Raw genomic sequence first — 144179 nt, 5'->3', positions numbered from 1 at the left:
TAAGCAGCAAAGGCATTCTTGTAACTTTGGGCAAGTCTTTCCCTCAAATAGCTTAGCCAGCCGGACATAGAGAAATAAAAATGAAGTGCAGACGTGTAAGTAAGTGTCATCTGTCTAGTAGTCCCTTCATGGGTAGGTATGGCCTTGCCTTCATCTGCCAATTGATTTTGCACTCATGTGGTATCTCCTTCCAAGCATTATTCATTGCTGTGTAGTAACAGGTCTCTCCCAAAGCTCAGCCCCCAGTCACATCTTTTCTTGTCCCTTCCAGTATCCCAGCTGCATTAGGGAATTTTGGAGTCCCCCAAAAGCAATACAGCCCTGATCAGTGCCCTTTGTCATTGTCGCATATGAATACCTCTTCAGTTCCTTTTTCTTATCATCATAAAACACAATGGCATCCAAAGAAAGAAATTTCTTCGTGACAAAAACAAACAAAATTCATATATCCTCTGTCCCTCCTGAATATGCTTTCAGAATCATCCTTCTTCTTCAGGTAGGCCACTGACCATCAGGACTAGTTCCCAGTGCTTAAGTTCTCTTCCTCAGGCCCTATAAAAGCTAACTTCCCCAATGAGGTTTCTTCTCCACAGAGGAGTCTCCTGATAGACCACTTCCAACAACTTCTTTTCAAGAGAACTTAACTCCTCTGCAGCTATGCCTGATAACTCAAATTACCCCACCTATTTCCACGTGGATGCATAAGAGCTAACAGAACTCCCAAGCTTCCATTGGTCTTTTCTCTGCTACACCACAGCCATGCAAAGCAAAGTCTGAGTCATCAGACATGCTATTTTTCCTCTGTGCTAGTGTGTTCAAAGTAATAACTAACATGCTGGATTCTATTTCCTTAGCTGTTTTCCTATTCAACTTCTCCACCATAATCAGAGCATACATTCTGGAACAAATATAATTACCCCCACCATAAAAAATCCTGCCCTAAGAAGACATTTCAAAACATTGAGTCCAAATTAACTTTCCACAGGATCTAGTAGAAACTTTTTTATGCAATTTATTAACACCAGATATCTTCAGATACTACAGTGATGGAAAGAAGTGGAAAAATCTTACAGTAAACAGATATATACTACGGGCATAATCTTAGCTTATTCTAGGAGTTCTCTTACTTCAGCCATTTTTGAAGGTTTTCTTTTTTCTTTTCCTGTGGCTTTTTAAGTAACAACAGGTGGCGATCAAACTTATTTTGGATACTGCAAGCTTCGCGTAGCCAGCTGGCGTGCTGTCCAGCCTCCTAAGAATGCTTCTCTGGTCAGAGGTTTTCAGAGGTTACCATGACAAACATCTGGTAATTGTATAGGAGAGCAAACAGCCAAATTTTCCCTATGTTCTCCATCGTACAGCTTCTAGTGTACATTCCAAAATATGTATCTTTTTATGTCACAAACAAATTGTAGATCCATGTTACATTTTTTTCTAATATTCTCTTTTTGTAAGAGAAAGATATGAAAATGGTGCATATCTGCATATATCAGGGAATATTCTAACAAGTTTATTTCATTCTAGTTGCTGCATTAAGAATTAACTTTGCTGCAAGGCAGAGAGATCTTTTTTTAATCACTTTGCCTTATATTCTATTGCCGTGTCCCAGTGCAGTAGTATTAGTTCACAAACCCTTCCATATCAGCAGGTTACTGTGGTGCTATGAAATTCTGAGTATAACTTGACAGTAGCAGTAGCTACCTCAGATATTCTGTACATGTGGATCTCATTTAAAACACACACTGCACCCTTCAGGGAGCTCAGCATGTTTTCACCAGCAGTATCCAGCAGCGACCACAGGTTCCCCATCCTGTATGCTTTCATGTATCCCTAGTCTCAAAGTTGGAGGAACTCCAACCACTGCTTCTCTCTTTCTCCCTCAGGATCCAGATAATGAGAATCAAAGCTCTGGGAAAAAAAGATAGCAAGTCACGGTATCCTCACATTCAGAACAGACTGAGAAGTAATCAAACTCTGAGCATGTGTATATGTGTACCTTGCTCATGATATGTCAAGCGGTCTGTTCACAGTGGAGATGGAAACAGAAAAATGTCTGGAAATTTTAGGGCCACTCATTCAAACTGCATGTCTGACCCTAAGGATCTCACTGAAATGTAATGGTTAGAAAATGTATCAGATAAGTTCCATGTGGCTGCAGGAATTCTATTAAAATATGTTGCCAAGGGAGCTTATGATCTAGTTGCATAGGATCATAATACTAGTTGGAAATATTATCTGAAAGTCAGAAGCTGTCTTTATACAACTGGCAAATCTTTTCAGCATGTGAAAGAGGCCAAAATTGATTTTACCTAGGATCTTCCATTAAAGCATTACCACAAATCAGAGTGGTCTGCAGAAGAAATTCAGTATGTCCAAGTAGTATTACAATATTCTTCAGCATCTTCACTGAGGTCCAACAAGCACCCACTGCCTTTTCCCAAAAAGAGATGAAGAATGTCTCTTTTAGCAGCAAGCACTCAGAGCAGCTGAACTACTCAACTGTTCAGAGTATGAGTCAGGGACAGGCTGCTGTGCCACCAAAGGTGTTAGGTGCGGTGGCTGAGAGCTCCTCCCAAAATCTTGTCCCTGACACTCTCAACAGCTGCAACAATAATCTACAACTGTCACATCTGCCTCCTCACCCTAACTGTAGTAGCAGCTTAGCCCTCTAAATTGGGCTTTTCACTGTTCGTCCCACCTCTGGGGAGATAATGAGCACATCTGACAGCACAGCACAACTGTCCCATTCCTTCCTCCCGAAACAATTCCCAGTTTCAGCTATCCTGTTCCATCTTGCTCTTTGCCTCCTCATAGCAGCAATTGTCCCAGCAATATCACCATCTCTAGGTTTCTGTGCAACTGTCAGGGCAATTATGGCCTAATGGTGCACTCAGAGCCCTGACAGTGCAGTAGGTAGATTGACTTCAGCTACATCTGAAAATCTGAGACAAAGCCAGGCCATGCAGTTAGTGTTATAAAGAAGGATGAAGCCAGATGACACCATGACTTTAGCCACATTTTACTGAGGAGCAGGGAAAGGTCCACTGCAGTGACACCAAATGGCAGAAGGGCTGAAATCTATCTTGGAGAAGAAAGGCTTTCATTACTTCATGTTCTAGAATACTAGAATATCTCCTGTGAATGTGACTGCTTGGAATAAAACATGAAAGGAAAACGGTAAACTGCTGCAGAAATCTGAACAACTGATTTTTCTCAGTATCAGCCAACCATGAAGATGAAGATATTCATGTAACTTTGATAGTGAATGTGAGGTGATTCTACAACTAAGTACCTGATCAATACTCTAACTCCATTCGACAAAGTGCAGAGTGCAATACTTTGAATTGATAGTTACTTCCTAAAATCATGAATGGAAGAAACTTCCTATGTTCTGGATGTTATAACACATGGAATTATCTAACCTGCAAATGGGAGGAATGAAACAATTGAAGGGATCCAGACTAGTAAGACAGAAGTAAAGAAAGACTGTCATGTGAAATTTGACATGACATAAGCACATACTGAAGCACCTGGTTGTAAGAGTATGTGGAATACGAAATCTTCTGCTTCATTTGAGGCATCAGATCAAGTACCTTTTCAGTTCAAGGGGAGTCATAAGTAACAGGGAAAGCAATAAACAAACCACACAGAGACACAAACCTGACAGACAAGGGATAACAGAGACAATGACAAAGAGCAGATTCCAGTCACTAATTTATGGGCCATTGGGAAATTAAGGCATAGTTTTGAAGAGGGTCAACCTGGACTTTATAATTGATAAGAAGGGGGAACAAGATGAACTTGAGGATTTAGGATATTCGAGGGGTGCCTGTGGGACTTTGCAAAACTTACTAAGGAATGTTTTGGGGTAAGGGGATTGGGGAAGAATAAAGAGAGGAACAGAGAAGAGGGGTATAAAAGGGCCAGTCACGTGCAAGCAGCAGCTGCTCAGCATGCTTGTCTGACTAAGCCCTGTCCTTGATCAGCACAGTTTATCCTACCTTCTTATTAAATCCTTTCTTAACTATCTTTCTAATTTCACCCTCCATCCTGTGTGTAAATGCTGTGCGTACTAGATGCCAGCAACTAGAGAGACTAGAATGAGTGAATTCAGGTCAGAAACTGGAGTCAGACCTCAGGTGTAGTGGCCTTTGTGTCTGTGGTGCCAGCAACTGAGGTGGATAAGGGTCTAGCATCAGTAATTAGAGGGGTCATGGATCAAGGGGTGTGTCAGGAGTGCCAACAACTGGGAGGACTGGGGTGAGTGAATTCAGTCCAACAACTGGAGACAGGTCTCAGGTGAAAAGGCCCTTGTGTCTGTGGTGCCAGCAATTGTAGCAAGGGAAAGTCCCATACCAACAGCTGCAGGGGGAGAGGGTCTCAGCATCAGCAGCCGGAGTTGGTCCATGGGTCATAGGGCCCATATACCTGGGGGACAGCTAGTGGGGGGGGAAGGGGGAGGGCAGAGCATTTACGTTTTTGCCCTAGTCTGTGGTGTGCTAAAGGGTGTAATTCTCTAGCAAACTTCAAGCTGGACTAGCTGGCAAGCAGGAGGCCCAGAATGCAGGCAGGGATATTAGATAGGCAGCAGGTCCATCATGACATTCAAGAGATCCATGAATGTATGTGAGCTTGTGAATACAGAGAGTGAGAGTAGGCTTTCACTAGTGAACTTCAGTTGCGACTAGCTGGAGAGGAGGAAAGGGATTTGACTATGTTCATGTTTTATGTGAGTTCTGGCAGTGTTCTGGCAGGACTTCATATGTGGCAGTCTGTGGAGCTGGCCATGTTAGTGTCTTCTGTGTCTGCATATGCATGTGTGTATGCGTGTGTGTGCACGTGTGTGCGTGTGTGTGTGTGTGTAATACACACTCAGTCCCACTACTGGTTGAACCTGTGAACGCGAAAGTGGCAACCACATCAATAGCCCTTGGATGGAGAGATCCCTGGGTCCAGGAGCCTGCCAGAGGCAGCAGCTCTTTTAATATCCCTTAACACTGGTATTTACTCTAGGCTGCCATTTGGGGTTGTTTTGTTTTTACTTTGTAAGAAAAGGGAATGGAGCACTAGACTCTTGACTTCAGAAGGAATTGTGATGTCTCCAAAATGCATTCAGTGGAGAGAAGGCAGAAGGAGACAAAATATAGCTTCTTGTGTATTATGGGCAATTAGAGTCTACAGCGTGTAGAGTCTACAAAAAATCTTAAAGAATACTCAGATTCTTTCAAAAAAGCCTCTGTGCATCAGCCTTTTGTACCAATCATCTCCTGATAATTACGTTTGTCTGATTCTTTCTTAGTGATTCTTGTTTCTTCTTATTTTTGATTTCTTCAGATTCCCATTGTACTTCACCGTCTAACTCCCATCTTCACTGCTTCCAACTTCGGCTGTAAATAAATATTTTTGTTTGTTCTCCAAATAGTTGTTCTTTTAGACAAGATAGACTTAAATTGCTCTTCAAAATATCTTGAAGGCAATCAAAAGCCATTGTCTTATCCCAACGCATGTATTCACAAAGCCTGATAGTTCATTATCCTAAACTGGAAGAATAGTAGCCAGAGCGGGTTCTTCTTCCACATAGATCTATCCTCCTTGGCTCTTTATTCATTAGTCTACTTTGTAGACAGTCTGGAGCTTTTCTTAGCTACAGTTGTAAAGCAAGAGAAGAATGCAGGAGAAATATAAAAATATTCAAAATCTTTAGATGGAACTTTACAAATCCATACATTTCACAGTAAATGAAGCAGAAGTCTGAGTAGTCCAAAAGTCACTAGTAGTGTCCAAGATTCTCTCACTTATTGGCAAGATGGCCTGGCTATGTGAGGCTGGCTGACAACATCAGAAATTTAAAATGCCTTTTCTTGTACCACCTTCAGAGGAACCCATAAGACTTTCTGGCACTCTCCGAAGCAACCTTGAAATGTCTCCAGATCATCAATGGTCAAAAAGACAGATGGATTCACAGCTTTATCCAGTAAAGGTGATGAAAATGTACATAATAGTCTTACCAACTTCAAAAAAAAATTAAGATAAATGAATTTTCACTGGAAAAAATTTTAGTTTGACAACACAGACAAAATGGAAACATTCTTTTGGAACTCAAAGCAAAAAAATCAAATAAAGCTGCAGGCCAGAATAAAACATCTGAAGCTATATTCTAAGTAAGGATCAAAAAAGAACCTGAGCATTCTGCTCTGATTCCTCAGTCAGTTACAATATAAGGAATGCATGTCAGAAGAATGAAAAAAGGAACCTTCATCAAAGAAAATGAGAAAAAGAAACAACTAAGATTCCCAGGGAAATTGTGCAGTTACTCTGAAAAACTTCCCATGCTTTCAACTGCAGCTTTCAAGAACACCATACTGGACTTTTTTTTTCTTTCCATTTAATTAAAGTTTTGTATTTGGCAATATTGTTAAATTAAGTAACAATGGATAGAATTCACTGAAGTGTAACTAAGAGATTAAACAAAAGTAAAACAGCTTCCACTGTGGATGTCTGAAGCAAATATTCAGAACAAAATCAACAGACAATAATGTTGAAATCTTGGAGCTACTGTTATTACCCACAACACTGCAAACAGAACAAATCAGAAGGTGGGCTTACCTTGACTATATTTCAAGAACACTGGACAAAGGTTTCTCTAAACAATCCCTATTCGGACAAACCCAAAGCAGAAAAAAGAGAGGTCATTCCACAGGGACCATTCCAAACACAGTAATGGCTGATGCAACTTTACAAATCAGCAGCTTTAAGAGATTAAAGGAACTGGCCCACATTAAGATTGTTTAGGAACTAATCTCTCCTGTAAGCACCCAACAGTGCAAGAAATGTTATGGATTTCACTGGACAGGATCTATGAACGAAAAAAGCAAAAATTTTCAAACCATGTAACTGTACAGTAGATCTAACACTTCAGTGGAGCCTTGTTCCAGGTTAAGATAGAGCTTTCCAAACTCAGCCATTTTAAAATTATGTATGTGAAAAACACCTGGTGAACACATTAGGAAAAACTGAACAGCTTTCTTCCCTATGAGTACTCCAGAATAGATTTTAAAATACAGACGATTCAACCTTTAGTCAGAGCAATGAGAGAAAATTTCATTTTCAAAAAGTATTTTTTTCTGAAAGTTACAAGCAAGTGAAAAACAGTGATTTCTTTTCTATATTTCTTCTCTACATCAGTTAATATCAATGATTACTGTGTAATGTACAAACACACATATACACAACATCTAATGCTCACACTGTAAATATGGGTCATTAAGGACGTGAAATAATTTTTTAAGTTTGGCTAACTGAAGTCAGTGGACACTAGAATACACTGACTGCCAAACTAAATATGGAGCAAGAACATAAATAAATCATTCCCCTCTTCCCAGGCTATATTCATTTAATTGATTACCCAGATTTTACACTTCTAACTATTTTAGCATTCACCTGCTCTACTTATATTCGTATTTAAAGAGGAAGAGACAGATAAGGGATCTGTGAAAAGCTCTCTACTTTTTCATTACTCTTCTACAATCACAGTTTGAACAACTTTTTAGGAAAACATAAGAATGCAACAGATTCCAGACTCAGTAGTCTCCAGTTTCATTACTTTCTAACATTCAGTGCAGGTAATACAGCAATGTTTTCGGCAAGAACATATATGCCCCCTATAGGCTTAACATATTCTTTCCACAGAAATGTGGAAGTAATCGAAACAGTCATTTAAGCATTTCCTAAAGAGAAAACTTAGTACTAGAAAAAAAAATTACATCTTTCAATAAATATATGTTTATAGATACACAAAGAAAACATGAAAATATTATTTAAAGCATAAATATTATTTAAAGCATAAGCATCTTCCCCATCCAACCCCTTTTTCTTTTAAACATAATTCTTTCTGCCTACACAACAGAGGTTACTGCAAGTATTTCCCTTGCTAAGAAATTTTCCCTCCCCACCACTTCTCCCCCTCATCCCACAGCTTTCCCAAGTTCAACACTGGAAGATTTTTGGAAAAAGAGCAATATCTTATTCTGAGGTTATGATAAAGTATTATGTATATTTATAGCACTATATACATGATTTATAATAATGTTGTTACAATTACATTTGTATTTTAAAGGCTGGATGATTAATTTTACCTCTTTTAGCAAGAATGACATTCTGTTTTGGAAATACCATTAGTATCCATTTCAATATACTATTTTATAAATAAAATTAATTCTGCATATACAGTAGGTAAGACATGGATGACAAATCTTGACTGTTTAATAGTTTCCACATAAGTAGCTATAACTGGGAACCAAAAGTAAAGATCTACCCAATGTTATGTTTGGTCTGTTAAAATTAGTAAATTCAAATTAGCATTTAATTTTCTTTTCTAAAAGCCTAATTATAGGTCTGATTCCACATCCAAATTCCTGCTGATATATCACAGCAAGTATGATAATTCCAAATAAAGATAAAGCCGGTCTTTTTATCCTAAGGCGGCCTATTTTATTCTATACCTAACTTGGCCTTACCTCAGTGTTCTTAAATCCCACAGTTTGATGCCATCACCTACGGCTGTGGTCATGAAAAGATTGTAAGCTTCGGATTGCTGAGCGCTGAATGCTGACCCCTGTGATATTAGAAATTAGTTTCAGATCACTGTTTTTCTGGTGCTAAAGATTTACTCCATTCGGGAATAAACAATAAATATATTTGTGAGGGCATGTGATAAAAAGCCCATCTCCACACACACAAAGGAATGCAGAGGAACAACGCCTTGGGGAGGAACCCAGATCATACCCAGCCCCGGCTGCTCCCACGGGCGAGCACTCAGCCCAGAAGAGGCTCATCTCTGTACACCCGACGGTGCACGAGGTATGACGGCAGGCAGGGGAAACCCAACAACCCAGTCAGAAAAATGGGGCCCTTGCCCTGGCCCCTGCTGAGGTTGTGACAGGGGAGCCAACAGTCCTGCAGGTCAAGGGGACACCCATCACCAGTAGTCAGGCAGAGGGGCTCCTCAGAGAATTTACAGCCTGGGGGGTTACTGCCTCGGGGTATGGGACGCATTATGGGAGGTAGGGGAAGAGCATTGGGGGGTTCCCCAAGACTTATTCTGGGATGTTTAGGAGAAGAACTAAAAGTACAAAAAGGGGAGGATCGAGGTGGTTTGGGGAAGAACAAGTATGACAAAAGTGATAAAAGGAAAATGATAAAATGGCCGGTCACATGTAAATAGGCTGCTGTCAGTACATTTGTTTGGCCATGCCCAAACTTCTAGTTTAACATTATTTTTTTTGTTTAAGATTGCAAATACAATTTTCATCTACATGAGAAAGAAGAAAAGTAAAAACATAAAACACATCAAGGAATTAACTCTCTTGACAAAGTCAAATCACATAACACAGACAACTAGAGTAGTCCAGGATTTAACTACAGGCCGTTTTCGGCCCTTGCATAAGTGGGCATACTTTCCATTGACTCCAATAGCAACTGCACTTATTCATGCCAAGACTGATTTTGGCTTCATACCTTTCAATAATTAAATCCAGTCTATCTTTAAACCTCTGATTTTTTTAACAACTACACTGGCAAACTGTGGCCTTTTTGCTGGCTACAAAACTTCTTTCTCCAGGGAACTGAATATAAACAGTTGAAACTCCTTCTTTCCTTTCCCCACCATTCACATTCTTGATTTGGCTGGACACATCAGAGAAACCTCAAGGTTGTTTCCTGCAATTAGTGCTTGATTTCCAGGAATCTTCTATTTCTTACAAAAACTGGTGTATAACTGGAAAATGCTCTAGTATTTAGTCAGCTGAATTCCCCAAATGGCAAGACAAAGTGGGTCACTCAGCATTAAAAAGACAATAGGAGCTTTCGCTTCCTTTGCTTTAAGCAGGTTTGCTTCCTAGGCAAAGAACTACCAAAGCCTGCACTAACAGATGAACTAAAAGGCACCGTGCCACTGGTTTCCCAACAAAGCCAAGAGTTTCTGCTTGAATTTTGCAAAACAGTTTGCTGTTATATCATATTTCCCCAGCACTACATCCAAAATTTCATTTGTTTCTTACCTCACGCACGATAAAAAGAAAATACAGTCTATTCACCCTCCTTCCTAACAAGCCAGCTGGCCAAAATCTTCATTAACTCCCCATTCTTTGCACGATCCCTTACAAAATCTCCTAGCTTTCAAGGCTCTTTTCACCTTTTTTTTGTCTTCTTGTCCTCTGTGTTAACTTTCCCTCTTCTCTAAATTGTTCAACAAATTCTTCAGATGCAAATAATTTTATTTCTTTTTCCTCTTTCTCAATGCGAGCAACTGACTTCCAGTTTAGTCCTTCCTCCATGACAGTAAACAGACAAACAAGACCTGTTGTGTCTACTGCCTCCAACTGTTCAAGACATCTGGGACTGATTTACACAGTCACTGTGTAATAAGTGTCATACGTGCGCTATGAAGTAATTTTCAAAATGGTGAAATACTTGCTAGGTATTTGCATCTTAATTTAACACTTCGTCTCATCTTTTTGTCTCTTATGGATTCTCAGCCTTTTAAATTTTTTCCTGAATCTTTCGTTATCTCAAATCTTTCTTAGAAACTCCAGCTGTTTGTTTAGATGGTCTGTCCTAAGTATTCATGTTATTATACTTGAATAAATCCTGAACTGTACATACGACTAATATCAAATTATTATCCTGTGTGACATATTTTCTACAGAAATATAATTTGTATAAAATCACCTTTTTAAAAGCTAAATCCAGGTGGTTTCTGTGTTATCCACTCTATTTACCAGAGGCTGGTACTCTCTCTACGTGATTAAACTACTTCAGTGAATAATAGATGTACAGAAAAGAGTAATTAAGTTCAAGAATGAAAAATTGAGGGAAATTTATCAAAAGAGTCTTAAATTATTAAAGTCAAAGTTTAAAATGTAATTAAAATGTTGTATCCCTTTTTCACCTTTGTTTAATAAAAATCTTTTCTTCCTTGTTTTATACATACAACAAAATAATTTTTAATGTGCTTGTTTATTTGCTATACAAAAAATAAACATTACACCTTCTCAGTGAAAATGTCTGACAAGGATAAGAAAATTCACTGAACCATAATTCATCTCATGCACATAATGTTGGTATTTTAGAATAATGTGATCTCTAGTTGAGACATGAATAATCTGTCTGTAGTGGTTTCTGCTCTTAAAAGAGATAAAAAATGACAGATTTTCACACTTTTTGGAAAAATGACATTTGGACTGCACTCAAGGATTTTCACATATGCTCTACTCAGAATACAACTGGTGATATGTATGTCTCCACAGAGGTAACTGCCAATTTCCAGGACCACAAATCAACAAATATCTTTGAAAAACATATAAATTTAAATATATAAATATTCCCACTGACTTCAAAAAGACAATTCACATGCTTAAGAGTACACATTTTTTTTAGTGAATAGAGATCTAAAGACTGGATACTGTATAACATAAAATGAAATACTGCACATATAGGAACAAGATAAATTTGACGAGGGAACACAAGAACATCATTCCATGTTACTATGATCTCTATTATGTAGATATACAGTTAGTCCCACCAACTGCAAGGGGATGGGTGGTGTTTCATTAGTGGTATGCTAGGAGTTATATTCCAAATTCAAGTCCAATTTTCTTATGCAATAAACAGTTTTTAAATCCTATGCTCATAGAAGTAAAGGCTTGAGATCCTATCTTGGTACAGAGTACTAAAGCAAAGTCCTGATTCAATACCTGTTATTCTTTTTTACAGAACTAATTATACAGAACTAATGTGAAAATGTGTAGACTTCCCATGCTGCATGAAACCTTGCAAAATCAATACTTTGCCAGTATTCCAGATGGGAAGAAAATGCAGAGATGTTAATGCCTGATTATTAAAATTTTGATATTCAATCAATTCATTTTACTACATTCCTTAAAAGTTAGTACAGAAAAAAAAGCATGTGAGAGCCTAATGGAACCATCAAATTCAAGTAATTCTTTGGTAATCATCAGTAATCAATTTTCTTTAGGTGATCTTACATATCAAAATAAAATTGTCAAGTTGGAAATCACTGTTTGAAAAAAACAACTTACTTGCCCTGTTTATCAGAGTGAGGAGAAGTTACTACAGCCAAAACAGCAACATTGCCTCAGGAGGAGTTTAGGGGCAGCACTAGGGTCTAGTAACACCCTGCACTGAAATGTCACAAGCAGTTTTGAGAGCAGGGTCTGGAAACCAGAACTCTCCTCTCCTGGGTGAGTGTCATTTTCACTATGCTACACCGTTACACTTTTTCCTCACTCTCTGGAGCCTGCCCTGCATACTGTGGCACAGGTTAATGAAAAAGACTGGAGGCTCCTTCAACACAAGCGTATTACCTAGTGCCTATTACTGAAAAGTGGAAGATGTCTGCTTCCAATGAAATTCCAATGAATTTTCTCAGGCTGAGGAGGACAATGAACCTCAATTTCCCAGTTCCTGATCAAATGTGCTGAAAACTAAGCCACCGTATATAAACCTGCAGGAACACCACTACAACATCTCTGTAGGACCATGTATTCAAAAGCCCAGTTTCATAATGAAATTATGTTTATGCAACTGTACTGTCTGTTGATTCCTATCCCGAAATTTTTTAACCTGCTCCATTTAAATCCAATCCAATAGGAAGAGAAGGGTCTCATAATAATTACAGGATACATGTTAATGAGTAATTAGGCAGAAAATCTAATCAGCACACCCATTAACAAAAGTGATTTTTTTTGGAAAGCCATTAATTGGCCAAAACAAGGGTAGTTCAGAACAAGCATGCAATATGGCATGACTCTCAGTCAAGTAGTGATAAAGGCATGACAAGGAGATAAAGTTACTATAGAGGAAGAGGGTTTGCAGAACGTAAGGAAAAGAACAGATGTCTGTGGTGGGGAAGTAAAGGTTATAAAGAACATGATAGGCAAATTGGAGTTATTGTGGTGGATTAGGAAGGTGATATTTAAGGATTCAGGACTAAAAACCTTTAAAAAGGAAGCTTAATCCATTTCATTGCTGCTGGAAGAACCTGCATACAAAAACAGATGTGCTTTATATTGTCATCCTTTGGTGTGACCTGAGCCCCTTATGGGAATTTGGGATCAAGATGCATAGTTAAGGAAACAAAAATAGGCTTGGAATACCAACCATTAATATGCCCAATTAGATCAAGATAATAGAGCTTCTAAGCAAGTTCTAAGCAAGCAGTAAGAAGTCTAAAGTTCTGCAAGTAATTTCATTTGGTAAACTTTAATCACAGCTTGGTAAACTTTAATCATAACCATCTTGAAGCTCATAATGGAGCTTCAAGAGCTAGGCATGTCTTCTGTGTTTTCCACTCCTGAACGTCAGTACCTAAATTGTACTAAGTGCTATTCTGGATTCAGGCCTAGGGGTTCTGTATACAATCAAATCCTAAATAACTCCACTAATCTCAACTAGATGACAACTAGGAAGTAATCTACTACAAGTAATACAAAATATAAACAAAAACCTAGTCATGAGCACAGCACTGAAAACTTCTTCCCCTGGTGAGTTTTAGTCTGTTGTGATTTTGCTCAGCGGTGCTCTGCTGGTCTTCTACAGCTAATACTTTAATTTTGGCAGAACCCCATAATTATAACTCTAAAAAGGCCTTTCTATAAGTTTCAGAATCTGTCTTCCATCTGAGAGATGTTTGCCACATTCTTGCCCTGATTTCCCTTCCCTGATGTTGACAAAATCACACAAGTTCACCACACAAAATACTGTTGTGTAGAATATAAGGAAAGACCTGAAGAAAATACAATCAAGCCAATGAAATACTATATGTGTATAGTGTATCTATATAAATATATAAATATATAAATATATGCCACTTTCAAACTGCAATTGCAAGTTGCAATTTAAGGTTTTCAAATTAAATTGGCAGTATTAAGACATTTACCTATTCCTACAGCTAACAAAGATAAAGAAGGGAAGATTAAATACAGCAGTATACATCTTCCGTCATGATGCCATGCTAATGTGCAGATATATTTTCACTGTATTCATTATTCCTCATCTCATTATAAACATGTAGCAACGTAAGGCAGCTTCTTATCTTGTGGAAATACGGAAATAAAACTTCTGTCTGTAAATATTTATTAGCCAAGATTTCTTTCTTATACCTCTGTCTGCTCTGAGTTAGGATAATCACTGTTAGTACCTCAATATCCATGTATTTTTGATAACTTTCCTTCAGCATCATACTAGTCAATTTTTCATTTCTGAAGTAATCCTCTATGTTAAAAGCTATGTTTAAAACGGCAAGTCTTCCTAGCTGTGCTAATGCATTTAATTTAAAGATGTTTAGAATTATTCTTCATACCAAAGCAAAAGTTACCCATCTTCTAGAAGTGAGCCTTTCTGAAGCTGCTCTCTTTTTCTTGCTTCCTCTTCCTCCCTCTGTTCATAACCATTATCTCCTCAAACCCAGCCTCTTCTAGACCCTGCAGCTGTCTCCTCTGAACCCTTGCAAGACACTGAGATTCAAGGAGGTGAGGGGGGAGGACATAATCGTGGCAGAAGAAGGAACAGTCATCCACATCGCTGTGGATGGCTGGAAAAGTGCGGAGAAAAAAACAAGGAGAATGATACTGGATTGAGGGAATTAAATACATGAGAGGGGGGAGAAAGAAAAGAGGTTGTAGGAGCTGGAGATGAGAAGCTGCACAGTCAGAGCACTGTCAGAGCACCTGGAGCTATATATAGTTACAGTCTACCTTTACTTGATGAAATGAGTTTGGAGATGTAAATTGCCCAAGAGACATGGGATCACAGGAGCAGACTTCAGTCATGAGTTACTCCTGAGCTGTGGCAAACTGGCAGGAAGCTCAAGGCAGCACAGCCATCTGTTCTTCAGAGTTTCATGAGTTCTTCAGTGAGGCAGGGAGAAGAGTGATAAGACAGAAGACAAGTTCAATGCCCCATCTAGTTGCTACCACCACTTTCTTCTCCAAGGAAGGAGAAGAAAAACCAGGAGGAATGGAGAGACTCACCAACACTAAGGAGACTCATGCCTCACCTGAAAAACAGCTTACCAATTACGAGCCATTGCAGCAATTTGCTAGCCTGCAATATCAAATACTTCACATATTTATTCCATGTACATATACTGTATGTGTATGTACTCTATGTTCATCTGCAATATTTCACAAATAAACTGTTAACAAGAGTAGAGATTACTTTGCATAATTCAAATTTCAAGTAAAGGACAAGATTCCATCAAGAGTACTTACACAGGCGGCAAGATTTAATATCTCAGTCAATGATACAGTGCAATTTTATTACCTAATTACAGTCAGGAAGATTCAATGGATTCCTGTTAAAGAAAGATATGCTGTAGCAAGTAATAACTCAGTAGGATGGTTAATCATCTTCAGCATATCATTACTGAATCAATGCCTCATCACAGCAGTAAGTGCCACTAACACAGTGTGTGCTATACTTTAGTAAACCTAAAATGGTGTTTCTAACCACCTAATGGTCATTAAAGAATACAGGATTTTGTGTGTGTGTGTGACCTTAATGGTTTTAGCTGGTGCATTCTGGCCAGATTTCAAGAAGAGTAACTGTAATGAATTACACTCTGGCTTCATTGGAATTAGTGCAGATTTTGATAAGCAAAGCAATAAAGATGAGGATTCCTCGATTCTTGAGGGACAGAAAACTTTTCTATTAACTTTATTTAGCAGGTCCCAGAGGGAGATTTTCAAAATTGGAAAAGAGAGTTAGGCAACCAACTCTTAGAATCAGCTGAAGTCTGACACTTAAATATTTGACCATTCCTTTTAACATTTCCCTAAAGTTTATTCTAAATATCTGTAGTGCCATACACATAATCTGTGAGAATCTTTACAGAAACATCAATTTTGAAGTAGGTTATATGCATGTACAAGTGAAAAAACAAGTTCATCTAACTTCTGCTTCCAATCTATCCCTCTGGATGAGTCAGTTATTTAGACATAGCAATACTTAATATTTTCTAAATATATTTTCATTTTTAGAACACTAAAATTCTAGAAGGAGCCAAAATTCACAAACATCCATTAAAAATGGGCTCCACCAAGTAGTAACTAGCACCCCTTGATCTTCTAAGAAATACACCTTCTAACAGCCAGTACAGGCAAATCTTAAAAACAAGTCTCACAACATTTCCTGCTAAACTGTTCTGGAGAAAGATTCAGAATACTGTTCTACTATGCATCAGGCAACATCTGCTGTAAAAAGGGCATATTCCAAATGATAAAACACTCTTAATTAAGTTCTGTGCTGGCTGAGATAAACCTCATGCATTGCCAATTCTTGCAAATGATCTCCAAAAGGCCCTAAAAGAACATTTTAAAGTCAAAGTTATTATATTGCAAGTTGTACATACTGGCTTACAGCTACTGCTGTCCAAAACCAGCAATAACTGAAAGTTATGCTGTTACTTTATGATTGTAGAATATCCTATATATGTAATAGTTAATTTGTTAAAAGGTTTCTCCCACACTTAATTGTACCTTATCTTCATTAGTGTTTTTTTACAAAGACCTTCTAAATAAGTTTTTTTTTTTTTACTTAACAAATCTCCTGATCATCCCCACATACTACTGTTCAGTTTGCATCACTAAGCAGTCTCGGAACATGGGAACTGGTTTACTTTAGCATGAAACTAAACCAGAGGAGTATACCTAATGCACTGCAATCACTAACAAGCATTTAGTCCACAAGATCAAGCTAAGGGTAGTCCAAACCAAAGTCTCCATAAATTTTATTGTGTGGGCAGGGGGTCCTCAGCATCAGCTATTTCACTCCACAAATCTGCTTCTATTGAACTACCCCACTAGTTAAGGTAGTGACAACCTTACACTCCAATGTGTTTTACACGCTAAGCAGGACATAATTTACATGTAGCATTCTGAATATTTTGACAAGTATATAAAATATTTTAGCATATTATCTTAATGCATTGATTTACATTTACTGTAACAGTTTGAAGCTATACAATCATAACAAAATAATTGATTAGTATAATCTTCCTTTGGATTTATTTAAAAGTAAGGTATTTTATATAACTGAAAAAATAATTGAGAACCTTGATCTACAAGTCTCCTTAAAAATGCTCAGTTTTCTTTGCCACATGCCTCTAGGTTTTCCCCCAAGTGAATACTTGTCCACAGCTTTAAAGTTTTTCTTGCTTAAATAATCCAAAGCCACTCAGCTGACTGAGCAAAAAGAAAAGCCAGAACTCCAAGCCTATATGTGTTACAAATAGTACTTAAATGGCTAGCACAATTTTAAGTGTTTTACCAGATCACATCTCTCAGGAAAACCCACAAAGAATCATACAAATGTAGCATGAAGGAATAGTTTTAAACCCACAGAAGCAAGGACTTTTCAAAAGCGAATTAGGAGCCATACTCGACCAAATCTAACTCAATAGACATCCCAGCAAGTATTTTATCATAAGACCACCAAACATTCAAATCAATGTTCAAGTAACAGAAAAGACCAATAATGAACATTTTTTAAGTCATCTATTTCTGCTGCAAAAAGGCCTACACTACTAAGCAAACAGATTTTGGTTCTGAAGTTTCAGAATAAGTCAGATTATTTCAGACTCAGCTTTAGAGAAGAGAGAAAATTTACCTGAGACTTCTATAAGAAGACTAACCTAAATACCCACAGAAGACTCACATAAGAAGTAAGAATAACCTATCAGCCACAACTCATTTTATATAGATTTGATTGTAATTGACTTTCTTTAATTTGGCTTCAAGCACTAAAAGCATAAATGAAAGAACTCTCCATGGGTATTATTTACTTTTCTAAATTAAATACTTCAAGTCAGAATTATGACTTCACAGGAAAACTTTCTCCAGAATTCCAGAAAGTTTGTAGAAGATCACCCACTGGAGAATGGCTACCACAACTGGCTGCCTCTAGAATGATCAGCCAGACTTATCTTGAAATGCTGTGACTGACTTAAGATACACAGAAGTCTGTAAAACTGAGTGCCCTCAAAAAACAGTCATCTGTAAAGAAGCTGTGAAGAAGAATGGTAAATCCACACTAATATCCAGGCAACAGAGTTCCCCTTAATTCACACCACCTTTCCCCAGTTTTCCTTTCAGTGGTATTTGTCTAAGACTATGAATCCGTAATTTCTCCCTGATGATTTTTACTTGTGAGCCCTTAGGACACAGTATATTTCTATCATGCCATCCCAGGCATGACACCTTAACTTAATGTCAACATGACTGAAAAGAAGGCTGAAAGGAGAATGGTCAAGATCATTAAGCCTTCAAGTACACAATCGCACGTTTAAAATTATTACAGTATTATAGCATAGTAATTTTCTCAAAGGACTTGCTTTCAACCTCGTGTTAAGTCTAAAGGACTGGCTTTGATTAGAAGGATTAGCTTCAGTGAATATGGACAGACAAAAGAACTATAGCATAGCTTAAATAGACCCTTTTTCAAGAGGAGACATAAACGTTTAAGGACACAACTGAAACACCCAAACATTTAAAAAATGTAAATAAATAGCCCTCGCTTCCATCACAGTGAAAATTTCAGGTAATACACAGATGTACACGGACAGGACTACTGATATTGCTGAGTAAATCAATTACTCCAGATTTTGGTGTGAAGACACATTCTGAAACAACACAATAAACTATTTGAAAGGATTTATATGAGATATGCTTCCACTAGCAAAAAGTACTTGAGAAAATAAAGGAGAGAGAAAATTGAAGGAATAAAATAACCACATGCTTTATGAGTTCTACAGTAATTTTGTAAAACCCCGGTATTTTTTCAGCACCTCTGACAAGCCTGTTCCCAATTCTTATCCGTATGAATCCAACTGATAGCTAAATATACTGTCTAACCCATGACTACCTTACACCACAAAATTTAAAATGGAAGAAAGTAATTTTTATAACAGAAGAAAGAGGACTGACAGTGTCCTGAGAAGAACAATAAAATTCTAGTCAGATAATAGACTGATTAAAACTATTACTGTTCTCACTTCCAAGTTATTCTTTTCTCACATCATCCCTAGGGTCAAGAAACTGAACAAGGCCCTTAATCTCACCACCTTCTTCAGCTTACACAGCTGAGGAGTTTGTGGTCACCTCTACTTGTAAGAAATTCCTTTGCTGATTTATATATAGTGCAGTTATATTGCAGAGAAGAACTGTGGGTGATGGCAATTAGCTCTGAAAATAGCCAAATGCTATTACAGAAAATATTTTTTAGTTAATTTTTTACTTTTGATTGATAGAAAACTGAGCATATCAGTTAATATACAAATGATCAAAGCCAAAAGTCTAACTCAGCCCCTCTTTCCCATGTTAGGAGCAGAAAATTGGACAAACACTTAGCTCCTGAGGTAAGAAATACGCTTCATAACAATATACAACAATTCGAGCGCCAGGTAAATTAACACAGAGAAATCTAGAACAGCCTAGAAAAATCATGAGAATTTTAAAACTGTCTTCATTTCCCCATGCAAGAACTAACTGTTAGATGGGTTTCCTCTTGGTCATAAAATCTTTTGAGTTCTCAAAATTCATTATAATTTTACCTAGTATCTACATTAATATTGCACCGAATCAGTGTGGAAAATTCTTTGTATTCCTAAAAAGGATGTTAAAAAATGCAAGTTGAAAAATAAGAGAAATGTTAACAGCTATAAAAATGACTAGGTTATCACAAGTATTTTAAACGGTTACCCTTAATAATTCTTGCTGGACTGTAATATTACAGTCTGGCCCAAGTAAGACAAAGCATAATCTATACTGCCCTAATGGCAGAGCTGTTCAGTCAGCTCTCACTGCTCCCTGCTTTCCACCAGAGAAATAGTGAGATCTTGCCTGCAAAGGTGCCTTTATCACACAGACTCATAACCTTGTCCATCCTCCCCAGCATATAAACTCTATTGATTAGTGTCAATTACATTTGTAGCCTGCAATTTCTTTGTTGATAGAGTTGTGATGGTACTACAAATATTCCATAAAACACATACCTTATTTTGGCAGATCTGATGGACTGATCTGGAATGAGCCTCTGGTATTACTGCTATGCTGCAGCCTGCATTGAGGTCAAAAACTTCCAGTGCTCGGTTGCTACCAGCTGTAAGTACAATATCTGTAAAGTTCTCTGTGTTAAAGTTAAACTGACCTAAAGGAACAGCAGCATATAGTTATACAGAAAGGCAAATAAATAGGTAACATGCCTCTTTTGTACTTAGTGCTCTATGAGCAGCATCAAAAAATGTACAATCCTAACAAATATACTTCCAAGGCTGAACTTCAATACCATGAAAAAGTATTTCTACTGTAATAGGAAAAGACTTCCAAACCATCAAATATTAATTACTTTAACTGAAGTTATTTCCATTCCAGTCTACAGATCTAATTTGCCATAGGATACAAGAGTAGAAACCATTCACTGCTGAAAGGCTGGTGATCTCCATTGTGGAAGCCATGGGAAATTTCTCTATCAATTTGCAAACACTTCTCTGTTTGTATCTGCCAAAAATATCAAATGAATGCTAGTGTTAATAAAAAAAGTTATGATTCGTAGCCACCAGTAAACTCACATTAGAATCATTAGCCAAACTGAATTTTTTTTAATTATTAGAAATTAAAGCCATAGACATTTTGATTTGTTGCCGACCTCTATAAAAAACTGATAAGAACTCATTCAGATGAAAAGAAATGTGATATTCATGTATATGACAGATCTCCCATTACCATAAAATCTTCAAATAATCCTGCCTGCATCTTGAAAAAGCAAGAGAGAAAGAAGTTTTTAAAGTACCTACGATCGAAAAACAGAAATACCACTAATTTTTAGAACAGCATTTCATGCGATGATTATAGGAGAATTAAGAAAGAGATAATGAGCAGAAAAGAGTGAGGAAAGAATAATTTCCACTTAGATGAGAATGGAACAAGAGGCTGATCATACACTACTGAGGAATTAGGCCTTCCAACATGCACTGAACTCCTTTAGGTCCTGTGGCATATCTGCCAGCTCCATGGAGATGCTGCAGATACTCCAAACCTACAAAAAAGCTTTCAGAATGGCTTCAGACTTATTTATATCACACAATGCAGAACTGTACTTGTGATTCAATCTGATTAGATCCTTCTGTTTACTAAGATATATCAGCACAGACAAGGACATGAACTTAAATCCACGAAAGTCAACACAAAAACTCCCTCCAAATTCAATGTTTTGACTCAAGCCAAATTTGACTAATAAGTATTAATGCAATTTAGAACAAGCTTAAATGGCTTATAAGACTATGTAAAGTGTATGTGTATGTTGGACAAGAAGAGTGTGGTTTCCTTAGCAGAAATGATCAAAGGAACATAAACAGAGTTGTTAATAACCTCAAAATTTCTACACCATATACTAAATGCAGACACTTCCAAACATTAAAATAATTTAAATATAACTGCAAGTAGTATACTTCTACTTTTGTATATATTTCTAAAAACAATATAGAAATCTATGTGATGCACTATTATCAGAATAATTATTGTTTCTTTCCACCAGTGCTAACGGTTTCAAAAACTGAGATTCATTTGGCAAAAGCAATGCTTATCAGCAGTATCCATTCAAAAAAAAATATGATTAATGCTTTGCTTTTGCCTTTCTTTGTCATTTTGAAACAAAGGTCTGCTGAGCAGTCCCAGGTGGTCATTTGAGCTACTTCAACAACAGTGGTGTAAACCACAATGTTTTGTAATTTAATCCAAGAACCTTTTGTGATTTCCAGAAGTATTTTATCCGATTAAACTACAAAAATAAACTGCTCAAGATTCAGGGACAACTTTATCTCCATTTTTGGGTAAAGATATCCAAGCTAGCTTTAAACAAGCTGATTAAAATAACAGGAACAATCTAATCAAGGTAGCATGAAATTTCCTCTGGGCTAATTTACCCTGCTGAAAAAGGCTTACTGAAACAGTTAAGATTGTTCCCAAACTTCAATTGTTTCAAGCTAGCTGAAGTATCTCTCTTCTGCACTGCAGTCTGCTATACAGATACCTCATTGGGTCTTTCCCAGATAGAATTTCACCCAGAAAAAAACCTTCAACCAACACTGCAAGTAGAGATTCATCAAATACAAGTTAAGACAAAACTGAACCACAAAGAAAAGTGAAAAAAATAAAAACAAGAGTGCCTATTAGCAAAAAAAGAGGAATTTTATTCTATTTAAGATCTACTTTTTGGACAGAACATATCTACCATATATTTACTATACACATTCAATTCAAATTGTAAGTCAACTAAAATTAAGTCAGGTACCATGGACTCACTGAGCTGGACACTGTATATATTGGTAAGAAAAATGTTCTTATTTGTTAGAGATTAAAGTTTATATAACAATTTTGCTTACCTTTAATTGCTTTAATAACACCTCCATAAACTAAGAATAAAGAAGCAACACAGAAGGTAAACAATCTCTGATTGTGGAAGGAAGGTATTACAAGGTATTTTAAACAGACCCAATATGAAAGTGTAAATACCACTCATTTGTAACATGTAAGAATAGAATTTGAGGATTAAAATGTATGTTGAAACTTAAGCAAAAGTGCATAGTCTACATTTTCAGTTAAAGTAATTTCCTGTTTGCTATAGAAAAGATGGTTATACATCTTACAAAGGGTTTGTTGAGGGATTAATCAGAGGAATTAATCCATTAAAGATCAGAAGGTGGTGTAATGTTTATTGAGGTAAAATAGCAAAGAGCGCACAAAGTGAAAGCTTTTTAGACTGTTGAAAGAAATTACAACTATCAGTCAGAAGGTGCATTTAACAATAACTGTGCTTTTCACTGCAGATAATCTACAGGAACTGATTTCTATGTATATAACAAGTGTTGCTTTGTAAGTAAAACAAAGGAGATAATAATGAAAAAGGTAAGAAATCTTCAAAAGGAGAGCAGAAAGATTTTATTTTTCCACCAGAAATGAATTCTGAAAATAAAATTAAATACAACAAGGATAAAGAAGTCTATCTCATCTCTGCTCAATTTCCGGAGATAAATTTTCGAGTTTGCCACTAGCAAAACTAATTCCCTTCTTGCAGGATTTCCAATACAAATGCACAGTGAAAGACAGTTATAAAGTTCTTTTCACCTATTACAAAACACTATGACAAGCCCTAGAAAATGTGTCACAGATGAGGACCAAGAATGACAAGCATGTATAGGTCAAATTCCAGCTCTCAAGTCAACTGGGGAGGCTATTGTAACATAAACAGGCCCTAAAATTGTCTGAATTAGACAAACATCTCCTCAAGCCATGGAAAAGGTTGTAATCAGAACAAAAAATGGCTGAAAAGTATCTTACTGCTACTTCTATCCCAGATCTCCAATTCTGTGCACAGCATATAATCTCAGTTTACAATCCTATATATCAAGTATCCAAATATAATCGTATTTGTCTTGAAATATTCAAAACTACACTTCTGTCTTCCTTTAATGCCTTCAATTATAATTTTGTTAACATGACTGCTAAATGACTAATCTGCAAAGCCCGTGCTTTTGCCATGTAATCATTTTGTGGGAATACATTTACAGCATATAGCTATTTCCAGGATACTGATACACCTTCAGAAACAGCAGGTAAAACTGGATTCTAAGATACAAACATTTCCTGCCATGACTGCAGAGGCTGATACATCTTCTTTCTAGGAGATTTGAAGTCCTTCACTGAAAGCATTTTTCTGAAGACCCAGAGATAAAGTAGTAACATTTTCATGACAGACAAAACAACTTGCAGAATATGCTACTATGCTAAAAACACAAGAAGAATAGGCACCCAAGGAAAAATATACAGCTTGACTTAATTCTAACATTTAAAGTTTTAAGGAAAACAGCAGCATGCAACATCAAAGCCAAAACTAAGGGACAGACCAAATGCCATCCAAATACCATAAGCATAGAAAATCATAACGTTTCAGGCTATGAAAAACATTTTTATATGTGCTGTAAAAATTAACCTTTGAGCAACAATCCCAATATACATTTACAGATGCAGCCCTGAGCTCAGTAAAGTAAGAAAATCAGTAACACACACACACAAAAAAAACCACTTTATTTTCTAAAAGGCCTGGAATTTGTCATAACTGCAAAATATTATCTCCTACATTATGAAGGAGGATGGATGTTATTCGTTGACCAAATGTAATGAATCTTAGAAATAACAAAGGAAATAAATGGGAAAATTTAAAGCATTTAGAGATGGTAGCTATTTCTAACATTATTGGAATTCATCTTATGATTTAGGTACTTCTCATCTAGTTCTCATTCTGCTTCTGACAAAAAATAAAGAGCATTTAAGCTTTTTGAATGAATGTCAAAAGGCCACAGCAAATAAGCTTAGAATATTCTTAGTATCATAACGCTGAATCAGGTCTGTGAAGTCCATTTATTCAAGAAATTTAAATCAGCTTAAAGTGGTTTACATTAAAATAATGATCTTATAAACACTAATGCTATGGAAGTACCTGCGATGAACAGTCTCCTAAATTTTAAGCCCACTAATCATGGCCTCTTCATTATCCATCTATAATATGTGTTGGTATAGCTTCACAGTTCATCAGAGTAGACATTTTAGCATTATTTCCCATACTGTATGTGTGTATAAATATTACAACCTGTTGCTAAATATACGGGCTTTAAAAGGCAATGTTTCTCTTATTAAAACACCATTTCTCCATTTTAAACTCCTTTCATATTGCTCATTCTGATCTTTAAAACAACACATCAAGCTGACTGTAACAATGACATAAAAATCCATGGATGTTTTGTCATCCTCAAATTAATATATGATTTAAAGGTAATTAAGAACTGGAGGGAAAAAAAAAACTTAGTTGCAAACAGTTATACGTCTTCATAACAGCACGCACAACTGTTAATGAAAGCAGTGGAAATTTAATAGTAATTTTGAAGAATGCAAAGAAAATTGTTTGGAGAGTAAATCATTTTGAGATTAATCATGGACTCAGGAGTCAGGAGATCTGGATTCTATTGCCAGAACTGCAATAAATATCCTCTATGACATTTGAAAAGAACATTCTTTTTCTTATTTCCACTTCTCAACTCCACATTTGAAGATGAACCAATATTTAACCATTTCATTACGTTATTGTGATACTTAGTTAATTTATACTTAAGGAGAGCTCTTTGAAAACTCTGTACAGAGAAGTACTGATACTGTCATTGTATTGTCTTCACCTCTGAAATACAGAGGCAATTCATAGGTTAACCAGACTGCATTGCCATGCTCTTCTAATTAAGAGAATAAAGCATTCTTTTTCGTTCAATCTAGCGTCTTCTTGAATCAGTTCCATTCAAGTATTCTTCCAAACTTGACTCAGAACGCAGAATGAAAGAGTTGTGAGAAACAAAAGGAATGACGCAGTGTTTCATAAAAGAAAGAAATGCTGGGAAATAAACTGGAGGGAAGCCACAAGAAAATGTAAAAGCAAATGAATCTTTTGTTAATACCTTTTTTTTAATATAACCAGGCCTCAGACTGGGTTGTGGATTGTTGTAATGTCTACAATTGTATGTGTGGTCTTTTGGCATTATATTAATAACCCAGAGAGTCTAACAGCATGTTTTTGACTTACTGTTCATCCATCAAAGAATACTGAGAGCATGGCAATATCAAAAATACTGCCATAAGCACAACCCTATATACTTGAAGAGCTTTAAACTAGGAGAACACATACTTCCAAAAAAGTAACAGAAGCAGCACAGACCAAAGTAGAAGTTCAGTGCCCAAGACAATGCAAAACTGCCCGGATGGGTTCTACAACCACACAAAGTTCCATATAACTTGTAGTATCTGAACTAACTGCCTTCAAGGTAGTTCAGGTAAGTCTTCTGCAACAGTGAGTGCAGTATGCATGTTCTTCCAGTTACTGGACACCTGTGCCCCCTAGAGGAATGTATTTGTATAAAAATATGGAGATATCTAGAGCTGGTAGAATACATGCCATAAGAAAAAATCGTTATCAAAGCCCAAGCTCCCCAAAATAGAATGGAAAAAAATATTTTAACTAAATATTTTTAACTAAATTTTTAAAAGGAAAAATAATCAGCATAGCAGGGATTTAAAAGATCAGAATATTAATTTCTATCTTCTTTCTTCTAAGTTCCTCCAGGATTGCCTGTATTCATTAGTTAAGGATGGTATGAGATAAAGATTTGCTTGCCTCAGTTTCCCAAAATCATTTGCTTATGCTATGGATAGATTCCAAGCATAACTGGAATCAGGAATCACCTTTCCTAACCTCCCAGGTTCCTCCTATACTTTGCAGCCTTTTTGATAGGCTAAACACTTTGGAACGTAAGGTATCTGTAGAACCAGTCAAGACAGAAAGTCAAGGAAAAAAAAGAGTCTTTTCAAAGGAGATTGTGTATTTACTCTATTATTTACTTTTCATTATATTGTATTAGTTTTACCTTTCTAATGTAATGTATGTACTATAAAATCAGAGCAGGAAATTCTGCACTCCTTAGCATATAGTTTTCCAGTCTATTAGCCATATTCCCATTCCAAAGAGAGTAGATGACTAAAATCACATAAATAAGAGCCATAGCAACTCACTCCATTAAGGATTTTGACCAAAAATGAAGATTAAGGGACCACTTGCCAGTGGGTTAACTGTAAAACCAAGCAGGTGACTGGGTCTTGAAAACAACAATTCCCCATTTTGAACAATTTATAATCAGAAGTTAAATTAGATGATCATAATAATACATTAGGTACTTTTTCAAATAAGAGGAAGTTTCTTTTCTTAAAAAAGTGTATTTTGCAGAGGTTTTCTCAGCTTTCTCTTTTTGGCAGCTTTCTCTTCTTGTTTTTTGTAGAACTGTTTAAAGTTTCAGTGAAGTTCCATCTGTCAAGTTCATGCTTCAATTCAAGAAAGCACTACTATTCAAGAAAGCATTTAAGCCTATGCTTAATATGTTTTTCTGAACAGCTGCCAAACATGTAAGGAAACAGGCCAGTCTTTCCCACCTGAGGATGTGGCCCAATACAATTGAATATAATGAACCACTACACTGTTCACAGTGTCAGCTAATAGATTTCAGTGTTGTAAACTTAATTCTGTTTGCCCTTCCACTCAAAATCTCTAGTGGTAAGATAAGACAAAGGAAAAAAAAAATCTCTTCAAGATTTTTTTAAACAGTATTGTGTCTAAACATATATAATACATACATAATATATACATATATATATACATGCATACTTGAATTTAATAAGTTCCCATATACAAAAGTATTGCCAAAAACCAGCAAGAGCAAATAGAGAGCAAAGAAACTTAGTAAAAGAGTATAAGGACAGTCTTAGCTCTAATGATAAGCTAAAAGATAAGACAAGGTATAGCAGACATTTAATAAAAGGACTGATTCCAAGTCAGAAAGCTAGATAAGCAGAACAGTGTCAGCAAGAAGTGCATGAAGGATGTCTAATAATGATGAAATACTGGGACAAGACAGGTTAATAATAGAAGTAAATAGGTATAATATAACATGGAAAGTCAGTGAAAATTATGAAAGTGATATACTTCCATTTGACGGAGCAAGGAAGAAAACAGTCACACTATGTTGCATTCTCTGAAAGAAGTACTCAGAAATATTCCCATAGGAGAAGGATTTGCAGTAGTTATTCAAAAGTAACTAAGATATTAATGCACACTAAGGTGTAAGCAGGCAGAAGGTAAAGCTCAAAAGGCAAAACTGTAACTGTAATAGTAAAATAGTGAATAGTAAAGTAGTAAAAAAAAATATATACATATTTGCACCAAATAAGGTATGCACCATAAGAAATTATCTGACATTACCTATTTATTCTACTATGCCAGAACAAATATATTTTTAAATTAATGTTTATTATTTGTTCAAATCATATTTTTCTTCATTAATATTCTTGCTAAAATAGGCCCTCCACCATCACCACCCTCCAAAAAACCACAAATTCAATAGTACAAGTATTTTCACTGCATTATTAATGAGAAATTTCACTCACCGTTTTAGGTCATCCTTCGCTGTGTCTAGATAGAAACTTAATAGTTGAAATTCGGCTCCACAACACAGCAATATAAATGTATCTATATAATAAAACTGTGCAAAGCGTACAGATTTATGGAATTTGTCTTTACCCTGAAATTCAAAGTAAGTAATTAAGAATGGATTCCAGCACACTGAACACTTTTTGTCTGAATTTCCAGCACTAAGGTGTAGTCTCCATGTATCTGTCATCCCGACCATATGCCAAAAGGTTATCTTACTGTGTAGTGGCACTTTCTATTTTCAATACCTATTAAACTCAAGATAAAATTTTAATTCTGTTTAAATTAATTGGCAGTAACTTTAACAGTATCTGCAGTCAATTCAGTGTAATATAATCTAGCTTCATACACTACATTTCCATTTGAATTGAGGAGTAGACTATAAAGTCAAGCAGAGCTGAGCCAATGAAAATAGAAAATATTTAGCAGACACTAAAACCAAAACTTCCAGACATACCCACTAGGTTTGGCAACCAAGGTTTTTTGTTTTCACAAATTGTCAAGACAAAAAACCTAATTTGCAAGCAGTGATGACCACCTAGATCATAGTATCAATTGGAATCACTGCCACTCAGTAGATCTGAAAGGCCTCGTGTTCCTTCTATGGACCCACTAAAATGGAAGTAGATTAAAATGCAGAAGTTCGTTCTGTGAACCAACTGACATGAGTTTCTCATTACCAGAAGTAGGGCAGGTTCTTTACTGCAGACTGACCAGATCCTTAAAGTTCGGTCTTCTGATGCAGAAACTAACCACTTCTTGTCATGACTCCAGCCAACAGAGTTAACTGCACCATCATGACCTAATAAAAATAATAATGGAAATATCATAAAGCCTGTTTCTTGCCTTTATACATTTCTCCAGAGATAAATGCATTGTTTTAATATAATTATACAAAATATTAAAATATAATTTAAATATATGTTTCAAATGGTTGGATTAAAATAGGTAAAAGTAAAGTATTAATTGATTTTTTTCTTCCACCAAAAATATTGAAAAATGTCTCTCATTTTAATAATCAAACTTCACATAATTAAATAAGGTCAGAGAAATGTCAAATTATTCTATCTGAACAATCATATTCATTTGTATGACATTGCCTCCATTGTTATAAGGGAGTTCATATGAAAGAATTCTAACAAATGTAAGAGTAAAGGACACATCTTTTACAGACATTCATATTTTAGAAGAATAAATTAAAAAAACAGTTTTAAGCAAAAATATAGTATTACTCAAAAGAAAAGAACAGATAATTTGAGTATTACATTGTAATAAAACTCAATGTTAGTATATTAAAAAATAGACTGTGGAAAACATTTAAGATCTTTCAAGTAGTTGCAATATATTTTTTCATTTTATTCATTAGATTGTTATTACTAAGCTACTGTTGTTGTAAAAACACAACAAAACTGCCACTACAGCAGCTTATGCAGGACTGCCTCATTAGTTAAAACAGATAAGTAAAGTTAAAGTTCTATAATTCCTCTTAATAACAAAAAGTTTCTGCAAGAATCAAACAGTTGTCTGATCAATATGTTGGTGTCATACAGGTAATAAAAAGATGGGAAACTTGCAAAGAGAAAACTTCAAAAGCCAGAAATACCATCTAGAAGTTAAAATTATTAATTTACTCATTTATAACCTAACATTATTTTGATGCTGACCAAAAAGTTCAAAAAAAGAAGAAAATGTCACACGTAATTAACATCCTTTTGCCCATATTACTCTCCTAATTTGTCCACATTGTCAGATCTCAACCTAAAGTATTTCACCTAACCTTAAAACATTCAAAGTGCTTATGCTGCCCTCTTGTGCACATTTTCTCTTTTTTACTCAACTTTTTATATAAAATATTTAAATTATTTTAAATTGATTAGCCTATCCTGTAATTTATCTCAGCAATTAAAGCTTTCTCCGATAACATGTATCCATTAGAAGGCTTATAAACAAGAAACTTTAATTCCCAATTACAAAAGACCTATAACATTTTCATCAGAAAATTGCTGAAGTACTGCATAGGTACATTTATCAGTACTAAGTAAATAATGAAATATATAGAAAACATTATGATTTCTGGTTAAAACAGCATGCCTATTATAAACTCTTATTTTCTTTTCACACTACACAGCATAATCTTTCAAGTATAATTTCACTGCCACTATTTATTCTCAAGGCAAAGGGATTATTTTGGGGCTTTGGTTTCACAAAAACATTTGGAAGCCTTGAACTATCTGCATGCAAAAAAAAGGAAAAAAAATACTTATCAGAATATACAAAATAGTTTTTCAAAGTGGTAAGAAACATGAGAAACTAGGAAAATCCGAGGTTTGGAAAATTGGAAAACCAATGCAAAAAGCTTAAAATCTCTGCACTCCAGATCCCCCAGTCCCAAAGCACAGTGAAGATGATGCCAGCTGGCTTGCAAGAGGCCAGTAAGCTTCAAAACAGTCTTTACTGAGGGTTCCCCATTCCTGAAACACATTGAGAAGGACAGCAACCAGCTCTGTAGAAATTCTTCAAAAGGGCCATGCTAGCTGTAACCCTTTTAAAGCTGGTCAGCATTTACCTGCACTTCACAATAAGGCACAGGCACCTAGAGAGCCAACACTGAAGAGGAATGCAGAACTGCTTCAACTCTAACTGATCACTTCAGCTAACAAAAGTGAATACGTTAGGCTTATAACACAACTGCTTTTGTTATACCACTCCTCTGTGATGCATTATGAAAATGTGTTTTCAAATAATCACATATATTCAGAAGCTCATGCTACCTTCAAATTTAACCAAAATGATACATTGCCTTTTCTTCAAAAAAAAGAAGAAATTTTACATTACTACTGATTTAAACTCTGAATTAGAGTCATTCATCATGTTTTTAATAAAAGGAAATGCATTTATTATGGATGGTAATTCATAGCAGATTTGCTGATAATTCAAACTGTCCAGGAAGAACTCTGTGAATTAAATAAGCACACAACAGATGATCTGAAGTTCCTACCACCCTATAGTATCTTACAGCTTCATATTTATGCTGTTTTTGACAAGAACTGCAAACACAGTGCAGCTTGCATTCTTGCGCTTACTGAAGGGCTTGAAGTAGGATGTGGTTTACAAATCTTTTCATACTGTGCATCATAAGGAAAAAAGATAAACACTAATAGAGCAAAGCCAATCATTAGTAAAACAGTTTAGTGATAAAACATATTTTTTAAAGGTAAGACAAACTAGTACTTGACACATAAGTATTGGCACCAGAAACAGCTTCTCTGTAATAGCATGAAGTTTGGTGCAGGTCATTTTCCTCTCCTCATCATAAAAAATTAGTTTGCATTTGCAGAGTACTGCAGTATTTTAGGCAGCTCTGCCTGAATTAGCATAGGAATCTGCACTCTGTGTGTTAAGCAATATACTTTAAAACACATCTTATAAAATCATGTGATTATATCTCATAGAAAGAGAAAGCCTTTAGCTAATAATGTCTCAAAACCTAAGAAAGTACTGATTCCTTTATGATTTAGAGAGTAATATCAACTAAAGTTTTCCTTCAGATGTAGAAACATCTTTATTCTAACCTTTTTTCTTTAAAATATATCTATTTAGATCTATATTTTTTGTATTAAAGTTCATGTTTTGTGTTAATGCCAGTACCAAATGAAGTCATTCCTTAGGCATTATTTGGTATGTAGCAAGTATATGGAGGTAAAGATGCGTTAACATCAACGAAACTAACAGCTTTCCCTGAGATGAAACAAAGATACAAGCCAACTATTGCCAGTGCAAGAACAATGAAGCCAGAATAAAAACTAAACTCCTGTGAAAAAATATCCAAGAAAGCAAAATGTCACTTTCTGCAGCACAAAATCTCCATATGCAGTCAAGCAAAACCAGCCTATGTCTGACTTTTGATAGTGCTTCACATAAAGAGAAGCTGGACCTGCAGTAGACAGACAGAACTTATATGGTACAGTGGTAATTTACAGCCTCATGGAATCATTTTGCAAGAGTTATGTCCAACTTCAAGTTCAGAGCAGCCCTTCTATAAAAATCAACTTTTTAGGTTCTTGAAAGTCATATATATCACAGCTTTTTCAGATTACTTAAGAAAAGTGTGCTAATGATCTAAAAGAGCATTACTATTCTTTGGGCATAGTTTTGTTAAGCCACTAGGTTCCAAACACTATAGCAGTGCTATACCATTTTTTCATAGATACACAGGTAAGGGAAGGGAATAAATAATTTTGATCTCTTTTTGGCTAAATGCATTTTTTATAAATATTGAACTTATAAAACAATGAGTTGAGTACTGTTAAATATATTTCAGATATATAGAGTCCCTTCAGACAAAATTACTGCTTTTGTTCCAGTACTACCTAAGTAACAAAAATAAGTTAATAAGACCTCAAAGCACTGTTTCTGGCTGCAGTTTATGTGACTTGCACAATAAATTTGCTGAAATTAGTTGGTGATATATGAAGAAAAGCATTTGTAGAAGTTTATGCATTTGCTATTGCACCAAAAAAAGACCTTATTACCCTGCCCACAATTTCATCAATTTCTCCCCACAAAGGAAAATATGAGTAATGAGTAATATCTTCATTAGTGGCCACAAACCATGCAGAACATGTCAGCCATTTCAAAGATTATGGGATTTTTTTTTTTAATGATCCTGAGTAAAACAGAAGTTTACAAGCTGAGGACTTGATCTTGCTGTGCACACTGTTAGACATAACACTTCAGCATTAGAAATACTTGTTCTGAGGATAACATGAAGTTTTGTTATTTAAGAAAAAAATCAAAACTACAAAGCACACCAAATGGCAATGAATCTGCAAATCAGGCACATTCTGACAATAACAGAACTGCTGTCTGTCAGCTAAAAAGGCACTGCTAAAAGCAGAAAGAAAATCAAAGCCCATATATAAGGTGATGCACGATACTGTCTCTTTTCTCCCTGCAATCTGGCCTTTGCCGAGGGTTTGATTTCAATTACGGAAAATATCTTGGATTTGCCTCAATAAATATTGTGCTATTTCTCATGTTTGAAAACTACAATCTAGCAAAAGCCAAATCCATTGGTTTCATCAGTGCAATTTCTTATGTTAAAGAATTAAACTGTTAAAGAAATTAAATTTCTTACATTGTAGAATTAGTAGACTGATTAACTTAATTTGAACCACAACATAGCTTTCCAGAACTGGCTGCTATAGACTTGAGAAGTCCATTAATATTGCAGTCTGTGAGACATGACTTTCTCATATAGAAATGTCGTACAAAATAGTAGATGTGAATTTAAAGAATGGCAGTATTCCTTTCATTCAAGGATAACAGTAATTAAAAGAACAAGATGATATTTTAATCTGTAAAATAAACTGACGAGCTTCTTAATAGTATTTTTTTTAATAGTGCATATCACAAGTATCAATAGCATTAGTATCAGGTGTTTTGTAATTTTTCCATTGATACTGCCTTTTTCCATGGCTGCTTCTACATAATATAATAAAAATTACTTTGTGAAAAATGACAGTTTTCAGAAGTCAGCTTTCAGAATATTTGCTTAGAAATAATGATGTTCTCAAATAATTGTAAATACTTTCTTTTTATACTTGGTAAGGTCTCTTCATAAACAGCCGTCATTTTGCATTATAAACTTCACAGTAAATCAGTCCTACTATATGACTTTTTTAAGTCATAACATTTACTGTTATGTGCAATACTACAGATTGTTTGTAGAAATTCAGAAGTCTTTTTTTTAAAAAAAATGTTCATTTATAATATTAAATATTTAGCACATGTGTACACTTTTCTAGCCATGGATTTCTCCATAGGAATAGTCCCTTTCATTTCAAATAATTATTCTTCAGAAGTCTGGAGCTGCAACCCAAATGCACTATTGACCAATCCCATTGTCAAATTTTTGGCTAATCATCTATTACAATGTATTACTGTAATAATATACATTATGATTGCAATATATTGCCTTTATTATTTATATTTAATTATTGTACTATACACAGACACAATGCATATTGCAATATATATCATGATACATTACTATTATTTATCACCCAGGAAACTGAGAAACACAGAAAACTGGAAGGCAGTTTAAGTCTAGAACAAAATTAACCAGTCAGAGAAATAACTTCTACATTCTGAGAGAGAAGGATCGCCATTTCTTTTCAAGGTGACGTAAGTGGGATCTTTCCATTAATATGCCATTATAGGCTAAACTCATAATTATATGCTATTCTTTAAAAATGTAATTAATAAATTTACCTGAAAAAACAGCTCGCGTATCAGTAAGGTTGGAATCAAATACCAGTACAGATTTGTCAGCCAGGCCGCAAGCCAGCAGCTCTCCATTCCCTATAAGGAGATCATCTAATGATTTATGTTTGAAAGCAAAAAGGATTTAATATGTAGTTTCTTTAAATCATAAGAGTCACATATGTCACTACAACAAAACACTTGAAATATTCATTTCACTTGTTTAACACATTCTTTGTGTGAGCACCACAAACAACTCGTGTTTCAGAACTTTGTAGGAATCTGTACACAGTACTTTTCTTGTTGTCTTGACATATTCTCACATCAGTTATTCATCACAAGGCAGAAATTCAGTTTTTACAAAACGCTCCCGAAAAATTTAAGTGCAGAAATATTCAGCAGCCATACTAATCTACTTCCTGGCTTTCATTCATTTCTGTATATCTTCATGTTAAAATTACACTGCATTTTCATATGTATCAGAATAAAAAGCACATATTAAGTATTCTGGATCACTTCATAACGAAGATAAATTTCTTCTCAGCTTCATAAAGTAATCCTAAGAACTATCCAAGTGCAGTCAGATTATTCATTTGTCTCAGTAATTAGCAGGGGTACACACTGATGGGATAGTGCCTTAATGTTTACCTAATTGCATTGGTTTGGGAAATTTAATTGTTCACTCAAATAATTTCCCTGAAAAAATACGAGGATAATATAAGAGCAAACAAATAAACAAACCAATGGGAAAATGGAAAGGTAGGGCAGAGAGAGAGAAGATAAAAGGGACAGAAAGGAAAGAAATGAAAGTTCAGAATTCAGATCAGCGCTATTAGGTCCACTGTGAAAAGTAATTTTTGAAAGAGGTATCTTGAGCACCCCTTTCATAAAGCTCCTGAGCATCTGTGCAAAGGGAGAAGGAACATAAGGCATGCTTACCCCTTTATTCACCAAAGATACTGTCTGCTATCCACTACCCAAGTACCATCCACCTTGCAGTTTCAGAATTCTATATTCCACACAACAACACATTTTTTTCCAAATAAATGAATTAGGACTATATAAACAGATAAGAGAACTATATTTCTGGTCTCTGAGAGCCATCTATAAAAAGTGAATTAAAAAAAGTTATACACAGAATGAGGTAGAAGTGTATGTTAAAAAGAAGCATTCTAGAATCTTCTTTTATGTTATCGATTACTAAATACATCAGTATAGTAGAATTGCAAAGAACTGCCTTATAAAAATATTTTTGATTTTATCTGACCAGCAATATTTCAGTTGATTTCCTTCTCCAAATACTAGTACTTGCACATACTAAACAATGCTTTTAAATATTTTCTTCACAAAAATAGGAGAACTAGCCCAGGACAAAATACTCAAAAAAATGTAGGCCCCACGAACTCAAAGGTATGGAATCTTTGAACTAAAGAGTAGTGCTCTTCCTCAGATTTTCCCCCATTCCCTAAGGTTATGAGAATATGTATCAACTGAGCATGAGACCTGGTTGGTAAGCATATCAGGTAAGTGACCACACACACAATTAATAGTACATAAACCTTCTTGTGCATAGAGAATGTGAGAAAATCACTTTGCTTATAATTTGGGAGGTTTGTTTAATGGAAAATCATCTCAAATCCTCAGGAAAACTCTGTTTTCTAATACAGAGCAACCAGTCATACATCACAACACCTCCACTGCTTCAACAGGATGTTTATTAAATCCAAGAGGGTTTGCATTAACTCCATAGTGCAACTTTACAACCTCACTTACTTAAGCCTTTTATTTAATTTTCTTTCTATTATGTTTTTACTTAAGCTTTCTATTTAATTTTCTTTCTACTATGTTTAAAGATGCACATAAATATTATTCTGATTCATAGTTTACAAAGACCACTTGAAAATGTTGAATTTCAAGTTGCAAATTTGCAACAGAAGTTATAATGTAAAGCTAGGAACCATCTGGCAACACATACTACAACAGTTCTTTACAAGCTTGCAACAATATGATTTTTTACTTCAGGGAAACAAACTGCATTTTTTTTAACTTTATTTTGCTAAACTGGGGCTGTTCAGATCTCCAGGGGGATGGCGTGAGAGAGATGTCCCTTCCTCAGAATAACTGAGAGAAAATTTATGCTAAAAATGTATTATCAAAACTACAGTGTCGCTTTTTTCTAAAAAGAATCTTTACTTCTAAGGTCACATAACATTCCTAGAAATAAGCTTTCTGTAATTGATTTCTTTCATGAACATTGAAAAAAAAATTCTTCCAGGTCTATAGGGAAAATTTATGGCTAGTAGACGTTTTGGAAAAGCTTTTGACTGAATCTAAGTTGATTTTATTTCTTCAAGATGAAAACTATTCTTGTCCCCAAACAATACTTACAAAGATTCGCATTTTTAAACACTTTGAAAATAGCGTGCTTTAACATAAATAAGTATACACTTGGTGATCCATTTGACTGTTAATCTGAAGCTCTTTCTGTATGATAATATTCATACGGATTAGGGATGACCAAACTTCAGACATGACTCACTTCTCCAAAATATTTAAGAAAAATATAATTCTCTGGACTATATTCAAAAATTCTTTTTTACAGTTTTAATATATAAAGACTGAATAAACTTTATATGAGAAATAGGAATATTCTGATTCTTTTGAAACAGAACTTCAGCTTTTATTAACCTTGATGATGCTAAGTAAATTTTTTAGAAAACAAACTTTCTTAGTGAAAGAAGCTGTTAGACTGTTTATTTTCAAGATGTGGTAGGAAAATCTTAGAATGAGTCAAAAAGCAAGAGAGAGGTAAAATCAGAGAAGAATTAGAACCCTTTTGCACATGAGTTAGCAGCTCGCATGGCTTTGCAAGTTGAAAAATTATGATCAGACTGTATTGCCAGAGAGTTTTGTGGGTAGTAAAGAAGTTTGCCTAGTAAATCTGTGGCCTAACTAAATCCTCTCATGCAAATTTTTTCTTTCTGTACACTGAGACAACAGTACATCTTATAAATGCTATACATACCGGAATACTGAATGCAGCATATTGGGGTTGGTTTATAAGCAACAGATATCTCTTTCTCATATTTGGTTGGAGGAGAACTTTCCAATGGATATTCTTTATTTTTGCTTCAAAGAAGGAAAACGGAGAAAGAGAAAGGAAAAATAGTAAGAGATCTTAAACCAGTAAATTTTTATTTCAGTTATGAAATAAATATTGTTTGGGAAGTTATTCTAAATAGTTTTGTATAAATTTTCCTTGAAAACTTATGCTAAACCCAAGATAAGGGGCAAAATAAATTAAACTGTCATACTTAAATTACTCCTATCACTGTTACAAATTCAAGAAATCATGAATTAACATAGATTTTTACAAAAAGCCAAACACTTTAAGTTGCATACCTATCTAATAAAAGTACTTAACGAATACAAAGTCTACCTCATTGTGACAATAAACAATATGAAAAATATCTCCTCATGTAAAAACAAGGATTACAATGATCATCCATCTAACAAGATACTAACAAAAATAGTACTTAAGTGCTAAGTTGCTTAACCCACCACAATACAGTGCAAACCATTCTTGAAATCATCTGCAGCGTTCTTCTAAGGGCTTGCCAATATGTCCAACATAGTTCTTGCACAAAAACTTAGCCTTTTGCTATTAAGTGTTTTAGAAACAGTTTTTAAAAAAATAAAAATGATGGCATTAATTATTCTTTATTTTTATGCCTGCACTACATAGAACAAAGACTCTATAGACAAAGACTCATGGACAAAGGCTCAAGAGAAAAAATGGGCATAATACTCTTTTACTCTTTTAACATAACTAACCAATTAACGTGAAAGTGTTAGCTCTTAAAAAGCGTTAGTTCTTTGTGTCTACAGTGATAATGAGTCCACTGGTCAAACCGTACCATTACGTATACCCTGTTTAAATCCATTATCTACAGTAAGGTTGCATTAGCTTAAGATAAATGATTTTAGGGGTGAATTAGGGACATGATCTTAAATCACTACGCCTATCTGTGCCCTATTCAGTAATTCTTGTGACTAGAATTGCATGTTAAGTACATTCTGAGAATATGCCTCCAATCATATTGAGCATTTAGTGCTTCTAATAATTAAACAGATCTCTCACAAAAACTCAAGAAAATTAATGTGTATATTTTCTTGTATACACAAGAGTTAATCACCTGTAATAGAGAGTTCGATAATTTGAATCACTTGCTGCAGTTATTTTATAGCAAATTAACACGGCCTTTTATTTCCAGTGATACTCCTAAGTAAGAAGTTGCAACAAGAGAAACTACTACTAATCATATTTACTGTAAGACTGTATTTATCCTCATTTTAATTTTTTCTCCTCTACTGCAGCTGCTGGATTACCTACCATTTACAACTGGTCTTCCACCTTGATACTTCATTATTTTTCTTCAGGTTAGTAACTGGAGAAAACATGGTCATTCTACAAAAAAGAAAACAGATTCTCCTGTGTAAAACATTAAATGCTGCATGAGAGAAGTATTTTATTTCAAACAAAGAACAATCCTACTTCCTTTTATTATTTATGTTTACTATTAATGTCAGCATGTAAGATAATGTACACATTCAATGATGACAAGAAAACTTTCTAATGGTCTAACTCTTCAGTTTGCATCTAAGTTCTGTTGTCTGTGAGCCAGTTGCTGGATAATGCATTTTGCAGGTCAAAATCCCTTCATATCAAGTCCTCAGATACTTACTCCTGAAAACTAAAGAAACAAGGAGAATTTCATCCTATGTAGGAGACAATGCCTAATATAAATTTTGAAATAAGGTTGAAACAACTAAAATTGGAAAGTAAGTTTTGAGCTAACAAAATGCAAAGCCAACAAGTGCAGCACAAGTTCTTCATGTAGCAGTACCAATCTACAAGAAGAATCCTTATCATGAGCACTAAACAAATGGACTAATGATGTCATAATGTGCTTTTCTTTCCCCTAGACAATCCTTCCTATATTTAAATGGAATTATCATAGCTTTCTCAGTCACATTCCCTGAAAAATCGAGTCCAGCCACTCTGACAACTGCTCTTGATAAATATAGTTCTAAATATCTCAACAGTGGCAACACAATACATATCAAAAATGGAGACATTTCTTAGCATGGTCCCTGCAAGAGCTTGTGCTGTATGGAGGCCACTTATAGAGTGAAAGACATTCCATCTTGAAGATCTCACATCAGATTTTTACACCACCTACTTTCCATTGCAACAGCCTTTGCCTAAACATTGACATTTTCATGGATGTCTCAGCTAGTAATAAACTCAGGACCAACCTTCCAAAGGGTTTGATCTTGTCAATATAAAAGGAGAAAAATATCTTGACCCTGGAGGTATAAAAATGGCGTTGTCTTTACAGGTATGAAGCCAGGTGAAAACACAGAGGTGATTTTTTGCTCAAGGTGAAGTGTGAGACCATGTTAGAAAGGAATCTGGGATGTTCCAAAGGAAACACTGTGTAGGGGGATTAATGAACGGCTCGAAACTATCCCATTCTCCTGGCAGACAATCACAACCAAAAAGTACACTCATCCAACAAGTAAAACAATAAGCAGGACACAGCAGAGGAGAGTGGAAGTTCATAAGAGTCCTTAAATGAGACTCAGTTTCTACTGTAACTTTGATCTTTTGTTGGTGGGAACATTTTAGTCACGTTCTCAAGGAAAGCTTAACTGGTGGGTTTGAAAAAACAAGGGAACTCTCTACCAGAGTAAGGGGTGAGGTGGATACACCTTTCTTGACCTAAGGGAGCTCAGTGCTCATGTGCATCTTATCTCCCTCAAGGCTTTTAGGATTAGAGGAACTGGAGAGAAGACTCAAATGAGTCTGTCTGTTCTCAGAATCAGGAACATATTCAACACATTTAAGAGTCATGTGCCCCAGAGATAAAGGGTCCATCACTTCAAAATGATTAAATCTATTTTGAGGTGTCCCAGTCTCAAAAGGTTGTTCTCAGAATATAAAAGCACAGCTCTCACTAGCAGTCTAAAAATGTAAACGTAAGCAACCTTTCATCAGATCACTCTAAAGGTACTCAGGAAGTGTATTACTGGCAGGTAAGAACTGATTCTTGATGTCTCAGTTCCAACATCCACCTGCATCAAAAGTAAGGGTAAGTTCTCATACAACAGCTTGCACCATTCTATTTATGATGTAATAAATACAGTAAACAAGGGCATAATAAATGTAATACACAAGGATGGTATTGTCTATCACAATCTCTACCAAAAATGAAATGCCTTGTCTGGGAACCACCTTGATCTCTGAGACACTGACAAAAAGTTTCCATTCCTCTGAGGACCATTAGCACCACACTGCTCATTTCATCTGAATGAGCTCTCCATCCCAAGAGAAACTTTTGCAAGTTGTCAAGGAACACAGGTAAAGTTACAGAAAGCTTTCAAAAAAGTGATCCAAAGTTCCTAAAAACAAAAGAGAAGGTTCCTCGAAGGTAAGACCACACCAAGAAAGAGAGCTTTTACAGCTGAGACTATTGTAACATGCCCCATCTCAGTTGCTGTCTGAGAGGAAGTAAAAGGCATACTTCTATCTGTGCTAATCTGAGTATGCTCTGTATGGAAAGAACAAGAGAAAAAGTTAATTGGGCTCATATTTTTAACAGATTTTGTTTCATAACATCATATCTATTTTTCATGGGTCATTAATTTAAAAGTGGCAACACTGCATGGCTCTATTATGTGATAATAAAAGAAATACTGCACAGTACTATAACACACCAGTAAAACAGATAAATTAGTACTGTATCTACTCACTGTGGTGCTGTTGCATAACCTGATGACTTAACTTTCCTCTGGAAAACCAATGGTTGGTCTTTCACTGTGCTTTTCACTCCTGTAGCAAAATAATTTAATTTGCATTACAGTGTTTTCTTAACATTATATTTTTGCAAATTATGACAAAATACTTTTTTTTAAACTAGTACAATAGTTGCTGTCTCCTGATGTTGCAAAAGGCATTAAAGACCAACTACTCTAAAACAACAGTTAATGAGTAAAGAAATACGAACTGTTGTTCTGCAGAGCAACTATCTACAGGGCAAATCATGAAGCATATGGCAAATTCTTGCTTAAAAGTAACATGTTTATATATTAGGTCTACATGTTCTATGGCACTCATTAAAAACAATGATAGTTATGTCTTCACTCCAACCTCAGAAATAAATCTTGCAGGGAATATTTGGTGTAAGATGGTTAATTGCCATCTCTCTGGAACAATTTTATTAGAGCAAACATTAAACTTCCTTTCCTTTGCTTGTCTCACGCTAAGCAAGTGTTTGGTGACGCACCATCATGGAATTTCTTTATATCATCCGTAACCAGTCTAAGTGCTCATACCATACTGCTACAGGTCAGCACAGAAAGTAAGACACTGGAAAATAAGAAAGTACCTCACATTATGTGGTCTTTGATAAATTTGCTTAATGAGCCCAAATGCTTAAAAACATAAGGCAGGCATGGATTTCTTTGCACAAAAAAAAAGAAAATTAAAGGAGGTTATGCCAAAACTGTCTACTGTAGATTCATTTAAGACTTCAGCTTAGGACGTAACAGAAATTTCACACTGAAAATGCCTCGCTAAGTAGACAAGAGTCGCTCTGGCTTTTTTCCAAGTACTTGAAAATCTCTCACTTATACTTTTCCTTAACTCTGAGCAACTCTAAGTGAAATTCAAAGAGACAGTTGTCAGGTAGCGGGTTATCTCACCGACAATCAGTCTTCAGGTACCATGTCGAAAGTCAAATTCCCTAATAATCTTTCTTTCATCACCAAATTAAGTTAGTATGAAAACCTCATCATATGCTTTGTGATGGTCTCATTTGTATGACACATAGAACAGGGCAATATACTGTTTATTGCTGATATTCTACAAAAAAAACAATTAAGTTGTCAAAAATAAGTAGCGAACATGTCCTGATTCATTCTGTTAATTGCCACAGACTATACAGATATGACTCTTAAGATCCAGGACTATGATTCTAGATCTAAGTCTTTATGGAGGGAGGGATCCCTCTCCCAAGAATATCAATGAATAGAAACCTCTCCAAACTTTGAATTAATAAGAATATTGCTCTGAGGAACGTTTTTCATCATTAATTCACGAGTGTGTTTTATAGTTGCCTATTTCATGCTTAGACTTTACATGCATTAGCTGTAACGTATTCACATATTAGATTTTCTGTGGAATATATATAATGACCATTAACAAACTGGCTGACAGGTACACAAAAATGTTTGGGTTTTATGTGGCTTGAGAAGTCATTAATAATGGCTGCATCTGCACTGCTGTACTGAGAAGCCTGGAGGGCAGCTCCAGCCCAAAACTAAATACAAACACTTCAATCAGTAGAAACACCCTAAGTAAATCAATGGGGTAAGGGGGAAATCTTATTGATATTCCCAGAGAAAAGCCTCAGATTCATTGGTAGCAATCTCTTGGGCACAATGCTGTGAATGGAATCATCAGAAAGTCCCAGCTACCTTTCTCTACCTGTAGTGAGGCAAGAAAGGATCCTTCTTGAGAAGCTCCCAGCATCACTTGTCTTAAGAGACCATAAGACTTCTTTGCAGTGCCTAACCTATCTGAGTGTTAGATGTCTACAGGGGTAGTATGGATATCACTGCTGGGTGTAAGAAGCAGTCTGGAATTCTAGTAGATACAGTGTAGATGCATCCTGAGAACATCATAAAACATCTGGACTCTAAAGATATAACCTTTGACATTCTAACAGGTCCAACAGGTATAATCAATATAAGCAAACTAGATTATTTCTATGTGTCTACACCTGCCAGTCATTTTATATGTTTTCTAAAAACAAACATTTTTAAAGTACCACCTTTTTACAAAGGCAGTTATGAAAAAAATTATTTTGTAGATACTTTCTGGACTTTTCTCTACTGTTGCTAGACAAAGAAGCTACATGTGCTCTACAGCAACTCAAAGTTGGCCAGTTTCTTTTTACATATATATATACATATTTCTAACAGCGAGAAGTTGAGGCAAAACTTAACTTCCTACATTTACGAGTATAGACAAAAAACTATGTAGGACAATAAAACTACCCTAAAAACATAAGCAAAGTTATGAAAGGAAAGACAAGTGATACAGAAAAATGTATTACATATTATGAAAAAAAGAAAAATGATGAATTAGTGAATGACTTAAGAAAAACATAAATGTTTTACATTCCTGAACTCTTTCGAAAGCCATAAAAAGTTTTCAGAGGATTGTTTTTAAAAGAAACAAAAACACTGTATCACCATAATTTTCACTATAAATATGTACTTAGGATACAAAATGTTTCTTCATAAAGTATAAAAATAAAAAATATAATGCAACACATAATTTGACTCAAGAATCAGTATCTTGATTAGAGGTGGCATGAGCCAGTTGCGAGTCAGTTACTGTTACTAAAAATATATATTTATTAATTAATTTAAAGATTGGTTTACACTTACCAAGTGTTTTACTAGAAGGTTCCTTGACTTTTTTTTTTAAACCTTTACACAGTGGAGAATTTGGCAACAAAGAACACCTAAGTATAAAACGAAGCACAAAAATCAATCATTGCAAAGGACAAAAGTTTCAGATTAGGAAAAATTTTCATAACTTCTTTTCTAGTTATTTGTGTGCATGAGTGCGCGTGCGCATGGGTGTATCTGCATGACATCAATGAGCCTTTCATGAGAATGAATGAGGCACAGTGGATTAGTTTATCAACTCAGATACCCAGAAGCACAGACAAGCCTCTGCTCAGACAAGATTCACTGATCACTGTATTTACAGGTAAAAATCCTGCTTCTCTGAATATTGCCTGGCGATTACATCACAAACAGTGAAATCTTCACTTTGCTGTAGATTTTAAGTTTGTCAGTGACCTCAAGATTTCTCCCAGTCAATGCAACAAAAATTTTTTTCAGTGAGAATAAAACAAATGGAATAAGAGCATGTCAACAAATAGAACTGTACAAAACCACCTGATGTATTTCAGTGTCAGGAAGAAAAATACATAATCCCACTCTTTGCAGAAAAAAAACATTTAAAATTATTCTGTACCTGGCAATAACTGATAGAGTCTTCTCCTTTCCACATATGAGAAAATCATTCTGCTGTGATCTCACCAACGCAGCAAGGTTAACCTCCAACACTGCAATCATATCTTCAAACATTGAGGAGAGCAAGCATAAAACCTGCAGCAATTATACCACAAGATAACACTCCTCTGACTTCAAAATTAAGTGCTAACAGCAAAGCATTTGGACAATGATATCACTTTGTGTCATTTACAGAAATTATTGAAAAATATCAAAATATCCATGGGTTTACTCCTACAGAGCATTAAACAGTAAAAAGTGGATAATGCTGTCCTCCAAACATATGCTTATGCTTTTTAAGTACATTTCTTAATGGGCTTGCATACCTAACATTCACAGAAATCCCAACACCTTCTACAATAGAAGTATTTCTGCAGTAAGAGTTGTGAGAAAAGAGGCACACATGGGACAAAGGTTGAAAGACATGTTCAGAACTGAATTACATGAGTGAATAAGCAGTAGCCTTCTTTAAAACAAAACATATTACCACTTTAAATATGAAGCATGGCCTAGACTCGGTTCAGTTCTGTGAAAAAATGTGACAGCAGAATTGGAGTACAGAAGCAAGAAAGCCTTTCCTTTCCTTGAAGCTCCTTGGTGACTTTCCATATAAATTTTCTCACAACTCAAATAATTTTCACAGATTTCTTAAAAGGATCTGGAAGCAGTTCATCCTGATCCTTGCTTAATAAACAAGGTATAACAAAGTTTATACCGTTTTTCCCTAAGAGAGTGACTCTGCTGCCACACTTGTTGTTCCTAGCATTCCAAACATGATGAAAACCAATTCATCTTTTTGTTGGTAATCATTTCTGATAATAGATAAATTGTGAGGCCTTTAAAACTACGTGTTTATTAAAACTAGCAGATTCCATAAAGTAGAACCAACCCTCTCCAGAAAATCTTTTGTGTAATTCACATGAAGCAAAACAAATGTGCATGTTACTCTGTAAACAAAATGCATAAGAATTAATACTTATTGAAAATAATTGAAAATTTAAACATTCATTAAATCAGTATATAAATTGCATACTTACCTTTCCATTAACTGTCTTCCTTGCTAAGGCACACGATCCAGCAAATCGAGTTCTGAGGTCACTGTAATCTTTACCAAAAAGAGTATAAAGTTGTAAAAGTATATTTACATTGAAAAAGAACTACCACTAAATCAGAAAACGTCTTCTCGCACTAATCTGACACCACCATAATTCCACTGTCTTCAATGCATATCCTTCTAGTTTAACCCCCATTGTAAAGCAAGACTAGAATAACAACCCTTGTATTAATATTCTAAATCAGATAAAAGTTCATTACTAGCCAGTACCGAAATCTAGGGCTGGCACATCTTCTGAGACAAGTTAGCAATGCCAGAAAAACACAAAAATAGGAACTAGAAAAAACAATTTAAAAGAGAAAAACTTTTATTTCTACTGTATTCTACTATTTAACAAACTTATTCTTACACTATTCATATCAGATAACAAAGAAGGGCAATCACATTATGGTGTAGTCAGATATATGATGATCATACCTTTGTAACATAAAGCAGCTTCTAATTCAAAGTTTGACGAATTAATTATTAACAAACCAGTGGAGCTTCCTATCCAAAAATAGCTAGTATTTAGGGCAGGAAATCTATTTTTAAAAAAAGGAAAGAAAAAGCATTTGAGTACAATAAATAATCTTTCCTAGCAACTGTTTTATTTAAATATCTGTTATCCAATTCCAATACCTCAAAAATAACAAACCAAACAAAAAAGGTCTTTTAATGTATAGCAAGAATTTTTAAATGTGTAGCTCGAAGTAAAAAATGTCACTCAAAACTTTGTTAAGTTTTGAAATCTAAGAACAGAGCATAATTCTCGATTACACAAAATTGCTCATGACAATTCTAAAACAGCAGAGAAAATACTTTAAAAACTACTGTGGTTTACAACAGTTTGGAGATGATACAGTAAAAGCACTACATACACAAAGTGTAACTTCAAACAGAGAGGCAAATCCATATATATTCTTACTTTCATTATCTGTAATATGAATGCACAAAAAGCAACCGAACTTTACCTATTTTTGGACATAGTTATGACACACAACAAGAACCAGCATAATCTAAGGGAAAAAAAACAATATAAAAAGCCAGGCAAATGGGGAATGTCTGTATGAGTCTATGTATAGTAGTAGTATTGCAATTATGTAATGAAATCCAGTGTTCACAAACACCACCAGTTAGTCTAAATGGTTACAATTTCAATCACCACTCTCAAGAAAAAAAATGTTATCAAGTATGAGATGATTACAACAAAATAAGTAGTCTTTCTCAAAAAATAAAAATGTTTTGATGCCACAGTAAATAGAAACTGACTTCAATATTCAAACAATTTTTCCAAGGAAAAATGAGTGGACTTATCAGTTTGACTTGCAAAGTGAGACAACAAGAGTTGAAGTAAGGATATGGAAAAATACAAAGATGAAGCTTGGTATGAAAAGAGTCACCACAATGGTTTAATACTTTCTTTTTTTAAACAGAAACAGTCCAATATTTTAAAAAGCAGACTGGAAAAAACAGCTTTACTTCTGGTTTGTAGTACTTCTATGTGCTCTGTATAGTTTTATTTGTGGTTTGCACTACTTTCATGTGTGGCAATCAGAGACTGATTTAATTTGTGACTTCTTTGAATTGTTTATAAAGTTAGAAACAACACTATCAGGCCATTCTGAATAGTGATATCAAGTTACATACACAGGAAGCTGATCACATGCCCACTTTACAGTAATAAAATGCCATTCACTTTGATGGAATTACTCAATTTATAAAAGCTTAGAGAAGAATGGGACCCATAGTATGTTGCATATTAGTAATCTGTAAGAAAATATATTAACTATCATTTTCATCATTGCATTTCATTGGAGGCTGAAAAAGGAGTAAAGAGTGAGGGGGACTGGTCAGCTGTTCTGACAACTCTAGACTTCCTGCGAAAACCAGCACGTGGTAATTTAAAAGCTGAACTGAAGATTGTACCTCCAAATAAAAAACTCTGAAGTCAAAAATGAAACTAGATTAATAGTAAGAATTTAAAAGGCCATGGTAGTTTATAAGCAGAACAAGACACCCAAGTGCGAAACAATAGCTAAAAGAGTAACAATGACATTACTCTTTTACACTGTACTACTCGTACAGTAGACCTACAATGACAGGCAGTATTACGCAGATACAGAAAAGTGATGCTATCTCTACTGAAAAACTGTTACACTTAATCCATTACTGTGTTCATTCCAGGCAACCATATCCAAAAAGGATGTTTAAAAAAATGAGACTGCATTTCAGAAAAAGTTCAAAAGTCAGTGTTAAAAATTAATCTCAGCTACAGAAAACAGGCCTTATACAAAGCTCAAATGCTTTATTTTATCCAGAATTAAGTCTAGAGATAAGTTGTGCATAAGCTATAAGTAGCTACACAAGGAGAGAACTTGGTAGTAGTTGGCTCTAGACTACAGAGCCTCTACTTCAGAATAGAAAATATACCAATAGCCAATAACTGTATATGAAAATAGAGAGGAATTTAGACTAGAAGTAAGATGGGAAATCAGTTGCTGGAACAATTTAACTAGGGACCCAGAGCATTCTTCATCACTAGAAAACTAGCCATCTTTAAAGATGTGCTGTAGTTCGAACAGAAGTAATAGCTTTGATGAAGACAAAGGCAGGCAAGATTTGTGAGTGGTATTATACAAGCAACCAGACTAACTGACTGTAACTCTTCTGGCCTTAGAGGTCTGAGATTCATTAAAGTATGCCTGGGATGTACATCTTAAAAATCACCTTTTTCTTTCTCTCACTGGTACCCCTCCTGAAAATGTAGGCATCATGAAAATAATTGTTTGTTAATAATTACTTCAGTTAACCATAAAGAGCAAACAAAATGGTCCAGGACAGCTGGATATTTTTCTTCTCTGTTTATCCAAAAATTGTTTATAAATCCAACTATAGGATTCATCGGTTATACCTGTACAACCCACGGGAGGGCACGGAGTGGAACAAGTGTTACCTAACACATGATTTGGCTGGGAAACCTCTCTGAGTGGTAATTACAAACAACAAAATAAAACCAGTTGTTTTGTGAGAGTCAGTTCTTGTGGCTATATCCTATAGAGATTCCAAGGTATCAGACAATATGGTTAAATTTCCCTTTAGGAAAGAACTGCAATACAAGGACTAATTTAGGTGTGTCTCCTCTACTTGGCCATCCAATCCCACAGAAGGAGTAGAAACGTCACACCTTTGAAATGTCTGTCTCTCTGTCAATTTGGCTAGAACAGGCTATCAAGTAGAAAAGTTGTCTAAGACTGGAGGACAAACTGATACTTGTACATGGTGACTACACCAGATTTGTTTCCTTAGGAAAGCAAACTAAAAATAAATTTGGCTTTTCAACTCTAACTGGCTTTATTTTTATTTTTTATTTTTATACTGATCATACCTGATCAACCAATATCAAGGGATACTAATAAATGGATACTCTAATGCTATTTTACAAAATTACTTTTCAGACTAGAAACCAGTTTTAACTTTCTATTAGTTTGTATATATTATCTCTCTAAGAGTAGGTCTCAAAAACTTGCAGAACGCTGAACACATTTCTCTGATTCTCCTATTGCATTTTGAGAAAATAGTAAGCTGCCGTGAAAATAATCTACGAACCAACAGGAACTGCTAAGAACAGATTCTAGCCAAATAGTTGGTGGTATTTTAGAGGACTTACAAGTTTTCTTCTTTATGGAAGCATACTAAATGGTCACAGCGTTCAATTGTGAGGACAGGCAATGTTGTTTCCACTGTTTCTTCTGATCTCATATTGTTTGTTTTACACAGCTCAGAAGTACTTTGCCCCTCATCTAAGAAAGACAATCAACAGTACGAATTATCAAAAATTAATGAAGTAAGAGAAACAAGATTTAGGAGAAGTAATATAGTAAAGCAGTTTGAAGGAAGATCACACTCAAGATGTCTGCTTCAAAAGATGGGGATATGCCAAGAGCTAGCACTCTTGGAATACTTTTCCTCATTATTTTGTTCTTTTTAGTACTGTTTTCTTCCAAATACCTAAAGACAAAATCCAGAGAGCGTAACTAGAGATTCAAAAGGATTTGGCAGAATTTAGGTGTTCATACACAATAGTGGCTCAGAGAGCCGTATTCATATAAGCCCTAAATTTCACTGAGTACCTTTCTGTCTAACCTGAAAAATCCCTTGACTCTTCAGTTACAACAAAATCCAAAAACAAGATAGAAAGGTTATCTCATCTTTATGTTCCCAAGAAATTTCTAATCCATTATGCATGCCCAGTTCACATCTAGGAAGTACTGCTAGCACTGAATTCAGCGTTAGACACAGACACCATGTCATTCTTTTAAACATCCAAAGATGAAAGTGACAGCCATATTTTAATTAGTGACCAGAAACATAGAAGACTTTCTCTTTGTCCTATTGAAGCTGGGCCACTGTGCAGCTAAGAATACAACAGTCAAGAGGTCAGAAAAAGAGCAAGCAAGGGAAACCAGATCTCTTCTCTAAAGAAAGTAAAAGCTCCCCCTTGTTTGCCTTTAAGAGGACCTGGATGCAAAGCAAGTAACAAAAACAAGAGATTCCTAGAAGTTTCAAAGGTAACTAAAAAATGTTCATTCCACTTAGACAATGGATGAATTTTGGGGGACTGATTCTGTTCTCACTGAATTCTTGGGCAATGACTTCAGTAAAGAGCATATACTTAAGAGTTGATGTCATGCCATGTTTTATAAGTACATGCATAGGCTGAGATGTTCTTAAAGACACATACGCATAATTCTTCACAGATATGCCAATTTCCACACCAGCTTCATGTCAGCTTCAGTAAGAATTCCATGCCACAGCCTGAGATCTGTAACTCTGTTGTCACTTACAATAAATTCTCGTGGTATGAAAAGCACACATTCAGTAACCTGTATCAACTAAAATATGCCATAAACAGTATTCTAGAATCACTGTCCTACCTAATTCTTGTCCAGATTTCCCCATTTTATTATAGAATTTCTCTTGTTCTTTCTTTAAGTTGATACGTGTCACACAATGGTAGTTATGATCACTGATTAAACTGAAGATCCAAAGCTGAAAGAAAAAGATAAAAGCATTTACAATAACCTTTTGACACTAAACATACAGCTTATATAAAATGTGAATATAAACTTGAGGTCCAATATTAAATATTGTTAATGTAACTAAGGAATTTATATGTCTAGAATCTCACATTGGACCACAAATTGAATAGTATGTACTTATATTCTAAGAGTATCAAAGGATAATTTCATCATTGGCAAAAGAAGCTACTATCAATTAGAACTGCATGTCTAATTATCGCATTCGTGTCTTTCTTTGAAAAAAATTCCTTATAGTCTATTTCCCACAATGGAAAATCACAGGCAACCTGCATGCAAATGCTTACTGAGTCACATACATTCATTTATACCTTTCTTTTTCTTAGGCATTATTATAGTTAAATCTTTAATTTTCTTCACAATCCACTAAACTGTAACACTGAAGGAAAATACCCTTTAAATACAGTTGGAAAATGTCATTTAAATATATTCCTAAAATTAAAATTAAAGAGGAGCTGAAATACATCATAGATTGCTAAGATTTCCAGCATGGTGAAACCATAATCTTTCCCATTTATTGTCATGGGTTTCATTCCTTGGCCAAAACAGGAGAACTCTATTTTTACATTTTTTCTTTTAACACACATATATTTATAGCCTCTCAGTGTACACATATATCTTATCCAGTTACTGACTGTGGTCTTAAAAACTTTCCTGGTTTTCAAAAATATGTTTCCAATTTATAATAGAGGCTGTGTTCTGCACCATATATGATTAATACTCAAAGCAGTGAATCATGCTGACTAAAATAATCTTTGTAACAGTTCCAAATATGTATGAAAACTGTGAAGCTTTTTAATAGATACATTAATAATACTTGACTGTTTTACTATAGCGACTAAAATTTCCTTGGTAATTCTTACCTGTCCATCAGCACATCCAGTGACAATCTGTTTATTTTCTTCATCAATTAGCAGACTTAGCAAAGGAAAAGCTGCTTCAAGAAAGATGCAATTATTTTCAGAGTAGACACAAATCACATATTTTATTAAAACACATGATTACAAATTGTGACATCCTATTTACAGAGAAGGAAAGAAAAACTTGTTGCAATTCTCACTGTTGCCTAGTACTTTGGATGCTTTAGCTTTTGCATGGCTAAGGTCCTTCCAATTGTAATTCTGTAGCCTGCCTTTCACCCAAGTTGCCATGGCAGTGGTTTTCAGAGCTGCTATGGCAGTATTTTTCTCTTGTTATTCCCATGCTGTTGTGCTCATGCTTGGGCCAATACTGCTGTTACAGCAGGTTCTCATGGGAGGCAATGACCATGGGCATAAGACTCCCCGCTTCCTCCCCTACTTTTCTATCACATAGTTGTAGTTTTTAGTTATATTAGAGTATCCAATAACATGCGTGCACAAAGCTTAACTATCAGTCACCACGCAGCTCCTTCCCCAACCAAAGCATGCTCCAACCAATGCTAACAGCATCGTAAGCAGGAACAACCAGTGTGAAGTTTGAGTAGATCCCGATGAAAACTATAGCGTTATTGTAGAAAAAGTGTTATGAGAGGGAGCATCCCTGCTGCTCTGGGGAGGACGATGGCTTGGAGCCCTGTGTCACTTCTTTTCCCAGCTGGCCACTGGGCAGAGTTCTGCCTCTGTCGCTGCCTCTCCCTCCTCCTTTTTCCCTCCTCTCCTCTTCTTCTGTTTTTGTCTTTCCACAAAAGTAACTTTCACCATTAGAGTCAATGTACGCCATCATCTACAGACCTGCTAATAAATCTACATATGTTACACTTATGGTTTGTCCTTTCATGTCATATAAAAAACTTGAAAGAAGACAAACATGCAATGCTCAGACAGTGGAACTGCAGCCACAAAAAGAGCTCCTATCTACATATGTCAATAAAAGTCAACAGTTATATGCATACCCTGTACCAAAAGAAGAGTTATTTATGAAAGTACATTAAAACTGTCTACACAAATAACATTTTAAAGGATAAAATATTCATTACTGGCTTCAAGTTTGAGAACTTTGACACTGATGCGTTTCAGTGGCTGACAGAATTATTTTGACTAGATGAACTAAACACTTTTATAATAATTTAATTTTATTGTTTAGAGAGAGATTTTTTTCTATGAAAAAGTATAGAAAGAAAAGAAAATTTACCTGATAATACTGCTGACTGATGTATTAACAGGCCAGTAGAATAGTCCCAAACCTTCAGAAAAAAGTATGTAAAGATAGACACTCACTTAGACCTTTAAGAAAAATACAAACTTCAAAGGCCATCAAGCGGTGAAGACACAGAAATGCAGCCTTTAAAAGTAACTCAGTATTGTATAGATTTTTTCAGCAGTTTTTTTTCTAATTAGAACTTTGTTTAATTTATAAGCGAAACCCACCTGGTATTGATACATAAAGTAGTTAGAAATGCTTCTTATCATCTTTGCTTAGGTTGATCCCTTAGTGACTTAAGCTAAATCAATGTAAAGGCATTTAAACTGGTTCTAGATTTCACACAGGGAGCTTGCGTGACTTCACAATTTTCATACTGGGCCCAGGAATAAGAGGTCCTTATTAGTAATTATGATACTTGTTTTGATCTAGATTCATACATCCATCAACTTTCATTATTAACATGACTGCTCTAAGTGATGTATTCTGTGCTTAATAGTTGAATAAGAAAGCTAATAAAAACAATTCTTTTCCTTTCATGCTGCCACTTCTATAAGCCTTCTACTCCACAACTTCTTCCACTGTATATATCATAACTATCCAGCATGGGTTGAAAGAATGACAGCCAGATAGTCCCTTCTCTCTGAACATGGTTTTGAGTCTCTGTATAACTCCCAAGCTTTTCCCTTGGTTCATATTTCATTTTCTTCTGAATGTGAAAATCTTTCTTCAGAACAGCTGTTTCCTAAGATTTTATTTTTCAAATTTATCTGAAGATATTCTTAACCCTGCTTCACTTCTTTTAACCCAGTAAAAGGACTGGGGCAGCGTAAGGAGGTTTTAGAGGCTACATGTCTGGCAATCACAGCAGGCAACTAACATGGCTAAAGTCAGCTAGCAGCTAGCTAGCATGACTACAGCATGGCTTTACCCCTAACCTGCAGAATAAGGCAGGGCAAAGAAAACATGAAGACTCACTTACTACATTAATTGACTGACTGATATATTATGTTCATTTGATTGTCATTTTATTCCCACTTTTTACCTAGATAAAAAAACTTACTCATTAGCATTTTGTGTAATTCATCAGGTCTTCACCAAATTAATTACAAAAAGCATAAGGATCTTTCCCTTCAGTCATTTTTACCTTGATTTAATGTCTATGATCAACATAAACTAAATAACATAAGCAATTAATCAGAAAGTCAGAATTATTAATACTTCATAGAATTCCAATTCAATCTTCTCTTTTTTTTGTCCAAGACCAAGAAAAAAATCAAAACAACATTCTTCCCAGAACAAAGACTTCCATAAAAATTGTATTTAAAAAGAATATATTTAATTTTGATATAGCAAGCTTGAATTTTACTTTAGCTTGTAGAACCAAATGTTGTACTGCAGTATCACCTGATGCAGACACACCTTGGTTCACTCACTCTTTTTTTCCTACTGTGTTAAGAACAACTCTATTTCCAACTCTATTAAGAACAATCTCCTAATCTCTATAGTCAAAGATCTTTTTGCTTAACCTTCAGTAAATATTTAAAGGGAAAAAAAGAAAACTTTACTTCAAGAACTCACTAAATTATATTTTTTAAAAGTGCACCTCTACAATTTCCTTGCCTTAAAGCTTCTGTCTTCAGAAACTGATATAAGCATATTTTTCTCCCATGTGCAAAACTCAGCAGCAGTCACTGGAGCTAGGTGGCCTTCCAATTCAGCTAGTACAGCATCATTCTGTTATTTGAAGGGTCAAAATAAAAACAGATCAGATTTCAAACTAAAAATGACCATTAGTTCATCTTTTTAATAACTGATAAATATTGTTAAAAAATAAATTCACATTTGGATTCATCATTTTCATTCAATAACATTTTTTAAAGCCAGCTACAGCCCTGAATGTCATTCTGCTGGCAAAAACACTACACATATTACATTTGATTCTTCAAACTGAATGATGTAGGAGAAATTTTTCAGATGTCCTCACAATGTTCTCTACTTATAAGTTACTGAGATATTCTGTCACTTCAATTTTCTTAATCTAGTCTTTTATCTGATATATGTTACATTATCAAGCACTTGCTCAAATTCACTTTCATCTATATGAGCAGATGACTGCTTTTGCTTAATTATTCTCACATTTCTGGATCATGATTTTATCTAAAAGTGAACATGTTAAATATATATTAGCACTGTGACTAGAAAGGACAATATCTCACCTTTGCACTTAGCATGTAAATCCGCTTTCCAGCACATACTGCCACTTGTTGATCATCTGGACTAAATCTTACATGAAGCACCATTCCCAAAAGAGTTCCTATAACAATTCCTCGAGGTGTTAACCCTGCAGCAATTTTTATGTTATTATTACTCAACAAAGTATTACTTCAGGCACTTTAAAAGCTTTCAAATGAACGGCAAATTTACAAATTTAGTTCCTGAATGACTATTACAGCAGCTTTTCAACTGCTAAAGATACGCTGATCTCTTAATTTAACACAAACTTATTCTTGTTGCCTCACACGTTAATGATTTCTTCTCATCTTCCGATTTACCATAGCTAATTTTCATTAAGAAGATGAATTTTCCAGGGAATCTTTGGAATAAATTAATTTATCCAAATTTTCCAGACAGAATTTTGAGTATTCCAAAACTAACTTTAAGAGTTACCCATTTTTTACTCCTTCCATTACACAGAACTTAAATACAGCACTGTATTCTGTCAAAACAGAATACATTACATGTTTTTTCTTATTGGGGGAAATTGGAAAGATACAAAGTTTAAGCCTGTAAGTTATTCATTACATGCATTCAAAAATCAAGCAACCACCTTATCCCACTTCTTACAGACAAGATCTAAGTCACAGTGAGAAGCAAAAGTAAAGCAGTTGTGCGCAAGGACTAAATCTTCAAATTTGGAATTTGATGCTAAACTATCGCTTCAGGAATCTAAGACTAAACCTCTGGTGTTGTGAGATCCTCAGAAACTTTGTGTAGCAGCTGGCTAACCACACAGGTATCCCAGTTTCTTACAAGAAGACGTACAAAACAAACCACTTTTTGATAATATGAGGCTATTGGAAAACAAAGTCCAGAACTGAGCACCAGCAGGATTCCTTGACTTGTCTTACTGCTTAGACATGACCGGGTAGTTGAACTTTGAGATAATAATAATCAGCGTGCCTATCAAATCATAATTCCATAAAAGACTGCCAGGGACAGTTTTTTTGGAATAAGGAGGTGTGTCCAGAGAAGCCTACAGTGGCATGTTCATTTTAGAGCCAAGATGTTCTGATTCAAGATCAGCAAAACAGGGGTGGGTTCCAAAAATACTTCTTCCAGGTGAATATCCTAGCCATCAGCCACTAAAAATATCAAAGCAAGGAGACTTCTCTTGATTTTATTTCTTCTGTGGCAAAGGGCTGAAAGAGCAAGTAAACCACAGAAAATCCTCTACACGGATGCATGATAAGACAAACTAACTTTGAGGAGAGGCTTACGTTTCATCCCTCTCTCCACCACCTCATTCTTGTCATCTCACTGGTTCAGCAGGCTGGCTTCTGAAGACCCCTATTTTATGCAGCTGCCTTTAACCATGTGTGAGGATTTTGGACATCTCATTAAATTGTAGGATCTCATGAGGCAACAAATTATCTAGAATCTAGGCATAACAATTGTAGGTGTCCCTTTCTTGGCTTTACCCTAGATGCTGTGAAGAGTTATTGTGTCACGGTGCACCAGAATGGAGAGACTGACAACACAAAGAACTCCCTAACTACCTTGATACAGTTGATGAAAATATGGTAAGAGAAAACAGATCAAGACTGTGCAGAGAGCAGTCGGGAATAGAAAGCTATATGACATCTGCCAAAGAGCCTGTGGCTAGACAGAGAAAGGGAAAGAAGGAAATCCAGCAATAAAGAATCTGGCTCTCAAACATCATTGCATTAAAGCTCCACATGCTGTTAGCTGTCTATACCTTACTTCTATTTTTGTTTCCCACAAAATCATAGCCCCATTTCATGCCCACTCCCCTGAATCATTCTTCGATTCTCTATGTTATATTTATGCGGATTAAAATGTAATGATGACACTTATTATAAAAGCACTTGAAATGTTTACATTTCTTTACAACATCAATTTTCATAATATGTAGGTTTTCAAATTTAACATGGATAGAGGACAAAAGGCAACAGCTACACATTAAATCATTGGCAAATCTCTAACTACAGCTAATGAAGGGGAAGTTTTAAATAGTGATGGACAATATCATGTGATTCTTTCACAATACTGACACCAAAGGAGAACCATAACACCTTTCAATTATCATGCCATTACAATATCTTTTGGATAGGGTGTCATTGGGACCGAAGTGAGCCATGACTTCAAGGGCCTTGCTCCCTCCGTTTCTCTTTCAATACTCCCCTGCTTTCCAGTCAATTTAAGCTTGCAGAGGAGCCAGAACTTAACTCCATGGTTGAAGCTCCAACACAAGATGACAGCCAAGACACTAGAACTTCCGCCTTGAGTTATACCATCATAGCTATCTTTCCCTTATGCATTCTCCTCCCAGATCACAGGCTCCCACACACACGGCAACAGCATTTGAAGAGAGAGGCAGAAGAAGAGCGGGACCAGTCCAAGGAGGATGGAACACATTAGTACTACAGCTCTACTGCTACTCCAGCAAAGTTAACTTTTAGTTATTTTCGCATTGTGTGTTTAGAAGTGTAGTGCTGGTACAATAAAAAAAAATGGTGTCTTTTATTCCATAGTGTAGAAATTAATTGTCTTTGCAGTGCTTCTCTGAGTTTCCCCTGAAGCTGCTAGTACTTGCCTATGATCGTACAGCAAAGTCGCTGCTCCCTATGCGTCCCCCCCCCCCCCGATGGACCAGGTTCCCAAAATGACGTAAGGCCTCGACTCAAGCGCGGCGCCCCACAAGTGTCCCCCCACCCCCTCTGTCAGCACCCTGGCCAGCTCCACGCCGCGGCGCCCCCCCCCCCCCCCCGCCCCAGGGCGGCGCTGCCGCGGGGCACCCGCCGGTGCGGAGCCGTGAACCTGGGGCCTTGCGACAAGGCGGGGCTCCCACACGGGCCGCGCTAGCGGCCTGGCGCAGCTCGGTACTGCTCCCCCTGGCTGCTCGGACTGCCGGGTCTAAGCGCTGCTCGTGCACGCTGCTGAGAGGTAACAACCGTTTCTGACAGCGCCCTACCTTGCAGCACGTCCCTCGTGCACTCATCGAGGCTCCACACCACCACACGCTCGCAGGAAGCAGCGCAGACAAGAAGCGGGCTGACTTTACTGCCGAATGACAGAGCAGAAATCGCGTGCTGGTGTCCTAACAAACGCAATGGCTGACAAACGTACACAGAGAAGAGTTAAATGAGTCATTTCAAGCTAAAGTTATGAAAAATACAAAACTGCAGAGGGATCATGTATGCGTAATTAGCAAAGGAACTACCGTTCTGGACTGTTCCGAACTGACCTTCCTTTATTGCTTCAAAACCACCCTATCATCTACAATATATTATTGCCCTCAGGACAGAGAAGCTCAAAACAAATGCTAGCATCTTCCAACCCTAAAAAAGAAACTTGACGTTCCTACACTACATCACAATATTTTGTTTAAGTCTTCCCTTTTTCGTGGTGTTCTAAAACAGTCCACGAAGACATATGCTCTGGCTCACCTGAGCAGCACCAGCTGTGTCCCAGATGCACAGCTCATTTTCATTCAGAGGGAAAGCGCAGTAATGCTGGGTACACGCCAGCTGGACCAGGGACTCGGACAGTTTGGATTTAAACAGATGCTTTTCCCAGACGACGTCGGGGCTACCGCTGCCCCCAGAAGCACGAGGCGCCTCGCGATTTGCCATCCTGCGGCTGAAACGGGCCCCGCCAAAGAGCGCCACGACAAGACCCGGGCAGGCTCCCCTTTCCCGGCTCCTTGGCGGCCCCCGGCTCCCCAGGCGCTGCCCCGCACCGGGTGGCCCCGCGGCCCCGCGGCGGCCCCGCCCCGCCCGCCGCAAAGGCCGCCGTAACCGGGGCAGCGGGGACGGCGACGGGTCGCCGAGCGGGACAATCCGCGCGGCGGCCGCTGTCCGCCCTCCCCTCTCCCCCCCCCCCGCCGCGCAGGGACAGACAGACAGACAGACACACACACACACACACAACCCGTTGCCTCCTGTGTGGAAATAACGGAAAACAGTTGTGGACTAAAATTTTGGTTTTCTTGAGGACAATAAAGTGGCTAGAAAAGCGGCTGGACTGCCAGGCTCAGAGCTGTGGGCTGTGGCGCAAAGTGCAGCCAGCACCAGTGAGGACGGGACCCACCAGGGCCAGAGCAGGACCCGCATGTGCGGTGTCTCCTTCAGTGGCCCGGGTGGTGGGGTGGCAGTCACCCGCCAAGGTGCGGACATATCCGCGCTGGGGCAGTGGTCACTACGCTGGAGGGCAAGGTGCCATTCGGAGGCACTGGGGCAGGGCGGAGAGACAGGCCAACCAGGGCCTCATGGAGCCAAGCAAGGGGACGGGCGAAGCTTTGCCTCTAGCACGCAGTAACCCCATGCAACGGCACGGGCTGGAGGTCAGCTGTCTAGCAGGCAGCTCTGCGGAAAAGGATCTGGAGATCCTGCTGGACAACATGAGTCACCAATGCACCCTTGCAGCAAAGGCAGCCAGCCGCATCCTAGGCTGTATTGGTGGGAGAGTGGCCAGCATGTCCAGAGGAGTGATCCTTCCCCTCTATTTGGCACTTGTGAGACTGAATCTGCAGTACTGTGTCCAGTCTTGCACTCTCCTGTATAAGAAGGATATGGGCATACTGGGGCTAGTCCAGTGGAGGGCAACAAAGATGACCAGAGGGCTGGAGCACAGGTGTAGGGGAAGAGGCTGGGAGAACTGAGCCTCAACAGCCTGAAGAGACAGCTAAGAGGAGACCTTATTGCTATCTTACCAACACCTGATCAGAGGATACAGCGAAGATGGAGCTAGACTCTTTTCGGAGGTGCACAATGGTATGACAAGTTGGAATATGAGAAATTCCAATTAGATATTAGGATTTTTTTTTAAACCGTGACAGGTTGCAGAGAGGGGTGTGGATCTCTGTGCTTGGTGATGTTCAAGACTTGAATGGACACGGCCCTGAACAACCTGCTCTAATTAGACCTCTTTCGAGCAGGGGGGTGGACTAGATGACCTCTGGAGGTCCCTTTCTATCTGAATTATGATTCTATGATCAAGTTGTTAATCTGCACCAATTTACACTATTTTGATGCACATCAATCTGCTGACTCAATATCCACCTTGGCTGCATTTCAAGCAGATATTTTTTACGGAAATGTCTTTCTTGGGTCTCTCTATAACTAAACAACACTACAAACATTTTTGCCCTATATGAGGATGTAATATATATTACAGTTGACAACACAATGTCTTTGTGTTAGTCTTGCGTTGGGACATTAGCAAATTCTCCTTCAGGTTGATGTTCTTTGCCTGTGAATACAGATGAACAGTCACCGTTCTGAGCATCAGCTGTGTAGACGCAAGTCAATACCCTGCATTTCACAATTAGAATTTTTATTCTAAATATGACTCACAGCTGAGAATAATAGGAAAAAAAACTTAGTTCTGGCATGGCATTGACAATTTTCACAAGTTGTATAGTCATAAATATGTTATGACTGTCTAGCCATCAATAACTAAGGGTAAATGCTGATACAGAAAAAAAGCTGCTGTTCAGACAGGCAAACAGTCCCTAAGAGTAAAGAATTTGTTCTGAAACATTTTGTGTGGTCTTTTGTGACTTTGTAGGCAGTTAAGTAGTATGCTATGCTTCTTTCCAGCTCTTCTCACTACAGCTTGCTTTCATCTTTCAGTGCTCCTAACTACAATACTTTCATCAACCTACTGTCTATAGTACCTGGGGACCTACTAGAAATCCAGTGAAGTATCAGATCTGGAACTGATTTCTCAACTGATTAAATAGGAGTTAGAATGCCCACTCATTTTCTGCAGGCGGACCCTTCCTTATCCAGAAAAGTCAGTTTGATCAAGACCAATTCTGACAGGTGTGGACCATCACTGATTTTTGCCTTTTCAAAGGGTGTTGCAGGTCCTCTGGTTGAGATGCCACCCATCTGGCAACATGACAAGACGTAGATTTCTGCCCTGTTGGGTCCAGGTAACAGATGCATGTGATATGTCTCCAAGCATGCAATGGGAAATTTACAGCATGCCACATCCCAAGGGCATGTACCTCCAGGTGATGTCCCGTTTCTATGCAGCACAATGCTAATAAGACCTTGGCCTCAGAGTGTTCCCACAGCTGGGGTATCCATCTATTTCAAACGGAGCTGACACATACATCATAAAAACAGCCTGCTACAATTTTAGGACATTCTAGGTAAACACCATTTTACTCACCATATTGTGCATTTGTGTTCATTGTTAATTTCTATTATTCTCAATATTCAATCATCTTAAGTATCTGTTTTAAGTAGTTCATAAACTTGTTTTAAATTAAAATTAATTTCAATTTTATATATAAACTCAAATTTAACACAGTCTACATTTAGCAAGTTTATGCAGCCTGTTTGAATAGGACTGTTTTCCTCTGCTCTTGTGTTTGAGGTTGGAATGAACAAAATTTATCCAAGTTTTAAGCAATTAGAGAGAGATGGTTTGAAGATAGAATATAAGCTCATTATATTAATACAGGATTCTTGAGGTACATACACAAATTCTCTTGAATCTCTCAGGACACAATATTGGCCATGCAGATTGATTTCAAATTTCAGTCCTTCAGTGTTGCTTACAATTTTAAAGAGCTGAGTCAGGTTCAGGTAATTCTGCTTGTTGAAATCAAAAGGTATTCAAAAGCAGTAATTTCTTTTTCTTCTCACTGAGTGCTTTCTCCTTTCTGTGATCTTAGGTAAAGTTTATGCTGATGGCAACATAAGTTGTCATCAACTGTTGAACCTAGCCTCCAACTATGCATAGCATCCAATTTAAGTGCCAATAAAATCATATTTCTCTAATTCTAGCACTTCATTGTGAAAAATGCTTAGCATATTCTGGAAAAAAATAAGTATTCAGTTACTCAATATCTCACCGTCCTCTGCAAATGTTTCATCCTTAGCTTATAAAGTAAGATTTGCTTAGATGTAAATGCTATACATAACTAAATTCTAATCAGAAACACTAAGATGCTTTCCAGTCAAGACTAAACATGTTCATTTTGTGGAAACATAACATTTCCAGAGCTGATAAATGAAATACTTCCTGTAACTCTGGAACAATTTTGGCAAAGGAGGAAACCTAACTGAAATTTTAGTTAGTGTCATCCAACATCAAATGACCTATCTATAACTTGTTTCCTATATTATGCAATGTATAACATATGCAATTATCTGCAAGCAAATATTTATTTTCCATTTTTCTAGTAAGTGTATGCTGAACTTAACATCAGCAGCATCACTTGCATATGATAAAACTTTGACAAAACTTTAAGCATTTAGTTATAGTATACCTTTTATATTTTGAAATCATGAAGTTTCACCACTTGCCTTGAAAATAATCAAGGAGATGATGCAGTAGCAGTTATCAGAAACATTTTGAGATTTCCATAGTTGGAAGCAGTACCAAAAAATCTATCTTTTCTGAATTTAATCCTTGTCTTCTCAGTAGATAAACAGGTACAAACCCATGCTTTTGTCTTAGCAAGATATATCGCTCAGCAGTGGTGAACCTTGGAAGGCAAATTTGTTTAATTTGCTGTTGCAATCATTTATTTATGTGAACAAATATGGATAGTATGATGATAGACTTCTGATGCAGCCACCACTTCAGTTTTCCTTTTTCATGTCCTTTAGCAACAAAAAAAATTCAACAATTCAACAATTTTGTTCTTAGAAGCTATACTAAAATAGTTTTTATAATTACCTTGATTGTATCCTGTCAGACACACTATCCTTTGTCTGATACCACACAATAGGCCACAAAGCGAAGGTATCAGTCACTATATTAACAAAAATCATCATCTTCTGATCCATGTAAAAGGATTTCTCCACTCTTATCAGGAAGTGTAATGACTCTTTACTTTTGAATAACAGTACCTTAACTCGTAGATGGCAGGTTACCACTGCAATTTCTGCCACAGTTATGATCTCTATTGTGAGGAGCTGTGAAATAAATTGTACTTAGACTTGTCTTAGACCGTGAACATTCCGCTTTTCTCTCCTCTGCAGGGCCTCCCTCGAAGCACCTTCCCGCCATACACGAGGGTGGCCGCCTGAATGCCCGTCCTCTCGCTCCTGCATCCTACAGCAGCCGCCAGCCTTGCAGCACGGAGAAACCTGGCTCAGGGCCCTCACGCCGCAGTGGGCCTTCCCCCAGCCCTGAGCACCTGGGAGCACAGGGCGTGCACCAGCAACCATTTCTGCTTGTCAGTGCTCTGTGGAGCGGGGGCATTTCACAGTACAGTTCTTACTATTTCTTATACTGGTAAATCTCTCTATTATTGCTTGTAGTCTCAGCATGTATAGATTATTGCTCAATTACATTTTACACTTTTTTTTTTTTTTTTGCAAGTTGTGCATTTACAAGGAAGGTTTAGTTTCTTTGGGCAATAAGCTATCGCCAGAATTGATGAAGACATTTGAAAAAATATCATTGAACTAACATGTTTAAACACAGATTTTTCTTTCCTAAGAGAGCTATTATCTTCTTTTTTTTCTGATTTAATGTTACAGAAGTCTGAAATTTAAATAAGGATGAAACCACGTGTTATTTAAGAAAAGCAACAGCATTTTATTTCAGCATTTGGAATTGAGGAAGAGACAGCCTGCCTTGATGCTGGACAGAGGTCCCCTGGTGTAATGCTGCAAGTACAAAGCCTGTACTATAATAAGGATCATCTCTGCTTTAAATGAAAACTGTTTGTTTGAAATCCTTGTACCAAATCTCAAGCGTTACTGCTGTACAGGAGCGGGGCTCCTTGGCTGAACTGAGCAGTGTGACAGACTGCTGGGGCGCGCTGTCACTGCAGGGGAGGATGCCTGCCTAGAAAGCTCTGTCTTGTCAGGGGGATTATACGTTATATTCTTTTACAATAAAAGACTGTTGGTAGCAAACATCCTGTTTACACTGGAAGAAGGAACGGCGGTTTGATGGGAGCGGCAGGGTCACGCTGGCTGGGAGGCCGCGCAGGACCCAGCTTCCCGTGCAAGGCCACAGCTACGGCCCCGTGCGAGCGGAACTTGCCGAAACCTCCGCTGGGCTGCCGGGGGCTGCCTCCGGCGGCGCGGAGCCCCCGGCGGCAGCGGCAGCAGCACCCCCGCCGCCGGGGGAGGGCGGCGCGGCCTGGGCCCCGGCGGTGCCCTACGCGGGCCTGTGCTGCCGTGTTGTCAAGGCGACGGCCCTGCCGCGCCCCGCCCTCTGCACCGGCCGCTCTCGCGAGAGCAGGGGGCGTGGTTGGCGGCAGTCGCGCAGCCGCGCCCACCCCCGCCGTGGGGAGGGGGCGGGGGAGGCGCGAGCGCGGGGCGGCGACGCCGCGAGAGCTCGGCGGTAACGGCGGTGAACGGCGCGCGGGGGACGCTGGGCTGCGCTGCGCTGCGCGGGAGGCGGGGCCGAGGCCTTCCCCCGCCCCGCCCCGCCCCTCCCCGCCCCGCCCCGCGCGCAGCTGCTCAGCGGGCAGCGGGCAGCAGCCCGGGGCCGAGGTGCGGCTGTGGCGTGTGCGTGGGGGAGCGGCGAGGGGCTCCGCGCGGCGAGGGGCGGAGCGGTCCCGCGCCTGCGGCGCCCGCGGGGCGGCCTCCGCGCCGCTCCTCGCGGCCGCGGCTCCGGCCCCGCGGCCGTGCCCCGGGGTGAGTAAAGCCCGGCCGGGCCGGGCCGGGCCGGGCCGGGCCGAGAGGGCGGGTTTTCCGCGGCGCCGCGGCTCCGAAGGCCGCTTTGGCTCCGCCGGGGGCCGTCGCCGCCCCGTGCGGCGGGGCCGGGGCCGCCCGTCGCCGCCGCGGCCTTACCGCTGGTGGGAAGGGAGGAGTTAAGGCGGTGGACAGAGGCACTCCTGGCTCTGTCCAAGGTCTGCTGAACCTCGGCTCTTCTTCCAAGGGTTGTGGCGGTGCCAAGACGCTGGGATCGTTAAGATACCCAGACGGTACTGCCTTTCGCTTGTGTTTGGATAGCTTAACCATTTGCTCCTCAGCTGTGCTTCTCTTCCTGTTCCTCCCCTCGGATATTTCGCTACTACTTTAAAAATGGCAGGTAGTCAATTCTTTGGTATCGGGAGACAAAAGGCAGAAGACTGTTTTTCCTGTCACTGTTCAGAGCTTTTTTGTCAATCTAGCATGTTCGGTGAATGCTGGACTTGCATCTTTTCTGCTGTCTTTGCAGAATTGTGGCCTTGTGTTACAGAGGCCTCTTAGAAAATTTAGAACTACAGAAATGCTTGCACAACTTTTTTCCCTACATCTGTGCAACTGTAAACCCTTCAGGCTAGGGACTGTGTCATACCAATGGAAGTCATGCAGTCTGTTTTGATGATAGCAGAGTGCAAAACAGCGTACTAATAACTCTAATGTTTAAAGTAATTGTCATACAGTGCTTACGGAAGGAATGAGGCTGAAATGTCAAAGCGCATGTGCTTGTGGCTACTACACTTGACCATCATTTGCATATAAAATTCAGTCTGCTGCATGCTTTTGCTAGTCTTCACCAAGGTTTGAAACTTTGCTTCCTTTTGCACACACGTTCAGTGCAACTGTTCAAAGGATTGGAGTGCTGCACTCTCAGGCTGCCTGCCTGGAAGCAGGCAGCAAGGGGTACAAGGGCCTTCATTCCATAACAGACCTTTCAATCTCCTTCTTATCCCAGTAACTTCAACCTTTTATTTTGTACACGAGTGCTGTAAAGGTCTGGGCATGTGTATGGTAGCAGAGTCTTTATGAAAATAGGCCAGTTTGGGTCCTACAAATAATCCACACAGGAGAAGCATATCTATTGTGTTACTCCAGTAGCTGATTTTGTTTCTAACTGCTTTCCCAGTTGGAGGAAGTCAGAATGTGTACTGCTTCATGCATGCATCCAGGTTTGCACCTTCACCATCTACTGAAGTTAGATGAGAGGATGGGAGAAAAACAGGATACCCTAAACAACTGATACAAAGTTCAGCTTCTTCAAATGTGTAAAAGCTTTTTTTTATTTTTTTTTTTCCCACTCTGTTTTTAAACTGAGGCCAAAGTCATTATTGGGTTTCATCTCTCTTAATATCTATCACACTGTGCCATGTACGTAGATAGAATTAGACTAAGGCTTCAATGTCAGTTCTGCATGAAAAAAAACACTGCTTGATTAATTTCTGCTTAACTTTGTATGGACTGCAGGGCATTTTTAAAAATTATCAATTTTTAAAATGAATCTCTCTGAAATCTTCCAAGAACAGAATATACTGAAACCTGAATTATGTTCTGTATTAGCAGGCTAGTGCACGTGACATAGGAAGAGTCTGAGTAAAACTTAAAGAGCCATGGCAACACACTGGAGGAGAATCCTGATAACATTTGTGGCAGCTCAAGCACTATTTGCGGTAAATACCTTTGAGGAAGAGGATGTGCCTGAAGAATGGATTCTTCTTCATGTTGTTCAAGGTCAGATCGGAGCTGGAAACTACAGCTATTTGAGACTAAATCATGAGGGAAAGATAGTACTTCAGATGCGGAGTTTAAAAGGTGATGCAGACTTGTATGTATCTGATATGACTCTTCACCCAAGCTTTGATGAATATGAGTTACAGTCTGTAACTTGTGGCCAAGATGTTGTTCATGTACCAGCACACTTCCGCCGCCCAGTGGGAATAGGGATTTATGGTCATCCCTCTCACCTGGAGAGCGAGTTTGAAATGAAAGTATATTATGATCGAACAGTTGTACAATATCCATTTGGTGAGGCTTCTTACAACCCAGAAGAAATGGAGACAAACCAGAAATACTCACACTCAGCAGAAGATGAATCTCAGGAGGAAGAGTCTGTTTTCTGGACCATACTTATTGGAATATTGAAACTAATACTTGAAATTCTTTTCTAAATTGATACACACTGGACTAAATCACATTTGAGCCTGTGAAATTGAATATGAATGACTTGCTGTAATACTTAGTATTCTTTGTGAAGTTTCCTGAAGAGGTATCCAGGTTACTTTTTCTATACCCAGAAAGGAAGGGGGGGAAAAGCCATACTTAATTTTAAATCCTCTCCTATATGTAAATAGAGCAGCAAGCACAGTATTTATAGTGTTCTTCAGAGATCAGGGCTTAAAAATGAATGTACAGATGGGAATCTTACTAAATTCACTTTAAATAGGTGCTTAGGAAAAAAAATAACCCTAATTCAGTATTTTCTATCAATTTTTTATTTTAAAAAAAAAGATGCTGCACTTCAGTGCCCCTCTCAATTTAAAGCATATTTATAAATAAGATCTGCTGCTCTGAACAAGCATCTTCAGTAAAACTCATCAGCAATGGCTTTTGAGTCAAACTGAGGAGCCTAGGGTGAAAGAAGGAAAAAACAAATAAACACCTAAGGGAATAGGTGATCTATATTTTTGACTGCTTGTGCTCTATGTTATTTAAGTCAACCATCTGCAAGTGGAGGCCTGTCCACTCACTCACTCATCACCTCTGCAAATCCATGACATGAATCAAGTGCATGTTGTTTCTTCATTATTGCTATACAGAGAGTAAGCCTTCAGCTGTTCTTATCTGTCATTATGACATTCCTCATTAAAAGCAATGCAGTGTATAGTATCCTGAGCTTGGGAGGTGTTTTCTTATGCCTCCCCTCATAATTTTGTGGGTTTTTTTTTTTTTTGGTAGACATGTTTACAGTCTCAGTACATCTTTATGAATAAGTCATTAACTTGTAAAGAAAACTGTCACTGAAAGGAATTTACAGTACATATTAAGAAGGTCAGGTCATGCCCATACTTCCATGAAAGTTAATTTTTCCAAGAATATTTTTGTTTTGGTTAGGTCTTACAAAGTAACCAGTTGCTATGCAAATAGTGTACATTTAAATTGCTCTGTAACTTTCTTTTCACAGAGCTTACTGATAAGTGCACTGAAATGAACAAGTATGTTAATATAGTTTTATACAAATGGTGCGTGTACAATTTAAATTTCACTATTGAAAGTTTTCTCTTTCTGAATGGGAATTTGGCTTTTCTATCTAGACATCTGACAGGACACAGTTAGTGAATTTTATCACAAAAAATCATTATATAGCCAAAATTAAAAGTTTATTTGGTAAAAAGAAAAAAAAGTGGTATTGTTCCTCTCAGAGTGGTTGGTTAAATAGCACCAAATTATCACTTAAACTTGTGCAGTTAAGTTTTGGACAACAAGGGAGTTTGGTTTGCTTTGCTTTTTTTTTTTTTTTTTTTATCCCTCCTTGCTGTTTTTCCCCCTTCTTCCTCCTCTTCTGGGTACAGGAGGGTCTTTCTGACAACAATCACAAATCCAGCGACCTAAGAAAAGAAAGTTATCCATTATTGGGAAGCTACCTTTGATACTCACTCCTCTAAGTTATGCACCTTTCACCATTTTAATAGGTGCTAATCTATTTGTATTGGCTCCTTTAATGTAAATAACCAGTGTTTTTCTATAGAATGTAAACATCTTTTCTAAAAGGTATAGAAAGTAGCATATAAAATTCACCCTTCCTTGCAGACTCATTACATGTAACAATTGGCTACACATGTTTATGGACAACGAGAAATAAAAGCTAGCACTGTTAAGGAGGTGATTACAGGAAAGAAAGAACTTGACAAATTATGTTTGAGGTTGCAAATTAAATTTTCATGCAAGTGCTCACAATTCAAAGTTATGGGCAATTACTTTGAGCAGAAATGAATGGCAGTTGGAGAATGTTGCCATTCTTCTGCCACAGAGTACTAGGTCCCATTCCCCAAATCAGTGTCAGTTATTTCAGTGCAGTCAGGCAGCACAGATTAAACTGTTAGCAGGGGTTTGTCACCAGACCTCAAACTAAAACTTGTTTATTGAGGGAACAATAATGGGTAGAGAAAAGAGCAGGAGCATTACTATTTATATTGCAGCAGCTGGAATCATAAAGTTGCTTTGCTAATTTTATGGTTTTGTAGGAACATAATCTATTGTTTTTATATTCTGTCCTTAGATCAGCCTGAAAGTTAAATCAGCCATAGAACCTGTACTGAAGTGGCAGCTGGTTTGGGTACTTCCAAAATGGGAATATACAACAGGGATTTGTTCATATTTGAAATACTATAGTTATAGGGAATACTGTCATCACTGAACTTGCAGCCACTGAGCATTTATGTATTCATGAACTTACTGTATACCATGGATTTAATATTACACAAAAACTGAGAATACTACCAGTAATTTAGGTCTCTGGAGCTTTCTTTACACTGCCTTGAGTTGGCCAGGTGATATGAGTGACCAGGTAACTTAAAGGTACAGGCTGCCTGACATCTAGGTACTTTACTTCCAGCTTTGATGTTTAAAAAAATAAAAAGGGGGAAAGGGAGGAGTTTAAAAAGGTGTTCCCAAATATTAAGTTGAGCATAGTTTTTAATTTAGAAACTGAAATAACAGCACAAACATTTTAATGTGAAAGTTATATTCCAGCAATATGCAGCAATGCAGCCTCTTTACAGGTTTCTTTTATTAAGAGAAGTAATTATCCTTAGTGTTCTTTGGAAATATAACAAAAAATAGAGTTCTGGGTGAGTCTGCTTGGATTCTGTTGTAAAAGCCAATTATATTTCCTGATTCCTAGGAATTGTCAGGTTAAACTGTAAACAACCAAATATACAGAAATAAAGCTTATTAAAAACTGAGGTCCTACAGTGTGGATATGCTTATTCCTACCCTTCACACTATCCTAAACTATTCTTTCATAAGCAGTGCATATATTAATCCTGACAGAGAAACCCCAGAACCCAGAGTAGGTGGGAAGGGAATAATTAACTCTTGCTTTGTTACCTGAAGGGATCGCGTCAAGCCCCACACAAAATGTGTGATAACCACGGTCACATACATCACAGAACATCATTTCTTCTTCATGGTGAGGCTGCCCACATATAATGCATGTTTTACACTCCATACACTGCCAAGGGTAAGTCTTAATCATAGCAACAAGCTCCGGGGTCATATCAAGGCAAGAAGGGTGGCCTAGATTAAAACCAATATTATTACTGTTATGTCTGAAATGAAATTTAAAATTAGTTAGTCTGTTTGCTTTTACAGAGGCTGAAGTTTAGCTCACCTCCTGGTAAGATCTCACAGTGCATTGAACATGCTAGTACATAATAAGTAGAGATGAAGTTTTGAAGAAGGACAGAAAAGGCAACTGAACTGTTAGTACACAAGTTTAGTACACTAAATATTTCCACAGAAAGATTTGGCAAATAAAAACCCTTAGGAATCCAGTTAGTGTATACAGATACTTACCACTGTTGTCACACTGGGAGCAGTGTATAAGTGCTTCAGCTTTTCCTTTCTTGTTGGACTCCTTACCCTTCAGACAAATTCCACATATAGCATTTGGAATGACCTTTGGCTGGAAGGGTAGAAGAGGGCTATAAATTCATTCCAGAAGAATTTATAGATTTAACAGGAAATGTAATTTATCTCCTTAATTCTCACAAAATAATGAACTATTTGTTATGATGTTATTGAGGTGACCCTTCAAACATACGACAGTAATCGACAAGCAGTGGGACTTAAAAATTTTAACTACATAAAATCTTGCACTTGGCGCACGGGTAGTAAGCCATATAACTGGAACAAAAGCATGTACTAGTTTCTGCCAATGAATTCATCAGCTAACATTCCCCTCAATGTAAATTAAATGCAGTACAGCATTAATGATTTCAGTAATTTTTTCCAGATAGAATGCTTATGAATCTCCATGCCCATTTCCTGTCTGTGGAAAGAATTAAATACAATTTTGCATTTGTATAAAGTTTGTCTCTATATATAGAATTTTAAGTAAATTATAAAAGCAATAAACTCAACTTTTGTATCTTTAAGATTTCAAAATATTCGATTAGCTTACTATACACTGTTTTACGATTCTTTCTTGTGTCCAATCATAACTGCATTAAGAAGTACATACCCTCACATTTAACTATAGTTTTACATTTGTAACATTTCAGGTGATCATCTGGAGCATATGTGGGTCCATAAGATCCATTTAAAAGGTAAGAGAGAAATATTAGCCTGTTAAATGGATTAATATGTGTATTAATTGTGTCCAAACCCCCAAAATACACCAACAGTAGTTATAGCTTCATGAGAACCAAGAAGGAAGTAAGGCATTAAATATTTCAGAAGCATTTCACTAGTTACATTGTTGAGCTTTGACCACTATATAATGAAATTAGTGAGAAATGAAGATTAAAATTCATACAGTCCTCACCAATTTTAAATCTACCAGTACCAGAGCTTTTTTAAAAAGTGTTGCTGCAAAGAAGCAACTATTAGCCATCAGAGAGAGAGTTTACAGCATATATTATTAGTATGTCCTAGTTCTAAGGAACTAAATGGCTTGTCAGTAAGAAAGAGTCCCACTCAACTACCGAACGTGTATGTCAGGAAGAGAATGAAGTTTAATAAAAATGAATAAAGGTAGAAACAGAACTATATGCAAAAAAGAGATCTTTTGGAATAAAACTCATCCTTAAATGAATCTATTTCCCCACCCAGTTTGTTTTCTTCTAGCAAGATAATTAGTATCTTAATTCATTTTTAAGTTGTCAGGACGCACTGCTTTGTTTCAAGATTTCTGAAGTTTTCAATCTGCTTTTTAAGTTAAAAACATGGCTACAGTCTGCTTCTAATTGTCTGCCCTGAAGAGTTCAATTTAAAAAACAAAACACCATACCAGATGTTCATAGTTAACTTCCTTTTCAAAAGATGACAGAGGCATTCATACAGACTTTTTTTTGCTTATTTATTTTAAAAAAAGCATAGTCAACCTGTTTTATACATAAATATAATAAAACAATAAAAGAAATTAGCATTCACAAATGTTTCTACAAAATAATAAATATAATGGAAGCAAAAAACACACATTAGATCTTTTACTGTTAACTATTCTGTGTGTCCTACATGTATACCTTTATACCCTGCTCCTCCCAACAAAAGTGGCACATGCTTAAACCTCATTAGTGTTGTAGCATTCACCCTTCTGTCATTTAGGCTACATTCTAAATTTTCTGTTGTGTTTTCATCTATATCTAAGTAAACCAAGCCTTTCTAGAATAGCAAGTGCACTTCTCTAATGCAACTTCTAATTTCTGTTATCGATTTGTATTTTACTGCCTTTAACATATAGCAGCAAACTCCCCTGCACTCCACCAAAACTAAAGTGAGCTACTTTTGAGTCAGTGTACCTGTGTTAGGGTATGTGCAGTTACATTGGATACACCTAATTCTAAAGTTAGAAACTGACATAGGTTTACTTTGCTAAATTGTGTTAATCAGAAATCGCACGTGTTGGGCAGGGGGAGGGAAGGAATCACAGCCTATTAAAAATAAAGTTCCAACAGTATGGAAGTATTTTTACAAAAAATGAAAAAGGCAAGACTATTCACATTTCAAAACAATTCAAGTTCCACCATCATAAATGGCTTTTAGAAATGTTATGCAGAAAATGTATCAAATTCAAATGGGAAGTCCCAATATCCCATTGGACTTAAGAGTACATTTTGCTTTCCACATCTTCATCTTCTTGCAGTGAGGAAGGGGGAGAAAACGGAATACAGGGTCAAAACAATGACTACTGTGTAAGTTTTAACTTCCATGTTTGCTGTGCTGCAGCCCTCAAATTAAACATTCCAACTACACTCTTTTTATAAGGTCCTATTCTGAATGCAAATCATTCAATTTTCATATACAGTGAATCCAAAACAGAAGTGTTGTAAAATATAGTTTCTCAATACATTTCAGTTTTATGTGCAAAAAAGTCTCCTGTACTTTAACAGTACCCCATGTGTGCAATTGTAGTAGCCAGTCCTGCAGCAATGAAGACTCACTACTTGTAACATGACAAAATGTAAAACACATGCTAACTGTTCTTTGTTAAAGAACTGACAATAAAATTGGCTCCATATAAAATACATAATTTCTTTTACTTAAAAATAACTCAGTGGAAGTGTGTGAATCCTGTAATACTCATACTGTGGCTATAACTATACATTTGCATGTTGATGCCATAACAATTATCCTTCAATTTTAACTAAATGTAACCAAAAGATTACTGTCCTACAAAAATAGTCAAATATTAGAGAATGATACAGAACAAAATATTACAAAGATTTAGCAATCACAGGGACAACATTTAAAATCAGTTAAGCCTTCAACTCAAAGTGCCTTAACATTTAGGCACATATGATATAGCATTATCTGGTGATTTTATAGACTAACAAACAAGAATCCATCTTCTCAGTTAAAACAGCTCATGTAATCGGGTTTACTGAAAGTATTTAAATGTTCCCACAAACAAGAACAGTCCTCAGCCTCCCAACACAACATCACCACCTTTACAGTATCAACAGCCTGATGCAGAGTACACTGACATTGCAAAGATGTGGCACTGCAAGTTTACAGCAGTATCTTGTTATTAACACAACTGGTGATTTTGAATCCATTTTCAAAATGAAATGTTATATACTGCCAACATTCTTCTACAAATAGAAGTTCAGAACTTTTCTCATCATCAGTTCCATCAAATCCCATCAGTTTTCTCTCTATGCATTCAAAAAGCCATTAAATAGATTGGACCAATCAAACACTCAAGCGTCTCACAGCTACATGAAACTTCTTTCTGTAAACCAGTGGCACACAGTCTCTAATGTCAAGTTAAATAAAGCTAAAAAAATTCAAGCTCGATCTTTGGATTTCGTGTTCCTGGAATATTGATAAGAATTTTAGGTCTACAACAATTTGCAAAGTTACATATATAAAAAAATATGAATGGTACCACACACTAAATCCTCGTAGTGTACATGTTTCCTAGTAAGGTCCTGAAGAGAGAAAACACAGCTGGAGCTTGATATTTGTTCGGAACTGCAAAAAGTGTACTCATGCAGTTACTGTATTTAGAGAAAGTTTATCATTCAAAGCTGCCCAAATCTCATTGGAAATTAGCTTCTTAATAAAAGTTTTAAGTTCATTGTTAAATTGATAAACTTAGATAATAAACAAGTATGAATATTAAATGCAAACCTTCAACAGCTTGCTTTTGCTGAGACAGTTTTTCAACACATATCATCTTGTCACTGCCAAAACTCTGGCTTTTTGTTTTTTAATAACCTCTTTAACAAGCATTCGTGATTGCTGCATGCTAAACCTTACCTTATTGTAGTGTTTTTCTCTCTTTACGGGCCTGTTCCTGCTCCCATGTAGGTCAATGGAAAATTCTCATTAGCTTAGTGGAACAGGACTGGGCACTATGTGTTTTAAAAGTATTATAATATATTAACCCCCCCTCTTACAATGCAGATTGATAATGCATAAATAATGCAAGTCAATTCCCATTTCTTCTGAAATGTATTTTTATCTTAAACTTATTTTTATCAGTATTATTATATAATTTCAAAAATCAAGATGATTTGGGTCCTAGGTTTGGCAATTACTAACTCATAGCTCAAGTGTCTTAACATCCTAGCCAATTCTTTAGCTTGAATAAAAGCATATTGCCTAAAAACTTTTCTACTGTAGCATGAACTACATAGAAAGATATTTTCCATATACTGTTAAAGTGGTTACGTAGTGTTGCCTGTACAACTATAGTTCTTGCCTTCCATCCTGTACATCGTAACATTTCAGGATGAAAGACTATTTAAAATGAATGTCATAACAATATATTCAGCCATACAGCTGCACTTTATAGCACTGATCTTGGTATGCTGCCATACTAAATAGCAGAAAAAAAATAACGGCTAATACTGAATGCTAGTTTTGAACTGACAAATAATTCCGACTGCTGTGTTAGGGCAGACAGAAAGATGTAGAGTTCCACTAATAAAACCACAATGATTTTTTCTGATGTAATGGCCAGGGAATCGGAGAAGCTAACAGAAACAAGTCACCGTAGAGCTAGGATAAGGGAAAAGCCCCACATGAAATAACAGCAAGAAGGAAGTAAGGAAGCAAACAGATGGAGCACACAACAGGAGAGCAGCTAGTGAAGTACAGCAAGCAGAAGTTCCATATTATTGAAAAATGAGTATTTCGGGGAGAGGCTGGTCAGTAAAGAAGTTCAGTCAGGGGCTTTTTTCTTCTACCTTGTACCCAGGAACTGATTTGGACAATACAGAACGTTTGGAACCATCTTTTCTTGGAGTAGCACTTTTGTCTCTTGTTTTTTGTCTTCCCTGAAAAGAATCCTCCTGGTTGTCTGTGGCGCAATCACCTTCAGATACATTGCCAGACGAATTGTCCTATAATAAAAATACCATAGCTATATTTTTTATTTTTTTGGATAGACAAACAAGTCTTTCCTATGCCCCAGAGCCAACTAAGGTAAAAGAAGGATACACCTTTCCTTCTACAGAAGCATAGGGTACATCACAGTCTAGAACACCTTTTCTCATAATCTTTAATGCCTACTTTTCTCATACTAAGAGACTGGCATCAGCAGTAGCAGTCATGTTTTCCAGATGATCTTGATGTCAGAGTAGGAGTACAGTGTTAATTCTTTGAACCATTTTCCTTAAACGTTGGCAAAAAATTCACTATATCAATATGCAAGATGCATCATTTACATAGTAACAGGCCAGCAAAAAGTTAAAAGTGCCCTGGCCATGCATTTAAAGTGTACTACTAAATAGCATTTGAGTTAAATATGTGAAGGTTTTCTGCCACCCTCATCTACTATTTTCACCAGGAGCAATCTATATATTTCACTTGGATTGCAGCAGAAGAATGCCAAAGGCAAAACACATTTCAATATTCCATACAGAACCAAACAACAGAACATATGCTGCAGTCCAGGCATTTTTTGAAGGATGGGGAGGCAAGAAGGAAGGGAAGAGGTTCAAAGAGGGTGAGAGATCAATATAAGCATAATTAAGAGTAGCAGCACAAGATTTTTCTCAGAAAAGTGCTAATAAAGGCCTCCAAAAGGCTTCAGCAGAAAAAAATGATTAATTGCATTTATTACAGTAAAACCAAAAGGTCCAATAACAATGGTGCCCTACAGTAAAAGGCACTCTATACAAATGAAATAATAATCAGCCTACATCCGAGGGCCTAAAATCAAAATAGACAAAACAGACACAGGGCAAAGGGAGGAGTATAACACAAAAGCAAAGCAAACTGCGGCAACAAGAAATGGTATGTTTCGGTTATTTTAGGGAAGGGTTATTTAGGACAGGTCCATCAAAACACTAAAGGAACAGGAAAACTGCTACCTGGCTTCAACAACGAGGAAGGGGAAAAGGAAAAGGCATACAGTTGGACTTACCAGGGAGATCTGAAGAACAGCAGGTTCCTCAAAACTCAGAAATAGGCAGTGCCTGACACAACCGCCCACTTTCGTGATCAATAGGTATTTTTCCCAAATGATATGCCCCAATGACTAGATGGAGAACCCCTGCTTCTATAGCCAAAGGCACTTCATAGGTATCTCACCTTCACTTTTCCCCTATACCTTCCCAACACAAGCACAATCATTTTGGCTTCTACATTCTATCACTAAAATGCCTTCAGAACTTTTGTGGAAAAGGAAAGGCCAGCCTGTTCAGTTCAGTTACTTCTCTTCACCATTAAGGGGAACAGAAGTCAATGGAAAAGGGAACTAGGCAGAAATGGCCTGAAGACCAACTGTAACACAACCGGCGCAAGAATAAGTCAAGTTTGTGCTGACATTTAGCATGTTAGGCTTTTTTCCCTCCCCAAAAATGCAAGCAGAAAGGGTGTATTAACAGCTACTTCTGCCTTGGTTAGCCTTCCAAAGTGACCCCTTCACTTCTTCAGTTACAAACTTCTTGTGAATACTTAAACAAAATAAACATTTATATAGCTAAGTTTAGTATTTTAGGTGGTCGGTATGTATAATGTTAGTCAATTGAACTAGAAATCGTGCATTTACATTCGTTTTTCCTAAAATAGGATTAAACTTCTGGAAGGTGTTTGTCAACAACATATTAACTATACCAATGCTTCGATTATACTTGGCAGTCCCTCTGACTAGGCTCAGCTGCTCTAGCGCATGCAGAACACTATCAAGTAGGTATGCGAAAGTTTCCCTTAACTCCAGAAAGTCATTTTTGTGTTTGCATTCAATATAGAGAACATATACATCTTGTTAAAGTCATACTATAAAGCGAAGAACAGAGTGCTTTTACTTTTTCTTTAGAATATAATAAAGTAACTATTTCTGTTCTGAGTATTGCCTGCTTCTACATTACAAGAAGAAAAAGGCATCACTTCCTTTGTTTTAGCAATAGATTCTGTGGAACTACAGATCTCCCTGCTCAGAAATGTTAGCAACCTGTCCCATCACCTGGTGGAAAGGGTGTATCAAAAGAGCTGCAGTTGGGAAGATTCTTCAAAGTTTCTTTAAAAAGAGGGAATAGAGGGCTTGATGTTTCAAATATTTGATTTACTTTAAAATAAGTAAAATGGAAAGTCGGAGAGCAATGTTATAAAATAAAGAGAAGCACTAAAAAGAAGGGAGGATTTTTATTTTATGATTCTCCTTCATTTTGTAGATGTTAAAGATTCTACTATGAAATTACTGAAACTTAAAAAGCGAAGGGAAAGGGTATTTTTGTTGAAGAATACTTTCAATTTGTCTCACCGAATTGCCTTTGGTTTTCCGTTTTTCATCACCTCGACCTTCCTCTGCATCATCTGAATCTCCATCACTGTCTAACGCAGGCAGCTCTGGATCCAAAGGGGGTTCATAAAGAGCCGTGTTTAACGGCAAGTAACGAAGTTCATCTGGCGAGTATCTAAAGTTAAAAAAATAAAATGAAATGAATGTCTGTGCACTTTATTAAATCTGCATAGACATACATTATAAACACAGAACACAAGCAGTTAAGGGAAGAAGAGTAAGAAACATGGATCATTCAAGCTTCCTTTTTCAGGAAGGCCCATAAAAAGCACAATTCTGAAAATGCAGGAAACACTCATTTCTCCTCACAAACATTTGCCTACCTAGTATTAGCTGTCTTTGTGTAGGCAGGTACTCGTGGAGCACAGGAAGAATATATTTGCAATGTTCCAAACCTACATAAATGGCCACTCAACCCCTATAAAACTTCTATCAACCCACATTACTATGACCAACAGACTATACACTTTGTTTATAAGTGTATAGTACCCACATAGCATGTATACAACAGTTCTAAGCCAGGCACACAAACAGCTAGGGTCCAAAGCAAAATAAGTAGAGACTATAGATTTATGTCCTAGTTTCCTAATTACTGAAGAACAAAAAGTGCAAATAAAAATATAATTTCAGAAGATCAAGATCTAACCACGTTGCTTATAGCCAGGCACAGCCTAATACTTGTGCTCTACACATTTTTTTTGTCTTTACTCCTAAGAAAAGAAGTGCAAATTCTTTTACTATTAGAGACAAACGTTGTAACAGGTGCGTTGATATTTTGATGCATGTTTTGAAAGCCTATGTTCTCCACTAAAAAGGATAAGCAGTTTAGGCACACAAGCTTGTAAGGGCAGAATAAACAAGATGCAATATTTTAAATTCAATTAATGTAAAAATATTGAAATGCTTCTGAACTTCCTGTAATATGCACATTTGGGGGGTTTTGTATGTACACACCAGAATAACAAAGGCATATGCAGATAAAAAGTTTCTTCTCCAGAGAAAACTGTGCATGTATAGGATGACTACCATCTCTGTTGTACAGATAGCAAAACTTAATTAACAATTTTTAAATCAGTAATTGCCTGTAAAATTGGAGTATGCCATAGGGTACAGTTTTAAATTTAGGTATACAGTCAAGTATACATATTTTGTGAAGGATAAAGATCCAACAGCAACAGCTTTTCTCTCTCCAACTTTATTTAAACCTAACTCACATGACCAATGAAAACTAGTTTTTTCTGAAGTTAAAAGTTTTTTTCTTTAAAGTTTTTTTTTCTTTAAAGTTCAAAAAAAGACAGCAAGACCGTCACACAGAAATCATCTGATCACAAGCTTGCATTGCAACATTTTGATGTAGCGACACTAGTCTTACCACACATGCAAAGGCTAAGTAAACACACAAGGCGGGCAGGAGTGAGTCTCCTTTTACCACAGTAAACACCTGAGCAGGCCAAATCTGAGGCACCATCATACAGCAGTGGAGAAAATATTGCTGCAGCCAATACTACATCTGTTTTGTTGCAGGAAGATACCACATTCTACATCTATTAGACTAGCAAGTGCCTCAAGCATAAAATTAATTCAAAAAACTCACAGTAAATACACTCATATGCTTTTCATCAGCTAGATGTAGAGAAAATAGTTCAGTGCAACCAGAATCAGCAGTTAGGATGCTTTTAAAATACCTTTTGTAGTACTCCTGGAACTGGCCGGGTATGAGAGCCACTGGATAAGGACTAACCTTTGTTCTTTCTGTAGGTAAGATTTTGTATTTTCCTTGAGGCACCTGGATAATCTGTATTGTTTAATACAAAGCAATGAAGTTTTTGTTTCCCATACAAACTTTTGAGCCTTCCTCACCCCCCAAATATTTTTGAACCAGCAAGTCTCTCCCTTTAAGCTGGAACAGCTAACTGAGTTCTCCCATGGGCAATCCAATTCATTAAAACTATAAGAGATCCCACTCAAAAAATAATATTCCAGATTAAATCCAATTAGTAAGCATCTATGAACCAAATTAGTATCAGATAAGACTACTTCTAACAGGATAATAAATAAATAACTAAAAAATTAAAATCTAACAGCTCAACAGAATACTTAAGCTTTCAAGATAGGTGTCTTTAAAATGAATTATTGTGTGTGCATATTAGTAGAGGGTAGCAAGAACTTTGGAATTTAATTCTGAAACTGAGCTGCAGTATAAAAAAACTCCAATTAACAATATGAATATATGGAAAAGAACCCCCGGAAAGTTTTATTTTCTTTAGAAATAAATCAAACTAATTATCCACTATCCTGTTTCCAACGGGGGCCAGTATCAGAAAAATGTAAACTCTCCATAATAGACTGCCATGTAATAGTTCACATACCAAGATCATTTTTGCTGTACTGTCTTTAGGCAAGCAGTGCAGTCTTGCTTCAGAATGCAAGCTAATACATTTTTTAATCATGCATAGCAGAAGCATGAAATATATGTGTTTTCATATAAATGCCTGGGGTTTTCTGGAAACATTTCTAAAATTTTGCCTAAGCAATACCTTGAGGCACAAAATAAACTATGTATTACCTAAGGGTGCTGTCAATTTTCTACGCCCTTATTTTCATTAGATGTTCCATTTTTTTTTTTATTAGAAATAATATGAACAGAAGCTTCTTAGTAACCTAAACATCTCCCTTATTTTTATGCTACTATCAGCAGGTTAAGAGACACGACAAAAAAACAACGCTGGAATTTTAAAAGCTTCCTCACATAGAAGTCTATTCAATTAAAAAAAGTTTTCACATGAAATATATTTGAGATTATTATTTTTAGCAGCTTTACCAATTTAATAGTAAAACTGTTTAAGTCTCTATATCAAAATGCATCATATCTGAAAAAAGACTAATAAAAAATTCTTTATAGTAAGGTAGAATGGTACTGAAAAAAAAAAAAAACCACCTTCACTAGAACAAGCAAGGAGCTACCTATTGACATTGTTAAGAAATTTAAATCTTCCTACATGTGTCTGTAAATCAAAATAGGCTCTTCTTTCTTCCATTCGCTCCCGGTTTAAATTACTGTTGAATTCTGCAGCTTTCTTGGCAGCTTTTTTAATATATTCTGGAACTTTACTAGCTTCTACTTTCTGTGTGTTCTGCTGCTGCATTTGCTGAAATAAAAACAATTTTATTAATTCACAAACATTTCAATACCCATTTGCAAATGCTTTTTTCTTATACTCCACGTGTAACTGATCTGATTCATTTAATATATACTAGTTACTTACAGAGTATTCTTTATAATGATCTGTTATTCGCTGACGTTCTTTCTCTTGCAGTATAACAGAATACTCAGCGTGTTTGGCAGGATATTCTTTAATCATAAGATCAATTACTTCATCACTACGCAAAGCTGTTAGACCTAAAATAGATAGAAGCAATAATGATGCTATCCAGCAAAATTAACTGTAGGCTATTTATATCCTACAATAACCAACTAAATTCTTGAGCAGCCAAAGATGACAATCTGCTATGCACAATGCACTCTCTCTCTCTCCCCCTCCCTCTCTCAAGCAGGAGTGAACTTGTGCCATTTAGCTTTCTGTGACTCGGGCTGATTAAGAGTTTACTTCTACCCTAAGAGGAAGGGCTCATTTCTTTTCCTGCTTACCATTACAGAATGGTACCACTTTCACATTGACTCTGGCACCTATTAATCACCTCTGGAAGTCGATTTAACTCACTAAAACAGTACAGAAGTACGCTGGTTTTTGCAGAGGAGGTTTATCCTATCTTCATGAGTTAGATGAATTTATTAAGGAGTTTGAAAAGCACAATAGCCAGGACCAAGTAAGCAGGACCTCCCCTTCTAGTATTGGTGAACCATTAATTTCACTCACTTGTAAAATCTTAACTTAAATGAGGTTACATTCTCTATACAATCAAGATTCACTGTGAGAGGCAATCCAGAACAGGAAACTGTGTAGAGACCCCTGACTCCTAACGAAGGTACTTGAAGTTCAGAAGTCTGAAATGCCTCAGACATGAATGTCTCAGTTTGCAACCACAATACAGAACTCCTCTTTTTAAAAAAAAGTTTCCAACACAACTAATCTCTAGCCACTGACAATACAGTGGAAGTTGATTTATGTTACTCCCACTGATTAGGACCACAACATTAAAAAATTGAGATAGTTAACACAGCATATACCTCTACTGTATATGTTATGCAAAATAGCGTTTTGTTTCTATAATAAAAATTAGATTTTTTTTCCCTACATATTTAAGTACAAAAATCGAGATGCCATGAATGTGGGAAATTCAAGCCAGTGTACTAAGGACTGTTCTTAATGTATAAAATGATAGAAAATTTGCACAGATCCATAATGCACAGGAAAAAAAAGATGGAGCATGTTACAGATCAAATAATGCCTAAGTCACATGTATTAACACAGGAAGAAAAAAATATTTTAAGTTCTTTCAAAATAAGCCATATCAAGGATATTATTCTGTTACAAACATATTCAAGTGCTTTAACCTACACCATTCTAAACTCATCATACATAGGGCGATATGGTATTCCAGTGTTTGCTGAGTCCCAGATAACTCAGCAAAACAAGAATAGCCTGTACTTTTTAGTTTGAAGTATCACACTCTTTTCCAGAGAGACAAAAAGGCAGTAAGTTAATTTACAATAGAGAAGGAATTTTGTTAAATCATTAAAATAGATCTTTTTTTTTTTTTTTTTAATAAACCTATAATAGCGATATCTCAAGGTCATTTTACACAAACCAATTTTCATTTCTGGATGTAAGTTTTCAGTTCAGGGTAACACAGTTCTACTCTATCAAACTGAATCATTTTACCAGTACGTCATATTTTTAAATATCGTAACAAGGGATCTAACAATTTGTTTTCTTACCTAACGTGCACTGAGTCTCTGTGATAACATTTAGTTCTCTGAGGTAGAGTTTCTCCTTGTGAGATAGATCTCGCCTTTCTAAATCTCCAAAGGAAACAACAAAAAAAATTAAAATGTGCAAATTTATTCAAACACCCCCATAACAACATTTATCAGAGCAAGTAGAAGTATTTTGACAATTTTATCTCCAGGTAGCATAAGTCTGTATTATATTACTATTCCTATAAGCATGGTAATTTTATAAGTTTATTTTAAATTTAATATACATTCTAAAGACATGGCCAAATTTTTTAGGCTGCTCTGCCCATAATTATTATTTACAGATTTACTGAAGAAGTCTGATTTTAATGGAAATGCCAGAAGAGCTTAGCTGCATAGAACACAGAAAAGCACTGAAGGTATGTTCTTTGTTTCTACTAATATGCCTTTTAAAAATAAATTCAGTGACAGAAGAACAAGATTTGTCAATTCTGAATAAATGAAGGCTTAAATCCAAATACCTCCCCAACTCATTTTTAAATTCTTCCACAGTATAGAAAGTGTCGTGCAATTTAGGAAACAGAATGCAGAGATATAGCAGTATAACAAGAAATCACCAATGAAATCCTAAAAACAAAAATTGAGGTAAATTTTCAAAAGCTACTTGTTCTAACCCCCAAATCGGACTTCTTACAGGTTTTCAGTAATACCAAATACCAGCAATACCAAAAAGTCTTCAATTGCTTTGAAAACCGGGGGATACATTTTCAACTGTTAGCAACAAAAATAGAAAGTACAACATGCATAATTTAGATCTACTTTTGCCAGCATCTTTTATAATCAACTGGCTAATGCTGAAATCAAAAAGACTCACGTTACTACTCAATGTACAAAGAAAGAAATTTTTAGAAAAAAAAAACTTTTAAAAACATGGATACCTGGATATTTTCTTTTAAAGGAAGTCACACCCAAATATTCACTGACTTGTTCCTGAAGCATATAGTATTCTCCTGTTTCATCTGGTGGCCACTTGTATTCTATCAAGTTTTCAGCAGGAAAGTAGCTAAATCTAAGCACAAAAGAACCCCCCCCCCCCCCGAAAGAAAAAATTACTTCCTATTTATGTGAATGAACAACTCCTATCAAAAACTGGACAAGCCTTTTAGAATACAACATCCTGCCAACCCATTTCAAAGTCATTCAGTTACATCCCACTTCACATACATTTCCCCAAACCACCATTCATCAATATGTTAAGGGATGGCACATGAAGAAAGGGATATCTATGTTATGGGAGAACACGGGAAAACATGAAAATCAGGCACTACTGTGTCAAAGTTCACACCAAAAATAAGTAGCATTTTAAAAGTAATATAAGCTATGCTTTTAATTATAAATTAAACTGCAGTACATTTTGCACAGTTTTAAAATAAAAGATCTTAAAATGGGCTGGGGAAAAAGCTACTCACAGGACATTCCCTCAGTTCAGAAAAATATATGAAGAATATTCAAGCAGAGAAAGTCGAAGAGGTAATGCTTGAGCATAACAAACGATACAACAAGACTAGCAATAAAAAATGATGTTACCCAAGGTCTTGACTAGAAGTTTCACAGCTCCGAGAACTGTCCCCTGAGCCCATACGCCGTCTTTTGGATGGTTGGCTACCGTCATTGGAATTTTCCTCTGTATCATCCTGAAAAGAAAATGAAGATAAACATTAAAATATTAAAAGTATTGAACAGATTACTGTAATTATATGGTCAGGCGCTCCAATTTAAATATACTTGAATTACTGAACTATTTAAAAATACTCTTTACAAACAACTCATAGGGCAGTTTACACAGCACAGCATTCTTTGTTATATACTAGTCACATTCCACACAGTAGCACAGAAAGAGAACTGGGTAGTTTCTCACCTTCCCCCCCGTGGCATAGATGGAGCGCGGAACGGACAGAGCAGTGGCTCTGACTGCCAAGTTCATCATTCTTGATGGCATGGATGTAAACTACCTATGGCATCAGCACAGCCAGAGAGCTGCAGACCCAGCAAACACTACTTTCCTCACTGCCGACAGTCAGGGAAAACAAATTCTCATTTAATCAGCTTGCTCTCAAAAGCAACGGCAAGTACAGGGCAAAAACACCAAGATCTTGCTCACAGCTGATGTTCATAAAAAATGAGGAAAGCATCACCAACAGCAAGCCAGGAATTTACACACACAGAGTTAAAACAAAAGAAATGGTATATACAGCTTACACAAAGATGTAAGTACAGCAAGCAGCAAAAACCTGTCTTTAGTGAAAAAAGGGAGAAAAACTGATGAAGTTGTATTGCAACAGATACAGAAGACAAATCTCATCTTTAGAACAAAGCTATTACAAGGTAGCATTTAGAAGTTAAGCTACAGATGTCACTACTTGGATTTCATGAGATCTGTATAAAGAAAGGGAATAAAGGGTGAAAAAGCAAAAAGAACTCGAAGACAAACAACAGTTTGGTAAAAGCTAGCAGACCAACAATTCCATTGGCCTTCTTGTGCTTTTCACTGCTTTGTCTAGTAACACCACACAACTCCTATGTAATGCTCATCATCAATAAATCTCAAAATATTTTAGTGATCACCCTTGCAGGATTACAAACAAGAAACAGAAGGCAGAAATAGTGAAGTGACTCACCTATTGTCATTAGTATTAGAGCCACGAACAAAATAGCACTTTAAGTAACAGAAACTCTAAAGAAAGTAGAGTAGTATGAAAGAATAATGTTTCATTTTTGTGAAGTTTAGGATAGAAGAATTAACCTGTCAGGAATGGATCAAGCCCACAGTTATACTTTTTGAATAATGACAAGAACAGTTATTAGATCTACCTTAGCAAACGCCTTTCCTTCTAGTATGTTTTACGAACCACTGTAACACTTGAAATATTATTACTAAAAAGAATTCTAGTAGATTAGAATACATTACTTTTGTTACATAACATTTCCGAGTATAGCCAAGGTAGGCCACAGAGAAAAGATACCCATCCGTCTCCTGTATTTTTAGTTTATTTACTGTATTTCACAGTTCTTTATCTGAGAAATAGGTTCTTCCTCGTGAGTAGGAAGAATATCTTTCATACAGGGAGAACAAAAACTTAAAAGCAGGTTTAAAGAAGCTCTGCTTTCTTAACAAAGTTATACTTACAGAACCATATAAGCGGCATCTTCACAAGTATTAGCAATAATACTATTTCCCAGTATCGCTAAGAGTACCCCATGTAAAACCAATTAGAAAAACTAAATAGCAGTTCCCAAACAAAACAACATCACACTGGAGAGTTTTTTGTGACATAGCTATGTCATCAGTAGCTCATCCCTACCTCCCACACGTAAAACTAATGCTCTCCAAACTTTTTCAACTACACTGACAAAATCTAAACAGAGCCAAAGCTATGTTTCACTATGCAAAAACTACCAAGAGACTTCAGGATGTTTTAAAAAGATAGGTCTCAACACAGTGATTATGACGAAGCACCTGGCATCAGTTTCTCCTTCTCCTTTGACATTTTCTTCATTCAATTCAGTATTGCTAAAAAACATGAATGCTGAGCACTCGAATCACAGGAGAGAAGAATGCCCTTTATCTCCATCTCTGCTTTCCCGAACTGTTGAAAACTTCAGCAATTTCAGTCACACGGGCTCAGGGACAAAAAATCTAGTAAATCAGACAGTTTGTTGCAGAGGACTCTACACGAGAAGGGAAAACGTCTGCACTGCAACCTCAGATTTGTTCAAGCACACTTACTGTACTGAAAAATCATAATAAAGGACAGTCTTAGGCTTTTCGGCATGTAGAAAGTAGACTAGACGGTCAAAAGTGCCCCTTCCTCCCTTAAAAACGCATGCTCATGTAAAACGAACACGGGTCTCCTGGTACTTACAAAACAGGGTTACTCTACAAAGCACCGGTACACCCACGCATTAACACGGTGCAGAAGACCTAAGTAACAACACTTTAAGAAACAATCGGAAAGCCCGAATTAACGATTTCTTTCAAAACCCAACTGACAAATCTATGTCTGAAAGCAGGTGCAGGAACTGCACCGAGCGTACGGGCTCCAAGTCAGAAGAGCGCCTGGACAGACCGGGTGCAATGTACCCCGGCGCCGTCAGGCCTACGCACAGGTGCCCGGGACTAGACTCAAACTTTGTCTCTCCGCGACTCTCCCGGTGACGAAGGCGGTGCCAAGCGAGCGGGCGCACCGAACCGGGAAGCGGCGCGCGGACTTTTACAAGCGACGGCGGCTCCCCGGCAACCGGCGCGCCCTGGACCCCGCTCCCCAACTTCGGCCCCGGGAGGAGGCCGCCCCCACGCCGCGCGGCGGCGCCACCGCCCCCCCGGGAGGGGCGCGGAGCGACCCCCGACGGGGTCGCAATGGCCGCGCCGCCGCCCTCAGGGCCGGGCGAGGCCTCCCGCCGTGGCGGCCGCTCCGCCGCAGCCCCAGGCCGCCGTCGCCGCGCCGCGCCGGGCCCGGGAGCGCCGCGGCCGCCGCCCGCTCTCACCTTCAAGGACTGGGCGCCGGGCGTGGCCGGGTCGCTGTCGCAGACGCGCGGGGACAGGACGGCCGCCATTACCGCCGCGGGGGCCGCCGCCGGCTGGGCGAGGAGAAGCGCCGCCGCCGCCGCCGCGCGACCCGGCCTCGCGCCGCGCCCGGCTCCGCCCCCCCTCCCCCTGCGGGGGGTGGCAACGGCCCCTACCGGCCAGCTCGAGCACGAGCGCGGCGGCTCGCGCAGCTCCTGCTCCGCCCCCCTCCGGGCAGCCCGCGGCGACCCCGGCCCGCGCCGCCGGCCCGCCGCGCGGCCCGACCCGCCGCTGCCGCTGCCGCGCGGGCCCGCTGCCGGGGCGCTGCCGCCGCCGCCGCGCCCTCCTCCGGCTGCTGCTGCTGCTGGTCCTCGGGCAGCCGCGCGGCCGGGCCGCGAGCGCGGGGCCGAGCCGCCGCGGCACCGCTTGGGCAGCAGCGCGGGGCGGAGGGGCAGCATCCCCCGGCGGTGGCGAGCGCTGCCCGCGCCGCGCAGAGCGACGCCGCCGCTGACCGGCGCGGGCGCTGGCAGCCGGCGGGGCTGGGCTGCGCCGCCGCCAGGCTCCCGTCTGCGGGAACGTCAGCCGGGGACGAGCTACGTTTGTGAACCATCAACCACCGCAGGAGGGGGCACGGGGGGCGCGGAGAAAGCCGGTGCCGGCGCGCTCCGCCGCGCGAGGAGGGCGCGCAGCGGCGGCGGCACCGCGGTGCGGAGCGCGGCGCCACGCGTCGGCCAGCCCCCAGCGCCGCCGTCCCCCGGCCGCCCCCGCGGCTGCTCCTGCCGGCGCGGCTGCGTAACGGCAGCCGGCAGCACGGGCCCTGCCTCCCAGCGACGACCCCCATCCCGCCGCGCTGGCAGCTGCCTCCCTGCACAATGGCTCCGCAGAGCCACTCCCAGCCGGGCAACAAAAGCGCGGCCGCGGCCACGCACGGGCTCGCGTCACCCCCCCTAAGAACCTGCAAAATCGGCATCCCAAAGCAGCTCCCCCAGTCGCGGGGTGCTCCAACGGGCGCAGCCTGTACGGTGCATGCACCCACCTCTGTTGATTGCAAGCAGCTTTTTACAACTTTCAGACAGTTTCTAGGGGGACTGTCACCTTTTGACTACATAAATTTCTAAATGCAGTCTGACCCGACCAGGCCACGAGACATTTACAAATAAAAACGCTATTTATATGCTTACGTGCATTTATTTTCAACTCTTTAACAATGTAATTGAAATGAAAGCGGTGTCAATGCTCAATTTCCAGTTCTAAAACCAAAAGCCTAAGTACCATACAGATATGTCACAGTGACTTTTCAAAATATAATCACTGCTGTGCTTGCTGGTTGTGTACAAATTTTCAGTTGTCTTGTTACTGAGTATATTTCAATCTCTCCGCCTTTGCCATTAGAAGCTAGTCTAGCGAATCGATCAAACTCACTGAATTCAGTATTTCTGCCACCAGCCTGAACACAGAGCGGATATTTAATGCAAGTTTAAGGCCCAAGGAAGCTAATGATTAAAACCCCACATTGTTGAAGACAAACTAATGTGTGTGCAAAAACCCTAAGTGTGATTAGCTATTAAGAAATAATGGTTAAGGAGAAAATATCCTATATTTTATACTATTCTATAAAGACTTAAAAAGGGTAAAGACAGCTGGTAAAGATGACTTCTCATTTTACTACGTTTCTACACAAACTCAAGCTGTGGCATTCTATCATCATTACAAGAATAAAAACAAATCAAACGCTGCTTTCTCTTACAAAGCTAATGAAGCACAAACTTTTAAACAAAATTGATACTCTTGGTTTATTTTAAATACATTTCCTAGCAAGAATAGGCATGCACTAGAAAGTAATATTGAATATTTTGCAAGGTTTAGCTTTACACCACTTGCTTTAACTTCCAAAACAGAGTTACAACAGATGAAGCCCGTATGTACTCAACCATAGATATTTCACAAGTTTTCTCAAAGAGAAGAATAGGTAAAATTAGCTGAAATATGTCAACTTGACTGTACCAACAGCGTTAGGGTAAAAATTTAGTGCTAAAATAATGATGTTCTGAAAATTTCCAAATATACTAAGTACTGCGATGCTCAAAAAGAGGTGTGGCTTTTAGTTAGCTTATTACTCATAATAACAAGCCATTACCAAAGCCAGCGCAATAAAGGTTTCAGTTTCACATTCAGCTGAAACCCAAGTGTCTCTCTGAACATCCCAGACCCATCTGCTGGCAACCTAAAGGAAAGAAAAGAACAAGCTATTTGTAAATCTATATAGCACAAATTTACATTTTTTAAAAGAATATGCATCATTATACAGTTGCATTATATGAGTTACAAGTAGTAAAAACAACTGCCAAATTACAATGAAAATGAACAAGTACTATTTGATGTTAAAACACATTTTTGCTTCACAGTAAAGCCTCCCACCCCCACCCCACTGGATCCAAAAATCTCTGCACCAAAACTTCAATTCTCATGTTCACTTGTTAGCACTCTGACATACTGTCACAGTACCCCTTCAAATTAATTCAGTTAGACATCAGTTTTGACAACAAATCCATCTAAGAAGTCATATCCCCACTCCTCCCTCCATCTCCAGCAGCTTACTGCAGTCTATTTGTAACCATTCACTAGCCTGTCAGTTGTTTTGGTAAAACTGTTTTCAAAGCTAAACTGAACTGACCACTGAGAGCAGGTAGCTGTAGCCACCTTGCAGACTGGCTTCATTATCAAAGCCAGCATCCCTTCAAATTGCAATTTCAAGTGTAGGTTTGGGGGATCAGTCTACACCAAATCCCTTTTTATCTTCACACCCTCTACTTAAGTAAAAAGTAACAATATTAATCCCATGTATTTGATAGAAGGGCATCTTACTTTATATGGAGTGGCATTTTGTTTATGGCTTAGTTAGGGTTAGAAATCCTCATTAAAAGTCCGTATTTACTTTTGGAGCAAGTGAGTTCACCTGCTGATGCCCAAGGCATGCTAGCACCAACAGAACAAGCTGGGCAGATAGTGGTGTGAGAAAGGACAATTAAAAATTCCATCCTGCTTAGCAGTAAGATACAGTTATTTCATTTCTTTTTCAGTAGCTGTCCTCATAAATCTTTCCATACAGTATTTGTATTTGGTAAACACTTTTATTGGCCTTCACCTTAACATACCTTAGGTTGAGTGATCTGAAAGTAACTGACTAGCATGAACAGCCTCTGTCACTAAAGCTGCAGTGAATACTACTACTATTGAACCAAAACTGTAAAGGTTTCCAGCTCCCCTACACATTGGTCCCACTAACAACAAAGTGCGGTTCCACTTTAGCAGGACATAAGGTTTTAAGAGCTGAAGACAAATGAACACCCCTAACTAGAATTGTTCTCTAATGCTCAGCAAGATACCAAAAAGTATGTTGAATGCAAAAGGGAGCTTAAATGTAAATTTAGACACAATGCAGGAAAGTCACTTTTGTTTTGGGTGTCCCATGTTCAGATTAGTTATGTTAGGTTGTAGTTGCAAAAGGATTTATTTGGCAGCAGCCACAACTGAAACTGTTTCCATCCCTTTCCTTGCCACTCATTCCCTCCCTTGTTACCCCTGTATCATTTTGCACTGCTATGTGCTGAACCGTTGGAGATCAAAGTCTACTGGAAGAAAAAAAAATTCACTACACAGTCGTGCAACTGTAGTGGCCGAGTACCCAGCTGAAATAACTGGTTGACAGGAACGAGCAGCAGGGCTGTGTAGCTCAAAACTCAAACACCACAACCTTCACAAGGCTAGGCAGACACACAGCAGCCCGTTAAATTGTCCCTTGGCAGACTTCTCCCACAAGCAACCTAAAGGCTCCAAGATCCACTTCCAACTAATTAATTGCTGAATGTGGACACATACCTAAGAGAGAAGATACGGTTCAAAAAAAATTGTTTGCAGTTTGCAAAAGGTATTATGAATAATTCGTTTGCTCACATTTATTGCCTGACCTGCCTTTTCCACAATTAGTACTGATACGACATACTTGTAACGGTCATAGCCCAACTCCTTAATAGCCATTAATATTTCTTCAGAGATTGAAGCACACAAGGAGGGACTAGAAACTCCATCGTATTTGGTTTCTTGAAGTCTACTCTATAAAAAACAAATTTGAAAAATTAAGATTTTCACCCTGGTGGTCTATTGCAAGAAAATTATACAGTGATTTTCATTATGAAGAACTAATTGGTAGAGTGGCCCATAGAATATAAGTGTTACTCTCAAACAGCAAATGTTGCACTATTTTTACTCTAAAATGCTTTATCTGTGTTTTGAAAGTGACATTTAAAGATGTCCAGCCCATCTCCATTCAACAAACAGGGGTGTATTATTCTCCTTCACTTGGCCTCAGTTCACTGGAAAACAGTGCTACAAACACTTGCTCAATATATCCAAAGCATGGCTTCTGGACTGCAGAATAGCAAGAGTTGATTATAACTTTTGAAGGCATCACTCTAACATATACTATAGGTATTACTTCAACAGATTATTTTCATTCATTTCTGCTTGACTTTTGCATGTGGTAGTCAGACTGTCAAGGACACCAAGCGTATTTCATGCCTGTCATGGGATATTAGCAGAACTAATTGAAGGAGCGAAATTGCACAAATTCAAGATCAGAATCTTTGGATAGCAGGATACTTTGGAGATCAGGATATTTTGGATTGTACTGTAGCTCATTTTAATTTAGAAATAGGCAAAAGTTTAAGAAGCATCAGCCCCATCTTAACAGTATATGCTCAGTGGCTGCCTTGCACAGAGCCTTCTGCACCTTGTAGAACAGAGCCGATTTGAACAGCATTTGCGTACTAAAAATCCAAGTCTGCAAAGATTTATTCTCATTTAAATTTAAGTACCCAATGCTATCATATAGTCTTTGCAAAACTGAAATTACTTTTGCAATTAAATTAAGCAGTCAGTCCATTAAAATCATACCATACCGTTAGTATCTCTTGAGCTTTGTTTCTTACTACATAATCCTGAAATTTATTATATGACTCCAGTCTGTATGTATTGGCATATCTTATCTTTGTCCTGTTAGCTTTCAAAGTCAATAGTTCAGTTTTCGTCAAGTCTGTAAAAGACTCTTCTTCCATTGGAGCTATAACTAAAGCTTCAGCATTTGATTGTTTCCTTTTTTCTTTAATCTGTGCAAAACAATAAAAAGGTCAGCATCACATGTCAATAGTTTAGCATTTAACAGTTTGTAAATAATACTTTATGCTGTATAATTAAGAGGAAAAAAGAAAATACCTAGTCTAGGAATATTTTATGAAAAAAAGTGGAAAAGCTAGAAAACCGATGGCTTTTCTTCTGGCTTCTTTGAGACCACAGCTCTCACAGGAAGTGAGAACAGTGGTTAACTTCTGCCCAATTTTCATTTCTTCTCCACTGAAATCTAAATGAAGTTTGCAATTAAATTCAGCTGAGCAAATGCTCCACACCAGCACTCTGAATCCAGTCTATTTTTTAAGTAAAAGATTATGGAAATTAAGATATGTGTCTGAGACTGTTAACTGTTTCCAGTTCATTTACTAGGTAATTTTACTTGTTCTGATTCTTTGTGAAGCTAATACACAAATTCCGTATGTTACATATTACTCCCAATTTGTTCATTTTCAAATAGGAATAAGTATATTCCTATTCCCAGTCTTTACAATTTAGCTTGGAAGTTTAAAATAGGGTAGTACTTCTTTTTATTTGTCATCAAAACTCTGAAGATCCAACCGTGCTCCCCATCCAGCCTGTATAATAGCATTCTCTTCAATGTACATAGTAGAACTTGGCCCTATAACAGGAATGCAAGCAGAAAATCTGATGGCACACACAGAATATATAATCTGCTGTACTCCATGCCTGGCTTAAAACAGAACTGTAAAAAGATAACAAAGCAAGAAAGAGACAGAAAAGCACATGGAAACAATAAGACTGTGACATATGCTACAAACAGCACCCTTCCATACCAGCTGCTTCCTAACTGTTTTCAAGTTTAATGATTCTTCAGTCCCTTGCTCTGCTTTCTGACTATAAAAGAGAATTTAGGCCATATAAAATCATCAGCTACTTTCCGGAAGAGCAGAAGAGAACACAAAGGTAATCAAACAGCACTGTGTAGGCTGACACTAAAAGGTAAATGAAAAAAAAATCATGCACATATTGAAAGTGTAAAGATACAATGAGAATTACTTTAGAAAAATGCATCATTTAGGGGGTCACAAATCTTTCAGTCTCGGAAGCTTAAAAATAACAGAAGCAATGCAGGTTCTTCTCTAAGAAATCACTTACACATTAGCCCTGTCTACACTAAGGATATGACCCACACTTCTCTCCTGGTTTCTCACTATTAGGTAATTCTGTTACAAACCAGTGATGTTGGTAGTCCTAAAGCAAATTGGCTGCAGGTATTTTTTTTTAACACTGTGCCAACAATGCAGGTTCTGAATAGAAGTTACACTATGCTAAAAATGCAAGGAGCAAACACATATGCACCTAGGCTATGGATGCTCATTACCTTCCAACTGAAACTCAGTCACATAAAGGTTATAGCCCCTATCTGCTCATCACAGATCCTCTGACAGAGGACCTCAACTCTGCCATGTGAGCTGCTCAGATGAGCATGCCAATTCATTTCAGTTAAAATCAAACTGTGAAAGTGAGAACAGTCTAAATAGCAATTCTTTGCAATCACAGCTAAAGAAATAAGTCAGAACATCTTCAGACTGCACAATTACTGCTGGAAGAAAATTTCTTTCAATAGCACAAGACTACCAAAAGTGCTGTTGCTCTCAAGTTGAACTGTTATCAGCAGTGAGAGAAATTTTCATGATCTTTTACCCAGTAAAACTGTCTGTAACAGTTTGACATTTCATATTGAGAAATACAACATGCTGTAAGAGTCAGGTCTCAGCCAGGAAGCTGTGTGAAAAGACAGCATTTGCCAGTAAGATTCTCACGTAAGGCAAAACGACCAAGCATTTTGTCTTTCAGTAGACCCTACTAAACTGCCCTAACTTTGGACATGAAAGTAAGTATATTGAAAGAAGAAAGTTTTTGATATTTGAAAGAAGCACTGTTTATTAATATACCTGTTTTATCAATCAGTAGTTGCTTTAAAGTTACAAAACCATTTCTTGAATGTTTCCTCAGTGGAGAACGTGCCTTCCTCTAACTTAGACAAGTAAAAAAGTAGCACCCCAAGTTGGAAAGACTGCACTGCAAGAGGGAGGACCATCCTTGTTTTTTTTGTTTTGTTTTTTGTTTTACCTTGAGGAGGCTTTAAGATGACACACCAGCTGCTAGGTGGATGCTAGCATTAGATCAGGCCAAGCAGAAAGGGGAAGAAGAGGTATCCCAAACCAGAGAGGAAGAGATGGAAATAGTAAAAAGAGAAAAGAATTTATGAAGCCACATGAAAAGAGGGGAGGGCATCCAGAAAATAGTTAGATCTGGCTTATCTCTAAGTTGTCACAAGATCACACTCACTCACCTTTTAGCTGAACGCCCGGCCCCACGTCCCCTCCAAACGCTGTATCGCCCTTCCCGAGCCTCGCTTGCCTCAGCGCGGCAACCACCCAAGCCCCCTCCATCTCCAGACCACGCGCAGCTGCCCGGGCCCGCCGGAGCAGCCCCCGCGGTGCTCCCAGAGCGCCGCCATGGCACCGCCCCGCGGCGGCTGCGGCCGCTACCGCCGCCCGCCGCCCCCCGCCCCAGTCCGCCCCCGCCCCGCCAGCACCCGCCCGGGCGCGAGCGGCGCGGCAAGGCGGGCACCTCTCGGGCTGGCGGGGGTGACCTGCCTCCCCCGCTCCGCCCCGGCAGCCGCCTGCGCGACCCCGGCCGCTCACGCTGTCTTTATCGTGCAGGTACTGGTGCCGCTTTCCTCCCGCCGAGGCGGCAGATTTCGTCGGCTTGGAGTGCTTCTCCATGACTCCCGGCCAGCGGCGCCGCTCCCCCGCCGGCCGCCAACGCGGCAGGACGCCGCCGCCTTCGCGCCCCGCGGCCTGCAACTGCTCGCGCGAGGGCGGCGCCCTTCCCGCGCGAGCCAGGCGCGACGGCGCGCCTGCGCCGCCCTGACGTCATGACGCACGAGCGACACAGGGGAGGGGGGAGCTGTGACGCAGGTAACGGCTGATGTGGCGGCGGTTGCCCGCGTAGGGGGAGGGTAGGCAGAGTCCTGGCTCGCCCGCAGGGCACTGCGGGTTGTGCCTCTGGGCTGGAGCCCATTGGGGCTCCCGGGAGCGCTGCTGGTGCTGCTGGTGGCCGGCTGTGTGTGTGCAGTGAGGGTGCGGACGCCCCGCTGGGTGGGGGCAAGGACTAGCGCCGGCTGCCCGGGGAGCGATGTGGGGCAGCTGTGCCTGTGCCGCACGGCTCCGCGACCAGTGAAAACCTAGAGCTGCCTCACATGCGCTGAGTGCTGCGTCTCTCCTGTTTATCTATCTGTTTATTCAGAAAATAAAGACTCAGTATAGCAGTGTAATTTTTGCTCTCACATCCTGTTAGTTTTTGTCCAGGTTTTGGCTCTGACAGTAGAACCTGCGGTGCTTCAGAATAAGGTGGAAGACTGACTTATTTTATGAACATTCTGTCTGCATTTTTAATGGCACCTAACATCCTATCGCACCTAATATCACTTCTTTCTAGAAACAGTAATAATTACGTGGAGCTGGTATCTATATAGATATTTAGTCTCTCCTTGAAGCCATGAATTCAGGAATTATGTCCTGTAAGGCTGAACTCCATCACCTAATTACAGAGGGAAAAATACTTGAATTTCTTTTGTTATTTAACTTTAATGAATGCTTTTTGTATTTGTTGTGATCCTTTTTAAACATTTGCTTGTCTGTCCTTTCTGTTTCATTAGTAGAAAAGCATACCTTCTTTTTCTTACCTAAATCCAAACCATATTCCTCCTCATTAGTGCGAACAGTTCTGAACTTTACAAATTCTTTGATCAAGAGGTGTTTCATAAAGATCAATAATTGTTATCCTCACTGCTCTGAATTCTGTAAGAGAGCATTAGAGATTTCAGAACAGGTATTTTTGATTATGCTGGCCAGTTTTACAAACAAAAATTTAAATGGAGGGTTGCTAGTGGTTCTTGCTACACTGGTTAATCTAACACTGAAGCAGAGGACTGCTCACAAGATGCATTTTTCTACCCCATCTGTGAGATAATGATGTTTTAAACTGTTTCTGTATTGGTTTTTATGAACATAGCTTAGAGCTTCTTGAAATCTTACTTAAAGTGTTCCTACTAGTTGTATAGTTTGGGGAAATTTGGATATTGGAAACAAAAGTGAAGAAGCGGCATGCTCAATAATTGGAGTTCCCATTCAAGAAATTTTCTATTGGCGAGATTTAAACTGTTGTTACATTTAAAAGCTAGGTTTGTGAAGATTAGAACATAAAGCAGAGAGAACAGAGTTTTCTGGTAATTTTGAACCTGCGCAGGTAAAACAATCATTTTGGATAAAACGATCACAGGTTACTTTCTGAATGTGCTAGAATACCTTACTTTCTCTTGTGTCTCGTAATCCATTTTGCTCTTTTACACTGAATATTAAAACTAATGTTTATCTCTGATTTAAATTTTTGCTTCCGAATAAGTCCATCTTTCTGTTTAGACTAATAGCATATAACACTTATACTTGGATTGCTCTACAATTACTTCCTGTTCATGCAGAATTTACATGTTCCTTTTCTTAGTCATTTTGCTGGTTATAAGGATTGAAGTTCTTGGTTATGCTTGAAGTAGGATTAATTTCTAGACAAACTCTGCTCTGTTAGGCAGAACATTATATATAAACTGTGATATTTTGCTTCAGTCTCTCTTTATAAGCTTAGTATATATAACCATTCCAAAATACACCATCCAGGACCCTGGATTTATTCAAGTGGACTAATTCTTTCCCTCCTCCTTCTCACTCTTCCACAAGGTTGTTCTGTTCAGACTTCCTTTCCTAATATGCATAGATGAGGGTTGCATTGCAGAACATAAACTCGTAAGTACAACTCCTGTGTTGCTCTCTGTCTGTCTGTGCTTATGGGTATCCTGAATTAGTAATTTTCTGGTTCTAATATGCTTTCTTAATGCAAGGGCTTTTTCTTTTTCTTCTTTTTTTTTTGTTCCAGATGGCATTATCAGAGTCTGTCACTACTTGTCTTTCTCCAGCTGTGCATTATGTGATTTGCAAACTTGGATTTGAGAAAAAAGACACCTATGATATTAATAATATTGTGTCTGAAAATGGCGAAATATGTTGGCAAGCTATTACAGATCATGTCTGTTACCTTGAATCAGGTTGGTATTTACCTGCTATGGTAACGATACATGTAAGACTGATGCAGAATCTTAGTACAGTTCATAGCAATCCTAGCTTTGTTATGACATTTTATTATAGTATAACATTATTTTCACTGCAGATTAGAGTATATATAGTTCTCATCTGGGGGGATCTTTTAGACTTTTCATCCATGAGTAGTTGATATTTGGTTATTGATGATTCCTAAGATTCATGTAATCTGTGCTACTTGGGTAGCTCCTCCCTTGCTTCCTCATTCATTTTGGTCTCAACTCCACGTCCCTATACATAAGGTTCTGCCCCTCTCCTACCTCATAGCTGTTTTCTCTATTCTTTACATTCTTTTTGCAGTAAATTTAATAGACTGGGGCCATCTTTGTTGCTTGTTGCATCTCAGGTCTGTTTCCCGGACTGTAATTTCTGCAGAAGTACTGTTTGATTTCATTTATGTGTGTAGAACAGTTTATAATTGTTTTTTTAACCAAAACAGAAAATATTTATGCCCAGATAAACTGACTGAATTTTAATTTGCCAAATTGCATCACACAAATGCTGTTGTTAATCTCCGAAGATGGTAAAAATAATAGGTATTTTTGACTCAAACAATACAGTTCAATAACTCAGAAGAATTTCTTTTGGTTATAAATGTCTTGCTAAAGAGGAGTGGTGATACCACATTCAAAAGCTGGAAATATCCATCTACGTTCTTAAAGGATGTAAGTGGTACAACTTCAGTGAACCCACTGAACCTGCGTTAGCTTACAGCTTGCTTGTCTTGAAGTTCTGCACTCTTCTTCCAGTAGGTCCTTCTCATTTCAACAAAAATGGGACCTGACAATCCCCTTTACTTTCGTATTTTCTTCCACAAAGTTACTTTGTTTGGAAAAGGTACTTGATCTTGTCTTGTTTCACGCTACTTTCACTTTTCTGTATCTCATTTGTGTGTTCTTTTGGGCAGTAAACTGTAGTGTATTATTCCTGTTAAATCATCTGGTTCAAATCCTCTGTGCTAGATACGTACACAGGCTGTAACGCATTTACTATTCATAGGTTTTAAAATATTGGACCTTTGGCAGGTTTGGTGCTCTAATCACTTTCTGTTTTTCACTTTAAGATCAAAGTGTGGATTATATCAAAAGCATACGATCGCTAGGACCTGTATGTGAATCTGTTAATTTGCATTTCAAATCTCTGACCAAGGAGCAATTTGTAGGTCAGTATGCATTATGGTTCCAGTGGACAAATTACACAGAGGTATGGAAATGTCTGTTGACAATTCATATTTTGGCATGTGTACCCATTGTGGAAGTTTAGTATAAGAACTTGCAAGAGAGATCAATGAATCAAAATGCTTAGAATTTGTAACTAATTGTCATTCTCTGATATAGTCACATCTTAATTTTTCCTAACTTTATAATTAGATTGTGTATATATTATCACAAAAAGAATGGGAGGTGTTTTGGGCCTACTCTAACCTAAGATGGCAGAATTTTTGTTTTTCTATAAAGCCTAATGATTTCTATCTAATATCAAATTTTACTGTGTAAACTTATTGTTGATAACTGCTATAGAAGTGAGGCAATAGATACCTTACAACTGAAAAACGAGAGATGTTCTAGGTTAGTGACCTTTCAGGCATCTACAGTTGTATGCCCTAGGCAGTGGGTTTTTTCCTATATTTGCATAGTGAGTATCTCAGAGGAATATCGTGGTCAGGTTTCTGTGTGTTTTTGACAATTTGATTTCCTCCTCCTGAATATTTAACATGGCATTCTTCATCTTTTTTTTCTCCCCTTCAATCATACAGTTATTTCTTGAAGTATTTGATGTTCTACAATATACGCAAACTGCAGAAATTGCCCTTGGCTTAATGAAACTAACATCGTACTTGGAGCGAGCGTTGGGTGATGTAAGTGCCAGCAGGAGGATTTTATTGCAGTTTGGATTTTATAAGATGGGAGTGAGCTCTTGGATTTTATTGTGCTTTGAAAAAGTGGGGTTACCCTGTACTGTAGTAGTAGTCGGTAGCATGGCCTCATTGAGTTGGACACATGTTCTTTTCTGGATCCAGCTGTGCTAACAGAAATATCTTCTGATGCCCCTTCAGCCCACTCACAGCTTGTGTGAGTGCTGTCACTAACCAATTTCAGTAAAAATGAGCAGAGTTTGCTTAAGCTGCATATATATAATGTCTTCAGTATTCTGAGTTACTTAACTGAAACAGGGAGCAGCACACCTTCCACAGCAGATCTGATCATGTAGTCCCTTCTGTGAGGAGAGGCAGTAACAAGCAGCTGGAAATGGGCTGCTGGGCAGTAACTTCTTTCCCTAACACCCTGTTTGCAGAGTATACATCTGTTTAAATGTTTGGAGATGAGTCTTACACTGCAAAAACATGTAGAAGCCAACTAACAACTTCAGTTCTCGACCTATGTGCTCAGCTGGAGAGGTACAGGATCCAACTTGTAATTCTGAACATTTGTCTTGTTAATGCATTCTCTTTTCCCTTTTATCTTGAAGTAGTCAGTAAAGGTATGCACTCTTTAAAGAGTACTGCTGTAGGGGTTCCATGATGAGCATGAGGCAGGGGGTGCATACATAATATGATTTAGGAATTCTGACTGATATTATGAAACTTGTATTGTGAATGCTTTTTGATGGAACATGCATTAGACTGTGGTTCCATAGTTGATGATAGTTCTGCTTAAGCTCATTTAAACAGTCTCTACAGCCATCTGCCGTGTTTGCTTGTGTTCCATATGTTATGTGAGCACAAATATTTGAAGGCCTAGTGGCAAGCTAGATTGATGAGCTTGTCCAGATACCTTTTCTCCTTCACCTTTATCCTCTACCCCCATCTTTATTGTTCAGCTGGATCAGTTCCTTGATCTGCTCCACTGCATGACCACCTAAACAGATATCAGCACTGCTGAGCAGTAGCAGGCCGGCTAGGGAGAAGGGAGCAGCAAATGCTTAAACAGGCATTGTTGCTGAGGGAAAAACCCCACACACCCTGGGTGTTTTGCCAACAGATTGGATAAAATAGCTGGCTATTAAATCTTTATGAGGAGCTCTTGAGAAGGAAGTGGCAGAGGACAATGGGCTAATTCACATCTAAACAAACCAATTTGCCCCAGACTGACCAGGGATGAAGTTTGAAATGATGAAAAGTTACCAAAGGCTGAAAAAAATGGTCAGGGAGAATATATATAGAGAATAGAAAGCTTCAGCACCTGAGATTTTGAGGTGCTGAGCGGTACAGAATTGCTGAGGTTGCCCAACTATGATAAAATATAGTTTCAGGGACAGCCAAAATCGGAAAATGAATCAGAAGCCTCCTTCCTTAAGAATGGCAAGTCCTAAAGATTGCTAGGGTAAGAATCGAGTATTGTTTTCTGGGTAGAATTATTCCCTTAATTATGTGTTACTGTTGTGCTTTACTTTTCTTTTTTTTTTAAATAACAAGAAAGGCAGCATGTATACAGAAGCTGTGAAAAGCCTTACTTTGGGAACATAAATGCACTTATTCTTGATACAGTCCCTTAGATTTTAGTTTGTCATGGAACTTCATGTTATTTCATAAAATAGTCAACTTACATGTTTGAAATACAAAGAAATATATTGGATTATTAATATAAAACTATTTTGCCTTTTTTTCATAGGTGTACTTACTTATTGGTAAAGATTGTCCTTTCCTTCTAAGAGATTTGCTTGCTTCTGAGGAGCTTGCAGTTATCTTTGGACAAGCTGTAGTAAGTGCATAGTTTTGAAATAAGTAATAAACACTGTGTTTCTTTTTCTTCTTGCCAGATGACAGGTTTCCAAGCATAGCCATTACTTTACTTTCATTGAAGAAGTTTGTAAACGCTGTAATATATTTGGGAAACTTCCACTATATACATGTTACAAATAATGGAGGACAGATGGCAAAAAATAGTTAATATTGTAATCTTAAAGAGAAATAAGTTTTTAAAGTATGCCCACAAGTTAGCATTTGTTGTTTGCCATGAAAACCTTATGTATGCAAAATCTGACCTATCCGTTGTGGGAGTGAGCATGATGCAGAGCCGTCTGCCCCCTTCTGAGTCATGCTACTTGAAAACACACATCCTGCACTGGCTGGGCGGCTCTAATGAGCTGTACTATCCTTCATTACCGCTGTAATAAAATGCTGTCTCACATTTACTGCACTAGATGTTTTCAAAATAGAAGAAACTAATTTGCCCATTGCTATTTGCAAAAAAAGAAAAAAAATCTGGTGATGTTTACACTCAAGTGTAAACAGAGCAGAGGGTAGAAATCTCTCTCATACAGTTTTACAAATGTAAATTCTCTATTAGGACAGACTGTTGGACATGAACTGTGTAGAAGCTTGTATAGTCAGCCAGTCTGGTAGCTTTATAAAGATTTTTTCTTGGATTTTTGTGGCATGTGGAATTGTTGAATTCTCACAGTTAAAAAATAAAAATAAAATTTCCCTTTTGGTCTGATACTGATCTGCAAATCCAACTTTGAATCCAAATTCTGCTGCTTTTTATGTTGATTTATATTAAGTTATTGTGGGTTTATACTATGAAAAGTAAGAGCTAAACTTGATGCCATTTGTTTGCCTGTCTGCCATAACTGTTTGGAATGTCTAATAACTGGTTTTTCAATTCACTTATATTCTGTAGCCTGTACAAGATAAATGATTTTCTGTCAGAGGATACTGGGAATTGCAAATACTGATTTGTTTTAATTGTGGCAAGCCATGGCTAATCGTCTTGACACTAGAAGATGTTCCTTTAAGATAGTACTATTTTCTCAGTAAGGTCAGAAAATTGTCCATCAGGGAAAGATACATGGTAACAAATAACACATTTCTTCATGCAGTAATCACTTTGTTTACCAATTAGATGAATGTATTGAGGGTATTCATTGGATCTCCTTACGGTCTGAATCTTCGTAATGTTTTGTGGCACGGCTTTGCTTCCCCACAAGAAATTCCTGTGAAGTAAGTTGCCAAAAAATCTTATTTTCTTACCAGGTTGAAAAGCAATTATGCATATACAATTTTTGATCTTAAAAAAAAAAAAAAAAAGAAAAAGAAAAGACTGGGAATTTTGTTTAGCTTCAGAAGGCTTCTGGCAGTATCCTGAAAGTTTTCCCTCAGTTCTGCTGCTTGTGTTGGAATCACATTTCCATAGAATATTTCAGCCCTTATAAAACTGGTAAAGCACACTAGTCATAAAACTGAGTAACAGGAAAATTGAAAAAGCTTAAAGTCTTTTGGGAAACCTGTTTCCTTGTCTGTTAAGGCAGTGGGGAATAACTGAGAACAAAAGGCAGAGGAATGGGGCAGGAGGAAGAGCAGCGGCAGTCAACATAGAATACAGTGGTGCTTTTTTCCCTAATTCCACATTTGTTTTTTCATGCTTGTGAAAGTAATCAATTATTAAGGGCCTCAACTCAGAAGAGTAGGGGAGCTTAAACATTTGATTTTCTTTGAAAAAGCAAAAAAAATCTTTGTCCCTAGCGCACAAATGTCGATTCTTTTGCATAATATTTAGTTGTGTCAACTTTTCTAATATATTATGGTATTCTCCCTAGGTACTGTGCTATGCTGCTTTTTTTAACTGCAGGATTGGGTCAGTTGTTACAGACATACCTTCTGCAAACTAAATGCATTTTAATACATCGACCATATGTGACCTTCATTAACTTAGAGGAGCTGAATATATTTCCGGGTAAGTATTTAACCATTAGCAATGGTAGCATTTTGATTATGCTACATTCATTATTATTTCATTGTCCAAAAGTGCTGTTGAAAATAATGCATTTTTCACAGTTCTAGGATTGAATCTTTTAGTTAAGATACCTGCATACACTGTCATTAGATGAAGCAATGATTCTTGTAGGACAATTTTCTAATACATAGACAGCTCTACTGACTATTGAACCAAAAATACTGCATTCTAAAATCATTGTAACACACTGAAACGTGTAACATTAATGTTTCTAAAAGACTTGAACTATATACTCCAATTTTTTGATGATGAGCATACAGTTCATGTAACAGTTACCTAGTATGCCTTCACAAAATTTTTAACTCTTTCCAGAATGAGTGGCTTCCAGTTCCAGTTCCAAGAGTCCTAGCAGATGCACCATGCAGCTGGCAGGGAAGATAGTGCTGAGACAAGAGTAAAGGATAGTAGCATTTCTTCACTACCCTGATACTTTTCTCAGGGAAGGACCTGAAGAGTGTCTGAAAATCTTCTCATCTCCCTGGCTGCAGACCTCATTTGTGTTATTCCTGCTGTTTTTAAAGCAGCAAGAACAAATGTGAAGTCTTGGTCTTAGTAGTGGTCATAACCAGTTTGTGCTATTTAATCAACTTGCCAGTGGAACATCTGTTCATGGAACTGAGGCAGGGCTTTTGGGGACCAAATCAAACTGACAGTATTCAAATCATCATGTATTATAAATCCTATAGCTATTTATTTGTTCCAAAAATACCTACTACAAGTAAATCGCACTTGCAAATTTAAGCTTTCCCTTGGAAAATATATAAAACATTAGTTCATAAGTGTGTGAGTTTCATGACATGGTAACATCTAACTATGAAGTGATTATGTATTATGCTACAATGTCAGCACAGAAAATGGGTGAGGTAGGAACAGGTTAGGTAGGAACAGGTTAGGTGGTCACAGTAGAATTTTTAACTGCTTTGCTTTAGTCTGTCATTTTAAATTATCACAAAAAATGCAATCTTACAAACTTAAAATCACTCAGTTTATGATTTTAAATATATTATGACTGTCATTTTACTTGCATAGTTAAATTGAATACTTTGTAAGTCTTCCTTTATAAATGCTTAAGTAGTCATGTATTTTCAATGAAGTATTAGGAATAAATAAATAAACCATACATATATAGAGAGAGATTAGTAGTGTTGTTTTGTTAACTTGCAGATCTTAATCATGAAATGCTTTCAGTAGCCGAAGACCTAGTAAAACTGTCCAGTTTTGTCCTAAAAACAATGTTGCCATTTTGGATTGCTGCTTTAACAGCTTTCAAGCAAGGCAGGTAACAGTTGGGGTTTTTTTCTGTTTTTCCGCTTGGTAAGATTTTTATTTCTACATACCCATTATTTGTAGGATGCTTATCAGCAGAATTTGTAGATTTCAAAGCTTTTTGTTCAGTCTGTTGCCTAACAGCATATAGTTAAGCATTGTTAGGGTGTTCTCTCAGAAAGTTCATGGACTAACTGCTTTATTTTGATTGTGTCTGCTTCGAGAACTTTTCCTGATTAGAATGCAACAAAATGCCAAAATCAGGTATTTCATTTTTTTCCTGGGTTGAACATTTGATGGAGAACTGCATTTTCTGTGCTTCAGTTTGTGCAAACTAGAACCGGATATTGAAACCTAAAAAGAGGAAATGCAGCAGATGAAGCCAACAAGAAGAACTTTACAAAGCAAATGGAAAATATTCAGGTCTTCAGATATGAATTTGCTGAGTTTAAAAAAATATTTATTACTTTGTCTTCCTTTCCCATGTTCCACCTTTTGTAAGTTAGTGTCACCTGTGAGCTGGTTTGAATTAGGTGTTCAAATTCTGTTGGGCAGAGATAGTCATTTAGTGTTTGTTTAAAAGTGCTCATTACAAAGGAATTTTGCTCTGGGTTGTGTGGCTGAGAGTTTCCATGTTCTGAAAGTGATTCTCTGAGATGGTTCTAATTTCAACTTGGATTATATTTATAAGAGGGGAAAAAACCTTTGGGTATTTCTCTTATTTTTTCAGGTATGCTGACTGTATGATTCTCTTACTCCCTCAGCTGGAAGTTGGACTTAGATTGCTCTTCACTGCAACTAACAAATGTCCAAATCGATTGCTAACAGCTGAGGTAAGTTTCTGTCTAAAGTCAGTTATAATTTAGGACTAACAATGACTGCTTCAAAGTAGTTATTCTAGAAGCATAATTTCTAAACATTGACAGTTTTGTTTTTTGTTTTTTCCCCCACCCCCAAAATTTTGGGGACATTGTTTATAAATTCTCAGTAGAGTTTCACCAATGTCACTTTTATTTTTAAAAAAGATGCCTGATAGTAAAAGAGGCTTGAAAAAGTACTTGGAGGTTAATATTCAGTCACAGTAGTTTATGGTGCAAAGTAGGTCATGTTATATTTATTTTAAAAAACTTGGCAAAAAGTCCAACAATCCCCTTTCTCATTTGTAAGGGATTTTCCCTGTTCGCACTCCTCTGGTCTCTGATGTAAATGAATATAAATATAAATTCCACATACAAGTGTAGTTAATTGTTTTCTTTTGAAAATTAATTAATATTTATTGTCTTCTGTTGTAGTCTTCTGCTCTCTACACCACTTTTGATGAGGTACTTGTCATTTTTTCTAATATAAGGTCAGAATTAAAGCATATGCACATTTCTTATTACTGGTGATCAGAAAGTACTTTCTCATTGTGTTGGATAAGACATTACTTCTAAATTCTTTACAGATAGAAGATGATGGGTAGTAAACATTTTAAATTTGGAAAATTTAACCCAGAAAATACCAAAATCAATACAAATTTTAATGAACAGACTTTAATTTCTGAAATGTTTTAATCTTGTACTTCTTCATCTGACAGAAACAAGAAAGTCATTTTCCCTAGATTCACTTATTTGAAGTGAATACAAATAAACTTGCAAGCTGAAATCCTCAAATTTTTTGGCTCTTCTGAATTATCTCAAATTGTTTGTCAATAATAAATAGGCACCTTGATTCTGGAGTTGGAGGAATAATTGTTTAATGTTAGAGAAGTTTACTACTTAAGTTGGTGTTTTTCCTGTGATTGTTTTGGCTTCAGTAATAAGTTTTCTATTCAAATGACTTTTTTAGATGCTAGCAAAACAGTTGAATAATGAAGAAATCAATCAGCTTCCTCTAGTTCTTGAAGAACCTTCAATGGCAAGTGTTTTGAAAGTTTGGTTTTTTTATTTAGCAATATATTTATGATCATTTCTAATGTTTGTTTAGTTCACGTAGCTTCTCTCCAGCTGCTTAAAATCAAAAGCTCCTTATCTTAGCTTTTCCAATGTGAAGGATACAAAGGAGTACAGAACATAGGATTTGAGAATATCAATCTAGCTGGAAAATGGAAGTCTCAGAGAGATTCCTACTAGACTCATGAAAATCAGTAGAAGAATCTGAGTAGAGTAGAAGTAAAAACTGATGCCTTACTCAGGGAAAATTAAAACTCATTTCTTCTGGGAGGTGGCTTATACTAGCTGTATAGGTAGTGCAAACATAGCTGCAAACCTTCCAGAGCACATCCTGCATCTTGCCACCCAAACAGATAAGAAACATGAAAAGTGGGAGCATTGAATTTAGTGGCTTTTGAGTCTGTAGGGAAGACCTGAGCTTACTGCGCTGGTGGCCAGAGGCAGTGGGGCTATGAAGGAGTTGGGACACGAAACGAAAGGTAGTCAGGTGTTATCTGTCATGAAATAGCTTATATGTTACTTTCCAATTTTTTCAGAAGTTATGAAGGTGGAAGAATTGTCTCCTTTTTTTGTTACAAGCAGAGTATGCTTTTATTTTTTTGACCATCTAAATGTCCCTTTTCCTATGGATACAATCACATGCTTATATTTCAGAAGGTATTCTATATACTTAGCTCTGTCCACTTATGTTCTTGCAGGAATTTCTTTGGGATTTTTTGAACCACCAGGAGGGTCCACGTATAAGAGATCATTTAAGCCATGGAGAGATCAATCTGAAAGCATTTCCCAGAGAAGTAGCCAATCAGATAGTTGCATTTACAGTCACACTTCTGTGCAGATTTTCAGATGGGGACATGGTTGCTTTTAAGGTAGGGATCAATGTTATGCTGTCAGAATGACTTGTTTTGAACGCCCAGTCTGATTTTAGAGTCTTACGACTGCATTTTTCTTGATAGTCACTTTTTGTGGAAATACTGTGTTCCTCCAAGTACAAATTGTGAAAGCATGTTTCTCTAATATTGTAGTGAAATATATACAGAAGGCTTTCTCAAAGATTGACTTTTCTTATTGTAGCTTTATTTTTTAGTTTAACCACTCCTTATTCACGTAGTTGATCCATAGATTATAGTGATACCACTTAATTTTGTCAGATTGTGTTGACACCTATCCTGTTTGCCTTTCTGGTAATCCAGCAGATATATAGAACAACTGTAGTTCAGCCATTGAGCCATGTAAGATTTAAGATTGTTTCTCTCTGAGACACCATAAATAATAGAAGTGGCATGATAATGGACGTGTGGTTTGTGTCTGCAATCTCTAATGTGAATTTGTGCCCACTTTTTCCTCTAGCAATAAGTTTCTCAACATTAGTGATTATTATATTTGCTTCTCCCAATTTCCTGTTAATATTTACAAGTACCTTCTTTCAATATGATAAAGCAAACTTTGAGATAAATCTTGTATTTGTTAGGTGTAGCTCTTAGTTTCTCAAGATGTATTGCATGCTGCTGCATCAAGAGAGTACATGGTTACTGCTGTCACGTTTCAGAGTTAAAGTGTGTCAAAGAAATCAAGGTTTAAACACTTGCTGTGCTCATTATTACTTTCATCCCTCACACATTTGGAAATCTTAATTGGCTTCAGTAGTCTAAGGGGCTTACTTAAAGTTAAGCGTAAGTCTAACTCTGCATAGGATTAGGACCTGGTTTAAAAAAAATGTTGTGTATTGTCTATTATTTTGTAAATCAGGAACATGTCGTCATAAAACCACTGATGAACTGTGCAAGTTGCTACTGTTCTCGATTTCATCCAATTTCCTGCCTCAAGAAGCAGGTAGGTACTTCCCACTGAAAGCATTTGAGTCTGTGAATCCTTGAAATTGGTCCGTTGTCTTTGTGCTTTGATTGTCCTAAAAAGTTAGAATTTTGAGGCTGCTTCCTGTCTCTTTTATATTGATTTTTTTTTTACTTTTAGGTTTTTTTTTTACTTTTTTTTACTTTACTTTCAAGTTTTATCTTACAAAATTTAGAATTGTTTAAAGGAGAAGTAATTAAGTACATTCATTCTGTTGAGGCAGCGGAGACTTCGTTTGGGCTTTTTGGATCACTGCATAGTTTTATTCTTACTTGAATGTTTGCTGTTCTGCAAATTTATGACTACTGAACAAGTAACTTACTACTTATTGTAGGGTTTTTTTTCTAAAATAACCCCTTATAATAAGAAAAGTAAAATATGTTGTCCAATCTGTCAAAGATTACGCTATACATAAAATTTCTTACAATACATTTTGAATTCTTAGGTGCTGGAATGTATGAAGAGTATTCACCTATGGTCTGAACTACCAATAGTGCCTGAGGAACAAGTTCAAGCAATTAAAGGGTATATATATGCTATTAAAAAAGATAGCTCCCAAAATAGTTTTGAACAATGGAAACTGAGATGGTGAAATGTCTCTTCAAGTACTTAACCAAGGAGATGATAGACACCAAAGGGGTTGTGAGAAGACCCCTTTGTTGGTGGAGTTCTTTTTCTTTAGCTTTCCATCTGTGCTATCACATCAGTACGCAGAAGGTACTGTAAAAAGTGCAATCAGTGCAATAACTAGAAGGGAATGACGACACATCTGAAACATGCAGCAGTTTCAGTGGCTTCATGTTGTGTTTCTGAAGAGATGCTGAAGGAGCTGTTAGAAAGTTAAACTAGAGCTTGAGTCAATCGGAACAAAGACAATAAGATGGCTTACCAGATGAAAACCAGAAAACAGTTGCTTGTTCGAAAAAGGGCTTGTAAGCCAAATCAATGGAAGATTTTACATGAGATATTAAGTAGAAAAAGAATGTAACATTCTTTTGTGATTTGAAAAGGAGGAAGTCATTAATAACATCACTGGAGAAAATTGTACTGATTTAGAGAAATTCATCTGGGAAGCCAACAGGAAAAGCTGAGAAATGAAAATTCAGTGCACTAGCACATGCTCAATATGCTTCAGGATTCTGATGAACGAGTAAAGGATTAAGAAGGATTCACAAGACTGATACTGACAGAAAGTCATTTTGAGTTAAAGAAAGGAATATCATGCTCATAAAATAGAGGGAACGGAACTGAAATATCAGACTTGAGATTGAATAAATTTCTACCCCAGAAAATTACGTCTTGATCTGTGCTGTTTAGATAAATAATAAGCACTATGCTTTGTTTTCATCTCAAATCTTAATTTTTTGTTTTGTTTTAAGGTTTGAAGGAAATGCTGAAGCTAGTACTTTGGTTTTGAAGACAGCTGAAATTCTCTCTCAGTTGCAGCAATATATGCCCCAGAATTGTTATAGTTCAGATGATCCAGTGAATAGTGACCAGACAGACAGGTAAGCTTAATGTGCTCCCTCTTCCTGCTGTCAGCTTCTATGTACAACCCAACACAATAATTCTCATCCCTAAGTTATTCATTTACTGTTTTTAGAGCAGTTGCATGTGCTTTTCCAACTTTGCTGCTGCTTTAATCTAAAAATTGTGTGAGTTCAGCTGAGCATCATCTTCAAAGTGAAGATTAGATTTGGGACAATGTTACAGAAGGGTTTTGTTTTGAAATTAATGTGGAAAAAATAACTAATTTTCTTTTGGATTTGAAAAAGCAAAATGTTTTAAATATATCAGGTCATTTTTGTACTTGCTAGGTTAAGTTAGTTTTAATCTGTTTTATGTGCTAACACTGCATCAGAAATTTGTTTTATTGTGGTTGATGTCACAGTTATTCACGGCATTTAAAATAGTCATATGCCTCTACATTTTTCTATTCTTTGTATGCTTTAATATCAAGATGCTGAAATAGAAAATACCATGTTTACACTTGTTGTCAGACTTAGAGGTATATTGGTAATTCCAATTATATTTAACTTGGAATAATAATCAAAATATTTGGGCTTTTAATTGGCACTCTTTTGACAGTCTTAAGAGGCCTGTATTATATTGGAGGCCAGTTAATGTGTTGGAAGAAGACTCTTCTAATCAAACCCCATTAGGTGTGAGCAGGACAGTGCAAACAGGATGATACCTGCTGCTTTACTTCTGTAGTCTGAGGTCCTTCTTTTTACTATGCATCAATCTGTCACTTTTCTCATAAATTAAAAAGAAGCCTGATTACTGAAATTTAAAACCATTTTTAGAGTTTTCTACCTTTATCACTTGTACTCATTACTGTTTTGCTGTTCCAAAGATAATTTGGGCATGAGGAAGGTGAAAAAACACTTCTCTAAGAATGGCATGTTTAAAATGATGTGTGACACCTTATGTTAGCAGATTAGGATATGACTGCAGAAAGGTATTTGAGTGTCTTAACAAAGTGTAATCTGGTGTGGTGTTGATTAAAGCAATGGCTTCACCACCTGCATTTTACAAAATGTTGTGTCTATTGCTTCCTCTGCCCAGAAGAAAGACCACACACTAATGGAGGTGTTAATTAATACCATTTATTTTAGTGGATTTTATTATGGTGGATACTAATTCATTGTGAATTGAACTGTAGTGGGACCAACCACAACCACAACCATGCTATGGTTTGATGTGTACAGTGTATCATTTCAGACAGGCAGTTTTGTTTATTGTGATTGTATTTCTTTGATCTGAAATGGGAAACATAATTACAAAACTGCTGATAATAAATATATTCAATAAAGTGATAGAGAACATAATCACTGCTCATACTACATAGATCTTGCTTTTTTGAATCACCAGGTAACAGTGATCTGCTTCCAGCTTTTCTGAGTTAAAATGTTATTGCTCAAACCACACTGAATATGAAATATATCTTATGTTGAATTCTGCTAGCAAAAGATTGAAACTAATAATTATTTCTTGTTTTGAAGGCTGTTAACTGAACTTTGTGATGTGCGCATTTGCACGCTCTACTCACCACGGTCTGTTCTGGAAACATTGGTGGTTCTCCGTAAAATAAGCACACAGTGCCATCAAGTGTCAGAACAAGTTATTGCGAGCATTGAGTTGAGATATAAACAGAGGATAAACAAAACTCTGCGTTCTCGACAGAGGCATAATTATCTAAGAATGTTAAACAGGTTGGATGATGTTTTTTCTTCACTTTGTGGCTCGGTTTGAGAGGGTGGTGGCATGCTGTTGTGGCTAGCTTGCAGCAGTTAATTTTAGGAGTTTATGTGTTAACCGTGGTTTTCGTTATGTACTAATATTGAAATAACAAGAAAATCTCCAGTTGGAGAATAATGGGTATTTTTAACATTATTATGCTATTTCACTGCAAATTATAAGCTTTCAAATAAAAAGATCATTTCAATTTCAGATTGTATTCTTGAATTACCAGTTTTTCCTATTTAGGCATAAAAAGTGCCATTCAAATTTTATCTGAGTGCAGTATGTAAAATTCATTTCAAGACTCTATCTTCTTTAGTTCTACTGTTTTTTATCATACCTTGGTTGTCCTCTTTACAGATATAAGAGATTTTTTTTAGGATTCCATTGATTTTGCTCTCGTTCAGAGATGTTTTCCAAGAGTTTATGAATCTTCTTTAAAAACTGAAAGGGAACATAGGAAGTGAGGTATAAACTTTAATCTTTGAGAGTAATTTATCCTAGAGTCATTGAAAAGCCTTAATCATAACTAAATAGAAATTGTGTTGTGTTGCAGAAGGGTGGAGATAGGGCTGAATGTGAGCCCTGGCGGTGTGCTTTCATCCCTTTTATTTTGGTTGTTATTTTAGGGAAGTAGTAAGCCTGAGTTTCTTGGCCAGGTGATATTCCTCAAAACATTAACTATGTTATTTAAGAAATATAGCTTAAGTTGACAGTACATATTAGTAATTTAGTTTAACTGCACCTTACTATCTTTGGGGTAATGGATAGGGAGGTTTCCTTAACACTCACTCACTCCCTCCCTCCCTCTCCCTCCCTCTCCCTCCCTCTCCCTCCCTCTCCCTCCCTCTCCCTCCCTCTCCCTCCCTCTCCCTCCCTCTCCCTCCCTCTCCCTCCCTCTCCCTCCCTCTCCCTCCCTCTCCCTCCCTCTCCCTCCCTCTCCCTCCCTCTCCCTCCCTCTCCCTCCCTCTCCCTCCCTCTCCCTCCCTCCCTCTCCCTCCCTCTCCCTCCCTCCCTCTCCCTCCCTCTCCCTCCCTCTCCCTCCCTCCCTCTCCCTCCCTCTCCCTGTGTGTGTGTTTCTCTTTTTTCCCCTCATTTTTGTTGTTGTTTCATAGTTTATAGTCTCAGTTTGTTTATAGTTTTGATATTTGCTCTGCTCTTCACTGATGGACTTCTAACAGTCTTTTTCTTTTTTCCACATTTAATATCCAGCTTTTTAGAATGGATTCAGAAGTTGGAAGAATGATTTATAGTAATGATTTTAATTTAATTTGGTTTAATTTATTTTGTTTAATTTATAATTAAATATTTTTGGCTTATTTATAGCATTAAGTTTTTGTCACCTGTGTTACGTCTGATCTTAGTGCTGATAACTCTGGAACTAGTCAACATTCATTCGGTTTGTGAGAAGAATCCTTTTGATTATCAGCAGTATCTAAAGTAAGTATATGGAATTTATATTATGCAGATAGGGAGTTGTACATACTCCTTTCATGGCCATTTGAGTAAATTTGATCTGTAGTATAAATCCTGTAGGAAAAAAAAAAAGAAAAACCTAACAGCATAACTTTCAATACATTGTGAGTCTTTTGTCATTGCAATTGTCATTATATCTCATACAGTGTTCACTCAAAAACTAAAATAACTTAGTTGAAAATATATGGTCCAGTTATTGACATTTTCAGTTTTTATTAGACTCCTCATTAGTAAAACTAGAAAATGATCACATACTCAAACAGCATTAATGTATAAAAGCTGTGTTTAATATGTGGGTAATTTGACTTGTTGTGTGTCAGTTAATAAACTGGTTGGATATTGTAGGCATTGTGAAACTTTTGACTGTGAAAGGCAAGGAAGCCTTGTGGGGAAAAATTCTGTTACACATTGTATCATCACACTGTTTGTATGGCAGTGTTCAATTGCAGTTCTGAAAATCACTGCTTCTTACTGTGAGAGTGAGGGAGCAGTTCTCTTCCAGAAGTAGAAGAAAACTTACAGTGTTTATCATCTAGAGACCTGGAAATTTAGAGAAAGTAGCATCTTTAAATCAGTCATCGAGTGCCTTTTTCTTTTATCCTTTAATGAGTTTTTCTTCTTTGTTTTTATTTCTTAAAGGTTTTTGAAGTCAGTCTTGCAGTATACTGAGAACTTGGTGACATACACAAGTCCAGAGAAAAACAAGTGGGATGAAACCATGGAGCTTACAAACAAGGCTTTGACAAAAATAAAGAGATTCAGTGACAAAAACTAACATTAATGCAGTTAGCTACATAAATTATTTTAAGATTATTTGGACAGTGTTATATTTTGAGAGTTTTAGAGTCACCAAATATCACAAGTCTAAGATTTAAAGACAAACTTCATCAATCATTGTCAAATTTCAGATGCAGTATTTATTGTTTTTACTAGAAGAAAGTTGATGATATTGGAGTTGAATGATCAAGCTTCCCAAAAATAGAGTGTGCCAAATCCAGTTAAAAGGATTGGCTGTGAGCTAATTCAGGATGATACAAATTCTACTTTAAGTGTATTATGTGTTTTGTAGCTTGGTTTTTGTATTTTTCTTTTATATTGAAAATATCTTAGAAAGCAGTGTGAATAAATGCTCTGAAAAAAATTTAAATAGAAAAAGAAGGTTTTCATTTTGATGAAGTATGCTGCAAACAATGTCAAGAAATGATTCTTGCATATAAAAAATGATGAATATTGCAACATTTAGCATCCGTGCTCATTGAAATTGTTACTGTTAATTCAAAACAGAGTCAAATCTTGCATAGAGACAGAGCTGATAACACACTAACTGGTTACTTATGTTCCAGAATTAAAAAAAAGGGGGGGTGGAAAATAACTTTTGCATAATACATGTCTTTTTTGTTTTTGATTTTTTTCATATTTTCATCTGCTAATTCCTACTACTTATCTCCTTAGCTAGTGAGTTAATTTCATACAGATTAAATCTGAACACTCACATGTACATACTCTCAGATGCATATTCATTATGGTTCAGAAAGTTTTCCCTTGTTGCACACTACACTCATTTGAATAATTTATTTTTTTCGAAAGTAGTTCTCCCCTTTCTCATCCGCAGTGAGTCACATTTCAAAAGAATGTATCAATTTAGGAACTGACTCACAGAAGACCACCAATCTAGATCCGTTTGCTTTATCCTACAGAGAGTAAAACCATAGGAATGGTTTAGCAGAATGTTCAGCTATACAAAAGATTAGAGATTCAAGTTACATTTTTAATATGATTCTTTGCAATATTTCTTCACTGGAAATCAGAGAATAACTGAACTGCTTATTAGTTCAGTTTATTGTGTGGGGGGGGAGGGTCGGATATAAATGAAGATCATATTACCTCCTTTGTACTACCCTTACAATAAATCGTGTGTTTGAAATTGGACTTTTATATCATTTTTAAACTCTAAAGATATATTTAAGCTTTACCTGTTTATTGTAGGAAGGAGGTTAAGAAATTAAAACACAGTCATGCTCTAAAAGTATGTATGATGCACTTTTTTCTTATTGGAAGTATGTTCATGTACTGAAAAGCACTTTAAAGACCATTGATGCATATTTTTAACAGCATAATAGTTCTCATCTTCCTCCTCTATTTAAAAGTTACTAAAATCATAGTGTGCTGTTCTTTTCATCCATGTGTGCCTAAGTAGTAGTACATTGGCAGCTTCTCCTTCACTAACTAGCACCTTAATGTGATTTGCTCCTCTAAACCTGTAATAAGGAATTGGATATACTATAAACTTCACAGCATTATGTAAATAAGAGCAGTAGAAGCAAATACATAAACAAAACTGATTGCATAGCACTCCATTTTCCCTTGCAGCATCATCTTAGAAAACCTACCTACAGAGAAGGGTTATCCCATATAAAAAGGCATACCTGTACCATACCAATATATGTGCTTGATTCAGTTCTTGCCACCTCAACTACTTTGGTTAATGTTTCTAAGCAATTAAAAACTGTATTTGCTAGTGAACTTGCAAAAAAAGCAGTCCCTCCATTTATTACCGGTTCATGTAATCCATATATTTGCAAATAGAAAACAGTAGTTGGTGTGAAAGAGGAATAGTCTTCAGGGAGTTTTTTACATGACTATATCATTTATGCCAGAAAACCACCCACTGTTTGTGTAACCACTTATCTCTTCAGGTTATTAAAATGTAGTAAATTCTTCAAAGTCCAAGAGACTTAAGGCAAAAGGGAACTCACTAACACTTAATGGAAATATATAAGAAGATGGGAGAGGAGGGCTTGCCTGAATACTAGGTACATTTCTTCCTGCTTATTTCAGATTTATTTCAAGTTTATACTTACTTAGCATAAAGCAATTGCAAACTTCATAACATACAGATGGATCAGTTAGGGCATCAACTTCACAGGAGTATTTATATGCCTAAAATTTATCTGTACCTCCTCTGGGACCTGCTCAGCAAACATTTGCATACTTCCTTGCCATTATTGAATGTTAAGTGTCAAAATAACAGGTAAATTGTAGCTTTTCTATTTGTTTTTCCTACTTCTGGAGCTCTCTGATGGGAATGCTGCTACCGTCTCGTTAGACAAATTTGGAACAGATCGGGTCAATCTGATTAATTCTAGCTTGACACTATTATTTCTTAGACTTTTCCAGCAGATCTAAATGCACGGCTCATGGTTTCTTCACACTTACAAGACTTACAGAATAGAGTTACAGGATAAGCATATGTTCTACAGTGTATACTGAAGAACAAATGACCTAAGATATGATAAAGTGTTGTGTTTGTCCTCTTAAAAGTTTCTTAAAATGACTTTCTCCACTTTTGTTATTCATCTCTGCCATCCGTTTGGAGTCGTTTTGAGTTTTAAGATAATAGAAAGAGTCTTGACTGTGAACATTCAATATTCCTGAGAGTAAAAGAAGCCTGGAATAACCAAAGACATCCAGAGGGTGCACACACAAGTAAAGCTGATAAATCAAGTTTCAATGCAAGTGTTCTGTTTTTTTTGTCCTAAATAGAATTAAGTCTGGAGCTGATTTGTCCAAAATTGTATTGTCATCCCCTAGGCATTCAAATAGTTGTCCAGTCTTTTTCAAAATTCTTCCATTCCTGAAGTCTCACATATCTAGAATTGTACCAAAAAATGTATTGGTGCAAGTGTGGTATTTCATCAAAGTATTACTTATGTCTGTTTTAATTGTTGTCCTTGCCCCCTGGGCTCTGTATTTCCCTGGAACTAGTATTCACTAGTATTCAGTGAAGTGATACAGACATAGATGTGGAGTCTACAACATGGTCTGAGGAAGGTGGTTGAAATGTTTTGTTTACAAAGAATCTCTGAAAACTGGGTAATGTTAATGAGGGAGTGATTACTGTTCAGCCACTTCATCCAAGCTTAATTAATAGGAAGAAAAAAAAGAAGCTGGCAGTGTGCTTCCCTTACTTCTTGATCTTACAAGCTAATGTCAAGCATCCTAACTCAAAGAATTTATGGCAGAAGTTTGGAAAACATCGAAGAAAATAAGGCATCTGTCTTTCTGTGCAAGTCAGTGGAATTCCTCTGCATCTTGAACATCCTGTCTAAATAAGAAGAGGAGCATATTTAATCATTCTGGCTTTTCAGTAGTGAAGTACAGTTCCCCTCCTTGCCTTCCATCTAGAGGGAAAGTTTCAGATAAAAGATAGTATTAAATAATAAGAAACAGTGTGTTCTTAATTCAGATTGGAATGGACTTAGTTTTCAAGTAAGAGTAGGAATCCTGTGTGTCTTACATTGGAGCAGATAAAAATTAAGCACTCTGAATCCATTGTCTGCATCATGATATGAATGTCTTTGTTCATATATGTAGGAGCTTGAATAAAAGCTGGTCTTTGAAGTAATTATGCTGTAGTTGTGTGGATATTTGTGGTTTTGGTACCATCATGCTGAAGCGTAAGTTTGTTGAGCTGGGCACTGTACAATCACGATGAAACATCAATTACGGTAGGCATTTGTGTGTGGAAACAATACTTATTCATTATTCCCTCTAGTTACTGGTCCCCATCATGATGATAGAAGGGGGCCGAATCAGCACCATGCATCCTTATAGAAATGTACACGTGGCTGACATATTTTTAGAACTTCACATGCAAACTTTTGGGGGTTGTCATTACTACTGTGTTATACAGAAAGGTTTTACAGGAACAGAGCAATAAATTTGATTTATTTTATCTTTGGTTGCATATCTTCTAGCTGCTTTTAAGTGGCCTGATAGTCTTTGATGCAAACACATGGTGGCAGTGTTTGGTAATTCAAAATTGCATTGCATCCTGACATTTGCTTTCTTAGCTCTTTCTTAGAACATGTATAAAGAAATCAAGTTTTCTTTTAACCTTGTCAGCATTGTTATTCCTTATGTGTATCCTTCATTGTGATTACTGCTTCAAGTGAAACTTTTCTCATTTGTTTCAGATCACTTTTGGAGAAATCGAACATCTCTAAAATAATGTTTTGCAGACAGACAACATTCTAATAGTTATGTGGAGGTTCATCCCAGTCACCAAAGTACTTCCAAGGACTTTTCAAATTTGCAAGAAGTCCTTCAAGCCCCCCCTTCTCAAGTAATTTCAGAGTTCTCCGTGTTTAATTTAATAAATTATAGTTAGCTTCTTGCAAAATGTAAGATGTTATTGACATTCCTAAAAGAAAGGATTCTAGATTGTCCTTTGTTAATTGCAGTGATATCATGTAAAAAAATATTGTCTCAAAAGCAAAATACATCTCTTGTCCAAAAGTGATATTTTTATTTAGTGTTTTCTGATCAAGGAATGTGTTCATTGGGAAAATTGCTCTAAGGTCTCAGCCTTATTTCTGTGGTAATGATTTCTCACTCTGTTAAAACTGAAGTGTGCTATTCCTATGCTACCCTGTAAAGAATATATAGTTGTGCATTGCTTGTTGGGTGGCCTTTCAAATCCATGTCCACGGTAGCATTTTCAGACCATGCAGAGAGGTTGCAGTTCAAAAAGATTCACATGAAGCAATTTTTGTATGCTGTGAAATCTTGTGTAGATATATTGGAACATCCCCAACAAAGCTTGTTTTTCCCTTATGCTACATTAGTGCATAGGATCCTTGTACGGTATATCACCTTTTTTTCATAAATTGGTCTGCAGATATTGAGCAGATTCCTGTTCCATCTACTTCAGTAGAGAGGTTTTACTCCACTAAGGATCTGCCTGATGCTGTTTGGGTTTCCCTTGAAGTGGATTGATTCGTATCTGTGCTTCTTCTTCAGGGGACTGGAAGAATTAAGTATGTATTTTAGATAAAGTAGCATGTAGAAAAGCCTAATAAACTTAGTGGCTTACTTCTCAGGGAAGGGGGATCATGTGTCTTATTTCACAGCTATATTCCAAACTCTTAATTCTGTAATATATTTGTGTTTCAAAAAGAACTTTGATTACAGTATCAGTCAGTCAGTCTTCTTTTTGAAATTTTGCAGGGTCAGTGCTGCAGGTTGCATCACCTGATTTTTGCTTTTTTTAAATTTCCAAGGACGAATGCAGAAGATTTGTTATTAAATAAGTCTTTTTTTTTTAATAGATTTTCAGATAGAAACTGACTGAGCTGAAAATACCTGTTTTCTGCCTCCATTGGGCTCCAGGCAATAGGGTGTAAGTATGGGTAATTAATATTCTGTGAGATCAAACTGGCATTTTTTCTGAAGGTGAGAATCTAAGACAATGTGTACAATTAAAACCAACAGCCTTGCTTACCAAGAGGAGTCCATGCCTTCTGGCATTCTCCACTGAATACCTCCTCTGTTCCTCTCCCATGTATATGCATCTCACAGTTTCTCCACAAAGAAGGAAAAAAATAAAAAAGCATAGTAGAACCAGCCAGTGCCAGTTTGTTTTCCATGTTTTCTTTTCTCTGTAATGGATTAGTTGTAGTAACAGATTTCATGTGCCAGAAAGTGGGTGAACATTAACTATTTTGCCATGCACTGATCCTTCCCACAGCCCTGCAAAATTTGAAATGCAGGAATGGTTATTCATTAACATTTCTTTGTGTCTACAGGAAGTACATTTACTATGTAAACATGTTTTATATAGAACATACAGCTGTTTTGAACGAGCACTCAATGAAACATAAGAGTACAGTGCCTACACTGCCACTTCAGAAACTGCAAGATACCACAGTATTGTGTTTTGGAAGAACAAACACACAAAGACTTTGCCTGGAAAAAAAAGAATAGTGGAAGTTTCTTAAAAAAAAAAAATCTTTTAATTTGTTTGATTGTTTCATATCTGAAATGCCTGGGCACTAAATTATGATGTGCAGTCAGTATTAGAAGTGGGGCTTTCTGAAGTTCCTTATGCTAATTGTAGTACAGATTTTATTAGAAGAGGAAGATTCAAGCATCTTCAGATAGTCCACTTTTAATGGAATGTGAGGTATGTTGCCACAGAAAAAACTTACGTAGTGGAGAAAATGTGCCTTCTTTTGAATAGGTAGAGGAATCAAGGAGTTCTTGTCCTGAGAACTTTAATCTCAAATCTGGGAGGAGTTTTACCAGTGAAGCTACTTCTCTGTGTAATAGACAGATATGTTTCTGATACGCGTCTCTGCAAGCAACTCCACTAGTTAAACTCTAGCTTATCTGCATTTTGAAAAGCTGATGAAGACTTCCACTTCCCAGGAACAGTAGACAGAGTGTTTTGGCTGGGGCTGTTGCCTACATGTGACTGAAGCTGTTTTGCCTCTTTCAGAGCAGCAGGTTGGTACATTTACAAAGGTATTTCTCAAACAAAGACATGACAATGCCTACCACTGAAGGTCCTCCCACGTAAAGTTCACCATGCCTGGGGACCACAGGGCCAAGCGGGTTAGATGTGCTGTGGAAGAGGGTTATATACAGCATGCTGGCCCCACGGACCACTCCACACTACACAAGGGAAAAAAATTACTGAGTTAGCCAGCGTTTGCAGGCTTCCTGTAAACAGTTTCATTAGAAGTGCACTAATTGTCTGGTTACCATCTGAAGTAAAACAGAGATGAAATAAAAGTAGCAATACCCAAGTAACCTGCCATGGCACTGTTGTATTAAACTGTCTGGCTTTGTTCCTTACCTTTGGCTATGTTTAAGCTGCAGTCCCCAAGGCGGTTATTGAAGCCCATGTGGGCATACCCAAGTTAGGGCTAAACATGCTGCAATGTAGCTGCAAGCACAGAGCTTAGTCCAAGCCGGCGGCCGCAGCATTTGCCCAGACAGGCTGGTAGGTTCACACACAAGAGCAACCTGCTCAGGTGCCAGCTGCCCTGAAATGGGTTTGGATGCACCTGAGTGAGCTGTGAGCACCCTGTTGGATCTCATAGTACCTGAGGTCAGTGGACTTTGGGGTCTTACTCTTACAGAACTCTGGAACAAACCCTGGCATACCGCAGTGCAAAGTGTCACTCCCTGGAAGGTGGCCTTGTAAACTCTTCTCTCTTGACATTTACACACCACAGAAGGAACTTCACCTTTGCTGAAGTGCTAAAGGCTCGAGTGTGAAGCACTGATGCTCTCTCTGGTGTCCAAAGGCAGGGAGCCATGGGCTGGTATATTGTGTTTTTATGTTTGACCTTTAGCTGAGATAATCCTTTCTCAGAAAAGCCCAAGATGGGAAAAGGAGGTGTTGGTTGTCTAACCAGTTCTAAGTGCATGTTCTAGATGTAACTTTTATCAAATGTTAAGGAAGGGAATGATTGCTAATTGTTGTAATGGGAGAATAATAATACTCTTAAACTGGCAGGGTAGTACAATGATAGGAGATGACAGTTAGATGAGGTCATGAATTTTGGACGAATGGCAGCTGTGCAGAAGTGGAAGGTTAATTCTGCACAGTTGGTAAAGAAAAAGTACCCCCTCCCCGCCAAAAAAGAAAAAGCTGCAGTTGACCCTTCAGGATATAATGCACTTGTGTCAACATGGACTCTGCCCAAACATTGTTCTGCTGTGGAAGCAGCTGGATGCCCTGCCCTCTGGTTTATGTAGCCCCAAAGGGAGGGGTAAGGAGAGAGATGAGGTGAGGGAACGGGGAGGGGAAAAAGAGACAGGAGGGAAGATAAAGCAAATCCAGCTCACCTCTTAAAACAACACTGTTCTCTGAACCAAAAATGTCCTGTGAGCCAGCCCTGTCAGTGCTTGTTTCTTGATATTTAGGGATCTGCATTAGCAGGGAAAGAGTATATCTACCTCAAAACCACAGGAATGGTTAAAAGAAATCATTTTTTCTGCTTCCTTTAAATATATTTTTCTTCTGGAGGGTAGGAGAAGATGAGGGAAGAGAGTAATAGCTATTCCTCTCTGGCCTGCTATATTTGAGGTCTAATTTATAGTATTCCATGTAGCATGATGGTGTCATTTTAATAGTGTATTAATGCTGAAGTCTGGAATATTTATTTGGTTGAAAAATGCATCTGATATTAAATACATCTCTGGGGAGATGGCAGTAGGAGGATTATGGAACTGACGGCCATCAAATTGATAGCGTTTCTGTGTCCTCCTGAGTCGTCTGCTATAAAAGTGAGACAGGGTGTTTTCTGGGTAAGAATAATGGTCTCTGTGCTGTCCTCAGGAGCAGATGTGGCCTAGCACCTGCGCTCTGGATCCATGATAGAGAGAGCTGCTACACAATTATCTGCCAGTTTTGCTGTTAATTTCTATTCAAAATAATCAGCAGTTGCTTGATATGAGGAATCATATTATGAGCTTTAAAGCTTTACCTCCCACCATTTTTATTTATTTATTTGCAATCTATTATTCATGCTAGAACAACTGGCCAATTTAACCTGATTTGTAATCTTTGTAATCCTTCCTTCCTTCCTTCCTTTTTTCTTTTTGGCTTAAGTTTTCCTTCTGCATTTGCATACGTATAAAGGCAGGGGGAGGGGGTGTTGCTGTTGTATTTAATTTAGTAAACTATTTGTACCAAGTAATAGGAAATAGCGCCCAGTACAGATGCTCAGCCTCCCTTACTTTAAACCAGATTAATGTGCTTAAGAAAGAGATTTTAGCAATCTCAGGAGAGGGACCTGAGCATTACAACTGCATTTTGTTTATTATTTGCACTATGGTTGTAACTAAACACCCTAAGTGAGATTATAAATCATCTAACTGAACTGAATTTCTTATTTTCATTGTGGTGCTATGTACAGATCAGGAGTGAGCAACCGTCTTAGCAAATACACATACCCCATCCATGGGAATAAACATGAACTGTGTGAAAGCTATGCTAAGGAAACTTTGATAGTTTCATTTCATTGACTTTCATGCAAAAGGATATAGAATATGGGGGCTGGGGGAGGGGAGTAATTATATCATAGGGAGTGCAGGCATACCCTAGAGACAATTACCAAAAAGCGTGGGGAGAGCCAATCTACTGCACAAGTTCTCAGGATCTGAGAGTAGTCCATACTCCAGCCTCTGGGTCCGCTGCTTCCCCAGGCTCTCAGGCTAGCTCCTGAAATGTAAGTCAAGAGTGGCATCATGTGTAGACACACCACACTTCTCTGTGGTGCCAGGTCCTTGGAGAACTCCCAAAGGGAGTTACACAGCATCTAGCTGTTGCTGCATTGTGTCCAAAGCAATCATTTGGGTATGCTTGAGGCCTCTACTGCCCTGAAGCATCCTTGGCCTCCAGCTAGCCAGCCATGGGGAAGTGACACAGAAACGTGCATTTCAAGGTTAGATGCAGTCCTGTATGTGAGAACACTGTGATTCCGCCACACAAATGCATGGTACAGCATCATATGCCATAGCTGCGGCTTCTGCAGGTTCATAGGAAACAGGCCAGGAGCACCCTGCATATGTACGTTCATGAGTCTGTGGGATTTACTTGCCAGCACCCCTGCTGAATGGCAGGGATTGCAGCTGCTAGCAATCAAGAGGAAGCTATTGTTTCCTTTTGACTTTTACAGACTGGCCTAATATAAGTTCTATTTATTCAGGTGTTTTTATCCAAAATTTCCAAAGATCCTGAGTTTGACCTTTGTATACATAGTTTCCCCTCCAATTAGTAAAAAGCGTTTAGAAATGTCAAGGATAAGACTAGAATGGGACTCCTAGGTAAAGTCTGCTGCGTTTAAAGCCAACCAGATCGCACGCTGTCTTTTTTACCTGTATCAAATACCAAAAATAATTCATGTATCTCCCCTACTCCTCTGTTTGCTGTACTGTTGTATCAGAACCTTGTTCAGGATGCTTAGAAACCTTCTTTTAGTATCCAACTTTTTTCATGGCCCATTCATATGCATTTGTTCTTATGCCAGTATTGTCCCCTAGCTAGGGAGCTCTCCTTTCTACCTAATGTTTACACTCATCACTTTGATGTGTTTATAGTGAGGAACCATATCCTTTCTTAGTCTTCATATTGCTAGGCTAAATAAGCCAAGCTTTTTTAGTGTCCACTTGTAAAATAGGTTTGTTATTTCCTGGATATACCTAGCAGCTTTTACCTGCACCTGTTCTGGTTTCAGTTCCTCGTTTATGGGTGACCTGTCTTGCATAGCGCTCACAGTCTTGCAAATGAGGCTGTGCCACCACCTCACATAACGGCAGAAATATTTTCCTGACTGTGCTGGAAAAACTTCACATGCTACATACTAGGAGCATGTCTGTCTTTGTAACATCTGCTGTTGATGGCTGTTGGTCATTCTGTGATCATCTAATGAACAAAGGTCTCTTTCCATTTTCCTTTTCCTTTTTCCTCCTAAATAAGGGTGCAGGATTGGTTATTTTGCTCTTGAACAATGCCACACACCTATTTACATCTCCCATGCCCCTTCCTCACTTTAAATATTTGTGAAAATTATTGCCACTGATCTTACTGCTTCACATGACATGTTTTTTGAGGTTCCTGGGATGGATCCTACTTAGTCACTTCTTTAGTACACAGCTTCTTAGGATGTGGTAACTTCCATGTCCATAGCCTCTTTTGTGTTAGCCATTCTGCCTTTGCTTCCATCTTTTAGTCACCCTCCCTCATAAGGCCTGGAGGAGAAGCCTCTGTTTAGATTTCAGATCCTCTCCAGAACGTCTGTAATGTCTACCCTATTACCACTTCAGAGGAGCCTCAGTTGCTGTGGTTTTCATTTTATTTAAATGCCTGAAAATTTTTACTGTTTTGTTTTCTTGGGTTAGGTATAGGTCAGATTACTTGGAATAATTTTGACTAGCACACTTCCTCATCCCTAATGTGACTTTTTGAAAAATGACTTATTCTTACTTTCGAGGTGATTATTCATCCACATGGCTTTGGTGCCAGTCTTTCAGAATTTCTTTGGTCAAGGTTCAACACCTAGCTTTTGTCTTGGAGACATCCTAGGCTTCTTCCTAAAGCTCAACATCAATGAGATTTTCAGTCTAGCTTGCCACACTAATGCCTTCCATTAAATTCTCAAACTTATTTAAAATCTCAAATTTAATTCCCACTTTATCTCATGGGCAGAAGTACAAATGAGAAGAAGTTTGCATTGCTTTTGTAAAAGCCTCTAAAGCATGCTTGATTTTAGCCAAGCATCCTTTTCGCGGGTAACATGAACGGGTAATGGAGCTTGTCTACTTTTGCTATGCATGGATGCCCCCGGAGTCGGTGGCAGGTGCTCCTGCAGGAGTGAGGATGTGCAGATGCAGGGCTGGGTGCTTGCTCAAAGAGGGACACCCACCTTGACTCCGTCCCACTCCTGCAGCAGCATGTTTGAACAAGAAACAATAACATGCTTAGTAATGGTGCGAGTGAAGTTTTACAAGGAAAGCAGGTGTGCTGGCTTGAAAGATAAACTTTTCCCCATGCAACAATAAGATAAATGATCCGAATCTTGTGATTTAGTTAATGTTTCTGTCTTTAGCCTGCTGTGTACACAGCACCCTGCTGGATAAGCTGCCCAGAACTGTGTGCCTCTGTGTGTATAGGGCTATAATAATCAGCAATATCATTCCCTCACCTGGTGTCCTTAACTAAACAGCCTTTAATCATTATATATATCATTAATATGTGTTCCATATTGTACAGTACAACAGCTACCTTTTACCAAAAAAAAAGCCAGTCCCAGCATTAAGTAACATCAGTGGCTGTGACTGTAGGATCTTGTTTCACTGCAATTTCAGGCTGTCACGTTTCTCTAGATCAGTATTTAAATTATGTCTGAATTTAGGCAAATGTTTTTGTTCAGTTGCCTTGAGAATTAGAGTTAATCCATCTTTCTCACCAAGGGAAAATTCCTCTAGAGGCATCTTGCTCTTGTTTCACTGCTTATCGATTATCATTCCCAGTTTGAACATTACTAGCTGCAGCATTCCAGCTGCATTTGAATAAGCAAAAGAAAAGCCAGCTGGTGCTCTGTTGTTCTGATTTTTATATCAGCATTTTGGTTTCAAAGACATTTATCTAATCTTATTAACTGGCTGTACCAGGAGGATTTCCTCACAGACTTAACAGAGAGAAAACAAATAGACAGTGAGGAGGGGACTGAAGGAGAATATCTTGTGTTATTCTGCACAGAAGCACATTCTTACCTACTGGGAGAAAAAATAAATCAGGTTTTCCATTGACTCCAATGCTGGCACATACTGACTAAGGCTGAGCTCCTAACTTTTCCTTATGTGAATGGCCTGTAAGAAGACAAAGTGGTGGGCCTTCTCTTTCCATGCGCTTGCAGAGAGAGCGCCAGAAGGAAAAACCTGCAGTGCAGGGAAAGGCACGCAGCAGGGCTGTGCTCACAAGGGAACACAGCCAGGTCCCTGGCACATCCCTGCACTCTCTTTCCCCAGTAGTGGCACCGGTGAGAGCTCACCCTAACCCTGCTGGGGGCTGCAGGAAGGCATGCAGGAGGGCACCCAGTTCCTTCCAGTTCATTCCAATCTGCTGAGCTGTCCTGCCTTTTGTGAGCAAAATGGCTCTGATACTCACCTCTCTGATGTTCTGCCTCACCCCTTCTTGCCTGGTAATCACAGGATCATTACACCATCTCATGCTGCCCTGTTTTTACAAAATGACCTAAAATGAAGAGCAGTCCTAAGGACTAGTGGAAACAGAATACTTATTACTTAGAGTGTGTCTGTTAAGATGACACCAGCAACAGAGCAAAATGCAAGACATCAGTGCATCTATCACGATGAAAAACAAAAGTGCTTTTTCCCAGAGAATATAACTCCCATGACAGTACCTCGATTTCTGTGAGCTCAGCACCTGTCCCCATGGGGAAGCTATTGCAAAATAAGAAGGAAGTGAGGGGGCTGAATTCAAAACAGCGCTCTGAATTAGCTCCCTAAATGGATGCCCTTATTCCTCACAAGGAAAGTCTTTCGGACATTCCACTTAACACATCTCCAGAACTGGCTAAACATACACAGGTACTCGGTACAAAATAAGAATGTCCAAGCTGGAAGTTAATATAGATTAGCTGCTCCAGGCTGTTTTTCTATTATAGTCCTGCATGCTGCATCTTGAGATGAGAACAGCTTCTCGGTTTTCCAAGTCCTGCATCGTGCACCCGAAGTGGAAGGCTTCTCTATTGTGTGGACAGATTTGATTCCTTCCCTCCTCTAATTTAGAACACATTTAGTCAAGCAGGGGCCCTTTGAAATTCTGGATGTGTAGCAGAGCTTTTCATTTTAAGGTCTGAGTCACTATTTCCCAAGTCCCCATGGCCTGGACCCAGGCTATCAAAAAGATCTTAATGGCGCAGGATGAGAAACACAGCCAGTGGTCCTTTGTTCTTCAGGTAATACTAAGTTTTCTAAGAATAAAGCTTATCTGTCCAGTAAGTGAAGCTTTGTTGGGCCATGATCTAAGAACATGGGTCATTATCCATGACATGAACTAAAGACCATCCCAAATTTTTACTATCACAGCTGACCAAGAAGCAAGGTTTCCCACTTGTGGGAAATTTTTGTGTGTTCAAGATTTAGCCCAAATCAGAATGAACCAAAATTTCCTCTAAGCTGAAATTTCTTACACTGGGATCTCACAGCTCAGTGGCTCTAGGATCTCAGGAAGCGGACTTGCCTCCTCACTGTGAGGAGCAGACTCCCCACTCCTGCACAGCTGCCCCTTTCCAAAGCTGCATCCTTAGGGGCACTCCAGGGTTGCAGACCAATCCAATAAGAGTATACAGAGGCACAGAAGGAGTGTACAGGATTCTAAAATAGTGTTACTAATTACTTAGCAGAATCTGAAAGATGGAGATCTGAAGAAAATAATAAGCACATATGTATATATCTGCATCCTACTTTTATTTCTCATCATTCTGAAAAGTTGGAATTGGATGAAGCCCTCTAAATTATTCAATTTCTTTTTCTAGTTGATAGTTTTTCTTCAGAATTGTGTCTAGGTGATCTTACTTTCCCTGTCCTTGGAGGGTTCCCTAATTCAACTGAAATTCCTGTATGAAAGTGTGCCTGTATTTCCCCTTTTTCATCTGAAGCTTTAGCCCTTCAAGTCAATGTTTAAGCAGTTAGAATCCTTTTCTTGGTTACCAACAGCAAGTTGCTTTGCTTTGCTGCTATTAATCTGCTTCTGTGTAGCTGTATGCTCTTCAACTGATTTCCTTGCCTAAGCAGCCCCTAAACATTCCCACTGTTGGATCAGTGCATAGTTAGTAAGTGACTGACCCTCCAACAGAGAAATGCTCCAGTTTCTGCAGTAAAATAGGGGTTCCAAAACACTGCGATATTTGTGGCTTGATGGGACCTTCCGAACTGTCTAACTTCTACTATAATTCTTAAATGGCACATAGATAAATTTCTCAAAATATAAGTGTTATTTTACACTAACCTTCAATGTTATCACTCATTTTTCCCCAGGCAAGTGATAAATAATTAAATAAATAAGCAAGCATTATATGTATAAAAGGCACACCCACTCACCAGAGGTTGTCACCCACGATAAAGATTTCCCATTTTAAACTGCACTTTGAGAACTATCAGTTAATTTTTAATAAGTTTAATCCAAGAGCTTTGATCTTCTAGTGTCCCAGTTTCTTAATTAAAATATTGCATGTCACCAGGTGAAATGCTTTACAGAAGAAATCTAAATCTACCATGTTATTTTTTGCCCTTATCATTCAAACATGTGGTTCAACAGCTGCTGAGAATCCTCTGTATCATGCTTTTCAAAGGAGCCCTCCTTCAGGTTTGAAATAGCTACAGGAGGCACAGCTTAGAAGGAATTGTCTAGGTTTGTACACAAGACCAATTTCCGTTCTGATTTTTGCACGTGTTTAATCAATTCTGTGCCAGTATCTCACCAAGGTGGATGTATTCCATAATCTCTGCTCTTTGTCGAGGGTGTATTCAAAGTTTGCCAGTCACTTGAAAAACGCCTGAAAGATGACTCTGCTGTCAACATTTGGAAGGAATCTATCCGCCAAGTAAGTCTAGATGAATGTTTAATGTAATCTAGCAAAGGAGTAGATACCAGAATTCAGTTCCTTCTTCCTTCTTCTAGAAATGTACCTTCAGTTCTAACTTAAATACCAAGTGTAGACTCCCTTCTGAAGTTGGATACTTCCATAAATTTCTCTCTAGTGCTGTGGATATTTAAAGCTCCTTTCCTGTCACTAAATTCCTGTGCCTTAGGAAAACTCAAAGCCACCTTAAGTTTTCCAGGTATGTATTCCCACCCTTTTTGGTGCCCTTGTTTCCCGCTCCCCACCCTTCTGCCAAGCACATCACACCAGGAGCGTGTGCTGTGGTCTCCACCGGAGGGAGCTAGAATAATGAGGCTGGCTCTCCCATTCTGCAGCAGCATTGTCCCATGGCAGGGGTTCCTCCTGGTGGAACGTGCCCTTCAAACAACCACCTATTCTTCCTTTGGAAATTTGGTTATTGTACCCGTGGGGAATAAAAAAAATCTGAAAACCAGCTGGCCCAAGAACATACGCTATTGGGTCAAATATTAACGAATAAGGGCAGTAATTCCTCCTAGAATTTTTCTTGGCCCATTACTTCTCTTCTCTGCATCTGCATACTGATTTGCTTCATCACTTGCAAATTTTTTTCCTATCCTGTGAATCGTTGTCCTGTCTCCTGCAGTAACTCCCTCCAAGTGCCATGGTGTTGTGAGGGTCTGATGAGAACCTTTTGCCATGGGATGAGATGGGAGCATGGTATAAGGATGGGTTAAGAGGTACTCAGTCAGTATCTGCCCTCGAGATTGTATCTTTCTTATTTCTTAGGGTGTAAGAAGTCTTGAAGTTGTAAAGCAGGAGCTGGAACTTTTAGGTGTCCTTTGAGGCTGGTTTACCCTGCTGCTTGTGGGCAATGCTTTTATGCTGTAAGAGAAGTGGCTCTTGACTGTTTTTTCTCTATGCAGCTCTTGTCCATCATCACTGTGATATGGCTACCTCTGCATGATATGCATGGCTACCTCTCTGCATGAGGACTGAGGAATTTGAGCCTGTTTTAGTGTAGTACTTGCCTCCTGCTCTGTATTCCCCATCAGGTGGAAAATTACTGCTCTGGGTTCCTTATGGAAAATATGCCAGAAAAAGCAGCAGAGTTTTGTGTGGTAATGGTCCCTCATTTCTGCAAATGACTGGTCACCTGGACTTGGTTTTACGGGTCACTAAATGATGATATAACATTCAGGATCTACCTGAAACACAAGTGCATTTTGGATGCGTCTTTTTTCGGAGTATGGTGGTGGATTTGTGGCCTTCTTTTCTGTGAAGAAAAAGAAGTAAACTAGATGTGTTTATATATGTGCACTTATAATTTGTAAGAAGCCCAGATGTTAAAACACTTGCATATCCCTACATAAATAAATAGCAAATAAGGACAAGGTTTCTGAATTCAGGATGCCTTTTTTAGTGCATATTCTCAAAGGATTTTTCTTTTCTGAGTATAAAGCGTAGTTTCTTTTGAAAAAAGAAAATCAACATGCACCATAAATGACAACTGGTTATGGATGTAAATATTAATTATACATTGAAATTCTGGAACTGTTTTTACTAGAAGCTTGTTAGCTTGTTAATTATCATAATTATCATACAAGGGGAAAGGGAAGAGGGAGAGGGAGAACGATTAGTGTTGGTAATTTGCCTTGTCCTTTCTGTGCTGTTGCCTTTTTTCATTTTCAGAAAATTAATTCTGTGAAATTATCACTAGGGTGCTGTGTGCTTCAGGACACGTCTGTAGGATGCAGCATTGTTCTGACAGAATGCAGACTTAATTCATGCTTGGCACCTTCCCTGTCCTTCTCTTCACTGCCATGTTTGAGTTTGCCACACGTGGGCAATGCCATATTGTGCACATTCTTCCCTTAAAATCAAAACAAAGTGAAAATAGGGACAGGAACTCAGCACTCCTGGAATCTCAGGCAAACAAGGGCTAACAGAGGAATAAAGGAGAATGGCGGCAGTTTAATTATAATAGAACAGAAGGAAATTCCCCCTTGGAGCCATAGACCTGTTAGCGGATACCACTAAGAGCCACAGCCATTCTTAGTGTTTTGGAGTGATCTTAGGGAAAAATTCCTCCTCTAGCTAGTCTTAATGGACTCTTGTTTCCTCTGATTGCACCTTTGTGTGTGGGACAGCTCTAGGTGCTGAGAGGGGGGCAAAAAAAGCAAGTCTTTTATGCCCAGTGTGACTCTTGCTTTTATATGAGTTTTAATTAACTCTGAGATAGGAGACAAAGAGTAGGTTTAAATGTTTACATTTCATCATGGAAAAAAATTGCCTTTTGGGTTATTCGTTGTTCCATACTGCCCCCTGGGTTGCTCGGGATATTCAGTAAAGATCTGGAAAGGTAGCTGTGAACCAACCAAATCTGCAAATAATGTGTACAAAGTTAGCCAAATTCTGAAAAGGCTGTGAGAAACTTCAGAGGCACCTAATCCTACTAGATGAATGGGTGACATGGTGTCAGACAAAGTTCAGCTCTGTTCAGACAAAGTGTTGCACATGGAAGCGGAGAAAAAATGGGTGTGCTTATATGCTTTATAGAGCCTACAGGGCTCTCAATTACCTACAGTGGCTTGAGAAAAGCAGCTGAGTTTCACTGTGGACAGCTCAACGATCATTTGGATGCAGAACACGGCTCTAATTTATTGCTCAGGCAAGATGTTAAACTGCATAAAGAACAAGAAAGAGAATAATAAGTAAAATACAAGCAGTTAATAATCTAACTCAGTGATGCATGCACATTTGGAATAACATATGCAGTATTGGTCATCCAATACTGCCAAATTATATAGGAAGACTACACCAAGGCAAGTCAGAGTTGAGAGAAAGGTTACAAGAATAGCTAAAGACATGTAAAATCTCTCATGTGAGCAGAAACTGAAAAGACTGGATAGTTTACCTTCAAAAAAAAAAAAAAAGAAAAAAAAGAAAAAGAAGTGACATGGTATAAGTATTGTAAACGTAGAAGGTGGTATAAAGCTAGTAAATAGAAAGCCTGCTTGGTTTGTGTTACAATTCAGGAGCAAAAGATGAGTGAACGAATTGAAAAAGTAGAAATTTCAGAACTGATTTAAAAAAAGAAAAATATTTTCACACGCGTATCATTAGACTCATTGCCATCAGGCATCAATGGCTAGGCCTATATTAGCAAGCAGTGTGGCACAATAGGAGTGGGCCTCTAGCGTGTGTTCACATGTGGGTGCTGAGAACCTGACATCCACGCTATATGTGTTACAGGCTTTTACACCGGACTGGACCTGCTCTGATTCCATGAGCTGGACATCCATCAGCAGCAACTTGTGAGTTGTGTTCCTTGGGGCCATATTGTGGTTTATTTTCGTCTGATAGAAATTCACTCTGAGGACATTCCACACTGTAAACTGAAGTGTGATATATAGGGACAACTGAGAAATTTGATTCAAAAACACACTTCAGAACCAAAATAAAAGGTTACTATAGATATGTCTTTTCAGCCCAAGAAAATACTAAGGCTCAAAGTGGGGCTTGGCATTTATACTGTAACAAGAATAGACAGAATTATACTAATAAGTCCTGGAAGAGCCATTAGTTTCTACAACAAAGCCTTGTTTGTATAACATTTTATATCAGATGTTAAGTCAGTATTTAAAGTTGAGATATTAATATGGTCAGACTGTCCCATATCTTTCTGATTTGAGTTTCTTATAGCTTCTTCTGAAACATCTGGTGCTGATAAATATTGGTCAGGGATTAGATGAACCTCACGTTCGCTCCATGGTGGCAGCTCCTAGGTTAACGTGCTCTCTCTCTGCCTCTTTATCATAAGACTGCCTCAAAGATTCTCAGTCTCCCTCAGTAGGCACCAGAAAGACTAAAAGCTACAGCAGAAACTGATAGCTCTTAAGTTTGTTTTTTGTTTGTTTTTTTATAAAGGAATGGCAAGGATGTTCTGGGATAAGGACCAAACAAGGCACTTCTGACAAAAGTCTTTGACGTCTCTTCATAGCTAGTGAATTATGGCATGAAATAAAGCATTTAAGTGTGTTTAATACAAACTATTTGAAAAACATGCACATGTTTAACATGTATTTACATAGAGAAGTTTCTAGGATGTTTCTTGAGCTGCTGTTTCTCCATTACCCTTGCCCATAGCACACACTCTGGAATGCTCTTTGAATGGAAAGCATTCATATGTTACTTTGAATCCAATACAGGAAATGTGTTTTTTTATTATTTTTTCTTTATGTGTTGTCAGAGATACCCACAGCTTTCACAGAATGAATACAGACAGGCTGGGGAGACCTTACAGAATCAGTGGTGGGATATGGGGCAGGTAAGTGGTAGGACAGTGGAGTGGACTATATGAACACATGGGTTTTGAGATAATTGCTACGTCCTCATCTAGTCAATCAAAATACATACATTAGGACTGCTCTTTTAAATGTCGCTAGAGTGGGGGTAATGTCACGTACTGAATACCCACAGCACAACGGGCACCTCAGCATCTACACCAGAGGTTGCTCTCTAACATATCTGAAGATAGATTCAAGTTTTGAGGAGAACTGATTGCATTTCAGTTAACCTCATAAGGTCATGCAGTGACAGCTTTCCTGACCCTAGAATTACTTAACAGGAGGTAGGCTTTGCTATTATTGATATAAATGTTAGCTATTTGCTCCTTAGTCATTTTTTGCCTGAATAATATTTTGAAACCAGCTACCAGCTATCATCTACCAACCAGGTTGGTGATGACACTAAATGAGACCAAAAGAGACAAGAAGTGCCTCAGCTTTCAGGTAGACCGGTCAGCCGAATGATTCAGGCCACAGGTTTTGTCGGGAATCTAGAGCATGTTAGGACTCTGCCAGGAAGTGAAAGATTTCCAGTTACTAAGGAGGCCCTGGGACCTCTTGGACTGAACTTGTTGGGCTCAGCTGAGCAGGGCAATGACAACAGAGGTGGGAAGTATCTGCACCGGTTTTGTTGGACTGGAAGTCCACAAGATTCACACTGGAAGCTGCACCACATTGGTTACAAGGGGATGTGCACGAACGAGGGGTGCTCTCTCTTCCCCAGGGCAACATTAAGGGTAGGTTCAGAAGAAGACAAGCAAGGCCAGTGAAGATGCAAAGACAGCGCCGCTGTCCTGGCTGGCAGAGGCGCAGCTCCGTGACATATACAAGCCCTGTGCTGCAGCCCGCAGGCTTTTTATAAGCACAGGGGGGAGCTGAGAGACAGAGGTGTTTCTCTCTGGGGCAGTGAGTGAGGAAGGATGACAGAACAGCACTGGCTGGGCACAGCACCCTGAGCTAGTGGTGGATATTGGGTGGCAGCCAGCACTGCAGTGCACCAGAGCTTGTATCCTGGGGGAGCCAGTCTCTTTCATGTCGCTGACCCTCACAGAGGCATTAAGTGCAGTCATTTATGGGTGCATGCACAGGGCAATCCTCATGTTGCAATATGGTGACCTGGCACCCTGTGAGCTCGGCAGAGCCACAGCTCTGAGCAGGGTTGTCTGGCAGGTCCCTGCCTCTACCCTGCCTGACCACATGCCTGAGGAGCTTGCTGTTGGTATGTGCCAGGTCACCTGCTTGCTTCACAGTTGTGTGCTTTTGAGGTAGCTGCTTCACTTTTTCTTATTCAGTATCTCTTTCTCTGTTGGGCCATCTTTTCATTTTTTGCCTTAAGCTCCCAGCCAAAGTGATCTGTGGTCATTGCAGCCTCTGCCCATGTTTTTGAAATCTGTCCCAGAAATGAGGGCTGGAGCTGAGGGGCAGCAGGGGCCTGGCTCTGCTGGTGGCAGCCACCAAGAGGCTGGAGGGGAGGTGACTGGCACACAAAGACCTCATGCGGTTCTTCCCTACCCATTTCTGGTAGGGGGTTCCAAGAATAGGGCAAAGGCCACAATGACCCAATTTTTAAATGGGTGAAGTAGCATGGTCCCTTCTGACTTGGGAAGGGGGATAATAGGGAGAGAGGTTTATGCAATAGCATCCCAGCCAGCACTCAGTCTTGCACACAGGTTGATTCCCACACCACTGTGGTACTATGGATACACTTTCTTCTCCCCCCAGCCCCTCCAAGCAGCTCTTTCTCTTTTGTTTGTCTTAACAAAATTTCGTCTCTTGCAGTCAGCACAGGCAGAAGCTGAGAGATTGTTGGGGGGAGGAGGGAAAGCTGGCATTTGAGAGATAAGGAACAAGTGAAAGAAAAAGAGAAAATGCAAGAGAGGAAGAAAAAGAATATGTATAAAAAAAGATGATTTGGCATTAACAGGTACAATGACATCAGTGAATGTAGTCCAGTAAGGCAAATGTAAGGACTCCGCATTACCAGTACAAATAACAGAAAGTGACCCAGCCCAATTAGCTGTAAGGTCAGGGAGGGCAAATAAAGACTACTGGACTGTTCAGTCCCTAATGGGCTTCAGTGGCACCTCAACAGCCCCTTTCTACAGCAGGCGCATCCTGATAAAAGGTCTCAGGAAACTGCCCTATGGCGACCACAGTGTGACATCTGGAAGATGCACCTATCTCTGGAGGAGAGTAGTTCTGCTATAATTATTCATGTTTGATAATTAACCAGGATGTAATTAGATATAATCACCCTGACAACAATGTGCACCTTTTTCAACAGATGAGGAGGAGGCCTTGTTGTCCACCTGTGTCTGATCAAAAGGGATAATAGAGGAGCAAGCCATTAGTGTGCACATGGTAAGAGAGCTGGGCCAGTACTCCTATTGAAGGCTTGATAAGTGATATAGCTGGGTATGGTAGAAAATAATTAATTCATGATATTTTTTTAAACTGTCTTTGCCATCATGATCTCAGTTGTCAGTAGCCAACCTGTTTGAATAATGCTGCATTAAAAAAAAGGCAAGAGCAGTTAAAAGAGAAGAGAAACATTTTCTACAGTATCAGCAGGGTTCCACGAAATTGTGTCCCTTTGTTGCAGCAAACAGCTAGAGAACAGCTAAAACCCTTTGAATCCATCTGTGCATGGCACCTACCCAAAACCTGCTTAAGAGAAATGTGCCACGGGCCCGTGACAAGGGCCCTGTCCTCTGCTCACCCAGAAAGATGAGAATCGTGCACAGAAATTCCTCGTGCGTGGAAAGGAAGGCTTAACAGCGTGAGCTGGGAGTGACTGGTGCCTGTTCGAGCCTTGCTCCAAAAGGTGGCAGAGGGCCCATTGCCTTAGCTCTGCAGCCAGCTGCCACATGGAAAAAAGCAGGGCCACGGAGCAGCAGCAGGGCTGTGGAGCCATGTAAGAGATGCCTTGAATACCCAGGGTAGCTTTAATTGAATCCCCAAGAGCAGCTGCTCTCCTGCGCGCCAACGCAGGCAGCCCGCTGCAGTAGCCCATGAGGCAAGTCAGGGCCTCGAGGCTGAGCAGCACCGCTGAGGCTGCACCGCCACCTCCACCTGGGTGCAAACATGCGATTCGCCCCCGTTCCTGCTGTCTTGTCCTGAGTGCTTGCTGTAAATCAGACTCTACTGGAGCACAAAATGGGACACCTGCCATCATGTGCAAAGGGATGCCCAGACATCAAAAGGAGACATTTTACAGGGCTTCCCTCAGCAAAGAGCACTCACCATGTCCCCTGCCAGCCTGCCTGCTGGGACTCATGCCAACCACCCACAGGGTTTGGAAAGAAAGCTATCCCAAAATGGGCGTTGCAGATCTCTTTGCTGTAGTGGACCACATGCAAAACACCTTATCAGAACCAAACCTTTCTTTTGTAGAAGGAGATGGGCCAGATCCAAACCCTACCTGTCTCTGAAGTAAGACCAGCTTCAGACCTGGTTCGCAGAGCTAAAGGCTGAAGTGGATCTTGCCTTTTGTAAAAAGAATGTTTTGGCCTTCCACTTTGGAGCTCAGTTTTACCTCTGAAAATCGTGTATGGCCATGGGGATTTTCCTTCAAAACCTTTAAACGATCTTTCGGGATGCCAAAATGTCACTAGTCTGTAGAGGAATTGCAGCCGAAGGTTTTCTAAAGCAGAGACTGTACTACATGATTGTGTTTTGTATACGTTTTTGGTATACTTAGTGCATTGCATTAGAAAATGCTGTTAACTGGTTTTGTTAGGTTCTGTGCTACCTGCTCACAGACCCCCACAAAAAAGATATGCTAGCACTGTCAGAGCACTAATGCTGTCATATTTGGAGCCAAAAGTCATCTAAAAAATCTTTCTAAACCACACAGCCACTGCAGGATAATATTTTTTTCTGCTTCCAAGGTCAAACACCTGGATTTCAGTAAGGCTCAGTCAGGCTCAGTGACAATACCTGTATACCACCTGTGCTTGATTCTTCCTGTATCGGACAAGTTCTGGCTAACTACCAGCTCCCCCAGTCTGTGCAGGATGGCAGAGACTAGCTGTCTCCAGTTGCTTTTGAAGCAACTAGCTCAAGGTACTTTGGTCTTCCTCCATTCCTTCTTTGACCCAAAATTTTATTTTTCTCATTCCAGACTCCCTTTCTCTTTCCTCTGGATTCTGCTATTTTTTCCTCCCAGGCAACTGTGAACAAATCTCATTTTTATAAGCCCAGAGACACAATTCTCAGACTCACCTGTCTCTTTCCAGGTCCCTACCTTGAAATTGCTTTCTGACACTGGGAACCTGACATTTACCATTGTGAAAATGCTCCAGACAAAGTACTCATTAGAGAAACTCCTCATCACATTAAGCAGAAATGTCTCTATTGGCACAATCAACATCTAAAACTTTTCTTTTTCTAAATATTTCCCAGCATTTACTTTGTTTTTGCGATCATTACTGCCAAAACACAAATATCAGTCTTTCTCCTTTCAGGGGCACTGAAGCGGACAAGACAAGTTTAGCTTGGTAGATCTCGTGCACAAGAGATTTTGTGTACAAAAGATTTCTTCTAGCTATGGTATTTTACCCAGGATCAGATGCCCATAATACTTCCCAGCTTTTTCATAGTTGTAAAGTATCCATCTCCGCCCTCCAAAAACATAACCTAACAATTGCTATTTTGTGACACTTCAGTCAGAGCACTTGAGTGGAAGTCATTTCCACCCTTCCCTCAAACATTATGCAGAAATCTGATGAAACACGGAAGAAAGAAAAGGTAAAAAGAGCCAACCCAATTAGTGTAGCACCCTGTGAAGGGTGTTTCAACTGGGCCCTCTGCACCGCCTGCTGGGCCCGGTGCAGATGTGTGAGTGATGAATGCCATGCAGAGGAGTTGGGTCCTGACTATATTCAAAATCCTTCTCTGAGATTTTTCTGCTTCCTTTTTCCCTTTCTCTCCTTTCACCATGTGAAATGCGTGGTGGGCTGTATATGCAAACACTGACAGATGGTGACACTCGGCTCCAGCTCAGGCAGATTAGAAAGAGAACTCAGTGTTCAAGGGACCAATTACCACTCTGTCCCCTCGGGGAAGAGCATATCAGATGTTTACTGGGGGTTAATAACAAATGAATTGAAAAAAAAAATTGCTCTTCGAACACCATATTCTGTGTATTCATGTCAGCAGGTTGTAATTAGCTAATTAAATGCTTGGACTGACAGAATGGCCCCAGTGGGGGTTGCAACATTACAGGCCGCTCCTGAAATATGAGCAGGAAACATCTTGGAATATGTAGGCAGGAGAGCAGTTAACACCTCACATTTAATGGGACACTTCTTCCTGTAAAGGTTACTGGGAGAGCTGGGAGGAGGACTTGGACAAGTCCTGCGTCTGCGGAGTTCACTGCCAAAAAAATTAGGGACACAGTGTGAGCAAGGGGGCACGTAAGATAAGGAAACAAGCAGTGATAGGCTCTCAGCAGTAAGCAACCACAGAGAGAAAAGGCTGAAGCTTTCAAAACGAATATACAATTCAAAACGCATATACAACTAGCTGATAACTCCCAACTCCTCCTTAAAAGGGTAGAAAACATTGGGGTGGTGAGTGAGCTACCAGAAGATGCAATCTACTCTAAATATGGATGTCCAACCACATATGATTAGTTTGAGTCATCAAAAACCAAAGCCACACTTAAGAAACATGAAAGGCCCACCTTTAACCTCTTGAAGCAGAGGAAATGAGAATGCATACTCAACCTCTCAGCTGCCATTCAGGCATTAGCTCGTGCAGTATACGCCTGCCCTTGCTGCTGGCCTCCAGTGATGAGAGCATTTTGTACCACCGGCACGTCACCACTGCTTGTTTTCATTCCTGGCTCCTTAGTAGTGATGGGGTTGGGTTTATGAACAGCAAGGCATCTGGCACACTTTGTAAGTAGGGGAGCAAAATTCATGCCAAATTACCACAAGAATAATACATCTGTCTGGAAGGTATCGAAAGAGGCATTTGCAGGACTGGCAGTCAAAATGACAGTGTTGGGCTTTTTCAAGCACTAGGTTTCTTTGGTCCCACTTTCTAGACACACTGCTTCAGAGGTTGAAAATAAAGTTCACAAGGAAGTGGCCTGGAAGGGTGTGAGCTGTCCCAGTCGGAGTCTGAGCTCACCGTCAGCCACTTTTGATCATGTGAAATGACCTGTAACATTGTGCGCTTGGAGCTGCTGCCTCCCAACACATTGTAGAAATGCAAGACAGCACTCATCCACCCCACAGTTCTGAGTGGGGTAGAGAGACTTGAAGCCACCTGAGTTTGCTCCTTTCCCTTCTTCCCTTCCCAGCCTCATCCTGCTTCCAGCACAGTTTGGCTGGATGTGAGGAGCTACCCATACTCTTTAAGTGAACTATGATTTTTTGGAGATGAAAGGCAGGGCAGATGAAAGGGGTGAGAAACATGTAAAAGGTTCCTTCGAAATGTAAAACATGAGATCTCATCTACAGAACATGAGAAATCAAAGGGAAACATACCACTTTGCAACTTGCATTCATTAGAGCAGTTGCTGCATCAGCAACTCCAGGGTTCACAAGGCAGTTCATGCGAAAACCAATTTCAGACATGTGTTAGACCATGTTCCAAAGCAGACCAAGGAGCCAGCTCATGCTGGCTGTGTATTCAGTGGTGCTGGTGTGCGCAGGAGCCAAGAGGACCACACTCTGCCAGACTCCCTGTATATGAGGGCTGCAGATAGGAGGTGTCATCTTGAGTTGCAATCAGGAGTGGTCTGATGAGCTCAGGAGGTCTAACCAAACTTTTCCTCTGCTGCAGTTGTGATGTTTTCCTCATGCCCCCGCTTAGTGCTCTGTGCTGTCTGCTGTAAACATGCCCACCCAAAAAGCCTGAGAGAGGGTGGCTGCGAAACATTTCTGCCAGACCGAGATGTGTGTTTGCCCCGTGAAAGCCTGTTGATCTTCTCTTTTCCCTCTCCCTGAGTGCTTATTATGATTGTAGAGCAAAATCACTGCTGCCCCACGTGAGTACATCTGAAATGTTCCTTTCCCTTCCCCTCTCACTGTTCCAGGACAGACCGTTCAGCCCTAGGGTACAGTGCAGTAGTACAGCTGCAAGGATAACCAGTTTTCTTTCTCTCCTGCCTCTGCATGTGAAGAAATAAAGGTAGGTTACTTTCCTCTTGATTCATTTTTAAAGCCTTTCCTTCTGATGAGCCAGTTTCGCAAAACTGCAGACAAAACTTATAAGGGCTTTCTAGCACTGACTTGCTGGGCAGATTATGAAAATAGCCTTTTTCATAGTATTTTGGCCTTCTGGGCCAAATTCAGCCCTCTTTTCTAGGCCAGCTAGCTTGTGGGTGGCAGAATAGGTGCAGTTTAATCAGGCAGTGGGAGAAGCCAGAAAGCTTGGTAAAATGAAGGCTGCACATGGGATGTTTCTCTTCTATGCCAAACAGAGCTTGGTTCGAAGGACAACCTTAGCAGTAGCACACAGAAGCATCTGTAGGATGTCATAGTCTTTACAGACTCATTCTGCCACTATGCTAAACCAGGGGAAAAGTAGCTGTCCAGGCCCTCCTCTGAGCCTGCCTTGACCCTTGAGGGTGCTCAGCACTTCCTCCAGCTGTGCAAGCCTAGCAGGATGCTCTGGTCACTTGCAAAGCTAACGAGCATGGAAATATGTGACATCAGTGCAGTGCCTTTGGTGAGTATATTACAAATTATTCGTGAGAGTAATTCTCACAAGAGACTCAGCTTTCAGGTTTCAATTCCCTACGTATCCACAGTTGAAACTCAGATTCATGGTCAGAATAGGCCTTTGTGCTTTTCACTGTAAGAGCTTGAGTTGAATTTTTAAGATTAAATCCTCTAGGATCTATACCATAAGGACAAATGGTGAATGGCAAATAGACACAGACACTCTTCATTAGGCTGGAAGGAGGAGCAGGGCTCCAGCAGTTCTGGCTCTGCCACTGCAGAGCAGGTTTGCCTGGACAGGGAAGGGGCTACAGCCCCCCGGGACGGCCTTGGAGGACACACATGTTCTAGGTCACGCAACCAGTAGCCACCATGCTTCTCCTGAGCACCTTCACTTGTTAGTTGTACCACTGCATTCATCCCTGCTGTGATACTTTTTGGGGAGGGATGTCATTTTTTTTACTTCTTCAGGTCAGGATTTCTTTTCCTGTACAGTAAGTAGAACTGTTCTTATGTACCTATGGGCTCCAGGCCTTAGTTAATGCATGCTTTGCAAAGCATTCCTGGACTCTCTGACTCAGTCCTGCAAGCAGTGATGCAGTGCTTAGTTGTACACCTTTTGTAATAGGACAGTTGATGCTTAAAGTTAAGCATAGCATTAAAAGTTTTGCTAGATCTTGACCACATAGCTCAACACTTTGCAAGAATGATTTGTAGGTGTAGAGATATGTTGGCAGAGTTGAGATTACACACAATAACATATTTTCAGTGGAAATTTGTGGCAGAGAATGTGCTGTTTATTACATGTGCTAATCTTAGCTCATAATATGTGAGAAAAGAATAGTATAGAGCATCATCTACATCAGAGGAAGGCCTAGTGAAACCTCAGGTTCCTGGTTACTGTGTTGTGATTAGCTAGTAAAATCTTACTCAGTTATAATATTCAAGAGCTGAGTCATGCAACAACATCAGCCATGCTTATAATCACCATATCAGATAACCACATATATTTATTATTTACCAGCACACGGTTTATTAGTGTTCATTACAAGCTGTTAATGAGGTGTCTCTTTTAATGGCAGCCATGGAGCTAACAAGCAGGAAGTGGAGGGATCCTGCCATTTGCCAACAGATTCAATTTCTTTGCTAGCTTTTGGGCAACCACATATCCCATCTGCAAATGACAAGCAGCAGGAAAGTGAGGTCTGCCTCAAACATGTCTGCTTTGCCCCACTTTCTTCAGGATAGAGGGAAAAGAGGCTGCATGGAGGACAGCAGTCGAGGAGAAGGTGAAGAGATGTAACCCATGGATATGGGAAATAATGACCCTTTCCTTGGCAGACAGATTTTCATCTGGCAGTTTCTAAGCCTGCATGTAGTCAACTTACCCTCCTGGGAACCCACACAATACACTGATTGTCACTGCTGGCCATGAGGCTTCATGAGATATCACAGATAGCTGAAAACACAGCCATCCTTTGCAGGTGGCACTCAGCTGCTTTGCATTTTGCAGAATGGTTTAAGAGAAACATGTGTCTCCCCCACCACCATCATCCCACACAGACGCACAACTGTGTGGGCGTGCAGGTTCTAGCTGCCAGGTGACAGTGGAGGATTTGGAGAAGCTTGTCTCCTTGCACTTGCCCTGCTGTGGAGATGGCTGACAGAGGGGTCCAAATCCCCCCCCCCCGTACCCCCCTTCCCTCCCCCCCCACCCCCACCCCCCCGCCGGCCAGGGCAACACAAGGAGAGGTGTCAGCAGGGCATCTTTGGCACTTGGGGGCATCACCAGTTGGACCTTCTGCTCCTTTTTTGGTACAAACTAGAGCTGAGGCTTTAAGCAGACAACAAAAATCCCCAGGAAAAGAAAGACACAGCCACCCAGGGCCCCAGGCAGAGAGTGCAGGGGACTTCCCAGGGCAGCTGCCCCCCAAACTCTTCTGCCTCCTCTCCAGAACCCAGCAACACCAGCTTCACCAGTCTCCTCTTCAGGCTCTTCTCCCCAGCAGGCACCTCCTGCAGCGAACATGGACCGCTGCACTGATGACGGAGAATTTGCAGGATGAGGCTGTGTGTTGTGCTCTCCATTCTCCGAATCTGCCTCGCTCGCTGAGGCTCCCCAGGCAGTGGGCAGCTTTGCTGGGCTGGCCCCGTCCCTCTTTCAGAGAGATAGCATGACAGATGCAAGGCAGGCACCAAAAGTGGAGGCTCTCATTATTTTGGCCTTGGGCTTTTTACAAGCAGTGGCCTTCTTGAGAGTCACCCGGCGTTTGGCCAGATCCCTGGTGGCTTTGCACATTCCTTTTCTTTCTCTGAATGAATGGTCTAATCTGGCTGGAGGGCATTGCAAGGCCCAATAGCCAGTTTGCTGCACCTGCTCATCAAGGATTGAAACACCTGCCATGGTTGGAGCTTAGCATTTAAGTGCTGCTATTTGAAGACAAATCTTGTCTTTTGTTTCTGCCCTAGCCTCCTCCCAAGCCCTCCCCCCCACCCAGCACAGCCTTTTTTTTCTTTTTTTTTGGGGGGGGGGGGGAGATTTTTTGGACAGGGCTTACTTTTCCTCTCATTTCCCAGAGAAACAGCCCTTGCCTTCCATCTTAGGTGAATTGATGAGAAAGATTATTCACATGGGCAAAGGGAAGCACAAGCACTTTTCTTTTGACTGCAGCTATTTAAAAGGCCCACGCAGATTTTAAAAAATTGGAATGTTCAATAGTTGCACTCTAAAGCACTGTAGTATCATTCTGGTATTGGCAATCAATGTTATGCAATAAACTGATGCTTTTAATGAGAACAGATGTTCTTCTTCCATTCAGCCTCCTACCTACATTTGACCTTTTATTTTTTCCAGGTTGTTTTCTTGTGACAACAAACAAATAATATTGAGTCAGTAGCTAATGTAAGACTTAGACAATTAAAAGGGTTTGTATAATTTGTGCTAATAAATTAGGGTGGAAGGAAAGCAGATCTTATCCAGCCAATTTGATACCTTTTTTCATGAGTTTATATTGAGCGACAAAGGTACTTGAGCTGCATAAGGAATCCTTGGTTTTGCAAGATACACTGATTAAGAAACTAGAAAAGTATAAAATGTATTAAGTGGATTGAACAACAATCAGCTGATACATCTCCAAA

General features: G+C 38.4%; 5 protein-coding genes across 16 annotated transcripts in view; 2 read left to right on the top strand and 3 right to left on the bottom strand.

Annotated features, from left to right (window-relative positions):
- WDR27 (WD repeat domain 27) overlaps window positions 1-58911 on the bottom strand; it is a 140896-nt gene extending 81985 nt beyond the window's left edge. For 3 of the 4 annotated variants that reach the window (XR_010388472.1, XM_064509299.1, XM_064509300.1), the window contains exons 1-21: window positions 58569-58911; window positions 58094-58235; window positions 55098-55222; window positions 54502-54615; window positions 52870-52921; window positions 51621-51694; window positions 50596-50710; window positions 49329-49461; window positions 46100-46203; window positions 45606-45673; window positions 44531-44664; window positions 43933-44009; window positions 41230-41308; window positions 38807-38881; window positions 37439-37542; window positions 34423-34512; window positions 28830-28951; window positions 28107-28240; window positions 20476-20573; window positions 20069-20190; window positions 8517-8614 (exon numbers count right to left, since the gene is read on the bottom strand). Coding sequence is in view for 3 of the 4 variants with exons in the window: in XM_064509299.1 (XP_064365369.1) it covers window positions 8517-8614; window positions 20069-20190; window positions 20476-20573; window positions 28107-28240; window positions 28830-28951; window positions 34423-34512; window positions 37439-37542; window positions 38807-38881; window positions 41230-41308; window positions 43933-44009; window positions 44531-44664; window positions 45606-45673; window positions 46100-46203; window positions 49329-49461; window positions 50596-50710; window positions 51621-51694; window positions 52870-52921; window positions 54502-54615; window positions 55098-55222; window positions 58094-58235; window positions 58569-58754 (2246 nt within the window). In the remaining variant the exon portion in view is untranslated. The remainder of the gene's footprint in view (window positions 1-8516; window positions 8615-20068; window positions 20191-20475; window positions 20574-28106; window positions 28241-28829; window positions 28952-34422; window positions 34513-37438; window positions 37543-38806; window positions 38882-41229; window positions 41309-43932; window positions 44010-44530; window positions 44665-45605; window positions 45674-46099; window positions 46204-49328; window positions 49462-50595; window positions 50711-51620; window positions 51695-52869; window positions 52922-54501; window positions 54616-55097; window positions 55223-58093; window positions 58236-58568) is intronic. The other variant, XM_026117313.2, reaches the window with a different exon arrangement.
- Window positions 58912-64370: 5459 nt separating this feature from the next.
- Window positions 64371-69748, top strand: C3H6orf120 (chromosome 3 C6orf120 homolog). Of its 6 annotated transcripts, none has more exons than XM_064509297.1 (2): window positions 64371-64595; window positions 66351-69748. In XM_064509297.1, the coding sequence occupies exon 2, from the start codon at window positions 66398-66400 to the stop codon at window positions 66953-66955; it is 558 nt and encodes a 185-aa protein (XP_064365367.1). In that variant the 5' UTR covers window positions 64371-64595; window positions 66351-66397; the 3' UTR covers window positions 66956-69748. The 6 variants fall into 6 exon arrangements, with proteins under 6 accessions (XP_064365367.1, XP_064365366.1, XP_025973108.1 ...); XM_064509296.1 differs by having other exon boundaries at window positions 66348-69748; XM_026117323.2 differs by having other exon boundaries at window positions 64371-64739.
- PHF10 (PHD finger protein 10) lies at window positions 68140-87873 on the bottom strand. Of its 3 annotated transcripts, none has more exons than XM_064509292.1 (12): window positions 87185-87366; window positions 84227-84333; window positions 83578-83708; window positions 82661-82738; window positions 81027-81160; window positions 80760-80909; window positions 79446-79555; window positions 77722-77875; window positions 75203-75358; window positions 70362-70470; window positions 69894-70082; window positions 68140-68392 (listed from the first exon to the last, which is right to left on the bottom strand). In XM_064509292.1, exons 1-12 carry the CDS (start codon window positions 87251-87253, stop codon window positions 68307-68309), a joined length of 1473 nt encoding a protein of 490 aa, XP_064365362.1. In that variant the 5' UTR covers window positions 87254-87366; the 3' UTR covers window positions 68140-68306. The 3 variants fall into 3 exon arrangements, with proteins under 3 accessions (XP_064365362.1, XP_064365360.1, XP_064365363.1); XM_064509290.1 differs by having other exon boundaries at window positions 82661-82744; window positions 87185-87365; XM_064509293.1 differs by lacking the exon at window positions 75203-75358 and having other exon boundaries at window positions 82661-82744; window positions 87185-87873.
- A 498-nt stretch (window positions 87874-88371) lies between these two features.
- On the bottom strand, window positions 88372-95311 carry DYNLT2 (dynein light chain Tctex-type 2). 2 transcript variants are annotated; one of them, XM_064509294.1, is made up of 4 exons: window positions 95063-95311; window positions 92162-92368; window positions 91158-91316; window positions 88372-89427 (listed from the first exon to the last, which is right to left on the bottom strand). In XM_064509294.1, exons 1-4 carry the CDS (start codon window positions 95141-95143, stop codon window positions 89317-89319), a joined length of 558 nt encoding a protein of 185 aa, XP_064365364.1. In that variant the 5' UTR covers window positions 95144-95311; the 3' UTR covers window positions 88372-89316. The 2 variants fall into 2 exon arrangements, with proteins under 2 accessions (XP_064365364.1, XP_064365365.1); XM_064509295.1 differs by having other exon boundaries at window positions 91207-91316.
- On the top strand, window positions 95266-115004 carry ERMARD (ER membrane associated RNA degradation). The gene is given in 19 exon segments (XM_064509289.1): window positions 95266-95338; window positions 97350-97518; window positions 98634-98773; window positions 99327-99428; window positions 101182-101271; window positions 102415-102512; window positions 103109-103245; window positions 104470-104584; window positions 105302-105404; window positions 105864-105893; window positions 106399-106467; window positions 107201-107371; window positions 108252-108335; window positions 108802-108881; window positions 109736-109864; window positions 111362-111571; window positions 112926-113039; window positions 113715-113839; window positions 113842-115004. Coding segments are annotated over 18 exon segments (1998 nt in total). The 5' UTR covers window positions 95266-95338; the 3' UTR covers window positions 113874-115004.
- The last annotated feature ends 29175 nt before the right edge of the window (window positions 115005-144179 follow it).

Source organism: Dromaius novaehollandiae, chromosome 3, assembly GCF_036370855.1.
Source record: "Dromaius novaehollandiae isolate bDroNov1 chromosome 3, bDroNov1.hap1, whole genome shotgun sequence".
Taxonomy (NCBI): domain Eukaryota; kingdom Metazoa; phylum Chordata; class Aves; order Casuariiformes; family Dromaiidae; genus Dromaius; species Dromaius novaehollandiae.
Note: the sequence above shows the minus strand (reverse complement) of the source record. Positions and strands in the feature narration are given on the sequence as shown.

Coding starts and splice junctions, on each gene's coding strand:
- C3H6orf120 (XM_064509297.1), top strand. CDS start 66,398: ATGGCAACACACTGGAGGAGAATCCTGATAACATTTGTGGCAGCTCAA.
- PHF10 (XM_064509293.1), bottom strand. CDS start 87,661: ATGCTGCCCCTCCGCCCCGCGCTGCTGCCCAAGCGGTGCCGCGGCGGC. Junction 84,334..87,184: donor CCGGCGCCCAGTCCTTGAAG/GTGAGAGCGGGC, acceptor TTTTCTTTTCAG/GATGATACAGAGGAAAATTC. Junction 77,876..79,445: donor TTCCAGGAGTACTACAAAAG/GTATTTTAAAAG, acceptor TTTTAACTTTAG/ATACTCGCCAGATGAACTTC.
- DYNLT2 (XM_064509294.1), bottom strand. CDS start 95,143: ATGGAGAAGCACTCCAAGCCGACGAAATCTGCCGCCTCGGCGGGAGGA. Junction 91,317..92,161: donor AAGCTCAAGAGATACTAACG/GTATGGTATGAT, acceptor TGTTTTTTATAG/AGTAGACTTCAAGAAACCAA. Junction 89,428..91,157: donor AGGCAGGTCAGGCAATAAAT/GTGAGCAAACGA, acceptor TCTTTCCTTTAG/GTTGCCAGCAGATGGGTCTG.